The sequence below is a fragment of the Pyrgilauda ruficollis genome, unplaced genomic scaffold (assembly GCF_017590135.1).
Source record: "Pyrgilauda ruficollis isolate IOZ18807 unplaced genomic scaffold, ASM1759013v1 scaffold7, whole genome shotgun sequence".
Lineage (NCBI taxonomy): Eukaryota > Metazoa > Chordata > Aves > Passeriformes > Passeridae > Pyrgilauda > Pyrgilauda ruficollis.
Window position 1 is genome coordinate 13,492,346 of NW_024528821.1, and position 144,179 is coordinate 13,636,524.

Genomic DNA, 144,179 nt, shown 5'->3' on the forward strand with positions numbered 1-144,179 from the left:
GCTGGAGCCAGCCAAGCCCTGAGCACGTGGCCTGGGCAGAGCTGTGCCCTGGGACACTGGTGTCCCAGACACCCATGGCAGTGCCTCCCCCAGCTTTGCTGGAATGGGCATGGATCCTCTCCAGTGAGCCTCAGCTGAGTCCTGCGGGAGCAGCCTGGCTGCACCTGCACTGCCAGGGCAGGAACAGAGCAGGAGGAGCAGTGCCAGCACAGCGGCACGAGGAGAGGAAGGGAAAAGCACCTGCAGTACACAGAGGGGTTGTTTTGGGCAGGACATGGCCAGAGCAGCTGGACCAGCAGGTCCAGCACAGACCTGCACCCTCTGCTCCTTCCCAGGTGCTCCAGTGCTGCTGGATGTGTGGTGGAGCTCTACTATTGCAAATCCCAACTGTGCATTTTTTCCAACCTAATCTTCTCAGGAATTGACCCAGTTCTAGCATTTGGGAACTGGCATTCACTCTGCTGGCAAATGTTTCTTATTTGTTTCGAGCAATGTGTCCAGTGTGACCTTTTCTTTTTAAAGAGCTTACACAACAGGAATACATGAATGCTAAATTCTAATCTTGCATAACTCTGAAAGCAGGGCCGTACATTTACCAGCAGTAAGGGACTTTTCCCCCCATCCTTTGCAGGAAGTAAGAAGGAAAATCCAGCAGTGTGCAATTTCAGTGAGAGCACAACTCTCCCATAACCCCCTTACCCCCAAAATTCACAGGGCTCTCAAGGTTACAGTGTTAGCACTGCACATTTCTGTGTGTCTATGCGCACAGAGAAATGGAGAGGATGCCTGGCAGCTGGAAAGGGGCCTGATCCTGCCCTTGCTGCTCCAAAACATTCCCACTGACAAGAGCTGGGAAGTGACAACACATCCGTTCCGCCTCTCATCAAACAGTGATACCCTAAGTCCTGTACAGGTGCTTGGAGGACACTTTTCTTCCTAACAAGAAGCACTCCTTCAGTTCCTGCTGTCATTTCTCATGCTCTTTGTATGCCTGAACTCTTTCCCAATATGCCTAAATCTGGCCCATGGGAAGAGTCAGCCTGAGCCACAGCTCATTTCTTGTCAGGGCACGCACAGCACAGCTCTGCTCTTCCCAAAACATCCCCATTGTCCCTCCTGGAGGGCACTCACTGCAGTCACATTCCTGCAGCTCACAGGAGGCAGCAGGGCCGTGACTGACTCATGTATGACTGGCCATGACCTTGCATGATCCTTGGCAGGTCAGCAGAAACCATCAGATGTTTTTCCAGCAAGGTGTATTTGGTAATAGATTTCTCACCTGGAGTAAACCAGGTGTGGTGGAAGCACCTGCTCCTTGCAGGGTTCTCCAGGCTGGGGAGGGCTTGCAGGAGGGGAGGGATGAAGTAAATGGAGACAGGCAAGGCTGCACAAACTCGTGGCTGAATGCCTGGCCGGAGCAGAGGGGCGAGGAGGGGGATAATTCACTGCATTTCCTGCAGAGCCCCAAGAGCCTGGAGAGGCTGGATTGGTTCCAGAGCCAGGGAGATTCTGGGAATGCTCTGTGGTGGGTCCCACTGGGGGTGGTCCTGGGGACCCCCTGGGGGAGCCACAGGGGTCAAGGCAGTGCGTGGGTCTGCAGTGAGCCAGGGGCTGTGGCTGCCAGCTGTCACCAGCTCCAGACAGCCTGCACTGATTCTGTCATTTGGTTTTCATCTTAATGAATCACTTCAATATTTCAAACATACCTTTGACCCACTTGAGCACGTAACAACAACAATTAGCACCAGCACCTCATAAAACCCAGCAATGTTCCCTCTGGTGATTAGTAAATCCTCTGACCGTGTGGCCAAAGCCATCACATTGCAATGCAACATCTGATCCCTGGGGAGCACAGAGAGAAGTCTTTAAAAACCACAGGATTTCTGTGAAATGCAAAGCTTTGAGCCATGAAGCTGCCGAGGAGCCCCACGCTCCAGAGATAGATGGGCTCCCACGCAGCTAGAAGTCAAGGTAAGAGCACTCTGATGATTTTAAACCTCCACGTGAAAGCATTTGTTTATTTTTACTTGCCTTCTGAAATCATATGAATATATTCAAATCACCTTACTGGAAATGAAAAGAAGCTTTCTGTGCTAGCATGCACACTCAGTCCTTGGATGCTGCTGCTCACCAGCTCCAAGCTGGAGCTGCTGCTTCTCCAGCTCTGCAAGGCAGCTCTCCTTTGCCCCTGCTCCCTTGGACCTTTCTGAAACACAGACCCACTGCCTACAGGTTTGTACTGACACTGGTTTTGTCCAGTGTTTGATAGGTCAAAGAAGTAATTCCTCTGATTTCTTCTGCCTACACGTTCTCGCTTCACAGTGAAACAGAAAAATTACTGCTATTGCTGTAATAATAATACTTATGTAATAACTATATTTATGTGATGGATTTATGTGATATAATAGTTACAATTATGTGATGGATTGGGGGGATTTGATATTAATTTAAATAGAAAATTTGCTGTTAAAATTGTTGTGTATTTTTAGTTGCTGCTATGTGCTGCCAGCTCAAATTTCTGGTTAATTTTAAACATGTACAGATATTCTGGCCAGCACAACCTGTCTCCTCCTCTGGCTCTCCTGAGCCACTTCTTCCAGTGATGGAGGGTTTGTGTTGGCTCCAGTCCTCAGAGTTCTAAAGATCCCTCTGACCTGAAGTTCTGTTGTCCAGCAGAGCCCAAGTTTCCCATTTCTGCATGGTAGCTGTGGGTGCTGAGGAGGAAGCAGCTGTGCCAGAGTCTGACCTGGGATTTCACCTGCTTAAGCCAGGCTTGTGTGGGCAATATAAAGTGAGTTTGTTTTCTGAATAGATCTCAGTGATAAATTGCATGCTCACACTGAGGCTGCCAATTTCTTACTTAAGTGGAGCTCAAGCAGTGTCCTCAAGGTTCCAGGAAGATTAATGTCTGTATCTAGACCTATTTATATACCAAGATCTGTATCTATATCTAATCTATATCTCTCTCTCATCCTCCATCTCTATCTAATCTATACCTAGACCTGTATCTATATGAAAAAAATTAAAACCCTGTCAGAATGCATGTGCTTTCTGGCATAGGGAAGCATGCTGATCTGGGGTGTCTGTAGGCAGTAATTTCTACCCACCTTTAGCATGAAATCTGAAGGAAAGAGTAGCCCCCTCCCTGCAAACTCTGCTCCTTTCCCTCTCAGTCCCCATCTTCCCTCCAGTAGACTTGCACAGGTAGAGAAATTTGTCCCCTTCAAATATTGCCATGACAACTAAGAATTCTCACAAACATTCCTATCATTCCTACCACGTCCTGAAACAGCAAAGGCAAAAGGTGGGGATAGTTGCATAAGATGTGTCTAGCTAAGACAAGGCTCAGGCATTCTGTTTTCATTTTTTTTTTAATTAAAGTATCACTGGTCCAAGGCACTTCCTGTGGCAGGGAGTTGAATCACTTTCCACAGAAGGCATGAGACAGAGGGCTGGTGACTGAAGTACTGACACACTTCTGGAGAGTGCACTTAGCTGGCCAGAAACTATTTCAAATGAAGCCAAGTTTGGCTATCACCAAAAGCTGCAAAGAGAAATCCTCTGGGAAATAATTAATCAGCCTTGGTAAACAAGTAAAGCCACGCTCATTGTCAGTGCTGAGCCTGCAGAGGGAATACCAGGTCAGTGCTGAAGCCTTTGCCCTCTGCTGTGTCTCCACAGCCCCTCAGAGCTGCTGCAGGACTGCTCTCCTGCCGCCTGCCACGGCAGCCTGACCCTGATGGCTCCCCGCAGGCTGCCCCTGCTCGCCGTGCCGCTGGTGTGGGGCTGGCTGCTGGCCTCCTCCTCCTCCCCCAGCTCAGGTAAAGCTCGGCGTGCTCTTGTGTCACTGCTCGGTGCTCACTTGGGCCCTTTGGGGGGCTTCTCCTTCAGCCAGAGCTTTTCTTCTCTGTGTGTGCATTGCTGTGAGAGTGCTGGTTCATAAACATGTAATCCATTGTGTAAATATGTTATGTGTTTAGTGGCTGTTTTCTGAGTGGGTTTGAAAGGAGAAGAGGCAGTCTTTGGTGCACAGCAAGTATATTTGTTTGATAGAGAGTTATCAAATAGAAACACTGCTATAAATGCTCCTGAGCATGGTCCCAGACACAGAGGCTGTGCTGGGTGTAAGAAACACAAGGCTTATTTGTACTTGGAGAGTAATGCTTCTGAGAGAATACTGCTCTGCAAGCTGTCATTCATGCAGTGGCACCTCAAGCACCCTTTGCTTCCAGCCCTCGAGCAGCCCTTTGCTGCACTGCACTGCAGGCTCTTTTGGTAGCTGGCAGCTGGCATTTGCACCCAGAGAGATGCTGAGCAGGTCTGGCCCTCCCTGGTGGAAGCAGTGCATGGTGCAGAGGTGACAACATGCCCAGGAGGCCACTGAGTGACTGCCTGTCCTGCCAGCCAGCATGCACAGAAAGCTGCCACAACCCCCTGTCGGAATAAACCAGGCAAGGCTCCATTTTCCTCATGTGGGAAAAGCCCAAACTTTATTCACATAACTTATTTTATACAGTTTTCACAGACCTCATGTGCAACATCTATTGGCTGGTAGTTTTCTTACTGCATTTATTGGTCAGAAGGTGATTTGTGTGTATGTGCTAAGGGTGAGGGTGTTTACATTTTTCTTTTGTGGGTTCTCATGGAACAGATCTAATCTTTATGCAGGTGTACTTATTTTTCACCCAAGCATAGGTTGTTATGTTAACAAACTATTCATACCAAGATGGTTTTCACTTGGAAACTTGCAAAGTACTAGCTGCACTTAGAAGAAATGACAGGCCAGCTATGAATCCAGCAGAACAGGCCTGATTTTATGAGGCTTTTCTTTTATAGTTCTTTTACCTGTCTATGACCACCCCCCCTGCTTCCACTCTGAGCAAAGCCTGCTGTCTTTGAAATGGGCTCCAGAAAACATGAGTGTCACCTCCACCTCTCTGAGCAGCACAGGGAAAGGCAGACATAGAGGGGGGACATTTGAGGGGACACCTGGCAGGCTGCTGGTTTTCCACTGGCAGAACAGGTGGAAAATTGCAAACCCAAGCTGCATCTCAGAGGGCGTGGTGTGGACAGAGGTTGTGGGGGCAGATGGGGACAAGCAGGGGTTTGTCACCTGTGAAAAGCCCCCCCTGAGGTTCCCCTGATGGGGACACCCCTAAAAGGTTCTGTGCCAGGATTGAGAGGTGAACAGCACTTTTGGTTTTTTGGTCTTCAGGTTGTTGTTTATTTTTCTCTTTATCAGCAGTTCAGCACGCTGTCTACATACCAGACTTAGCACACAAAGAGGAAGGCACCAAAAAGTCACAAGACACACAGGTTCAAGCTCTTTTAAAACTATTTTGTCCAATTAACTCTTGGAATGTATTTTATTTCTACCTTTCTACCAATAACTAATTATTTGTCTGTTCACACAACATCTGCATTGGGGCTCTTTCTAACCAGTCACCCTGTGCCCCCAACACTGCAGAAAATGGAGCAGATGAAGAACAAGAAGGAGGTCAGACAATGCCCAAAATCCTCCATCTTGTCTTCTATCCACCTCCATACTAAAACCCCAAAACTCTGAGTTGTTCACCCTGTGATAAACTATGCCACTGTCTATTTCACACACTGGTAGATTCCAATTCATCCCAAAGTCTTGGCAGCTTTCTCCATGGATGAAGGTTAAAAGCAGTGTTCTCCTGGGGGTCAGGACTTCTCAGGCCAGGCAGAGAAACATTCCCTGTGCCCTGGGTTCCAAGAGTCACCAGAGCAGCGATGCTGGTGGCAGCGTGCCCAGCAGCCAGGAGGGTGGCAGGGAGGGCTGTGGCTGCCTCACAGCCAGCTCAGCATTGCCTACTCACCACCACAAACATTCTCTGGGGGAGACGCTGTTAGTTTGGTTTTTTCCAAGAAACATCCAGGAGCAGCTTTCCTTCAAGACTGCATGGTGACATAAAGCATTTCTAGTCCTGTGTTCTGTGTGAGTGATGGGGATGTGAGCGAGACTACTAATGTGTTATTGTGAAAATGAGAAACTGCAAGAGGCAGTGCTGACATTTAAAAAACAATGAAACTCCAGAATGCAAGCAACATCCCAAAGAGAAGCTTTTCTGTTCCCTCTGAAATCCAGTCAAATTTTTTTTTGCAAGCATTGCTGTTGACAATTACAATTGTTTTGAAAAAATACTTCTGTTTTGCTCAAGCTCAAGATATAAATAAATTTCAGAGCATTCTCCTATCCAGACAGAAATTCCAGTTCTGACCAATCTAATTCTCTCTTGACAGCTTATCATGACAAAGGCTAGCAGCTCTTTGCTTCCTTGTTTGCACTTCTGTGAGGCACAGCATTTATACACTCAGGAGGAGCCTCCCAAGCCCTTGGTCCAGGATCATCCTAAATGCATTCCTACTTCACCATCTAATGTAGTAACAAATCTCCCATGAAGCTTCACATACTGGGAAAAGTGGAATTTTCAAACTGCTGCCTGGAGTGTGTTTTATTTGGGAAAATTCCTGTAGAAGAAACAAATCCTCCAGCAATGTACCCTGCAAACTTTCCAGGGAGCACATTAAAGCTGGATTTATGTCACCATCTTCCAGTGAAAAATATCCTTATGGTTTGCTTTCACAATGGATTTATTAAAAGAATAAAAGAAAAAAATTGTGTAAATCCTGATGAAGACATGAAAAAGGTGTTAGAGAAGTCAGTGATCTGGAGGCCAGATTCAAAGGGAGAATGGTGGTAATTCTGGACTGGCTCTACCAGGACATGGGCTCCAAATTCCTGTGAAATAAGGTGTATCATGCAATGAATATGTAAAAACCAAATGGATAATCTCACCTCTAGATAGTGGAGAAAAATGACCTTGGATGTTGACAAAAATTGGCTTTGTTTCAGCTAATAAAACTGAGCAACCACACGGTTTTTGTCATGTGAATGACAACTCCATATAGAGCTGGACCTTTAGGACATGTCTGAGTATGGAATTCATCCATACTTCCTTATTTATTGACACATATCAGCACCTTGAAATGCATTTATAAAAGCCAGCTCAACTGTAAAGGCACATTTTTGTATAGCTGATAGATGTCCAAAATAAGAACTATTCTAATTCTGTGCTTTTTTCCTATTTTTTTTTCTTCACAATAATCTTTAATACACTTGAAAGAAATATTTAAAGCAATATAGGTGATTTGTGTCTATTATGGCAAAAGAATGTAAATCCCCCTGAGAGCATGCTTTGATCTGTCATCCTGTGTTGGTGGATGTGCTGAACACAATGTTTGCAGAGATAAGTGTCCTGAAGGTTGGTAAACACCAGGGGTTGAAGGTAAGCAAATACAGGACATGAAAGGTCATGCCAGGACGGCAGTTTTGCTTAAAACATCTTGAAAAAGGGTGTGAAGAAGTGGCATTCTGTGTGCCTTTTCAATGATCTTGAGTGCTTTCTCAGCAAAAACTGGTTTTCGGGGAGTGGGCAGGGGCAGAGCTTGAGTGTGTTTGTTGGACAGCCAGGGCTGCAGCACTTCCCTCCACATCCAGCAGCTGCATTTCAACAATTCACAGCAAAGTATCACACTGACTGTTGCGTGACTGCTTTGGGTTTGTTTTCTCCACTTTGACTCTCTGTTTCACCCTCTGCTTTGTTTTTAATGTAGTTGCTCCCCCACGGGACCTTCGGATCACTGACCCCGGGCTCCTGGGCTCTCTGGATGTGGAGTGGAAGCCTCCGCCCCACGCCCAGACCTTGGAGGAGTGCACAGTAAAATACAAGTTTGAATATCGCAGCACTGGGGATAGAGACTGGAAGGTAAGGCACAGCAATAATCCTCCCAAACCAGGGCTGTTGTTCTGCCCTTACTTCCTGCACAGATTTATGTCTGCATTTCAAGCAGGAGTAGAACCAAAGCTGTTCTGGTTTTCCATGAGAAACCAGACTGTTTCAGTGGTTTGAATGGGAATGTGCTTTGAAATGTAGCAGCAGCAGCAGCCAGGGAAGGGGTTCTTTCTGTCACAGGGCTGGGTGTTTGCTGCCCAGAATAATAACATTCCTCATTGTAAAAGGAAAAAATATTTACAATTTTCTAAAGCATCTTTATGGGGCTTGAACTGAAACAACAGATCTTTAGGGATGCGGTGAACAAATAAAAGTTCAATTTCATTAATTATCCTAATGCTCTAAAATTCCCTCTACCCATAACTGTGTTTCTAATTACCATTTACTTGTCTTTTTAGATGTGGTTGACTCTAACTGAGCTCTTTGATAAAATAGTCAGTCATCTCTCACTGATGTGTAGCAGGGCAGGAGCAGGCACAGCACAGGAAGGTTGTTGGAATATATTTTGTCAGTGCTTAGAAGATGAAAGCTGCTGCAGGGTTAGGAAGGTAAATGGAATAGGGAGAGGAGAAAACCAGCAGTGGGGGGCTCTTTGGTTGGCACAAGGTACTGAGGAACACATGAAAAATATGCTGAGGATCTCCCTCAACAGCCTAAAATACAGATTGAAATCCTGAAAGAATAAGGGATTTTTTGCACAATCCTAAAGCAGGAGAGCTAGAGGGCTTGACCAGAGAGAGAAGGAGCATTCAGTCAGGCTGGCAGTGCTGGAGCCCAGCTCCTTGCTGGAACAGGTCACTGCTTCACCTGCCTGGGGCAGCAAAGCTAAGGCTGCCCGGCTGTGCTCAGCCCCCACAGAAATGGGGTTGGGCCCAGCCATCCCAAAAGAGCCTGCAGAGGGAAAAATCCTGTTTCAGCTATGGGTTGCAATTGCAAGGGCATGGAAAGGGGCTCCTGGACCTGATGCTGGTCATGATGCACCCCATGCTCCCAGCTGTGCAGCAGTGTGCATCTGTGCAGAGCCCTCCAGGATGATTTTAACTGCAATTTACAAGAAAACCATATACAGTTTCCAGAAAAAATAAAAAAAATCCGAATTCCTGAGGTAATGAGTAATAAAAGTTTCTTATATGAGGCAGATGTACAGACTAGAGCAAAATCACCTCTGACAGCTTGCCAAAATGTTGACCTCAGATAAGGTCATGAAGAACAGTCAGGCTGAAGAAAATCCTTTGGACAAGCGCAGAAGATGATCAATGACAGCATCATTGATATCTGTTAGAAACACCTGGCTCACCAGAGCTCTCACACCTGGGGAGTGCTGAGGGCAGCCTGACTGTGGGCTGTGCCATTGCTGTTCCCACTGCAGCACACGGATGCATTTTGTGGCACAGATGCATTTATGGCACTTTACCTCTGTCCTACATGAGCTGACACAACACTTTGTCTCATCATTTGTAATAAACCTTGTCAACTTCATTGTCCTTGCATAAAGTTAAGGGGAATGTAAGTCTGAGATTAAAAACAAAACAAAACAAAACAAAACCTTCAAGGGGGTGCTCAGAAAGTCCCACAAAGGCCAAGCCAGGTGGTACACAGTGGTGGGTGAGGCTGGGCTGCCGTGCCTGGCTGCTGGTTCACCCTTCCAGGGGCTGCTTGTGCTTCCCACAGGAATCAGCCTTACAAGACTCATTGTTCTTTCTGTTTCTGATTATTTCATACCATTAAAAAAATGCCTTTTATGTGGATTTGTGCTCCTCGCTGCTGGGGGTGCCATTAATCAGCCTGCTCTGCCTTGTCCTGGCTGGCTCCTGTGGGGTGAAGGGACTCACAGCTAGCAAGGCTGGGCACAGCAGGCATGGATTAATGCTGGAGGAGCGCTGGGCAAGTGAGGCAGGACAGAAATATAAAGAGACAATAAAGCACACAAATGAGACTACTTGCAGCTGGAGCAAGAGCAAGGGTACCTAATTCTGCAGCCCACTTAGTGACAGAAGAGGTGCTTAAAAAGTCTGTCTTTCAACCAGGTTATTTTTACTAGGAAGCTAAAACTCAGAGTTGGATTTGACCTGAGCAGGACTGCTGAAGTGAGGCTGCAGACACTGCTCAGAGGACAGTGTACAGGTGATGTGGAGGTGCAGAGTGACTGGATTTATGCAACCTTTCAGATCCCACCACAAGGTTAGGACCAGCCTGTGGTACCTGCTGCATTTGGGTGCTTTGCATGAGCCTGTTTCATGAACCAGTGCTGGCTTGAGGGTTCCTGGATGGATAAATTATTGCAGGGCTTGCTGCTGTTTAAGACACTAGAGCAGCTCTGCTACCAAAGGCTGTGGTTGTGGTTACTGGGTACCTGGGGCTTCTTTCCCTCTGCCCGTGCCCGAGCTCTGCTCAGCTGCCCTGCAAGAGCTCCACTGCTGAATGAAAAGGTCATTTAAGCATCTTTCTGCTCTAAGGTGGACTGGCTTTTATGAGAAATGGAGCACTTGGCAGTAAAACTAATAATTCTGACTGGCTGACTTTTCTTTTTTCCTTTCTTTTCTTTCCATTTTTTATCTTTCAACTGCAGCACACAGTTGTTCAAAGGCATAAAACTGTGGTTTTGCTGCATCTGACTGATACACTGCTAAACAGTGGTTATTTCCTTCTCATTTGACAGGAAAACTTGAATCAGAGGTCCAGAATTTCAACTGCATCTATCATGACTGGGAATACCTGAAGTGCACCTGGCAGCCAGGTCTCCTCACACCTCGTGGTGTACATTATGGGCTATATTATTGGTATGTAAAAGCAAAATAGGAAAACATCCAGACAGCAATCAAGTGAACCACTCAGAGTACAAAAATGCCACAGTAAATATGCTTTTACAGCTGGCAGTGCTATTGCCCAGTTCACCCAGAATGAGCCAAAATAATGTCCTAAGCAATACACAGCTTCTGGCAAGAAAACACCAAATCCTTTCTTACTTTCTTAAAATCAGGCCCATGCTGATCTTTGCCAGGAAATATCTTCTCACTTCCTCCTTTCCTTTTATTATCCCCAGGAGGTGTTTTCTGCATGTTGTCCACCATAAAGACTTGTGTTTTCTCTTTGCTAAACACACCTGGATAGCTCTGGCTGCACATTTCCCATGATCACAGTTCATATATCTCAACTGGACAGGATTTAGCACAAGGCTACGAAGCTCAGTGAACCCTAGACACAGAGTGGAGCTTCTCAGCAACTTAGAGTTTTAGTGTTCAAATATATTTTCATAGCCTCAGCACATCCCATACAAGCAAACATGCTGCCACAAGGTAATAATAATACATAACTCTCAGCTGTTTCTTTTAAACTGGTGCCTGAATTCTGTTCTGCAGGAAAAACAGCTAGAATTAGTGGTTTGGGACAAAGAAAATACTGTGTTTGTGCTTCAGCTCCTATGATATTATGGAAAGGATGACTTAGGCTGGGTTTCGTGCCACTGGGCTATGTGGAGAAAAGCATAGCTGCATTTTAAAGAGATTCCATGTAGTTCTTGGAAATAGTCTTCAAAGGAGAAGCACCAATTCAAAACCATCTTGCTAGCTGCAAAGATCTGCTTAAAGGAAACCATGGAAATGCATGATTCATGCCTAAAAGGAAAACAAACACTAAAAAACCCAACCTTGATTCAATTGCCTTCAATAAAACCAGGCGTTTGGATCTGGGTCCCATTTTATCACAAGACTGGGTGGACACCACGGCATCCTTTGATCCCTGTGAGCAAATTTTTATAGTACTAGAACATGAAGTTTTTCCCCCAAACATAATGTGCTGTGCAAGGAGACTTTCGTTAGGTCTGGAGTACAGGGGCCAAATTCAGCCCTGTCGTGAGGGCATAAAACAGCAGGAATCTTAAAAGGCAGTATGAGACACCAGTCAGTATTTCCAGGATGCAGCCAGCAACTCAGCTTTGGGGAGTGGCCCCCAAAGGCAGAAGAGATAGGGTTGTGGCTGCACATTAAGTAGCAAACAGCAAACCCCTTCCTAGCAAACCCTGAGTTTCCATGTGCCTGTGAAGAGCCATGGGAACCACCTGCTGTAAGCCACAGCAGCTCAGCAGCACTCACTACCCTCATGGCACACACCTCCTGCCTAAAAACACTTCATTTTGGTTTGGGAGGGGACTTTTCTGCAACTCCAGAGTCTGTAGATGATGATGCAGGAAGGGCCCTAGAGGAGCAGGACTGTTTCTATGAGTAGAGGCCAGATCCTTTCCCAGCTCCAGTAACACAGTGGCACCTGTTGTGCTCCAGGAACGGGCTTGGGGAGAGCCTGGCACAGCCTAAAAACTGACCTGAGAAGCTCTCTGTGCATGTTAATTTGGCTTTTTTCTCTTCTCCACACGTTTGCCATAGCAGGAGTCCAGGTGACTGACCCACAGCCCTGTGCTTTGGACAAAGGCTGGGATTTGGGCAGTACTTGAGGCTTAGGTCCAATCTTATAAAAAACATTCTACTAAGCAGTAATTTGCTTTAGTTCTTTTTTCTGTTTCCCTGACCACTGCCAGGTACGAGGGGCTGGAGCAGGCGCTGCAGTGTGATCACTACATCCAGGAGCACGGCGTGAACCTCGGCTGCGTGCTGCACAACCTCAGCCAGGCAGAGTACAGGGATCTCAACATTTGTGTCAATGGCTCAGCAGCAGCCACTCTGCTGCGGCCGCTGTACACCACCCTGCGCCTCCACAACCTCGGTAAGGATGGCAGGGAAGCCACAGGGGACCCTCGTGCCACCACACACCCCAGGCCCACTTTCTGCCTTAGGGAACTCCATTCAATGTGTGCTTTTGTAGCTGGGTGGTTGGAACGTGTGCCTTTCCCCCAGGGAAGGGGCTGTGCCATGTGCCAAGCAGGACTTCAGTTTCCAGGAGTGTTTGGAGGCAAGCAACATCACCTAGCACAACCCTGGAAGTCAGTGGGCACCTCCAAGTGCTGCACTTGGCAGCTGGACAACTCATGACATAAATGTCTGCTGGGCATGTGGCAGAGCAGCTATGGGGTTTTTGGCTGCAGCAGCACAGTCACAGAGATATCTTCATTTACTCCTGCTGGAACTGAAACCACTGCTGCACTCCTTGCAAGCACAGGAGAGCTCCTTGGGCTTTGCTGTTCAAACCAAGCTAAGGTGTGGGGTGAGCTGAGTGCAAGGTGTGATGGGGTCTGCCAGAGATGGATTTCAAACCCGTGGGAGACAGGAGGGAAAGGGAGCAGAGCACGGCATAATGTGCAAACATTACATGTACTTGGTGTTTATTATGGTGTATATTAAGTAAATGCACTCACCGTGCTGGTGCATTTGCCTACATGCCAGAAGGACAAATAGCCAGTTGTCCAGCTGAGCCGCTGGGCTAACAAGCAGCATTTCTGAATTCAATTAGTGCTGCCACGTGCCTCGCGTGTGGCTCTGGATATGGGACACGAATCAGAGCCTTTTCTGGATGCAGAGTGTGCAGGGTGGGTATGGGACATGAACCAGAGCCTTTTCTGGATGCAGAGCATGCAGGATGGGTATGGGACATGAACCAGAGCCTTTTCTGGATGCAGAGCGTGCAGGATGGGTATGGGACATGAACCAGAGCCTTTTCTGGATGCAGAGCGTGCAGGATGGGTATGGGACATGAACCAGAGCCTTTTCTGGATGCAGAGCGTGCAGGATGGGTATGGGACATGAACCAGAGCCTTTTCTGGATGCAGAGCGTGCAGGGTCCCTGCAGAGGCCAGGCTGCCCCGGCAGCGCGGGGAACGCACCGGGCACGGCGCTCACACCCCGCGCTTCCAACCCCTGCACCCAGCCCAGAACAAGGACCCCGGCCAACCTGTGTGTCAAGTTAAAACAAACAACACACCCTCCAGACTCGGCGACATCCTGCTCCTGCAGGATGGTGGCCGAGAGCCAGGAGCGCTCAGAAATCCCATCGGCGGGGACAGGGACCGAGGCTGGCGGGGATGAACTGCAGCCTTTCTGCCAGGAGCTGTCCGAGCGCACTCCTGACCTTGTCTCTCTCTCTTCCCCTCAGCACAGCCCTCGGCCCCGGAGCAGCTGGTGCTTTCCGTGTCTGCAGCGCAGGAGCTGCTGGCCGCCTGGAGCCCCCCAGGCGGGCGGGTGCCGCCGCACTGCCTGGAGTACGAGGTGCAGGTGGCAGAAGATGCGGGGCAAGCCGCGGCTGCCTGGGCGGTAGGGACAGCACCCGCGGTGTCCCGGGGACGGGGAGGGGTCGGGGAGCCTGGCCGAGCAGTGGGGGCACGGGCTGCAGCAGGGTGTGGGTTACCCGGCGGGATCGTGACCGGCTGCTGCACCGCACACGCTCCTCCTTAACCCCCTGACCTGCAGCTGCAGCTCTGCTGGAGCAGGAACAGAGCCCAGCAGGAGGCTCCAAGAGAGCGTTTCCTCCTGCCTGCTATCTCAGAAAACTGCCATCGAGGAAATTTAAAGGTTGCTGCCGTTCGTTCCCCTGAATGGGGTAGCATAACTTGGACCTACGAATCTATAATTCTAATCTCTCAAAAGGAGTGGCCTGGGACAGAACATATCTTTTATGCACGGTGCTTTTTCCTTGTATGTTATCCAGGTGCAGTTTGGAGGCAAAACCGAAAAGGGATAATTAATCATAGGGGACGTCTCTTTTTTAATTGCCATATTCCACTCCTGAGTCTACTTGGGTAATTAAAAGAAAGATTCTGTAAATTAACAGACATAAATGGTAATATACATGATGACACCTCCAGAAAGTATTTTCAGTAGATTTGTCTTCATAGTCATGTTATTTGCATTAGCTTGTACAAAACTATTGTGAAATCATTTAAAACTGCCAAAAGATAATCCAAAGGTTTACAGAGCTTGGATAATGTGCAGGAACACCAGGCCACATTAGACAGATCCAGGTGGTGGCACGCAGTTCCTTGATATTTCTTTCTCTTTTGTTTCTCAGTCTGTTTCGACCCAAATGGAAACTGCTGTAACAATTTCCAGAGCAAATCAAAGCCACGTTTCATGTGTTCGTGTCAGGGGGAGAACAAACATTTTTTGTGCTGACCAGGGCTTTTGGAGTGAATGGACGCAGGATTGTTTCTCTGGTATGGAACTCAAAATAAATGCTGTTTCTTTTATATGATTTATAAAACCTGTTTGGTTGCAAGTGCTGATGGCTGCCCAGGGGACCTGCTGGTGTCCAGCACTGGAGGTGGGCCGCTGGTTTAGTTCCACCTTCAACCTGCTCCAGCACAGCCATTCCTGCAGCTTTGCATCTCCAGTGCACTTAGCAGGTGAGCCCAAAATATTAATGTTTCTGCAGCAGCACCTTTCCCTGCTGCATGGGGACAGCTGGGATGGAGGAGTGGCTGCTGAGCAGGAGAGGGCACGGGGTACTTGCAGTCTCTGCACAGAGCATCCTCCTGGCCATCCTGCACCACAGATCAGCTCCTCTGAACCCTGTGGGCTCTCTTGGGCTGTCCTCGTGTGCACTGGCTCTGCTGCAAGGTGCAGAAGGCAGGGGAGAGGCACATAGCATTGACTGCATCAATGTGCCAGAGATATAATACCCTGAAGGAGGATGTGACCCCACCTAGTAACACATACCTGTAACAAACAAATAAATAAATAAATATGTAAAAACATGTAGGGTAACCTGGGCAAGGTGAGTTTGTGTCTGAGCCCAAGCTTTGTAGGAGGTAATTGAATCCATTCTAACATCTTATTTCCTGCCATTTATCTTTGCAGTGCCCAGAAAAGAGGACAAGCAGCTATTTATTCTCATTCCAGTCATCCTGAGTTTGTCAATTAGCCTCATAATATTTATGTTGATTGGCCAGTGCAAGAAAAGGTAAGCACCAAGGATGCCTGTCCAAGCAATGTGCTTTTTTTGTTGGTGTCTGTAACTAAGTACAGTTGTAACTGAAACATCACATTAAACATCTAAGGGCCAACATTAATAGATGCTCTAAGATTGGACACCAAACAAGAGTTCATTTTCAGTAAACAACCTTCCTGAGTGTGTCTGTTTCTGATATGAAATGCCCCTACAGCAACCCATAAACTCACTGCAGAGACTCAAATACTGCTCATAAGAGCTCAGACTGTTTCTGTCAAATGCAGCAGTTACTTGCATGCACAGCAGCATAAATAAAGCTATTATCATGCCCCAAACCACTCAAGAGCAGAGATTTGTCCTAGCTGTGTTATAGCAGTGCCATTTTAATGGGCTAAATCCTCATTCTTTTGGCACTCACATCCTAGCTGTTTACATTCATGTCAGTGATGGCACGAGGGGAAAGCAGATGAGTGGATGAATTTGTCTGGTTTTACTGATGATAATTTCTTCAGGTCAGAGAGAACTGATGCCCCAGTACTGATAACTATTTTCTTTTCCTGATGGCTATGTAGCATAAGCAAGCAGGAAGCTTTTCTAATAAGCCTTTTAAGGCATCACTCACGAGGGAGAACTGGCTCTAGAAATACCCTTCTGTGGTCCCCAGAGATGAACTGACACCTGTTTGCAGTGCCAAACTCATACTCGTTCATCTTTGCTGTGCATCTGCCTCCCAAATGTTTTGGTTTGTGAAATTCAAACAAATTGTAGATGCTAGTGAGAAATCTGTGGAAAGCAAATGCTTCCTGCATTGCCCCTGGGATGTGGCAATGCCTGACAGGGATGCTGGAGCACAGCCTCAGCTCTCTCAGTGTTGGGAATAACAGCCTGTATCCCTTTCAGATCCTCAGCAGGAAAGCCATTGCACACACCTGTGGGATTTTAACTGCCTGTGCCTGCTTGTGTTTGGTGGGCTGCTCATGGAACCACCCCAAGGACAGCCCAGGAGCCGTGAGCTTTCTGGAGCCCAGGTGTGTCTTCCCTGCCTGCTGCCACTTGTGAAGGCAGCTGTTGCAATCCCAGTCCTTAACAGGCCCAGGAAAACTGGAGGGGCTTAAACTGACTGCAGGAAAACTGGAAGAGATCTAACCTGACTCTGAAGCAAGGGGTTTCTGAGAACAGGAAGATGGAGAAAAGAGAGGCAGTGGAAACTGCCATGAATAAAGGTAATGTGTTGTTCTGTGGTCTTGTTTGGGCTTTTTCTTTTGTAAGAACTGCAGAAATCTGTCAGCAGGACACACACACTGAAGGGCAGCAGCTCACACACAATGCTACACGTGTGCATACAGCTGCATCCAGCCCCTGTGCCCACCTTGCTCTCACCAGGTCTTCCCTGTTCCCACACACTCAGCCTGCTGAGAGCATCTGAATGCTGAACAGGAGATACCTGAGATATTCATTTCATCAGCTGATATGCCTCATCTGTTGAAAAGCTCCGGTGCAGAGGCCTTGAGAGAAACTTCTCCTCTAAAGAGGCATGACCACAGCTACTGCAAGGGACAGATGATTCAGAGAAGTGAAGGTCACTCCAGCAAATATGGCATGGCAATTTCTCTAGGAACTGGACATTGGCACCAGAATTCAATGAAGCTCACCTGATGTTTCTCATGTAGTCAGGTGATGAAATTGCTGACTGATTTTTTAGGATTCATTCCCTATGATGATGACAGAAAAAAAAAAAATTAAAAAGCATCACTGGATGAGATACTCTTTTCCAAGCCCATTCTGGGTCTTTTTGCTTGAAGAACTAACCAAGGCAAACACAGGGTTTAGTGTGGTTTCATTTTGTCATAACAACCCTGAAAATGTATTTTCTTGAAGGAGCATTTATTCAAACTGGGAATTTCTAATGAGCAGTGGAAGCACATAGAGAAAATCAAGTTTGTGTCTATCAGCTATGTAAAGAGCCATACTAATCCAATCAGAAACAAAACAACACAGCAAGTGCTGTCTTACACATCCAACTGCAAAATTATTCAATCACTATCAGCTGCTTCCACTGCTAAATGGGCAACAGCCCAGTGTAATTTGGGGAGCAACCTAAGGAGGAAAGAACCAGGGGGAAAAAAAGGTCAGTGCAGGGACTGAAGCAGAAATGAAGTTTCATGGTTGCTGTAATTCTGCTGAGACACAACCTCTCTCTCTACTGTCTCCTGGGCAGCCACCACAGGATGGCTTTACTTTGAAAAATACCTGTGAGCATGCACTGGGCGTGGATTTTCAGAACTGCCATCAGGCCTCTGATGTTCTGCCAGACTCTTAAACAGTTAAAATGTCTACTAAAAACACGTGAGTGCATTGTGAATGTCCCCAAGGGAAAAAGTAGGGCAGGCAGCCAAGCCCAGCCTGTTGTCCTGGCTACATCTGGTGCAATCTCACCTACTTTACCAGGTGGGAATGCTGGGCAAGGCATTTGGATTGGGGCAAATACTGTAGCAGCCCCAGCCTGCTGGATGGGTGTAAACTGGGCTGAAGCCTCTAGTCCAATTTTACCTCAAAAAAAAGGTAAATAAGAGAAGAAGAATTAAAGTGCATGGGTGCAAGTAAGAGAGAGCAAATGAAAGGCTGTTGTACCTCCACAGCTAGAACTCACCCCAAAAAAGATCAGAGCTATTTCAGTAACCACAAAATATAAAAGTTAGGCTGAAGCCTGCCTAGAAACCTGCCTAGTAACAGAGTGATAAATTAAGTACATCTACTTATGGTATCTGTATGCTGCAGCTTCACAGGAGCATTTAGGTGAGGAAAGCTGGGCTTGGCCCCAGTGCAGGGCTCCCTGCTCCCCAGACTCATCCCTGCAGAGGGTCCTCACTGCAGCAGCAGCAAAACACCTCCCTCCTGCTTTCTCACAGTGTCACATCTGCAGCATTTGCAAAATCCAGCCCTAATAGATGGCACTCGCCTTCCTAACATCCTGAACCTCGCTAGAATTTCAGTAGAGGTTTCTTATTCTGTGTTGATAGAATTACCAAAGTATTTTTTTCACACAGTTGCCTCATGAGAGTGTTTTAATTCATTTGCTGTAGTTCATAATTAATATTTTTAGTAAAGCACTTTTAAAATCCCTCCTTTGGCATGCTCTGCTCTTATTGTTCCCAGCTCATGTCTGGGTTCCACGTATTTTTACCAACTAAGCTCCACATGTTTGGTGAGACATGTCTTTGTCTTTGCATACCCATGAGTTTAGAGTCTTCTTTCTGTCTTTGACTGATAAAGTCTTAGAGCCATTTGTTGAAGAATAAACCCAACTTTTCCTACACAGCTTTTTTCTCCCTAGAGAATGTCAATACTTGTCACACATACAAAAGTACAATCCTGTGCATGCTGCAGGGAAATGCAAAATCCTTTTAGTCTGTCATATTCAGCTGCTTTTGGGAAGTAGCAAAACAGGGAAGAGGAACACCAAGGTCTTTGAACTCAAAACTCACCCTTCTTCTCTCACTGACGTATATTTTCAAGCTGCCAGCAAAAGAATAATTTGAAAATCAGCTTACATTCTGTTTCCTCATATCCATCCTCATATTTTTAAATTTTTCTGAGTGGCCTCTCAGTACAAGTGTTTCAGCCACTGTAACTTGACAAAAAGCAAGGCTGATATAGGAACACAGGAATTTCCACCTGAACAGGAGGAGGAACTTCTTTACTGCAAGGGAGACAGAGCACTGGAACAGAGTGTCCAGAGAGGTTGTGGAGTCTCCTCTGGAGATACTAAAAAGCTGTCTGGACACAATCCTGACTAAAGAGCACTTGGGGACCCTGCTTGAGAGGGGTTTGAACAAGATGAGCTCCAGTGTTCCCTCCCAGACTTGCCCATTCTGTGATCTCTCAGGAGCTCTTCACTCCTCCTGCACTCGAGGAAATGAAAAGGTGGATGTTGTATCTCACCGGCTGAGGCATCTCTGCCGAAACTTTCCATCTTGTACACGTGCTAGAAATCCCATGGCCACTGGGTGTCAGCATCTGTGCTTGGATGCAGAGGACATGGAAAACAGGTGCAGCATCGTGCCGCCAGAATTTGGTACTTAGAAATGAAAATGAAACAGAAGGGATAATGTCTCTGTCACCATAAGGAAGAAGAGTCTTGTTCTTTCTGTCCTGCGAAGCAGAGATGTGTCACAGCTTTGCTCCATCATTCAGCTCTGGTGTGACCGAGGGGTAACCTCACCTTGTGCCTCATGCCCACAGCCCAGTGCTGCTCCTCTGACCAGATCTGGGTCCCCCAGGGCATGTGCCAGCCAAAACCAGCCCCTGCCACTGCCCTCCCCCATGCTCGTGCCACTGAGCACCCACAGAAAGGTCCCATCAGCCCAAACTGGTCTGACCATGCCCTGCTGTGTGTCCCTGCCTCACTGGCAGCAGCTCCTGCACCCCTGAGCCCCCGTGGATCTCAGCAGCCCCCCCAAGCCACTGAGCTGCAGGCACTGCCTAGATCTTGGAAGGACAACACAGCCCTTCTGGCCGCAGCTTCTCCATGTCAAGGCTTTGGGACTGCAGCAGCTAACGATTTAATCTGAAATTTAAAGAGCTTCACAGGCCATGGCAGGTTTGCAGCTCACTGCCTTGTGTGGCATTTGTACATTTGAGAGCATTGTCAACCTCTTTATTTCTATGTAGAAGCTAAATTTTCTCAGGAGGGTCTCTGGTTTTCACAGCTTCAAGGCAAGCAAATACAGCTGATGCATGTGCTTGACAGAACAATTTGAGGCAACATATTGTGGCTGAGCTGTCTGAACAGCTGAAATGGCTCTGCAAACTGTCTGTGTCAAGATACCCTTCCCAGAGCACAGAGAGATAAAACAACCAGCTGAAAAATGACACACCACAAGGCTTAGCCCCAAATTGAGGATTCATGTCCCTGCCATCCTGGGCTGCTTGCCTCCTGTGTGGATCTGCATCCAGACACAACATAGGACTGCTACAGCCAGGAAATAAAATGCCACTTCAGCAAGTCTCACACCATCAGACAAATTACCAAAAAAAAAAAAAAAAAAAAAAAAAAAAAAAAAAAAAAAAAAAAAAAAAAAAAGAAAAAGAAAAAAAAAAGAAAAAAAAAGGGAATAATTAAAAAATATGAAACGTGGCTTTGCTATTTCCTTTCTTGATGGGTCTGCCAGGAAACAATCTCAGCATTTACGTGTGTCTCAGCCCAGGGAGGGCTGAGTGTGGGTGCTTCCTTAGGTTGGGAGGCTGGATGAGCACAGTGGCAGTGCTGCTGTGGTCCCCAGTGGTGCATGCACTCCTCTGGGACAGCAAAGACAGCCTGCACAGCACCTCTGACTTTTCTGAGATGCAAAATGAGGTCGCACTGCCTTGCCTTTGATGGAAGGTGTGAAAGGTTCCTGCAGCTGCAGTGAGGGGCTTTGAGCCATGGCCATCAGCGATCATCCACAAACGATGGGTTGTGTTTCCTTTCCTGGGAAGCTGTGAATGGAGGTGACAAAGGCATGTCACACCTTTGGTGTGCTTGGAGGTCCCATCTCACCAAAGCACTAGTGACTCCCGGGAGTTATTTTCATTTGAGAAAAAAAAAGTATTTAATATTAGGGGTGTTTTTGCAAATCAGAGAACGCCTTCCTTTAATGTTATCTAGATATCACTGTGATTTAAAAACAAACAGAGTAGCAGAACACTCTTCACTGGAACTCATGCAGTGATGGAGAAAGCATGCATAGCAAGCAGACATGCAGACCCTGACCTTCCTAGGGGTTAGAGCCTCTCTCCAAGGCTGCTCTTGGCCATGTCACCCACCCCAAGCACCCTCCCTGCATGGCCATAGCACACAGGTGACAGCAAGCAGATGCCAACAGTGTGTTAAACCACTCAGAGCAACAGCTATCCTGCAGGAGTCACAAACTGCAGCAGCACACACAGGTGTGAAGCTGCTCCAAACATTAACAAATGCAACCAGGCAGTGGTCTAACGTGTAGGTGAGTGTAACAGGACATGGTTACAGAAAATTTACACAGGAGAAGGAAATAGAGACAGCAGACACAGGATCCCATTCTATCTCTAGGTACCCAAACATCATTTGTACCCCCACAGGGTCTGACTGCAGAGCCAGGGCTGCTCAGGGAGCCTGAGAGAGTCATGGTGCCACCAAGAGCTCCTCACCTGATGCATGAAGTCCAGAAAAGACTAGTCCTTGCCTTTTATCTGATGATGTTCCAGCTCTTGCCTGTTGAAATGGAAATATGTCCCAACCTGGGACTCTCAAATTGATCTTGGCTGGTAGCTGCCCAGAACTTTGTGCCTGTGATGCCAATTTGTTTAGAAACACTCATGCTGAGAAAACAATAACCTTGTTGCCTGCCAGGTTCAGCAAAGTTCACTTTTAACAACACAGAGCTTAAAAGGCCAACAGCACAATTTACTTCACTGAAGAAAAACCATGGAGTTCCTGGCTACAGCAACAAAGAAAAGAGTTTTCAAAAAGCCAGGCAGTGCAGGCACAAAGTAGGCTCAGCCCTGAAAGTTTCTCAGCAGTGCTTGCTCAACCACACCAGCTGAAGGCAGCCCAAAAGGACATTACGTCAATGTTGTTGCTCTCCTGAGCAGACTCCAGTACCACCGAATGTCCATGGAAATGCTGTTGTATAAAACAAAACACACTTCTGTGACTGCATGCAGCCAGGCTTGGGCTAGCCAAGCTGGTTGATTCTGGATGCTTCTGAGAATGCAAGTGAAATATTGCTTCATAGCACTTGGGGCTGGCCCAGGGCTGGGAACATCCAGCCTTTGCCATGCCTTGACTTCATGCTGTCCTGCGTGTGGGAGTTGCACTGACTTGGCACGGCCTCTCCTGCCTTCCTCCAAAATTGTAGCATTTTTCATAGCTTTGCTAGGACTTGGAAGGACCACAGCCCAAAAATAGTGTTCTCTCTTCGGGATGTTTGTTCCTCCCACACGTTGGGAGGTGTCTCTGGGGCAGTGCTGCTGTGCAGATGGCTGGCTTGTCGCCTGAGCTCTACCAAACCAGAGCATGAGGACAAATGGGCTGACCAGGGCCCTCCTGCTGTGCCTGTGGGATAAATCCCTGTGTGAATGCAAGAGCTGGGCCCTCAACAAGCCAATGCTTATTTCTTGTTCCTGTTACTGCTGCCTCACCAGGAAATGCAGTCCCAGGCTAGAATAGCCCCCTTGTTGGAAGCCTGTTTCTAATTCCTACTTTATTTCCACCCTTTCTGTATATTAATACCTTCCTCTAGCCTAAATAGCTCCTCTCTCTCCTTAGTCAGAAAAAGCACTCCCTGATATCCTGATGGAGAGCTTTCTTCACCCATCTTTGGCTGCTAGGAGGAAAAAGCCAAGGTTTCTGCTCTCTTCTCATAAGAGGCCCTGCCTGGCCTTGTGTCCCCACACCGCGCCTACCACCAGGGCTGCTGCTCAGGCCCAGCACACAGCCCCTCCTATTCTCCAAACACACATGACAACTGCCTACAGACCAACAGGAAACAATATTCATTTACCCTCGAGGGGTAAAGGTCTGGCAAAGGAAATCCACAAGTCCTGCCCATGGTGTGCTGCACAGTCAGAACTCGTCCCTGCACTTTGCTAAAGGCCAGCACGGGCCGGCCTGGGGCAGGATCTGGGCAGCTTTCTCCTCAGAACACCTAGAGAAGGGACAGGAGAGAGCACATGCTCACTTGAGGGTTGTCCCACCTGTGCTCCAGCCTTGTGGCTGTGGTGCCTCAGGTTTTAGCTTTTCTATTTTTCAGATTCTGTGCTGCTTCAGTGTGTACTTCTCAGATTCATGTTAGGGGATGGTGAGCTCTCTTCACAGAGCAGGGAGACAAAACAATTCCTGCTCCAGCTGGGGACCAAGGACAAATGATCCAAATCTCAGGCCCAAGAGCATAAACAACGTGGAATGAGGGAGAAAGACAAGAAGGATGGGACTTCATGGCCTAAAGCTGTAACTGGACAATTAACTCCAATATGCAAATGGAGCAGAACTGATCAAAGTGAGACCCTGTGAGCAGTCGTGGATTTTGTGACCATGTTCGTTCATCTTGGGTGTAGCCCTGGCTGGGCTCTTGTGCTGCCCAAGGTGCATCCATTGAGGCCTTTTAATAAATCCCTACTTTATTCTTTAATTCTCTCTAGTCTGTGTTCTAGATCAGCCTTCACAATGCATCAGCTGTGCTGCAAAAAGAAAAGGTGGGGAGCACTTAGCTGAGGGGGCCAGACCTTGCCATGGCTTCACAGGTGAGTCACTGAGATCTGTGGAGATATTGAGGGACATGAACCACTGGTGCCTGCAGGGCAGGAACCCCCAACACCCCTGAGATCTCTGCTGGGCAATTGCTCTTACCTGTTGCTTCAGAGAGTGTCATGTTTGGGAAGGTTCCACAGGAGGGGCACTGAAATCCTCCTCCCCAAATGTCACAGAAGAGCTGTTCTAGCTGTCAGTCAGGGAAAAGGACCCTGATTAAAATCTTCAGTGCCTTTGATGAGCATCCATCACTGACTTCTACCTGTCCTTCTGCAGGAGGAGATGCCAACATCAGCAGCACACACAGATGTAAAGCTGCTCTAAATTTTAACAAATAAAACCAGGCAGTGGTCTTACAGGCACTAGTTTTCAGATTTTTTTTTTTTTGTGTATCCGCAATTTAAATCACTCAAAATGCCACAATTAGATCCTATTAAAAATATACGCTGAATAATCTGGCTGTATTTTAATTAAACATTAATTTATCCAATTTATACAATTCAAGCACAGTAGATTTAACATGCCCCTGTGTGGTGCTGCATGATTCATTTTTCAAGTCACCTAAGTGTTGGTACCAACTAGAGCCACAAAGCAGCTACCATTGTCCCAGGAAACTGCTGGGGAAATTGCATTTATCTGCTAGGAGAGCTTTGGTTTTTGGGGAAGCAGAACATAAGACAACATTAATGAGATGTAATGCAGAAGAAGGATTGCTCCAGAGTCTCAATTTTCCACAATAATTTGTCACCCATTGCCTGCTGTGAGCAGTCTGTATAATTCTCTTGTTGTCACCAGCCCAGAGCCACCAGAGTTATTTGGCCTTTGTCAGCAGCCGACACTTACCCACTTACCAGGAGCCTGCACAGACCCTGGGAGCTGTGGCCCAGGAGGATGGGCTCGTGTAACCTTTTGTGTGGTTGGGAAGGATGGAGTGAATCCTGGGGGGCAGTGTGCTGGGACACGCCGTGCTGGTCCTGAGACAAGGATCCTCCTGGAGGGACCATGTGGGAGATCTGCCCAGAGCAGAAACCCTGCTGCTGCCACACTCCCTCCACATGTACCCATACACCCTCCTGCTGTCAGCAAAACCTGGCATTTAGGACAGTCTTAAGCAAATTTTTTCAGTGTGTAGCTCATGTACTTGACTTCATTAAAGGCATTCTGGTGTGGTTTTTAATCAGTAAGTGTGCCTCGTTGCATTGGTTGTCTGTAGTGTATAGATCTAAAATCCCTCACCTGAAGCCTCTCCATCTCCATGTTGTTGTGGGGTTGCAGCATCCCTGCACAGCTGAGAGGGAATGGCACATCCCATGGATGTTTTCTGACAGCTTCAGAGCACAGATTTCAGTGTGTGTGAAAGCAAACAAGCAGAAGACCTGAGACTTAGAGAAAAACAGGGGAGAGACAAAAGAGATAATAACAATTTCATAGTTAAAAATGAAAAAAAAAAGAGGCATTTTTTGGGTACATGGACCCCCACAAACTACATTATCACTGGAACAGCCCCCACCTGACAATCACACCAGCAGGTATATTTGATCTCCCCATCACAGGTTTCCTCCCCAGCTTTTCAGATACTCCCATTTTTTCTCCAAGGGAAGAATAAAGTGTGATGACATCTGTGGCTCTCTGGGGTCTCTGGGATGTGTGCACACATCTGTCTAGCTCTGTCCTTCTGCTTCACCTGCACAAAGCTTGGTGCTCTTTTGAGTGTCTTTTCCTAGGAAAAAGCTTTCCGCCCCTGAAATGGAGACAAAGCCAAGTGCAGTTGCTGGCATGTAGCTATCCTAATGATACTGTGACACAGGGAGGAAAGCCATCCAAGAGACATCTGCTCCTTTGTCACATGATGGGCTCTGCTTTTGGAATGCACAATTTGTCTGCCACAGCATCACACACCCTTCAGCAGCTCAAAGTGAAATGGTGTTTCTGAAGGGCTGATTGTGGTTTGCTTCTCTTCCTCAAAAAATATGTTTCTTCTTTGGATTTGCGTCTCTCCAGGGCCCTCATGGCTCCAACACCTTAGATGGCAACTGGGAAGAGTACCAGGCACCCACGACGCCACTGATGAAACTCTTCAGAAGAAAGTCTCTAAGGATTGACATGAGTGTTTCTGCAGAGAAAACAGCAAGAACCACACTGTTCACAGTGCTCACTCACACATTGCCTCACATTTACATCTCTAAATTATCACTCAGATGAAAACTATTGAAGACTCACAGTTCTTCAGACAATAAAGAGCTGTGCTGAGATGGGATGCCTTAGGACTCCTCAGCATTGGCTCTGAACCTTGTCACCTCCCAAATGCCACAGCCTTTGGGTAGTTGCTCTTATCTTCAGCAAGCACAGGACAGGAGGAGCTCACCTTCTCCTCAAAGCACACTCTGTGAGGCATACACGGGTCCCCAAAGCCACCACAGCTGATCCCATGGATCTTCCCCAGAGCTGGCTGTGTGGGGCAGCATGGAACAGATGCAGATGAGCAGCTCAGGTCTAGAAACGAGGCTGCTCAGTTACAGGGATTTGTGCCTGAACACCATGGTCAGCCTTGTTTCTGACCCTGGGCAGGGAAGACTGCAAGCCCCTACAGCTCAGGAAGATGCCAGCTCTGAGCTGGGCCCAATCTGCCCCCAGAGCAGATTGCCCAGTTCCAGTCCAAGGAACTGAGTGGTCTGTTTGCTGGGGCAGAGCCTCTGCCTGTGTGTGTGGTCCCATGGGCAGCCTGCCTGCACGGCTCCATCTGGTTTGGGAAACAAAGCAGCCAGCACATCTCAGCCTCCAACCATTTCCAAGGAACTATCTTCACTTCTTCAGTCCAAATGAAAGCAAAACAGTACCACAGACATTATTTGTAAGACAAAATCATACCTGAGCTGGGATTTGAGGACTCACACAAAGTTTCCAGTAGGTGTTTCCACAAGACAGCCCCAGGCAGGGCTTCTGGAGGCACCACCACAGTTAATGGTTACATCTCAGGAGAAGCAAAGGAGCTGTGGGAGCAACTGACTTTGGTTAAGTTTCAGAGAACTAAATCAATTCTTCAAATTCACATAGTTTAAAAAATTGTTAATTTTAACAGTTGTTCCTGAAGGGGAGCAATTTGAAGAGGGAGAATAATCTATCACTGCTTTCACATTTAACAAGTTTTGGGGTTGGGAGTGTTGGGACATCTGCTGACACTAATTCCTGTGATTAAGCACCTGTGGGCCATCCTTCAAGTACAGGTCCTTATCCTCATTTTTTGTTGTTGGTTTGGTTTTATGGTCAGGACATATTTTAACAGGGGATAGATGAAAGAAAGAGAGGGCATGTTCACTTATTTATTTTCTGACAGATCATGAAAAAAAAAATAATGAAGAATGATTAAACCAACAAACTTTCTTTAATAAATTAATAGCAGCATCACAAAACCCTGATGTGAATGACCCAAAGAAAGTTGGGTACGTGACAGTATTTAACCATTCAGAGAAATGCTCTCCCCTGCTGGCTGGGAGGAACGCAGGCGCTGTAAGGCAGTCAGTCCCCTTGGCTCTTCATCCAGATGAGAGATGGACATCAGAACGGGTCCAGCTGAGGTTGGCATATTTACAGTTCTGGCGCTGAATTTTTTTAAAAACACTTATAAAAATTCTGAAAATTCTCTGTTCAATTCTCATTATTTACATCCAAATATAGCAGGTTCCCTTTTTACCCATACAACAGAACTGGCAAGGGTGAGACATGAAAGCTCCCATGCGAAGACAATGCCTGTGTGAACACTTACACTGAGCTCCAGCTGGAAAATGAGCTATTCACACGACTCACACATGTGCTAGAAGCTACTGTAATTCAACTTATTGCTAAATGCTTTCAAAGTCTGTGGTTGGTTCTGAAAGATAGATATATATATATATATATGTATATATATAAGTACAAACACATGTGTGTGTGTATATATATATATATATATATACACACACATATACATGTTTGGAAGAGATGTGCTATAAGTTCACCCAAAGGGGGGGGGAAAAATTAAAATGCACTGTGATTTTTCTGATTTTTCTGTACTTTTTGAGATAATAAAATCTGTCAGGAAAAAGGGCAGTTGCTGAAGGTGCAACTGTGTCTCTGGACAGTGGTTTTCCTGCTGATTACTTGACCTTTTTGGAGAGGCAAGTGGATTCCCAAGCATTCAAGCCCATGGTGGTATCTGCAGGCTGGCACATGGAGCAGCTCTGCTGCCTTCTGCAAGCAGTGAGCTGCACTCTGCACTGGTATACCTCATCTGCCTGCAGGGAAGGGCTATGGATTTATCCCAGGAGGGGATGAGGGAGAAAAGATGATCAACTTCATTGCATCATTCTGGGATCAACCCAGCAGCAGATACAACCCAAATGTTGTGTGTTAGTAGTGGCCTCAGCAAGGTTGTAGCTGCACACAGCCATACAACAGCACCTCAAGCACTGGCAGAATTTTCCAGTTCTTCTACAAGTTAGTTTTAATGGAATGAACACAGCAAGCTGAGAGTACAAGCAATTCATGTAAATAAAATGTGATTTATCCATGCCTAGTGTAAGCTTCTGTGTTCTGACAATTATCTTAGCCAGAGGCTGTCAGTGATGCTAAATGCATCTGTGTTAGATGGGCACTGCAGCATCTGTGTAGTAGTTAATGAAGATATAAAAACCTTATGGGTGATAACTGGCCTTAGACAATACTCCACATAAGGAAATCTGCATGAGAGGCATCACCCCAGAGGCACAGTGCCAGAAAGACACAGTGCCTTGGAGGGTTTGTGTACACAGGAATGCAGAGGAAAATTAATTCAAATTATACATGGTGTGTATTAAAAGCAGATTACTTAAAATACATTCATTCCCAATGTGGATGCTTTCATTAAAGATGTAAGTGGTGTTAATATGATAGACTCTAATTTACTGGGAGTAAAATGGAATAAATCAAATGTTAAAGTTTCTCCAGATTCATTCTCCATGCAGACTAGCTCCAGGTCTGCTTCCCTGCTGTCCCTGGTCACCATTTGCTTTAGAACCGTGTCACCAGCAAATGATTCCAATCACAAGCTCTGTTCAGCTCTGCCCATCTCCTCCTGAGACAGGAGCAGGGACCCTCTCTTAGTCCTCTCTCCAGCATTCCCCAGGCAGGCACATCCTGCTGCTCACAGCCTGACCCTGGCCAGCACCACACACAGAGAGCCTTCTGCTCTGTGCCCAAGGCACTGTTCTGTCACCAGCACTGGGCTGGAAAATAAAAGCAAATGCCAAACCAGCTAAAGAATATCTAGATGTGAGGAGTGAGAAGGGCAGAGATTTGGGCTCTTCCAAAGCCAGAGTGCTCTTCCTCAGAGAGGCCAAAGCCCCTGGTCCTCCAGCAATCTGTGAAGGCAGTGCTGGCCACACAGCCTGCTCCACCCCAGAGCTGATGGTTATCTGCAAGACCAGAGGAGGGATTTTAATGGATCCTAGGCCTTCCATTTAGCGAATGTTTGAACTAAATAACTGGGGATCTCTCTGCTTCTCACACTTCTCCAAGCCTGAGAGTGATCCCAGCCAGGACTGCAAAACCACATTCCCTGCCTTTCTTAGGGGAACCAGAGCCTCCTGAGGGATGGAAAGAAAACAGCAGGATTGGAGAGGGAGCCAGAATCTAACAAAGGTCCCTTAAGTGCAAGATTGACCCAGTATGGCAGAAGCCACTACACATAACAGGACATGTCTGGCCAGGTTCCTGCATGGCCACTACGCTGCTGTGACGTCTCTCTGCCAGGTTTCTGTAAAGTCTTTACACAGCACAAATAGGGGTGAGGATTTAAAGTATATATTTACTGTCAACTTGAAAAAGAAAGTTATACTGACCAAGTCTAATAGCATGTATTTGATATATAACTATTAACGTGCCATTCTGGACTCCAGCAAATTCCACCTGAGATAAATATTCAGCATTTTTGTTCATGCACTGGAAGAAGAATTCAAACATTTTGTCCATGACATATGCAAAGTAACTAATAGTTCTGATCTAGTATTAACAGTAAATATAGAACCTTAAACTTCACTGCAGTATATTAATATATATTATTTTAAGTACTGGACTGGAAAGACAACTCTTTTTTCTCTTTAAAAAAAACCAAAAGCTTTGTTCAGAATGCAATATTTACACAGTCCTTTGACTGACACTTACATTTTTACACAATATATTTTGGCTACAGATGCACTGTAGCAAAGGTCTATGAGTCACTTTTACACACAGCTCACTCGTTCACTTACAACATTACAGCTGTTTATGGAGAGCTCTGAAGTCCCTGGTTGCATCTCAAGGCCCTCCTCAGCTTCATCTAGTTCCATGCTATTGAACTCATTGCCATTTCGATAACTGGTTAAAGTCAGGTCTTTCCCATACAAAGCTGTTGAAGCCACGTTCAGACACTGGTTCTGCCGCAGTGCTGATTTTTTCCCAGGCCTGTATTGGCAGCGGATGTAATTGGAGAAAGCCCTGCGGTAGGTTTTGTTGAAGAGGGTGTACACCAGGGGATTGACCCCGGAGCACACGTACCCCACCCAAACAAACACGTCCAGGAGCTCACTCAACAGGTCTTTATCACAGGCTTCCTTGCAAAGGACAGACATGACATTAGTGATGAAAAACGGGCACCACATGATGAGGAACAAAAAGAAGACGATGCCCAGGACCTTGGAGGCTCTTCGCTCGTTGTTGATGGACTGCATCGTTCCTTTCCGGAAAAGCACCGCCTCCTTATTTACAGGTGAGTTCAAGTGGGAGGCCCCCTCGTGATTGTGAAGCATTGAAATGTTCTCTGTGTTGTTTTCCTTCTTGAGGCAGTTCACGCTGCTCCTCCTCTGCTTGGGCACTTCTCCACACATGAACACCGTGGCCTGTCTCTGCAGCACCTGGACAGTCAGGCAGTACGTGATCACCATGATGATGAGAGGGATGAAGAAAGCCATGAAGGATCCAATGAGGACGAAGTTCTCGTCGTTAAGGACGCAGGTCCCGTTTACAAACACCCGGGAGTCATCCTGCAAACCAATGACCGGAATAGGCATAGATATCCCTAGGAAAATGAAACCAAAAAGGAGATTGTTACCTTTGGAGACAGGGCTCCAAAGAGGCAGCAGAGAAAATGCAGGTCCTGCACGCATTCAGCCCACTGCCTAAAGCTGCTTGGAAGAGAAGTTACTGCTTCCAGGTGAAAGGGAAAACATCCAACAACACTCCTGGGAGCACACCTCCAGAGTAGGATGCCCTCCTCCAGGAACAGCAGCAGCTTTGCTGCGTTCCACAGCTGACTCAGTGAATGCAGCCTAACTCCTACTTTTCTAGCATTAACTGGAATTTCATTAATTGGAATTTGCGTGTGTAGAAAAGGCAGTCACCACTCTGCTGTGTTCCAGCTGACCACTCCATACCCACCAGTTTGAGGGGGGTAGTTTGAAATCGCTGTCATAGGGTAGAAAGGAGCAAATTTTAAAGAGAAAAAATTTTAAAATATGAAAGCACTACAGCTATGAAGAACTCAAAAGCAAGATTCTTACAGTAATTTAAACAATCCTGACAGAAAAATAGCCACTTTTGCCACGGCATCACAGACACATGAAAGCAAAGTTCTGGATCTCAGGGCCATTGCAGACAATCTCAGTGCAAACAGAAAGTGGTCTCTGCAAGACATCACTCAAATATTTTTCATATGTACTGAGATCCAAACTTTATCCCTTGATCTGTGAAGCTCAGTTCCACATCAGGACAGACCCAAAACCTTCCAGATGCAACAACATATTTTGGAATGCCACAACCTGTGTGCATGGGAAAATACACAGGGCCAGTGATGGGCCAGATCTAGTTAAAGCATCATGGGTTCATCTAGTCCTGTCTTATGTCTTTGGCAAGTACCAGAAGTTTAGGACCATGGTACAAAATGGGGCAGCTGTAAGCATTATACCTCAGAAAATTCCCAAGCAAGAATTTGCATCCAGATCTCATTTTTAAAATAACCTTTGAGAGATTTATCTTCATGACAAATCTTATGAATCCTTCATCTCATTTCTAAATCCACAATACTCAGTGGCATTCAGCTCCTCAAACTCTCTGTTTTTCATCTGAACCAAGTGTTCCTTGCTCATTTAAATTTGCTGCCTGATAATTTCCTTTAACCTCCCTCAATACGTCTACTGTGAGAAGCAGTGAATAATCACTATCTGGTCACATTTTCCATCTTCTTAATGATTTTATAGACCTGTTATCATCTCTCCTGTCTGACATCTCTTTTGGAGCTGAAGAATGCTATTCTATTCACTCTCTCTCCTCATGCCGAACTCATTCTATGCCTTTGATTATCTTCATTTCTCCTTAAGTTCTTTTTTGCCCTTTTAAAGAAACAAAAGAAACCCTGCACATCTGAGCAGCTAGAGAGCAACAGAATCAATTCTGTACTTCCCTCTGGGCACCTGGCTGCCATGGAGCACCACTCCTCAGTGGTCTGTGTGTCTGTGGCTGGCCATGGCCTCCTTGAGCTCTTCCACCCAAGAAAAAACCAACACTGAGGCCACTGTTGTGCCTGAATTGCTTTTTTGGAGTTGCTGTGAACATCACACGTTCATAAAACTAATCCTGTGGGACTCTGAATTTCTTAGCAGGAAGAATTACATGCCAAAGAGATTAACCAGGGCATTTTTAACACTCCAGCTAAGTGTTTTTCAGGATTCTGGGGAAATCATCTGCAATTTGTCATTACCAGAAAATTACCATTTGGCAGTAATCAAGTGATGGAATTTCTTCTGAAAATTAAGGATTATAAATGCCTTCTGTGACTGTGGCATGTGTTTTCTTAGCTCAAGTACTAGTTCCAGGATTTGCTCTTCCTTCCCTCTACATGGCAATGCTCATCAGTTCACCTTTGGCAAGGCAGCTGCCTCCTTTCTGATATGTTACCTGTTATCTTGCTTGTGCCAATTCCTGCCACTGCAATAACCTTCACCTCATAAACCCATCATTAAAGACATCATCCTAATGCCTTGGCTCCATCAAAACACAGACATTTGGGAAATGGTGGAAGTTAGACTGAGCACTCTCTACACAAAGAAGGAATCTGAATTAGGTCAATGGCATTACAGCATTACACTGTATAATTTTATGCTTTAATGCCCTCTAAAAAACACCTACCCTTTGAAATGAAACTCCAAAATGAATGAAAGTTCATTCATGAAGTAGTCATCATTTAAGATGGTGTTATTGCTTTAGCCAAATGAGATGAGGTTTTGGGATGTCTTCACACATAAACTGACATTTATGTGGCACACATAAGGTACATTTGGGAAGAATAACCTAGTTCTGGGATATGATGGATAAACAAATCAAGAGCACTGATGGCAGCCTAAAACTCTGCATGACCATGAGATAGCTCAGAATTAATGACAGGGAATGAGGGGGTAGCTGCTGGAAAAGTGGAAAAATGGAAAAGTGTCTCTCACCTCTCACATAAGAAAGTGAGATTTCAAACTGAGAATGCACAGAAGAAAGAGAACATAAATAAATCTTTATTTGCACTTTCTTCAGACTGGGAAAATCCCATCATTAAGAGCAGTAGGACGAAAGATGCCCTCAGATGAGCTGGCCACATGCTTTGATTCAGCTGTGAGCTGGATTCAGCACTGCTCAGGGGGCAGCACTTCCCTCATCTCTAATGCCTTCCTTCACCTCACACCTCTCCTTTGAAACTCATTCTTTAATATATGATTTATCACCAATCCACTGCACAATTGAGTCTGAAAGGGAACTAATTCTCTACACACCTTGGGCAACAGGGACTGACTCACAGTGAGAAGTGTGAAAGGTCTCAGACACCTCAGAGGGGCTTCCTTCGTGGGGGATTACTGCAAAATCACTGCTGCCACCATCCCAAATGCACTAATACCTGCTTGCAGACACAGCTCACAGCCTGGCCCTCATTTCAGCAAGGGTGCCTTGATCACCCCTGAGCATCGCAAGGCTCCTGGACGTGGATGAACAGGGATGCCTGCCTGACTTGAGTTCTGCTGTTTGAACAAGAAAAGGCATCCAGCTCCACTTGACTCAAGCAATCCACAGCACTAACAATGCAGATTTAACTGTCCATAATTTAAAAACTGAGGTGGACAGAGAATACCAAACTCCCCACAGCAGTGCAAGGAGGGTGAGTGTCAAATCAGGCAAGAGGCTCTGAAGCTACTGCTGTCCGCAGCCCTTTGTCAGTGCTGCTCTCTGAGCCCCAGTGCAGAGCGTTCCCTGAGCTTGTCCCTGACACACTCTTCATCAACAAACAACAGGCTGATGTGGTGAGCTGCAGTCTTCAGCCTCAGAGGCATTTGCCAATTGTGTCAAATAACCCTTTCTAACTCAGGTGGCAGCAAATTCCCCAAAAGAGGCAGTGCTGCTCCAAAAACTTGCAAGGTTGAAGGGCTGCACATCACAGTGCTCTTCAGAGCAAACTTGGTCCTGTTGTTTGAAGTCTGAGCAGTGTCTGGCACAGCTGGATTTGCACCAGCAAGACGACACAACCAGCCACTACCAGCCAGTGAGCCACAAACCAGGTCCCTGCCCTGGGCACCCTTCTGCCAGGCAGCAGCTTGAGCAGGACATCCCTTTACAGCACAGCAGAGAAGGTGAATGTGATTTTTTTCCTCCTTTAGCTCCTGTTTGACAGAGCAGCAGGAAGCCACAGAGAGAGGGATCCTCTGGATTACAAATCCAATTACAAGTTTTGTCCTAAATGCTGCCTGTCAGCTTTAAAGATGTCCTTAAGCCAGTAGAAATGTTCACCAAATGGGGCTGAGATGATACTGTGGGCACGGAGTACCAGATGCTCTTCACAGATTTTAAATTAATAGAACAAAACCCAAATGACTACAAATGCAGATTTATAAAATATTTACTAGAGGAAAAAGTTGGCTAAAAAGTCCAAATTTATATTCACAGATACTTTGACTTAAATGAAAAGCAATACATTTTTTGTGTTTAATACCTTGTTTTCTTCAGTGAAAGCCCAGGAGCCTGACAGACATTACAGAGGTTACTGAATATCTGTGTCTTTGATGGTTATTTCCACTAAAAAAGGGAGTAATTTCCACTCTTCTACGAGAACACATTTTCTCCAAGGACAGCTACCTAACTAAAGAAAACAGAGGCATATGGGTTTACTCTGTCTTTCCATGTGTGGAATTCTCAGGGCTGAATACAAAAGTGGTCATATTTTGCTGCAGCTTCATGAGCTTGGGAAGGCCAGGGACCACCTCTCCTGGTGTCAGCACTGAATTCAAAGTCTCCTCTGTCCATGGGAAGAGCTCTGCTGCTGCAGGTGGCTTTGGACCTCACTGCCACTCTCCTGACATCTACAGACAATTGAAAGGAGAAAGCAAAGAGAAAGCTGTGTGCCAAACAAGTCTGTGGCTGCCACAAATACACCACTGTAAAAACAAGAACGCTGCTGAACACTACATGTTCAAATCTATGTCTTTAACCTCACATTTAAGCAAACATAAGTAAAAATAAATCTCATATTTAAACTAAAACAAATCTGTTTGGTTTTTTAACTGTCTCACAAAGTTCCTGCACATTTCTCTCATTCAGACAGTGAGAAGCAAACCCCACTAGCCAGCAGCCTCCTGACTTATAGTGTGCAAGAAAAGGCACTGGGTTCAGAAACCAAAGCTCTTCAGAGGAAAATTGAAGAATGTTGGCTTCTGAAGTGTTCAAAATCACTAAAATTCCATATTGTCCCCATATTTCAGCAGACTAACTGCAGTGCCTTTCATGTACTAATATTGCAACAATGCCCCTTCAGGGTAGGATTAGGTGTAGTTTTATCTGACCATTCCAATAAAACAATTGTGCCAGCCTTGTATTGGTTGAAAGCCAAAGATAAAAGGGGGATGAACTTTGAAGGATCTCCCTGCCTGCAGCAAGCACAACTGCAAACACATGAAAGCCATTAGTGACTGTGCCTGGACGAGCTGCTGACCTTTACTCAAACCTTGGGAGACACTGAGCAACCTGAGCCAGATGGAACACCAGCAAACAACAGTACAAGACAGAAGAAATAAATTATTTTCCCACCTGCCTTTCTATTTTGCTAAATTACTTCTGTTGGTTTGCACAGTTTCTAACTGTGCATTTGAAAGAGGGTGATGGGGATCCTGCTCACACCAGAGCTGCTGCCAGGGCTGGGCTGCCCCAGGCAATCCAGCAGTGATGGCTGGACTGGTGCTCAGGAGCAGAACCTCAGACACAAACATCAGCATCCCCCTTGCTCATGAGAACAGATCTGGTAGGATGGTCAGTCTGATTTCTGTCAAAATTCTTCAAATGCACTGTCACCATCTGCTGCTGTCCCAGGCAAAATCTTTCACTGACATCTAGTGACAAGATCAAACCAATCCAAGTACCCTGAAATCACCTCAAATCCCAAGGTACTTTCCTTGCTGTGAATTCAGCTTGTTATCAGCTAATATGTTCATCCTCACCTTGATAACTTTTGGTACTGTGCTGGGGAGATCAACGACCCTCTTGGGAATCATGGAAAAAGCACTCAATCAAAAAAAAATGTCTTTAGATAAAATAACTTTGTAGACAACTCAAACAAGTGGGAAACAGGCACCTTAGTGTTTTGCTCTAAGTTACAAAGCAAATATTTCTGTCTCAGCCACGACCAGAAGGCAGGTCTGAAAACGAGCAGAAGCCAGCTCTTCTGCTCCACAAGAGGCAACTTGCAGCCCAGCTTGCAATGCTACTGCCACCTCTGCACTCTGGTGAGGCAAACAAAAGTTACCAGACCACCACCACCACAGCACCTCTGCCTACAGGCCAACCAACTACGATCCCCATGCTCTCAAGAGAAGAATTTTAGTCAAATATACCCTATCAGACATTCAGTGTCAAATATAAAAAAGAAAAAAAAATTAAAATACACTAACACAGTATATTTCAAATCTCCCAAATCTGGAGAGATATTAAGCTCCCTTAGGCTTTACTAGTATGCAACCATTTTTCTCAGCAATATATGTGGTTTCTGTCCTTCTGTTAAGGCAGTGCTCATAGTCAGGAATGTGTATGTTTTTCCAGGAGCTGGAGGGTGCCTGTCTAACCTTTGCTTTGCCAGTAACAGTGGTTTCAGCACTGCTTCCTTGTGTCCAAGTGATGAGCACAGAGCCTGTCTGCGTAGTGGGAAAGGTTTGTGCAAAATCCCAAATTAACAATTTTGACATTCCATGTGCTGTCTTCTTCACTAGCAGTGGTTTTTCCTTTTTTTCCATTAAATCTGTCCAGAGGTTTGTGCTAACTTGAAGCCTGCAAAGAAATTCCTGGGGTTTTGGTCTTATCCCAAAGCATGATCTCCCAGGAGCAGCTACAGCCCAGCACAGAGCAAAGGGTGCCAGGAGCAAACACATCCCACCAGCACAGGAGCCATGGAAATGCCTCTCTGAGCAAGCCCCTGACCCCAGAGACTCTGATGGGCAGAAATGCAAACAGAACCCTACACGTGCTCTGGAACTGTGACCTCAGGGAGGCTCTGAGAGCTGTTCCAGGGCCCCTTTTTCTCCATGCACAACCTGCCCTCAGCACATCCCCCTGCCTTAGGAGACCACAGGTCCTTTTGGATCAGCAGTGCCTCTCCAGGCACATTCCTCGGGCTGAGGATTGTCTGCAGTGAGAGAGGGGAAGGCTTAGCTGATACCTGGAGGCTCTTGAAGGACATCATTAGAGCAGCTTGCAAGCATGAGGCTGCTCAGCCCCTGGGAGAGACAAACACTCAGGGCAGAACAAAAAGCTGTGAGATGTAAGTTCACTTAGTCTGAGATGAGTGTTTACTAATCCTCACAGCACACATTTATACTTTTCATACTCTTCCATATTTCTATAAAAAGATCTCCTCAATAAAACAATGAAGAACTATGAAAGTTAAATGAGGATTTAAATTTCATTTTTAAACCTGAATGGTTTATCGTGTACACAAACCTCAGGTTCCTCCCTGAAATCAAAATGATAATCTCATTAGTGAGTCAGAGAAAGAATGAAAATGTTTTCAAACATCACACACATACACAGACACACACACAATTTGTGGCACCTGCCTATGGCACTGACATACAGAGCAAAATTTAAAGGACAGCCCTATCTTGGTCACTTATGAACTAAATTGAATTTACACTGCTTGTGAGGATGTGAAACTGTGAGCTGGAAAATTGGTAGCTTGTGTAATTTCAGCAGTCTATAGCAAATGACCAAACCTTGAACACTCCAGGAAGCAGAGGAAAAGCCCTTCCAAGCATATATTTGGGTCACGAGGAACTGCAGAATTAAAATGTTTCAGTTATTTTCATATCAGAAGCAATGTGTATGTACCTCCCCATCAATGAAGTGCTTTCATGCAGATTTTCAAAGGGATATTTTGTTTATTTTAATGTCACCCAGTTAACACTTTCTCCTGTATTACCCAGTGTGCTCCCAGGGTTTGGCTGGTTCTTTACCACTGCTGAGCCCTGCATGGGGATCTCCACTCACCTTCCCCACAGCAGGGCAGAGGAGGCTGGTGAGGTGGTCAAGTCCCCAAGTTACTGCTGAAAACTTTGAAACGACACAAAGCCTGAAATCTTGAAACAATACCAAGATTCTGCCAGCAGGCTCACACCTAAAATTCATTTTTATTTTCAATTGTGAGGATATTTCTGTTGCCTGTTTTAATTTCCAGCCTCAGCACAGTGCTATCTACCACAAAACTAATTGTTACAAGCCCAGCCCTTCACAGCAGTCACTTTTTCTCTAACTGAAGACAAAAATCTTGCTCAAGTTATGTTTGCTAAACCCAGAACAACTGTCTGTGATGTACTTTAATCTGGAACAAATAGAACTTTGGAAAAGACCTATTCACAAAGAGACAAGAGGACTCTGTTATGTTCCCCTACTTTAAAACCTAATCATAAGCTTAGGCCTGTGCACCTTGAAAAATTTGTAGCTCAATGAGCAAAGAACCTCTTTTATATTTTGCTGTCAGCATTAACATTTCAGAAAAATGGAATGCAAAAGCTACCAAATTAAGATAAAGTACATGCTTTTTACTTCTTATTTTGAATTCAGATTCAGAAACTGAATTCAAGATTCTTTACATGGAATGCATTTCAAAGTTTCTTCATCTGAAGCAGGATTTAGGAATTGCAAACTGACCAGCCTGCACTTAAGTGCTGCTTTGAATTTGATACTTAGTCACAAACAGAAATGCACAAATTCTTTTGTGACACTTAACACCAAAGTGAGGATGAATTCATTTAACCTATTTCATCCTCCTGAAATTAGCACAGGATTTCCCCAGACCTTTCCAAGTGTCAGGGAAGGTAGTTAAGCACCAGAAAACAGCAACAATACACTTTCAGTGAGTTCTCTTTCATTCCATGCTCGGTTTATTCCCGTGTCTGCCACATCTCTGAATTCATTTATGAAGTACAAATAGTTATGCTAAAATGAGCTAGATACATACCAAGAGTACTTTTCTTTCTCCATTTAATGCAACCTACTGCAGAAAGCCCAAGTAAAAGGGTAAGCCCTATCATACACACTGGGGAAGAAATCTAACAGCATTTCAGTGCCCTGAACAGACTGTCTGAGGAGTGGATTCTGCCAGTATCTTCAAAAAAATGGAAGCAAGCAAAGGCTCTCCTGGGCCAGCAGTAGCTGCATCAAAGGGAACAAACTGAACATAAAGCCCAGATGTGCTGCACACTCTCCCAGCTGTGATCCTAACACAGGAGGGCACACAGGCACAGCTGCACCCTGTGTCCTTTACAGCCCGCCCAGGGCAGCCCCCAAATCTCTGTGCACCACAGACACCCACAGAGAAACTGCCCACAGCTTCCTTCTAAAGAGTTTGGGGTGCTGGGGAACAGCTGCAACACCCATTGCCTTATGGAGGGCTGACAAACCCAAAAATGTGCCTTGTGGAAAAGTGCCATTCCATCTCCTTTCCAAGCTGTGTCTTGTAAGCTTCATTCTTTCACCTGTTTGATATCCTATCCAGTGCAGAGTGCTTAAACATCTCCGGAGGGAGCTGGGTAGGGGGGAGGTGTTTGCACTGTCCAGCAGCACAGTCACCTCACCTGTTCTGGCTCAGGTACCTTTTTCCTTGGGTGCAGCAGAGGTCACAGTGTGCCTATTTTCCATCCTCATGAGCCCAATGTTCTCCAAACAGCTCCATGAAGAGACTGGCCTGTGTCTTTACTGCTTGGTCAGGCACCAGATTTCCTTACCAGTTTGCTGAATCAGTGAACCATGCACAAAGTACTTACTTTATCCCTTGGACTCAGAGTCCAAACCACAACTTGTTCCTCAAGGTGCCAGTGCAGGCAGCCACCTTCAGCATTAGCCAACATTTCTAAGGATACGTCAGCAACATCTAAGGCAGCACAGGCAGAAATCTGCAATTTAGCTCCAAAAATGGAAGCAGAACAGTTTTATTGCCCAGTTTTATATTGGTTTTGCAATGTGATTTATACATCTCAGCTGGGGGGGGGGTGTCTATCAGCTCTCCCTCTGCATTCCAGTGCAACATGGAGCTCAAATTCTCTGCTGAATCTGAGCTGCCTGTGCAAACCAAGCCCACGTGAACTTGTCCTCATGTGACTGCTTATGTACTGAATTCACCAGCTTTCTTTCCCATGTCAAATAGAGAGCACAGAGAGTTTAAAATAATAGTAATAATAATTTAAAAAAAAAATCTTAAATGAATTGATTAAACCAAATCCAATTTCACTGTGGATTATATTACCTAGGGGAAATGTAGCAGGCCTGTGACATATGCAAATTTGTTTCTAATACATATTCTTGTTATATTCATAAGGAGAGAAAGTATATTTTCCCTAATTTATAATTTTTTGGGTTTTTTCCCATAGCCTCTTCCTAAGGCAAGCTTCTTCAAAATCAGTCCCTGTAGCACCCAGATATCCAGAATCATATTCCACTTCTAAAGCGACAAAAACCCAAGAGAAATTCAAATACCTGGAACATGCTTTTCCTTGCAGTACAGCACTGAAAGCAAAAACCACTTCATAAAATAGAAATTAAATGTTAAATCTCTGTAAGACTGCATTTTAAACAAGCACAAAAAGCAACACAGCAGATGGAAGTGGTCATACAATTCTGTCCCTGCCTCAAATGTGTCTTTTTTAAAGCACATTTAAAGAGTTCTACAAAAAAATTTTTCTCCACATAATTCTCAGTATCACAGTCATCTTGCCATAATTTTGTGTTCTGTTCCCTATTTTACTGCTGTTTTATGTATTGTGCTTTATCAAAGTAATACAAACGTGTCTTCTGTTATGCCTACTCCTCATTTACTAAGACTTCAAACGTGCTAGCTCAGTTCCAGCAGCAATCCAGCTGTGGCAGAGAGCAGGCCAGGCTATAAAGGCCGAGCAGGAGCAGTAAATACCTCGCTGATAGCCTGCCTCCAACCCTGGGCATCTCCACTTAAACCATTACCAAGCCTTGAGAGAGTTTCACTGCAGCGACCTCAGTGCAGCCGTGCGCTCTGAGCTGGCCGGGCTCTCCGTGCCGGGCTGTGCTAATGCTGTTTTCTGCTCTGTTTACACAGCACTTTTGCAGCACTACTTGTCCGTGTTATTGCTGTTATCTGCACATTGACAGGGACACAGCAGCAGTGGAGAGGGGTGGTGCTCTGAAAAATGACTGCTCCCACCAGCTGCAAGGAAAGGCTTCCATTTCCAGTTATTCTGCTCAGGCATGCAGGCCAGGCAAATTAATTTGAGTAGCCTCTTAAAAAAAAAATAAAAATCCTAAATGAAAATTGGAGTAACACTATTATTCATTCAGACACAGTCAAGAGCCACGTTGCTTACCTATGGATATGGTCCAAACTGCAGCAATTTTCATAATGGCCTTGGTGCGGGAATTGAAGCGGCTGTGCTCAATGGGATTGCGAATTGCTACGTACCGATCAAGAGAGATGGCACAGAGATGCATAATAGATGCAGTTGAAAAGAGCACATCTAGGGAAATCCATATAGGGCACAACTGTTTAGGCAAAGGCCAAGCATAATCTGAAACATAGAGAGAAAAGAAATGAAAGGAAAAAAAAAGGAAAGGAAATAATTTGGGAAGCTAGGCCATCATTTCTGAGAAACCGTTGGGATATTTCAGGTCTGTGACACCAGTAAGGGGCACATGCATGAGGGGTGATCAGGAAACTTCTCGTGGGACTTCTCTGAGGGAAATTCCTGGCACTGGACACTCCATAAACCCATAGCCAGTTCCCACACATTTGGTTTCTGTGACCAGTAACTAAAGGGCAGTGCGTGCAGTGACCATTTTAGCACTCTTCCCCACTCTTAACCTTTCTTCCATATCTTTACAAAATCAAAGGTTACATTCCTTTATAACTCGTTCATCACGTTGTTTTCATGGATTGCAAAGAACTTTGTGGCATTAACTTGACTCAGATCCTTTCTAAAACTCCCTTGACATGTCTGTCTCAGCTTCTGTCTGCTGAGGAGAAAGGTAGCAGACAATTTTTGTGCAGTCTAACACATAGCTAAATGACACTACTTCACCTTTTCTCCCCAGGCAGTGTGCCTTGATATCAAAGGAATACTTGCCTCCTTACAGAGCTGCTGGGACTGAGTGGCTGAAGTTCAAAAATTGTTTTGAAGGTAGAGTGGGGTGTTATTCTTTACAGAAACTATGTTAGCAAACAGACCAGACTCAATAGCCACATCTGACAGCAGCTGGCACACGGCTCATTTGGGTGCCTTCACTTATTAAACAGTTTACTCAGTGCTGAAGTACAGCTTGAGAATAAAAGTGACCCAGAAAGATCCTCAAAGGCCACTGATACTTAAATCAAAGCTCAGAGAAAATTGATTTGTGAATGATACCCCCACATCAGTGTCCAGAATGGATTGTGTGAGATCAATAACATGTCCTGCCAAGCTCTGGGCTTCTTATCAAAACAAATCAAGAGTATCTATAGCAGCTGAAAACATGAGAGACTTCATAATAGTTGAATAATGAATTCTTGTGTCCTCATTCAGAACATGAATGTCTAAAGCAATCTTGAAGTTTACCCTAAGGATCAGAATCATCATTCTGCAGAATCAATGTTATATTAAGAATGGTGCAGTTCCATCCTACTGATCTCAAATGGAAAGGATGAAACATTAGCCTCAGAAATCAGTTTGAAACAAATTACCCAGCCAAGAGAGACCCAGGATACCTTCATGCAGAAACCTGAGATTGACTGAACCAGAGTAAATTATTATGAGATGTCCCAGGGAAGCCGAGGAACCTTTCACAAAGAGCACAGCAGAAGGAGATGGACACATTAGTTCATTTTACCAGTGGGAAACAGGCAGATGAAGCACCAAGTACTCACCAAACCCACACAGCCAGACCTCCGCTCTGGGGAGATAAGCCACTCATTTCAGGGAGTTTGCACCATGTCTATTAAACGGTCTGTGAGTGGACTGAAATCCACAGCAGCAAGCATTTGAGAGGTCCCTTCAAAGGGAACGAAGTAAAGCACTTTGTGGCTGGTGCATCTTTACTTTAAAAGCCACCTCTGCTGTACAAATGAATAGAGCTTGATTAAATATGACTCAGCCCCTTTATAACACTAGGATCAAATTCTCTGCCTCTTGCTCACTTCACACTTTGTTATAGCTGAGGACATCGTTGCCATCAGCCTGCAATTGAGCTCAGAGCTGCAGCTAAGCACACCTCAGATTTGCTGGGTGATTCCTCAGGGAATGCTCTGGGGAAGAACAAGTCAGAAATCCTACAAGTGGTATCTGTGCTCCCTGCACAGCCCCAGGCTCTCACTGCCAACCCACAGTAAAGCACATTCGGCACACTTTACCCGTCACTGCCCCTCCGAGCTGCCAGAGCCAGCTTTGTGCTGGGATGAGCCACGAGCACAAAGCCCTGAGTGTGCCCTGATGGAGGGAGCAGTCCCCGGCATCTTGTGCAGCGTGACCATGACTGTGCAGCAGCCTCTGCAGAGGGGAACAGTGACATTGATGGCTACTCCCCACATCAGGCAGATGGCCAGGAAACCCCCAGTGTCTCCAGAAAAAGACAGCCAGCCTCCAGGCTTCCTGTGCGTGGGAGCCTCTCCAGGCTGAGCCATGGTGCTGCAGCGGGCACAGTCTGATGCCTGACATTTGCTAGACCTGGAAGAGGTTTCTACAGCAACCACCTTTTCAGCATTATTGAATGATGAACAGCCTCTCTTACCTCTTCCTTCAAGCTACCCAAACACTTCCAGTGACTGATTCCCCCTGGAACAACTTCTGCTAGTGAAGTGCGCTAGCACACTCCCAACCCAACAGCTCCCAGCAGCAAAGGCGTGTGAGGAGAGGAGCCAGCAGCTGCTGCCAGCCCTGGCACTGCAGGAGCCACAGACACCAGCACACCCAAGCCATGCCGCCCACAACCACTGCCCAGGCAAACTGGCAGGATGCTTTTGAAGATAAATTCCAAATCCTGTTAGTCCTTCCTGTCCCAGGGCACTCCATTACATTTCCAGCTGAACAGCCACGAGTAGACATTTTACTTTCTCAGGAAGTTTCCTAAAATGATCTGCAATAACAAAATGTCACTCTGAAAATTTGTAGAATGGCAGCTTGTAACACATCACTGCAGCTCGATAGGAAGGGCATAATACATATTCTAGCTCAAAATGTAATTATTTTTAAGTAAGCATGGTGCGTGCCTTTGAAAAACACCTACACAGCCTACAAAGCCAGTAATTTGTAAAAAAAGAAAAACAGCTTTATTCTAATTCTGTTTTGAATAAATGTACAAAACATAGGAAATGTGCCCTGTGACTGTGCCAAGATGCAAACAAGGTTTTAAAAAAAAATCTGTTAACGATGTTATACCTTTAAAACAATTTTATCCTCAGAAACACTCTAATTACAGAGGGTAACATTTCTCTAATTTGTTCTTTTTTCTCTTATTTCATTTATAAAGAATAGCAATTACCCTATATTTAGAAGAGCAGATGACTGAGTGAAATGAATTCTTGGGCCCCAGCAACTCTAAGACGTAGTAATTGCATTTCCAGTGGAAAACATTCATCTCAGTCCAAATTTGGCTCCAAGAATGAAACAGTGCTAAACACCTGCATAAGCAAAAAACCAAATTCTTTGTAACAAACACTGATTTTTGTACCTTGAATTAATCTGAGCCCTTAAAATCATATATTTAATGCACTGGCAAGTAGACCAGTGTAGATAGGTAGATAGGAGAGTGCTGAAGGGAATTAAATGAATGCAACAGACCAAAACAGAAGTTGGTACTTCTTTACACAGCATGTAATCAAACCACAGATTTTTTTTGCCTTCAGATATTTTGTGGGTGGTAGAAATTTACACTGGCCAAATTCACAGAGAAAAGTGTATCGAAAACTATTGCAGTGATATTACTTTGAGGTCAGTGTTAGTTTCTGGCTCTGATCAGAATAAAACCAGCATGTAAAAATCCTTGCAAGAAGGAAACTTCTGCAGAATATTGCTTCAGCCTGTAGGACTGAATAGCATCTCATGGCATCTGTGGTTGATGTGGTTCCTCACAGGACACATGGGACAAACACTCATATTTTACCAGGAGTCATGGTCCCCAGGTGGGATTTCATCTCCTGCCCCAGGATGAAGAAGCAAACCACAGTTTCTGTGTGTCACTGAATAGCTGAGATGAGCACAAACTGCTGGCAGAAAAACAAAGAAACTCAAAGGCATTTTGGCAAAGTCACAGACCATCTCTGTGTGTAGTTAATTTGCTGTCAGATAAGAGTTCCTTACATTTTTTGTGTTTTTCATCAAGAAAGATGGCAGCTATGAAACTGAGTCACTTTTGTCAGAGGCTTTATGCATATGGGTAAAAATTGTTGCTTAGCACTGTTATAGGCATTGTTCAGTGCAAGAGAGTCAGAATTACCAGCTACTGTAGAAGGAGGTGACTGAATAATCCAAAACACAGCAAATGGAAGCAAAATTAATTAAGTCAAATGGCAAAACAGAATTATTCCAGATTGTAGGAGAATAGTTGTACAGAAAAAGAAAAAAAAAAAAAAGTCTGTTTCTTGTACATGTTCAGTACTTCTACAATGCAATCTGCTCCAGGATATCTCCTGGGAAAATCTAGTATAACACCTAGGACAAATCTGGAATAACAGCAACAAAATACCTTCTTACACAACAATAAAGTGAAGAATTATGTAAAATTCATCTCTGTATCTTCAAGAGTTTTCATGAGAAACTCACAGCAATCTGCATCAATTATTTCTTTTCCAGCCATGAACAGGAATTTGGAAAAGGTTTCAGTACACACGTGTTGTATTTAGCCAGTGCCTTGTATCTGTTGTGATGGATAAAAGGATAAAAACCGTCCTTCAAAATGACACAGGAAAAAAAAGGTCTCATTATTTTGTCTCATTATGCCATTTGACATATGTATACATATATGCATACTATATGTACTATTTATGCAAAAGAAACAGAGGTAACACATGCAAAATAAGTACTAAAGATGCTCATGTGTTTGAAAGTCTTTTTGTTCATTGGGTTGGCTAAAAACTAAAATACATGTAATATTCCTCATTTTAGGCTTGATATTTACTGTACTTACAATTCATTTTTAATTACTTTAATGAAGTGAATGAAGAAAGGCAGGAGTTTGAGTAATAAATCCCAGTACAAAGCAGAACCTCCCAGCAGTTAAAATGGCAACACCATGTGTGCTTGAAGCACCTTTGGATCACCCTGCAGCTGCCACAGATCTGTTCCAGGCCATTCACAGACCCACTGCTCTGCAGAGCGCTCTGACCCTTGGAAAGGTCAGCAGCAAAGATCCAGGAGGTGCCTCAGATAATTCCCTGAGAATTCCAAAATGAGAAGAGTGCCCCAAGCAATGACAGAGCTCGCTTGGGTTTCTTGCAGCAGCAGACAATGCAAACAGCAACCCAGGACAGACCCAAAACCTGTCACTTTCTGAGAGGTTTTGCTGCTTTTGAAGATTCTTTCACACATCCCAGGGAAACCCGCTGTGGTGGTTTGTAGAATAAAGCCTACACTTTCCCACTGCTTCTTACCCCCACTGCACCATTGATGCAACTGAAGAACATTGTACAAACCAGAGTTTCCAGTGTTCACTTTAAAGTTTCATAGCTGCCACAGGCTTTACAAAAATAGAAAGCAATTACATACAGTTTTAACATTATTGCATTGCATTATTCCCAAGGGAATGAAAGAATTTAAATTATTCTCTTCTCTCTCTCTTATCTAGGAAGTAAAGCATTTCTAAGTCTGAAATACCACATCAGGAAGTGTAAAGCTACACTATCTCTTTTCTGCTAGTTTGTTTTTCTCAGATTTACATAGGCAAATGACTCAGAGACACCCATATCACTCTGAGAGTCACACACCTGAGGGTGCTGAAAATCTCCATTGTGCCCAAGAAGTACAGAATTTCAGAACTTCAGAACTTCTGATCCTCCACAGCCATCAGTGTTTGCCACTGTCTACAGAGGGGCTCAGGGACATGCAGCCTCCTGGCTAAAGCAACAGCTGATCTCAGGGGCAGCACTGCCAATCCTTTTGATTTTATCATCAATGGAGTGGAATTTATACCGAACTCCTGGGCACCAAGTTACATGAGAAATTATGTTTAAGTTTCTAGTGTGGATTTTTCTAGAGGAAAAAAAGGCTGTCCTAAGGCTATCTGGATCCCTTAAACATCACATGTTCCAGCCCAGCCAAGCACAGGGACATAATCTACAAACAAAGAATGATGGTGACTTTCAGGAGAAGGACTCTGTTCTTCAGTGCTGCATATTCAAAAAGGCTTGAATGTCCCAAGGGGTGCGGAGCAGAGGATGGGCTCTCACGTGATGGGATGGCCAAGGGGATGGAGGAGACCACCAAGCAAGAAAAGCAGGGGGCCCTGTGTCCAGGCACAGCATTGGAGACATCACTGCTGGCACCCCACACTTGCTTGAACATCTGTGAGCAGAAGATGCTGCTTTGCCATAGAGCAACACCACACTAAGGATTTATTTGGATCTGTGCCACTGCTCACATCCAGCTGGGTTGTGACACACTTCCTGAGCTTTGGTTTTCCTCTGAGCTGTTTGTTTTACAGCTCCTGGAGCTGTCAGCATGGCAGGGAGCAGCAGGAAACAGGCATGGAGCAGCGTGGTCTCCTTTGGAAACCCCTCACCACTGAGGGAAACTCCAGAGGTGCCTCCAAAGATATTTTGGTTCTTGTCTCACAAGTTACAGTGATTAATTGATGGGACTGTATTTTATTGCAAATTAAACAATTGCACTCACATGCTGTTATAAGAATTTTAGCTGTTAGATTTTCCTTTCTATCCAGTATTGCAATGACTTGCAGTCTTGACAGAACATGTAAGAAAGAAGGAAAATTAAAGCTAGAACAGATATAATTATCTGAGCTAGGGAAAGGTTGCTTGAATACCATTTAAGTAATATTTTAAATGCAAGAAGCCAGCTTTCCATACACCATACTTTAAACAACCCTGTTAATAAATGGGATGTTTGCTAAGAACCAAACCTAGTGAATGTTGTTTTCATCCCAATGTCAGCATCTCTTCTCTTATGGAAATATAAAATTATTCTGGTGCAATTTGTCATTCCATAAATCCATGAGTTATATTGATTTCTTCATTTATTGACAGAGACTAAAATTATGTTTGAAGCCAGAGGATAAATTTCTAGGCTCAGTGCTGTTCTCTGCTCACAGCTGAAGCATCTGTAGTTCCATCTGGAATTTTTGCATTGAGTGATATGGACAGTTAATGGAGCAATGGCACAATTAATTGAATTGTTTCAGCAGGTTCATATAAAGGGTTCCTTCCAGCCTTTTAACTCCAAGAGAGCTATGATCTCTTCACACACTTCTGAGCTACATTTTCTTCATAGTAATTGATCTAAATGAAACTACTGCCTAATAAAATATCCATAACAGTAAACATTTTCTATCCACTGATGTTCTGCATGTCAGCAGAGCATCAGGAGAGCATCCCCTCCTTCAATTTCCTTCATGCAGCTCATAGATCAGCCTTCACCTGTTATTTAAACACGTAACAAAGCAACAGTTGAATGAGCACCATGCTGGAAAGTAAGCCCACAAGCAAACACAGACCTCACACAAATACCTTCTAAACATGAGAATATAAATATTGTCAAATAATCTGTCTCATAACAAAGTGCACAAACATGTGTCAGTAACAGGTGGTTTTCCCTGGTTCTGATGAAATTGAGAAAGATCCATTACCACAAGAAGTAGCTGCCAAAGCCTACAGATCATTTGAGGAAACTAAAATTCAGAACTGAAAATGATGTGGCATTATTCAATTACAGCTGACTGCTGAGAGAAGCCATCTGCTTGAACTCAGAGTTCCTAATACCAAATCAAGTTTTTAAACTCTGCCTCAATCCTAGGACTGGCTCTAGGGCTGGAGAAAGGACACAAAATCATAAAGAGGATTTTTTTAGGTATCTGTTTTTTTTCAGCATAACTCAGTGGCAATTCAGATGTCTGTGCTATGCTGACAGCTGCCTGGGAGCCTACATGGGATTAATCCTTTTTCTCAGCTCGGGCTCCCTCCTGACAATGCAGCTGGACAAACTGGCCTCCAAATTGTGCTAAAACACCTGATATCAGTAAGAGATAAAATATTCCTTGGATATAAAGGGTTTCTTATTCAGACAACACAGATCTGTCATCTTTCACTAGCCAACATTTTTACTAAATCTTCCAGGAAGATGACAAATTTGATAGGAGTTTGCATACTCACTGCAGACTTTGTTCTGCAAACCAGCAGTGCTGGCTTTGAGCATAGGATGCAGATGTTTGGTCTGCTGTACCTGGCATGTCCACTCAGTATTTTTTCCCTGTGTCTTGGGATACAGAGCATGATGTGAGATCTGCTGTTTGAAAAGTGCCAGTGATTTTGCCTCCCTCTTGTTGCAGGCTGCTTGATGTGCCCAGGATGTGATCCTTGCTTTGGCCCCTGTTCAGTGCAGCCCTGCACCTGCACCATCTCTGTGCCAAAGCAGAGTATAACCCACACTCAAGAGCTTCAGGGAATTTAAGGATATTGAAGGATTGAGTGAATCAGCTTTCCCATTAGGGACAGTGGGTTAATGCTCTGCTGCACTTCATGCCAGTGTGAGGCACAGTTTGTTAGTTGAGGTCAAAACCCAGTACAAGCAGTTGTTGAGACTGATGCTGGCAAGAAATCACTTCAGCCAAAGGAAAGAAGCCATATTTTGGTCGTGCTTAGAGATAATCATATTCATTCTTGATATTTCTCAGGATTTACAAAACACATTCCACATTTAGCTTCCTCCAAGGAAGCTGATTCCTCCAGCTCTGATTCTAAGTGATTAAACAGGTAGGAATGACAGTGTGTGAGTGTTCCACAGCAGCCACTGCCAAAAGCAATTATTTGGGCGTTGCTAAGAAGCCTGGAAATTCTGGTCCTCATGCTTAGTGCCATCTACTGTCCTGCTGTCACTGCATCCCTTAGGTGAACAGCTCTGATGCCTTGTGAAGGCTGACCTAGAACACAGACTAGAGAGAATTAAAGAATAAAGCAGGGATTTATTAAAAGGCCTCAATGGATGCACCTTGGGCAGCACAAGAGCCCAGCCAGGGCTACACCCAAAATGAACCAACATGGTCACAAAATCCCTGACCGGTCACAGGGTCTCTCACTTTGATCAGTTCTGCTCCATTTGCATATTGGAGTTAATTGTCCAGTTACAGCTTTAGGCCATGAAGTCCCATCCTTCTTGTCTTTTTCTCTTCATTCCACGTTGTTTGTGCTCTTGGGCCTGAGATTTGGATCATTTGTCCTTGGTCCCCAGCTAGAGCAGGAATTGTTTTGTCTCCCTGCTCTGTGAAGAGAGCTCACCATCCCCTGACATGAATCTGAGAAGTACACACTGAAGCAGCACAGAATCTGAAAAATAGAAAAGCTAAAACCTGAGACAAGTTAAAACTTGAGGCATCACCTCCCACTTGCAAAGCATTTCTGCCCCTGTGCCCAGACCTCTCCTGACTGAGAACACACTTTTCATTAAAGCAGAAACATCAGACTGGAGCTCAGCACACTGGCAACAGCACCCTCAGGGCTCTCTCAAGGGAATAATTTGCTAATGAACACTGTTCCATGTGCAGTAATCCCAAGGAAGTGTGTGAGCAAGTGAGCAAGTGTCACTTCTCCAGGAGTTTGTTGATCACCATGTACCAGCTCAGCAGAGAAATCTGTGCAGGTGCAACCTGCCCCAATTAAAAGGCAGCACAATGAAGGATCGTGGGCATTGCCTGAAACAGGAGTGGAGGACAACTCATCCTGTATGTAAACAAAAGACAGGCATTTAATTAAAGAACTCTAACAGCAATCTAGAAAATGCCTGTATTGCTAGTCAGTTCTGTACTCTGTAGGAACAGCCTGCTGAACCATGCATGTATACAAAATATGCCCAGTTTGCACCCAGAAATGCACAATTATCCCTAGGATTCTTGATGCATGGTGTGACACAGACAAAAACATAGGGAATTTTGCTGATAACTGTCTTTTAACTGAAGAATAAGATGTAGAAATAAGAAGAAGCAAACAAGTGCTGCTGAAATAGACCAAGTTATTTAACTGCTTGATCTCTTCTCAAATCTTGAATACTTGAAAAATATTATTTCAGTAGCCTTTATCTTCCAGCACAATGTTTCAAAGTCTGAAGTTAACGTCAGTTACCTAGCAGTCCTTCTCCACTTCTTCCCCATTTTCCCATAATTCTTAGATGTTTCCTCATTTTGCTACACCATGGAAACCCTGGAGGCTTCTTTCACAGGCCTGGAAAATAATTTTCCACAAAGAGACTAGGTCTGAAAGCTTTATTGGCTGATAATCCTGCTAGGGAGCTCATTTCTCTCAGCAGCACAGGAGGCTTTCCTAGACAGCCCAGACACCCACAGGACATGGGGAGAGACAGCAGAGAGCTCCTGCTGCAAGCCCCCACCTCTGTGGTAGCAAAAAGTACCAACATCGAAGGCTCGTGTTTAATCCAACACCTTGGTGGGGAGTGTGGATAGAATCATGGTCTGGGGATGTCTCTGCACCAAGCCTTGGAGGGAAGAAGGCCTGCAGCCTCACCTTGGCACATGGCAATGCTTCCCTTTGCACCTGCCAAGGCCTGCAGGATAATTCCATCCTCAGCCCAGGAGCAGCCAGACCGCAGATGAGGGAGGGCTCAGCTGCTGGTCCTCCTGTAGGAGTCTCCATTCAGACCAGCTGGGAATCAGCCTCCCATATGACATGATGCTCAGAGAAGGCTGGCTTGCCCCAAGCCCCTTGCTGTGAACAGGGCAGGTCACCCTGGCACAAGCACCCAAGCATCCAAAGCAGCCCTGGGGTCTGGGAAGGCTGTCTGGGAATGAAGAACAGGGCTCCTGCAACCCTGCTCACCCCATGCCCTCCCAGAAGAGCTGTTACACCCCAACCAGCCTAATGAAACGTGATTTAAAATCATCCCTTTACTCCAAGCAACAGGTTTGTCATTTCATGTCACAATCCAACTCATAAAACCATGTAATGTGACGTTAAGGATTTCCATGATTGTAAGCATTTTGTGCACACCTTGTTACTAGTTAAAGCTGCTCACTTCTCTATCTGTTATAAAAGACTTGAAGTTGGAATGTGATTTAACCTGAGGTTATGGTGTTTTCCTACTGCAGTGCTTACAGCCCATAATATGCCCACTTGTCAAACTGTTGGATGAGGACATACATGAGTCGACTCAGCACAGATTTTCTTACAGATTCAAAGGTTTAGAAACACTTCAGACTAAGCTATCACATGTACCTCACATCCTGAAATTCAGGTGGCATTCCTCAGCCAAAAAGAAAACAAACAGGCAGCAACACCAGTCCTGCCTGACTTTCTCTCTCTCTCTCTCTCTGACAAGTGATGCAAATACCCAGTTTTGAATCCTGAAAAGGTCTGTGCTGAAAACTGCAGTTCAGGAGAAGTGATCCCATTTCCCATAACAATGTTTTGGCATGTGGACCCTATTCCCCATGGGTGACATCAGAGAAAGTGAAAGTTAACATGTGACCACCCTCTGGGCGCAGTTGTACTCCTCTGAGTTTTGCAGAAATTGTAGGCCTATTGTAAGGTCCATTCACATGAAGTAGAAGTTTAATTTAACATGGATAAATGAAGCGTGGGTGTACTGATATATTAGAAAGAATACTATTAACCAGAAAATTATAGTGGTCTCATGAGGTGGTAAAGGAAATTAAAGAAATTATATTTAGTTAAGTTATATCATTGGGGTTTTGATAGGCTTGTTTTTGCTTTGTAATCAAGTGCAACATTATTTTATTATCATGGTTATACTATTATTACTGTGTAATCTTGCACTTGATTACAAATCAAACCCAGTGATAACTACAATAACAAAATAATGTGTTAACATAATAATTTAGCTAAACATAATAAAATAGGTGCTGTTCATCAGGCATAGCACTGCCAGCCAGTCAAGGGAGGGGATTGTCCCACTCTGCTCTCACTGGAGTGGCCTCACCTTGAGTGCTGGGGACAGTTTTGGGTGCCACAAGAAGAGGAGACTGAGGACAGACCTCACTGGGGTCTGCAGCTCCCTCACGAGGGGAGGAGGAGAGGCAGACACTGATTCCTTCTCTGGTGACCAGAGACAGGACGCAAGGAAATGGCCTGAAGCCAAGTCAGGGCAGAGTTAGGGTGGATATTAGGAAAAAATTCTTCACCCAGAGGGTGGTTGGGCACTGGAAGAGGCTGCCCAGGGAAGTGAAAACAGCCCCAAGCCTGAGAGAGCTCAAGGAGCCTTTGGACAATGCTCTCAGGCACGTGGTGGGATTTTTGGGGCTTTCCATGCAAGGCCAGGAGGTGGACTCAATCATCCTTAAGGGTTCTTTCCAACTCATAGGATATTCTATGATTCTAAAATTCTAATTGTTGTCTAAAATTTCACAAACACAAGTGAATAATATTAGTGCTGTAGTATAATTAGCTTCTCCCAAAGTACAGGAGGCACCTATCCCAATATGGATTAAAAAATCTTGGAAAAGTCATTATGGAAAGTAGATAAAGTAAGGTGTAAAAGGTATATTTCAAGGACTTCATCCTGAAAGTTGTTTTTCCTGTATTCATGCTTGTCAACATTGAACTTGCTGTGTTCTATCAATCAATTAATCTTGTTCTGCTGCTGTGCATCTTGGATGGACACAGCCAGTTAGAATTGAACAAGAAAGTGACTCACTGCTCTTGGCTTCTCCTGTGTTAAAATATAAATCTCCCTTTCTGTTAATTTCAAATTGACTGATCAGAAGAAACCAACAAAAGTCCAACCGGCTGTCGCCGCATTTCTCTTCACAGAGAAACACAAGGCCAGCTTCCCAAGGATATTTCTGGGAATTGCAGTGAGGAGCCTCAGAGAAAGAAGAAACAATTCTTATCTTATTTTCTGTGCCTGTGTTTGTGCAAAAGCAGAATGCAGTATGGAGATTGTTTACCAAAGTGATGGGGTTTTGTTTCCTTGGCCTGTGAGGGCCAAGCGCGTCTCCAGACTGTCGGTCAGGAGACAGTCACAAGGTTGTGTGCAGAGCTGAGTGCTTGGCAGGTTCAGTTTACATGTAGTGTAATATAATATAGAATAATATAGTGTAATAAAGTAATCAATTAGCCTTCTGATATCCATGGAGTCCTCCTCATCATTCCTCTCCTTTGTTGTGGTCGCCCTGAATACAATAACCTGCAAATTCAAAATTTTACCCAACAATTCCAACATTTAGATAGTGGAGAGAGAAGAAATTCCCATTCAGAACAAGTGCACAGGCAGAAGGGCAGAGCTCTGCTGTCTCCCAGCCCCAGCCATCAATATTCCTGGGCGTCAGACACGCATTTACAGGCTCCTGCATCCCAGTGGGTGCCAAGCAGGTACGGTGAAAGCCTGTCATCCAATTTCATATCTCAGCAACACCAAGACCTTTCCATGCAGCTGCTGCCTCTGATTGAGGATGGAAATAGACATTTATAAAAAGCAAAACACCCCAACCTCACCAAAAATAAACACGTTGCAAAACAAATTATACATCAGAAGATGGAGAGGTGTTGGTCTGAATAACAACTGGTCTGTCTGATAACTCCAGCGCTGCTGGAGAACTCAGGCTCCCACCAATATGTCAACAGGCATGGAAATCAAACCACCCAAAAAAAACAACCATGAGTCACCAGAGCCTTATCAACCACCCTGCCTTGCCCATCAAATCCCACACCTAAGAGCTGATAGAGGAACACTTCATGTTTGTATATTACTGATTGAACTTTCTAGTACTGAACCTTTTTCATCTAGGAAACAAGACAGCATCTTGGGTGAGAGATTCACTCACTGCTGTCCCTGTCCTTATCAGACTGCCTGCAGGAAGAGTAAACTTTTCCAACAAGAAAACTTGTTACAAGCAGAAAACACAGAGTGGGAAAATGGAATATATCTTTGAAACGAATGCATGAAACCCAAATTTTGATGTAGCACATCAAATTACAGCCATTTTTAACCATTTAAGCATTTGATGTAGCATGTATTTTTAATCACAGCTCAGGCTCCTTGATAGGTTCATGCAAATATTCTCCTCATGCCATTAGCATGCTCAATGACAATTTTGGCAGAATAGGCAGTAAGGATCCATTTGGTTCCTCTTGCAAATTGTCCATTCAGGAAAAGATTGGATTTTGTCAATGAGGCAGTGTGCAAAATAGTGCAAGGCAGAGCAATTGGCATGTGGCCCCTCTTCCATCTATGTAATTTTCATTCAATTTCCATGCAAGCAGATGAATTACATTGAGCCTGTTTCCCAGCATGTGCTGATAAAACACAAAGCAGGAACTTACCGCTACTCTTACTGTTAGGTCTCAGGAAAGTGAAGTAACTTATGAGGATATTTTAATAAATAATAGACAACTCTAGAACCAGAATTTCAAGGAATATATCATGTGAATTGGATATAGACAGTAAAATCATAATTTGCTGAGTAGAATTTAATGATATCAATTCAACTGACAGATGGGAGAGGAAGTAGAATGAAAGAGTTGAGTTAATTCTGAGTTAATTAACCCAGTCCTGGAAACATGTATAATTTAAACTAATGTTTTACAGTGGAATATTTGTCTTACAACATATTCAAGGGAGTGGTAGAGATTTCACCTCACTTCTCTGTATTTCTCTGCATGTTGTGTAAAGCAGCTGTCTATTGGCCTGCCTAATGGCAGTGATTTTCCCCATGTTTTTGAGCACAAAGGCGGAGCTGGCCCATCACATCCATCTCTTCTAAAAATGCAGCAGACTATTGATCAGGTCTTGGCATTTCACCAGCATTCAGGTTGAGCCCTTAAGGCAAGAAATTATGATATTATTGTATTCATCACATAAAGTTACCATGCACTAAAAATAAATCTTACTTATTTTCACACAGTGCTTCCCATAATATAATACAGCAAAGGCACCAAATATGTTAGAATGTACACAAATACACCAAACAGCAAAATGCAGATGAGGCATCCATCTACATCCAACAACAAATTTCCTGAGTGATGAAACAGCCTCAAGTTGTGCCATGGGAGGTTTTGACTGGATATTACAAAAAAAATTCTTCACTGAAAGGGTGGTTGAGCATTGCAAAAGTCTGCCCAGGGAAGTGGTGGAGTCACTGTCCCTGTCAGAGCTCAGAGACAGGAGGATGTGGTGCTCAGGGACAGGGTGTGCTGGTGCCCCTGGTTGTGGCAGGTTTATGGTTTGATTTGATGATCCCAGAGGGCTTTCCCAACCAGAATGATTCTGTAAACACAGAACAGAGGCTGAACAAGGATGAAAGAGCTGTTCCATGTGAAGCCCAGACAGAGCACACAAACACAGCTGACCAGCCAGGGGTTCTGGGTTTTTCCCTCAAGTTCCTGCTGTCTGCAGGTGCAGCCAGGGAAATGAAGCCATTTGTTAATCTTTACAGCAGATAGGACCATTCCTGGAAAGTGTGGCTGCTCTTTGACAAGTGTGGAGAAACACATCCTACTGACTATTTCCTCAGCCCAATTTTGCTCTGCTGAGAGCAAGTTCTCAGCATGAGATAATATGTCCCAGATATTTGGTGCATGGAAGTGTTGCTAGATTTAGCTTCTAGGAAGGAATACAAGGAGCTTGTGGGTAAGAGAAAGCAGAAGTAAAAGCAAAAACTTTTGATATGGGGTGTTCAGGATGGGCAGAGTGGCTGAAGCCGTTGAGATGCACTCCTCTGTCACAGCTCACCCATGATCACAGCTGTGTGTTAAAATCTGGGTCACAAATATGATGCTTCAAGTGAGGAATATTTTATTTCTCACTTAACTAATGTTAGAGTAAGGATTAAGAGGAGTCAGGTGCAGGCAGCTCCCTTGCCCATGGGCTGCTGGGCACTGCTGGGACCCCAGGCTCTTGGGGCTGGGGAGGCAGTGAACATTTAACTGGGTCTTTCTCCAGATGAGGAACAGACAGGTCAATCTGTGTGTACAACGACACAGACTAAAATTAACTCAATCTTGGTAAACTGTTGGCAGTTCTAGTAAAATCCTTTCCCTTGATTTTAAAATTTTAAGAATGGGGATGAAACACACCCAAGGAGAATTCTGGGTGTGTCTCACATGGCTCCTGTGCCTGGAGCTGGTGCTGTTCTTCCTCACAGATGAGACTAAATCTGTCTGTGGGAAACACATAACCTGTCTTCATTTTATTTGGTATCTCCATGATCTGCCTGGCGCCTTTATGAAGCACCAAATTTACTGCTTGAACCATTGAACCATTTATCATTAGAGTCCTTTTTACACATAACATTTCAGGTTTTCTCATTATCTTGTATCAATTTCTGGTTTGCTACAAAGCATGGGAGTTTATATTTCTTTTCAACTAAACTCATAAAAGTTAATTACAATGAGGCAATGCACTTACAAAACTACTACTGGATCTAACAGGCTATTGTAATAAAAAGTAAATAAAGATTCATGCATTTTAAAGCACATTTAGCTTCACTGATCTAGAAGCAAATTGGGCATGAGAAGATTGCACTGACAGCATTAAAACTCCTGCTGTATTTAAATTGACATCAGTAAAACAGAGATATATAAAACAGAAATGTAACTATACACACTGCAGATTTTGGGGACTTTACACTCCTGTGAGTTTTAATACCTGTTGAATCTTCCAAAAGTTTTGAGCAAAAGGATGAAATAAAAACTATAATTGGATCTAAAACTTTATTTGCATTAAATAAAAACATTTACATGAGTGCAATTCAAAATGATTCAAATGAGTCATTCTTGCACATAAAAGATTTATTTTGGTTGGGCAATTCTCAATTTCACCAAGCAAACAAGACAGACCCATCCAATTTGCTGTCTAACATATGAAAAATAGTTCCCTGATTGGATGCAACACATGAGCTGTGGGTAAACTAGAAAAATATAAGGCCATATGTTCAACAAGTATAATAGGATTTACTCCACTGAAATAATCTGAAGTATTTTAACATTTCCCTTCAGGCAGGGCAAAAGTGGACTCTGCCAGTTTCTTCTCCACATTTGTAGAGGCAGCGTCCAAGGAAGCACCCTGAGATGCCTGGGTGATAGTTTATGTGGCTTGTGCTTACCTAGAACTGCTTCCATGGTCTGTTTTGGGGTGACGCCACACCTCCAGTGGGCTGTGGAGCAGGGAGTGCTGAAAAAATCCTGCCCCCACTTAGCAAGAGCCCGTGGAGGCTTTAGCCAACCTGCTCTGCTGCTCTCACTGCCACTGGGCTCCTGGCTTTGCTTCACACCCAGCCTCACACCGTGCAGACATGACCTTGAGGTGAATTCTGAACATCTCAGACCCTTCCAGAGCTGTGAGAGAGGAGATTCTGGAACAGGTTTCACTGGATAAATCTGAAAAGGGAAAGCAGCCCAGTTTATCAGCTTTTGAAGGAGAGTTTCAAAGCTCTTTTGCCTCTGAGGAAGTACCAAGGTGAATGGAGGCTCTGTTTTTTTCACGCTGCAGTGTTAGGATTTTCTATTTAAGAACTGCTTCTTGCAAGAAAGTTAAGGGTTTTGATTTCATAATAAGTTGCTCAGAGATTTGTCCTGGCTTTCTGTTGCTACACACTACAACACACATATTTTTGTCCTCAACTTGCCAAAAGAAGGCAGCTGGAAGGAAAGAGGCTCTGGAAAACGGAAGATAAGACTGCAGCAGCTCAGTGTCTTAATGATGCTTGGTAGCAAACAAGGACACAAGAAGTCAGAAAGTTCTTTTCAATCCTGCATTCCTGTGGGATCAGGAAACTCTCCTTGTGATCTTTGTGATTGCTATTTCTTATATGAATTATGTAGCTCAGCACAATATTTTTCTAAGGTGAGTTTACTTCCTTTATATTTTAAATATTTTTGGCTTCTAATCAAAACCAATGAAATTAACAAAAAACCCTCAACAATCCCAGCCAACCCAGAAGAGAGGAGTTCACTCCTTTCGCAGCAGGAAAAGCAAAACACAAGTGTCTTAGGGAGAGCCAGCCTCACCAAACTAAGATAAAGAAGTGTTTCATGCCAAACCACATTAAACAAATGTGGCTGCCCACAAAAACACACTTTAGAATCAGGCCCTGCACAGACCAGGAGACATTTCAGCACTGAGCTGAATGTTCCACACTGTGCAGCTCTGGGTCACCTCAGCGGGACAAATGCCAGCTCATTTCTCATAGCTGTTTGTTCCGTAAAGCTCCAACAGGAGAGTGCCTCGTGCTCTGGGTGATGGTGCTGAACCCCAAGGAACAGCAGTGGCATGAAAGGAGCTGCATTGCAGTGGCAGAAGAGATTTCCTCAGACTCAGTGCAGAGCAGCAAAACATCTCAGACCCTCCTAGCTGAGGGATGCTGCTGCAGTCATGCCAAGAGCTGCGGTCATGAGCAGGCAGGAAGAGAGTAAAGAGGTTGGAGGAGACAGAAAATTGCTCTGGCAGAAGTCCTAGCCTCTCTGCATGTCCTGCCAACGTTCCCACTGGCTTTAGCATAGTCAGAATCTCCCCTCATGGAATTTTTAGGAAACCATTCCCCAGGTCCCTTATGCTTACAGTTATTTGCCTGTAGCCTGATGTCACTGAGCAAAACAGAGGAGCAATCCATCTAGAAAATAAAATCTAAGGTGTTTTGTAGCATTCCTGGTTTTCATTTTTCCATATTTATGGAGGAAAAAAAGAAAGCACTGGACATGTCCTTTCAAATCTCAGAAATCAGGTCTCATGCTCCCATGCAGGTCAGAATATCTGCTTTTGTTCAGATCTTTCTGCAAGAACCTCTGTCTGTGAGAAAACCTGTCAGACCCCTGGGGCAAACATTGAGTCTGCAGTATCCCTTGGCAAGCTGTGAAAATCTGGGCTACAGATTTTCCTGGAAAAGGCCAGGATGAGCTCCCAGTCTGGCAGTGCTGCCACGTGCCAAGGCTGTGGCTCACACACGCCTGACCTGCTCAGTGCCAGGCTGGGATGCTGGCACAGCCCTCGTTCCCTGATGTGGAATGTGATGGAGGGCACACCTGGAGCCTTTGGGATCTCTGCACCTCTCTGGAGGGCTGTTGTTTATCCAAATCTAACACAATGTGACTCAAAGGGTGTGAAATCTGTACATTTTATTGCAGCCAACAGAGAGCAGCCATGCAATCTTCTCCACGGCAATCTTCTCCAAGCTTCTCTCACGATGGAAGCTACCAGAAACAGAGGCTGCTGGAAGTGCTTGTGCTCTGCTCATCTGTGCTGGGCTGAGCAGCCTGAGCTCCATGGGCAGTAGCCTCATCCCTGGCAGATCACAGGCTAAAAGTCCCATTAACCCACAGCAGGCAAAGGAGCTGCTTGCTTAACAGCAAGGGGTTTGGAGAGCAAAAAAAGCATGTTTACAAATGTGGAATGTTTATTATTCTCTCATGTTTTCTCCTAATGCTGGCGGATTGACAAGATCCTCTTGTCAACAGGAACAGACACAGAGGGGATAGTAAAGAATATCTCTGTCTCTTCCAAAAAGCCAGCCAAAGTCAGAGCTGGATGATATACAGGTGGCACAGGGTGAAGAAATAACAAGAAAGAGGCAGGTGGTAAAAAAAATTAAATAGCAACTGCTCTGCCTTTTTATCTGACAGCAGAATTTGGTCTTCAGAGTCCTGTAAACTAATGCTCCAAAATGTGGATAATGGCTGAGCTCAAATGAGTCACAAGGACCTGGCACAAGACTGCCAGGCCCTACCCACAGCAGTAAGCAAGGTGCCATTGAAATTCTCTGAAGCTGGCATTGATTTATTCCAAAAATTATCTTTGCACCACAAGCCCTCAGCTGCATCATCCAGAGCTCAGCAGCAGAGGAAGCAAGATCAGAGACCTAAGGCAAGGAGTCTTCTGCTTTCCTCCTGGAAACAAGAAAAGGCTTGCCACATGCCAATGGCCCTGAGCAACGGGCAAGAAGCTGCAGGGAACAGCTCCTGTGTGAGATGGGGCACCCTGGGAGCTCAGGCAGAGCTGCTGGCACCACTGTCAGGGGGACACACTGAGCCCTTTCCTTGGGGAACGTGCTTGCTGACCACAGAAAGCAGCTCCTGTTCCCCACAGGCTCCAGGCAGCTGCCCAGCTCATGGCTCACACCAGCAAACTGCAGCTCCATGGCCCTGGAGTGGCTTCTGCTGTTTGGACACACTGGATAGAATTTGAGCTTCCCAAAAGTGTTACAGGAAATTCATTTTCATTCAGCATTAGAATAAATGTGAAAGTTACCAGATTTTTGTGAGAAGGGAGTTATATTAAAGAATACATATTTTCAAGACAGAAATTCTAGTTATGGTTTAAAATATAGTCTGATACACCCCAGTGATTATGGTGCTACTGGCTAAAGTTTTAATTTTTTGCAACAGATCACCACAAAGCTGGCAGAATGGGGACTTGGGCTCCACATGCTGCAAAGTACTTCACCAGCAACGAGAACAACCCCATTCCTCTTCCAGCTTCCCAGGAGAAGTGCTGCAGACAGGGATACACTCCCACAGCCTCAATCAAAAGTGCCATTAGACAAAAGCACTCTCAACAGCTTTATTTGCCATGACATGCTCCTCGGGATGCCTCCAGAGCAGTAGCCAGGGAGAGCCCCTAATTTCCCACTTTCCCACAAGGCACCACATGGCAAACCAGAGCCCAGGCTCCCAGGAGCTGCAGCAGAGCAGCTGCAGGGGCTGCCCTGGGGAGGGCAGAGGCTTCCAGAGCATCTAAGGAGGAATAACAGCATCCATTCCCAGAAGGAAGGTGCAGAGCAGAACACCTTGTGGAACATGACCTTCCTGCCCAGAGCTGGGCAGGACAGGATGCGACAAAGCTTTTGCTGAGAGGCCAGGAGGGACACGTGCACCTTTTATTATTATTAATTTTATTATTATTATTATTGGTTATTAACCCCAGGTGACTCACGCTGCCTCAGCTAACACACAGCAGTGCAGGCAAGATTCCAAAACATCCCAGAGGCCAGGGGATAATTGCAGCTGGCTGCACCCAGGAGAAGTGTTTGTAGCCACAAACACTTGCTCTGGCTTTGGCCCCTACACCCTGCACACAGCAAAGAGCCTGGGCAGGGTTTGGGGTGGCTGCACTCTCACATGGGGTGCGGGAAAGCCTCAATCCATGCTGCCAGACAAACCTGGGGACTTGCTGACAGCAGGGGCTGCCTGGCTGTCCCTCCTGGCGGGGCACAGGGCTCTGAGGATGCGCTCAGTGACCCCTGGGGCGCTGCCTGCTCCTCTCAGATGTGTATTCTGCTGGTCACATCCTGCTTACCATAACACTGCAAATTTACCAGCAGCACAGAGGCCTGCTAAGGGAAGGACAGACTCCTCCTGAGGGAGGAAAAGAGCATCCATACCATCCATACAGAAGACTTATGCCAGGTCTCCATGGAACTTTTCAGGAGGAATTTGCAATTCAAGCCAAGGTTTTACTAAAATCTGAATTTTTATGGGGCTGGTTTTTATTACATTAAAAGTGACAATCTTTCTAAATCTGTCTGTACAGGTGCAGCACAAGGAGAAAAAACAGCTCAGTTACCAATAAGTACATGACCATCTGCCCAAAGAAGTGATGGCAGGTCAAGTGCTGAACAGTGCTATAATTTAATCTACCAGAAGACAGACAGATCTAACACCTGCAGGTGCTAGAAATGAAGAAAAACTGCTTTCCAGAAGATCCAAGTACACTCTGTAGCTCTTCTTGCTCTACCCAAATGTAGAGACACTATTCAAAAGACAAGTACAAATCCATTTAATACTTTAACATAAGTAAAATAAACCTCCAAATTGACAACAGTTTGCAGACAGCAGAGACTTCCCTGACTTGCTTTCCTGAATTTATGTGATTTATTTATGGACTGCTAGATTGTTTGCAAGTCTTGTAACCAAAATCCATTCCCAAAAGGAGGAATTCAGCAGAAAGCAAGCCAAGACATAAGCCTGATCAGGGAAATTTTCCCTGTGCCCTTCCCAGAGCAGAACCTCACCATCAGTGCTGTGTTTTGTTTTACACAGCACAGCTGCAGCTCCTCATGGAGGAGATGGAGATCACCCTTCTCCAGTTTTATGGGCTGCTCACTTTTGCATCTTTCTCAGCCTGGTGAGGACCAAAACTTCCACAGGCATTAGAAAGGTGTGTATGAGGAAGGCACTTCAGTTAAATCAATATTCCCAGACAAGAGGAGCAATCAGTGCAAGTGTTACTGGTTATATTTTACTTCACTGAAAATAAAAACTGCTTTCAGCACTGTCTGTATCGTGGGGTACCTGTGCCCACATAAACTGCATAATGGTTTTACTCCATTTCTGCCTCCTCTTCACTCCTGGTCAGCCCTCAACACACCATCAGGGCTAACAAGCTGGGTTTGGGGGTTTTAGCATAACTACTGTAAAACTGCAACATGCCTATAGAAGAATGTCTAGATTTTTCATTGAAACGGAGACAAAAGGAAATAAATGGAAAAGAGTAGAAAACATTCAAGTTAATTTGCTAATTTCATATGAAGTATTTATCTCAAAGGAGAATATTGCACTCGAGCCACACACAGCCTGGCTGTCAAAAAAGTCCTGGGGATGGGGCTGCTGCATGGATGAGTAAGTGAAATTTCATCAGTTAGGACAAAAAAAAAAAATGTATATACATATACATATATCAAGTCCAAATGACTGCATCCATCTGATATTGGTGTCATTCTCCAAATATCAACTTTTGCTTCTCATCTTTCATAACAGAAGCATATAAAAACCTTGAGGAGATTTTCAGACAAGACATCACTAAAACACACACATCAAAATAATGAGAAAGAATAACAAAAGGCTACAATAAGTTAAATTGCTCTGACAATTTTTGAAAACAATTCTGCTTTAATAAGACTAGTGAGAAGATGACTTTAAAGTACCATGAAACTCTGTGGTCCTTCCTTCAAAGTGCTTTGTACTCCTCAGATAATGACACTTTCCTCACTCATCTGGTTTCCAGTCTTTATTGTCCAACATTAAAAGTATAAAAAAAAACCCCAAAAAAATTAAATAAACTAGATAAAAAGCCAGATATAAAGTGTAGATAATCTCAGACAAAATCAAAAATGAAATTAAGAGGAAATTTATGTGTGTGGAGCAAATCCAGCTTTCACTGTGACAATTAAAAGCTCTGAGCCAAACGTTTTTGAAGAGGGTGATGAAAATATAGGTTTAATAGATTAAATCACTGCTGAGAAAGGGTGTGGAGTGGCACTCCCTCCACTTGACAGGTATCATCACCCTCTCCAGTGCTGAGCTCTTGTGCTGATTTCAGCCCTTCAGCCTTTGGCTCTCCCTTGACCAGAAGCCATCAGTTTTCCAGCAGTGCAAGCCAGAGCTGTGCAGGTTCCTAGTGCTGTTTCCAGCAGAGAATCATCACAGGGTGCTGTGGTGTTGCATTCTAGTTAAATGCTATGCTCTGTCTCACCCCTCCAAAATGTACGGTTTATTCCAAGCTGTGATCCTCCCCTGAAGGATCATGTATCTGCAATCCCACTGGCCCAAGTTTATTCTGTGCCCACCTTGAATCTCCCTGTTAAGCTGTGCAGGGGAGACCAGGCTCTCTCTTGGCCCTTCTCTCCCCTAGGCTCTCCCCCTTTCCCCTTCTCCCTCAGTAACCATGCTGCTCCCGGGGGTGGGACCCCCAAAAAACCCTCATCAATCAGCACCCTCAGAAGCCGTGTGGAGTCTCCTTGCCTGCCTGCTGCTGCCAGCCAACACTCAGCTTAGGGGGTCCCTGGGGACCCCCAAATGAACAGCAACAGGGTGCCACATTTTCAGAGGCTCTGAAAAATCCTGCAAGTTAACATTTAGCTGCCTCAAGATATTTTACAACCAGGGACCCATATTCAATGAGATACAGAGAGTATCATTTAGTATTCCCCCCTCCTCTCACTCTAAGCACAATTTAAACCTTGGGTAGCAAAAAAGAAGCTATTCTATGGATTCAGGGCACATCATACAGAGCTTTCTTCCCCAACAGCAACACAGATACACCAGAACTTAATCCCATTTGTCACATCAGGTAAACAGGCTGTTGCTCATGTGGAGAAAATTCAGTAGCAGGACACTCAATATCTCTGCTAAAGTTTCCTATGAATCTAATAATCTGGAAAGAGGGTAAATAATGATGTAGTAGGATTTCAGATTTCACAGAATTATTTAGGTTAGCTGAGGGACAGGAAAGCTTAGGACTTGAAAAGAGAATAAATGCTGCTGGGTGAGCACAGAGTGCAGCAGCCTATGGATGCTACTGATAGCAAAGATAAACTCACATTTGCTGTTGGATATAAATTTCAATGCACACACCCCAGGTACAAGGTGTCATTGGAGAGAAAAAAAATAATCCCCTCTCTGAATTTATGACACAGATAGTGCAAGCAGTGTAGGAGTTTCCATTCACTCACACCCCAGCAGAAGAATAAAATGTAGGGGTTACTTAGCACAAACTGAAACATTACAGATCTAAAGCTAACAGGAATAAATAATAATTTCTGAAAGCAATGCAACTGTCAGCTGGAACTCGGTGTAGTCAAGATGCATTTAAGCCCATGGCTTGATATGGTGTTTAAAAAGCCTGATCATTTCCAGATACCTGAATGTCACACCAAAGAGCTGAGCTGCACTGCTCCCCCTCTGCAGGGAAACCAGCATCAAAGTGTGCCCAAGTGCTCAGCACATCTCTGTCACCACACCATAATGATGGTAATTATCAATAATAACAATGCTGTGGGTGTAAATCTGCTCTGCCAGCTGGGGCTGACAAATGCTGCATCCAACACCATCCCCCTGGAAGCTGCCTCGGCCACAAAGGGAAGGGAGAGCCTGCACTGGGGGTACTCAGGGGTCTGCTGGCCACTCCTTGCCCACACGCTGGAAACTTGTGTTGGCAGCTGTGAACCTTCTGCAAGACCCAGAAAGCTCAATATCCTCTGCAGCTCAGATCAGCTGAGGAGATTCTCTTGTGCTCCTCCACCAGCCCTCTCTTTCCTGCTCAGAAACACATGACAGGATGTAAACCCACTGCTGCTTGTCCCTGGGTGCTCAGAGGTGAGGACACAACCTCCACCTGCCCTCTGAAGCTCCATCATGTGTGAGATACCTGATGCCTTATCAATAGTCTTATAAAATACCAGTATTTTTAATTAACCAGGCATTTCTTCATTGAGATGAAACGCTGTGTACATTTCTCATTTACCCTCCCCAATACATGCTTATTAATTAGCAGACTAATTTGCTTACTTCTTTAGGAGCTGCATGCCAGGGAAAATGTTCTCAGTTGTCAAATGCAACCCATCGATTACTGTAAGACACTTAAGACTAATTGATAAATATATCCAAGCCCTGATTAATTGGTGAAAAATCCATCATGCTGCATCCTGCTGTCCTTTCCTTTATAATAAGATTCTTGAATTAATTTGAAACTTGATTTTCCCTTCTTTTAATTAAGAAAACCACCAAAAACCAGAAGTATTTGTGGAGGGTGTCTATTCAATTTTCTGGTTATGCTTGAAGTGAAATCTACTTCATTTACCTTATTAGCCAAAAGTAAGGAAATGAGCCTACTCTGAAATTAGTTACTCTGTCAACTAGAATTTATCTTTGGGGCTGAGAGAGCTGATGTGGAAACTTGAAAGCAATTTCTTCACTCCTATATTAGTTATATGTTTTTTTTTTTAAGGTTCCTTTCTGATTACATAAATTAAAAGTGACTTCTACAAATCTGGAAGAGATGTGCTGCATACACTTCTCAGTACAGCACGTGGCAGCCTTTGAAACAGCCCAGAGTAAGATTGTGTAGACTGTATGGAATGAAAAAGGTAAAACATACAGAGTAAAAGTGACTGAACATTCACAGTGGTGTTTCCAAGCAGTAACCCTCACCCTGCTCAGTCCATGGCCGTGCACCCACGTTATTCTCACAAGAATTCTGGTGATATAAGAACATTTTCCCCCTCCTTACTTCCACATTTTGTAGCTTAAATAGTATTAAAAAAATTATTTCACTGGGGTCCTACTGAGATCAATCCACAAGTTCCTCTGAGGCTTGTTTTTCCCCAAATGGAACTTTTCCTCCTCCTCCTCTCCTCACAAAGCCTGGAGGCAACATGCTTTGGTCCAGCACCCAGCACTGCCCCAGCAGCCTCCTCATTCCTCACAGTATTTCCACAAATCTTCCATGAAATTATGATTTTTGCCAAAAAAAATCTACATTGCACAGTTTGTCTGTGGAGAAATATTTGGGCTATCAACAGCCAATGCTGGTTCTCTGGCAAAAAAAAAAGAGGATAATTACAATGCCTCTTGAAATCAGTGATATTTCCTTGCTACTAAAAGGGTGGCATGCTTTACACCTTTAAACTACCTTAAGTAATCATTTTCTAGGCAGAACAGAAAATCCATTTCTATTAGTTTCCAAAGACCTTGAAAGTATGGATGTAGGAAGACCACTTCCATAAATTCACCTTTTTAGAGTCACTGGCTAACACAGAATTTATGCAAGCGCAGGTCTGTCACATAATTCAGTATTTATATGCTCCCTTTCAAGCTCCAGGGAGCTGGAGTAAAATGCTAAAAATAAAATACACATGTTGTAATACACACAAGATTTAGAGATGGAACTATTCTGACAGTTCAAAATAAAAAATCTTTGTGCACAAGATCCCCATAGCTAGGCCTGTACCTAAATCACACATTGATTTAATTCACTGTAGACAAGTTATATAAGCTTTGGAATGATGTATGCTTGATCAATGTGTTTTAGAAATTAATCTCTGCCAGACTTACTCATTTAGGCAAGTGAAGAAGTCAGATAAATATCCCTACATTTTACTTTATAGGACAGTAAACCAATTTCTAATCAAATTTGTAAGTAAACAGCATTATTTGTTTCCAAGAAATATCAATATTGCAATACCTTTCTAAGAAAATCTAAAAACAGGCTTCAAAATTTTAAAGTTTTATCTATGAAATACACAGATTATAAAATTGATACAAGAGTATACAAACATAATGGTAAGAGATACAGAGGAGAACAAAATACTCCTTTGAAATACCAGGGATGGAGACTCCTAGCACCACACTGAACAAAGGGATCTGGAGTCTGAGCCAGATGAAAGTTAGATGTGTTTGATATTTTACTTCTTTGAAGTGCTCACACCCGAGTGCAGGAGCGAGGCCCCATTGCATTGCAAACACACTGACCCTGACGTGGGGAGAGATAAACGCTCACACCTGTACAGGCAGGCCTCTGGCTGCTTTAAAACAGCACACTCTCAGGTTAGAGACAGGGAAACTGAGGCACGGAGAGGCACAATGACCCCCTGAAGGGCACAAGGCAAGCTGAGGTACAAATGCCAGGAGTAAAGGCTTTTATCTGGATGGCAGATCTACTCGTGCAAACCTCCTTTCTGATCTGCATTTTTGCTCAAATCCCGCTGATCCTAGCAGTGGGAGCTCAAGGACAGATCCTGACACGGCTTACACCTGGGTAGCTCATGAACAATGAGAACTCTCCTCAGCTTTTCTCTGAGCTTTTGTGTCCTAGCTCAGTTTTGGGGCAATCCAACCCAAGGTAAAAGCTGGCTCGCTGTCTCAGACTGTCCTGGTGGCCCCAGCAGTAAGAACCCCCAGTGTGACATTATCCACAGGTCACTCCTGGCACTGTGAACACCCTGCAGAGCACGAGCCTCAGCACTGAGCCACGACCAAGGGCACACTGACACTCCCCAAGCCACCAGCACAGGGAAAATCAGACACAGCAGGCTGCTGCAGCCTCGGGGACCCCCTGCAAAAGCAAATATTCAAACTAGGAGGGAAGGCACTTACCGTACAGGACTGCAATGAGCGACACGGGCATGACCAGGATACCCACCAGCATGTCTGCTACTGCCAGCGACATCAGGAAGAAGTTTGTGGCATTCTGCAACTTCTTCTCCAAGGACACAGCCATAATTACCAATATGTTCCCCCCAATGGTCAGCAGGATGACAACCAGGATCAGGAGGGCCGGCCAATTCTTCTCCCTCACGGACATCCGAGAGACTTCGCCCTTCTCAGAGGTGTTGAGAGGATCAGATGTAGGCAAACTCTGGTTCAGAGTCAAATTGCTGCTTAAGGACCAAGCCATCAGACCACCATGCAAACTAAAATCCAGTGTAACAGACACTGTTGTTAAGCTGAGCAATATTCCAGTGCTACTTAAAGTGCTCATTGTCTGGGGCTGGTTGCTCTGTCTCTTAGCCGTGCCTCAGGGACGATCCCTTTTCCAAACTCCAGGTCCAAGGCAGATGCCGAACATCACAAAACCTGAGCCAGAAAATCATTTGATCTTCCATAGTGAAGGAGACCTTACAGAAGTTAGAGTGGAGCTCTTCTGCTTTCCATGGGTGTGGTAGAGGATGACCATTGACCACCAGCCTCAAGGCAAAGGAGACTTTGCAATCTCCAGCTGGTTTCCAAGTTCACCATTCTGAAAAGTAAAGGAAAGGGATATTCTTCACTGAAACCACAGTAAACACAACACCTTCTTTATTCCCATGCAACAGACATCTGTATTCTTCCCCTTCCTGCTGGCTAGGACATTCCCCAGACTGCAAGCTATTTATCTGAAGGGTACAGACTATGCCTACAATCATGGGGGAGAGAGGCAGGGAATCACATCAGTGTGCTCTGGCTGGCTGGTTAAAAGCTGATTATCACTAATTAAATGTTTTGTGAAACCTGCAAAAGCAAGTCTGAAGAGCAAAATATGTTTCAATTGATATCCACTTCACAGATACTCTGCTGCTGTGTAAAATAGTAATTGCCCAAAATTCCAACCAATCCAGATAGCACAGCCAAGCACAGGGTAATCCATCACCTTAAATGGAAGGGTTTGGATATATTTTACATATTCTGAGGTAAAACGAAGGTGTTGGAAAAACCTTTGGATCTTAATGATTAACTCTCCTACAATAACAAATACTGTAGTTCAGTTTCTGTTGGGAAATGAATGGTGGATAAGATGCAACATTATTAGGCAACATTGTATGATCCTTCTGGAACAGACAACAAAGAGTTAAGAGAAAAGAAAGGACAAACTTTCATAAAAGCTGAGCACCCATTTCTGCTTTGCATCTGTTTCTGTGCCACTGTTTCCTGCTGATCATGAGCACACAGCCAGGCCAGCAAGCCTAACCCTGCTGCTCAGGGCTACTGTCCCAACAGCCTCATCCCACACACAGTGGAGTCAGATTTCCTCACAGCATCTCACATGATTTGTGCTGCCTCGAAAAGGAGCTGACAGTGAAGGCAAGGCTGATTACCACCCCTGACTGCCCATGTAACACCAGCCAGAGAGCATTATGCTGCTGCTTCTGAGGTCCTTCAGCCTCGTGCATTGGGTTAATTTGGTAAATTAAATGTACTCCTGACTTCAGGCTGCAGCCACTGAAGCTAAGGGCATGTACTCCCAGTCCTGGTTAAATCAACTCAGTAATTCTGACTGCCAGTCCTGTACAGCTGATGAGAAGCAGCAGCTTTGCTTTGCACTTCCTTGCACTGGGGTGAAGCTCCTGACAGGCACATGCAGCACAGGGCTGGGAGCACAGGAGGAAAGCACTTAGTCAAGCAGGGGTATGGAAGGGGACCAGGAAGCAGAGTAAAATCAACAGCAGGCAGCTTCATTCAAGGATGAGCACATCCTCAACTTTCTGTGCAGCCCACAGGAAAAGAGCTGTTCTATCACTGTTAAACAAATAACAAAATAAAAGCCAGATTTTAGCTGCTGAATGCACTGTGGCACACGTCTGACACAGCAATCCAGGTATCAAAAGCTAGATGTAATTCATGAGATTACATTAGATTTCTTTCAAATAGGAAGTGCTCAGAATCCTATAATTAAGTTTTTAACATTCATGAAGGTTTTGGAACCTTGTTAATGGGCTTTGTGCACAAAAATATTTCTTAAATGAGCAGTTTATACAATGAACCCAGATTTGCTTCTGCATTGTAGTTAATTACTCCCAGAGGGTCTCTAAACCTCATATTTAGGAAGAAGTTTTGCACAGCACAGAAAATAATTTTGCAGCTGCACATGCAGATGAATGAACAAGTGGTCACTGGACCATTTTTTTTCCCCAACTTAGCTGGTCTCAAAAACAAAAAGAAAGGTCTCTAGAAAGTTTCTAAATAACTTCAGAATATTTTTTTCAAAGCACAGCTTTTAATTCAAAGCTGTGATGACAATTTTTCCAAATCATCTTTCCACACTGAAGGAGACACTGGGCAGCCAAAGGATCATAGACAGGACATGATTTAACTCTAGATCATGAAAACAAACCAACAACCCCCAAACAAAGACACACCACAAAAAACAACTCTGAGATAAGGCTTCTGAATTACAAGTGTCTATTTTTATCACTGCTCAGGTCTGTATATTGAAATGGTGAGTAGAGTCACTCTCTCTTGCATTTTACATATTCAGTTTGAAAAATCATGTGGGAATTTGATTACAGAAATACTCAAGCCTGGGCTCCACCTTCAGAATTAACTGTTCTACTGCTTTGCTAATATTCTTGTTATTATTTTACACAGATCCTGGCTTGAAGTCATCAGTTTTCCTTTTCACTGCATCCCTCAGTCTCCTCAAGGTAAAACTTTGTGACTAATTCCTTCAGCTACAGTCTTCTAAGCACACCACTGTACCAGAAAAATAATTCACAATTTATTCATGGATTCTGCATTTATTTAAGAACCATCTCCACAATTTTAAATTGAAACATGGGCCCATCACAGATTTTTTTCCCAATAGCTAACATCAAAGTACACATACTGAATTTTGTGGTCAATCATCAATTCCAGTTCAATCTACTACTGACAGTCCTTAAAATTATAATTTAAACATTCAGCAAAGCCAAATTCTTTTCTATGCCACTCTTGCTTTTTGATGAAGTAAAATAATGATTTCTTTTGGCACATTCTTTCCTTTCACTCTTTAACTCCTGTTTAAAATAAACTGAAGGTAGGAAAGGATTTTTGTCTATCAAGAAACACATGAATTATTTAAAGCAGAGGTTGGTGTGCTGTAGTTTTTGGATATTCCAGAAGGCTAAGTTGGAGTGAAACAGAAGCTACAATGGTTAATAGCTGGTACTGGTGGGGCACTGAGGGGGGACCCACATGCCTTTGGGACTATTTACCACCATTACACTTGCTAAAAGGAAAAAACCCAAACCTTTCTTGGAATAAACACAATTATTTTTTCCTTTGAATTAAATGCATTCATCTTTCGTCATTTTACCCTTCAAAGCTCAGAGCACTTTTTCCTGGAGAGAGACAGCTGCCTGCTGAGAGTGGAGATGTTCCCCAGCCCCCAGGCAGGATCCTGCTCTCCTGGACACTCTGCAGAGCTCCTGAGCCCTCGTGGTTCACTGAGGGAACCTCTGGATGTTAGCACCGTGCGTCTGAAATTGGGTAAAAAATCAAGGGTTGTCAGCTTAGCCCTAAAAACCAACCTGAGTTTCAGGCAGACTGAGGTAATACATTAATTCATGGTGAGTCTTGCTGTAAAAAAATCCCAGAAGTACTTAATGATCAAAAGTGATGGCTTTCAGCAATTCCCACCCCACAATAAAACCCAAAAACATCCAATGGCATCACGGGTACAAAGGCCATACACAAGAGAGATTTTTTTCCTCCCAAACTATTGGCAGTGTCCAGGTCTCCAAGTCACATTCATGTCTCCCCAGTTACCAGATGAAAGCCAACAAGGTGATAAAGAACAAACATTTTTAAATAAAAAGTTTTTCCTTCAGCCTTGATTTTGATGGTAGACCTACATCAGGGAAAAATAAATCTGAAGTCAACTAAACTGAACTGTAAGTACTGCAATTTTTGACAGGAAAACAGTTGTAGATAGTTCACAACCATCTGAGCCAGATAGTCAGATGACATAAATTTTTATAGCTCCATGAAGCCCTTTTCAAAATGGCAAATAATTTTAAATTATATAATAGAATACACAATTTATGTTCAGGAAGGCAGATTTAAGGCTCCATTCTTCACTCTAAACCCTGCATTTCTGGCTATTTGCATCTTTATTATTTTTTTTTTAATCCATTGCCAATTTAATTTTCACTTTTTTTTGGAACAGAAGGTTGCATTAAAATACAGATTTTCATGGCAAACTTGCAAAGGGCCATTTTCCTTTCAGAGGTTCAATAAAGTCATATCTTTATATTAAGAGAATTCTATATTTTGGGCAGTTGGAACTCATCTTTCTCCTTTCTGTAGCAGCACTAGGAAACATCCCTATTTCTGTGCAGTTCTATTTTTAAACAGTGTGTGAGAATGCTGCAAGTCCAATGGAGATGACCAGGGTGATGTGGGAGGAAGCATATTAAATACAGAGAAAAAGCTCTGAACAGGGATGTCTTTGCTGCCTGCATCTACCTGCTGGTACTTCCAGAGGAAACAGGAGAATTCCAAAAGCTGGGCAGCAAAACAAGAAGCAATTGTGACAGTGACAGATCTAAGGAAATTGTGTATGAAGTAGGAAAAAAAAAGAGATAAATCTCAGTGCAGGTGGTCAGACAAGTGGGACACAGAGACTGTGGGATCTCCATCCTTGCAGGAGCTCAGAACACAGCTGGGATACAACCCCCATCTAACCTGGAAGTCAATTCTTCCTTGAGCACCTTGAAGTTGGACTAGAGACCTTCAAAAAGTCCCTTTCAGGTTAAATTATTCTATAATTGGATCAGAATTGTGCTTCTGAGCAAAGCTGTCCAGCATGGGGATGCTTTCAGCTCCTACCCTTGGATACAGCCCCTGTGCTTGTCCCTGCTGCTCAAGCTCAGGATCACACCAGCACATCTTCTTCCCTTCAGTTTCCCCAAGGCCAGAAATAAAAGTGTGTGGCCAGCTGGGAAAACAGAGCTATGAAACAAAGGGAAAACAAATCCAGTGTGCCTGGTGTGGGATCCAGGGCCCCACAGCTGCCCCAGCTCACAGCAGAGAGAGGCGCACGCCAGAGCCAGCTCCTCACCTTCCCCACCTGCTCAGGCCACGTGTGTCTGAGGATCCTGCATCCTCTGAAAAGTGGCAGTTTTGGAAAGCTCCAACTCATTCTAGTCACTTGGCAGCATCAGGAAATCTCCTTTCTTTTGAAAGCAATGCCTCCACTGCCAACACAGAGACAGTGTTTTCACAGTCACTGCAGCGGGGAAGGAAAAGTCAAACCCCAATGATTATTCTGTAGATGCCCACTGCAAAGTTAATTGAAGTTGCAATCCAGAGAAATGGTTATGCCTAATTTGACTGTTTTCCTGAGCTACTCTTGAACTTGGGAATATATTATTAGCTCTTTGTTTAGAGATTTTCTTTCCAAAGGAAGAATTTGATACATCCTCTTCTGTTTTGCAAGAAATTCTGGAATTTTTCCCAATAGATATTGGAGATAAATCAGTGTAAAAAACCACTTAATAAAACCTTAGGGAAACCTCTCCAAAGCTTTTTACCAGTCTTTTTTTAATTCTGACAAAGAAAATAACTATTTAATTATTTGCAAATTAAAAAAAAAAGAGTACTTCATTTTTTCACACCAAGAGGAAAACGGATTTTCTCAGATACGAGCTCAAGCAGTGATATTTTGTAGGGTCATAATAATGAATCACTACCATTCTGTCCAAAAGCAAATAGCATCAATTTCCCTCTCTGTATCTTCCCTCACACTGAGTCAGAAAGGCATTAATTTCTTCTCCAGACATTTCAAGGCAATATAAACACAGAGAGATCTTAATCTACCTTCTGGCTTTAAGACCAGCATCCTTTTTTATTTTCCCTTTGTGGAAGAGCACCTGGGAACCTCACAAGAAGATGTAGATACTCTGCCACTCCCTGCAATGATAAACTTGCTCTCTTGGCTCAGACATGCAGAAACACCACAACAGAATAAATCTGAATCTCATCACACACTGTTCTAACTTCTTGGAATGATTATACCCTAGTTGTTCATATTTTCTATGGGTAGATATAATTCCAACCTGCCTCTCTGGTTTTTTATTTCCTTTTTTTTTTTTTTTAATACACATGTCCCCAGTGGCTGAAATTCGAAGCACATATTAACTCTCTGCAGTAAGTGCATTTATCATGGCAGTCCTGACCCTGCTTTCCTGTTGCTTCAATAAATCACATTATTCATGAATCTGGATCATGCAAAGTCCTATTGAATGCAATCAAACCCACATTCCTGGACTGGTAACTGCACTATTTGTACAGCTGTGCTCCTGGAAGTTCTTACTGAGCTTAACCAGCCCCATAGTCTGAATTGGCTATAACCTGAATTTGAGTCCTGCCTCGAATTTCTGAGGACCAGCTGGAACACAAGGGGCATTTATCTTCTGCCAAACTTTTATACCCTTAATGCACCAGTATTGTGGGTGTTTGGTCCTTGGCCCATGGAGCTTTGAGAGTCCCCAGGATTCCCAAGGCAGCTCTTGTGGTTGAAAGGACCTGGCTTCTGCCTCCACTGCAGTGACTTTCTCTCTGTCCCTTTTAATTCAGCTGCACAACATGGCAAACATCAAGCGTGACATTGGTGGAAAAATCCTGTGTGCTAGCTTTTTTATGCTCAGCTTTTCCAGGTTCTTGTAGTAAACTGCTGTTAAACATTTTCTTACTCTTTCTAAACTTTCTTTCTCTCTAGAAAACAAATTTTTCTTCTCTCAAATGTTATGCATGGCAGCTCTTTGTTTACATCATTGAAGTCTGCAAGTGAGCACTTACCCAAAATGAAACATAATAAACCAAAACAACAAAAACACTTGCTTACCTTTCTTTAGCTAACTTTTTTTTTGCAAGTTTTAAAGCCAGGCCGACTTAAAAATCAGAAGACTCCACAATTTTCAGCAGTTTCTGGTGTACAGTGCTCTATCCCATGTGTGGTTGAATAACTTCATAGCTGTAAGTGCAACCACAGCAAAACACGCCTAAATAGGTACATGCCTCTAAATAAAAAATAACCATCAAGTGATTTACATTAAATTCGTGTTTTAGGGGAAATATCACACCCAGCACCACTGGGGCTGGCATTCTTTAATGACTGTGCATGGAACAGAGAGCAGCAGCAGCGTGGCCAGGAGCAGGTGAGCAGCTGTGAGTCACAGCCTGGCACACACTGAGCACACCCACCCCTGCTCCGGGAGCGCTGCTGACTCACTCTTTACTTAGTAAGTCACATTTCTTAATCAAGCAAGAAATCCCTTGATGTTTCTCTCTGAGCTTTCTTTTCATTCCAGCTCTCCGTGCCCTCTGAAACCACACCGCAGGACCTCTCATTTTCCAGTGAACACAAATTTCTGATGCTGTGACGTGGTGCTCACCCTGCAGCTCATCCCACATGAGATCCAGAGGAAAATCTCCCCTTTTCCTTTGCATGTGGCCCTGAGCTCAGACACTGAGCCCTGGTGCCCCTGCACAGCCTGGTCCATCCCCAGCACGGGGCTGCTCCCGTGGGGGTCACACAGCTCAAACAGCTTCTCCCCAAATCTGTTTTCCCAGTGAGCCCCTCAGCCTGCACATCTCCCTAATTCAAGGCTCAGGGAGTGATTTTTTAACAGAGGTCTCCTCCCTGCTGCGGTGGTGCATTCTTAATATAGGTTACAGAGTGCCTCTCCTGTTGTCATTGCTGTCCAAATGTCTTTAAAAGAATAAATTACAGCATCAAATAAGCCAAGGAAAAGGAAAACAAAGCTCAAAGCGTAATAAAAAGTGTGCCTAATGAACTGACAAATGGCTTAGGGCATTTACTGTAATAGCTTAATTAAATATGTGTTTTCACATACCTGTGCAGTGTCAGAGAAAGGATTATTGAAACATTCATAAGTTAATTGACTTATCTTTATCTCATGCATAGCAACAGTTGATACAATAATTACATAGAAAATGTAGCTACTCATGGGGGGGGTTTCCCTTTTATTTTCCTTTTCTTTTTTTTTCTCTTGGGAAACTGACCCATACGGACCCAAAAGGGAATGGCTGACAGTATAAATTCAAAAAGCCAACACTTTTCTGATGTAAGTATATTATATATATAACTGGATATCCTGATAAATCTGTAGTAAGGGAAACTCTAATGATAAAAGTAGGTAGAAAATAAAACTCCTAAAAACTGGTATTAAAAAAAAAAAAACAAAAACAAAAACAGGAAAAGGACAAAGAACATAAGACTGAAGCAGTTACAGCAACTGGTCTTCATTTAAAGATAGAAAATTGTCCACACAATTATAACATTCTTAGTTTGACCTTAACCAGGCAAAAATTCAGAACAGATTTAAAAGGAAAATTTGAGACACAAAAATGTGTGGAAAGTGCTGTGAAAGGCAACATGAGTTTTCCAGATGTACATTTTAAGTCTTGGCTTGCTGTCTTGGGATTTTGTTCATCTGTTCTGTAACACTCCATTCTTTAGGAAAATAAAATTAAAAAATAATAATAATAAAAAAGGCAGTGTCTCTAACTCACACTTCATTAAACCATTTGATATGGTGTCACCAGGGAAGTTATTATGTAAACTCCAGAGAACAAGATGAACAGAGCAATTGTGAAGCTGCCACAGTATTGGTTGCAAAGGAGATGAAAATGGATTAGATTGGAAAAACAAATGCTAGTCTGGAAGTAAGGTGTCTGTTGAGGTTGGTAAGGTCTGATCTTGATAGTAAATTGGGGTGTTTTTTTTGTTTGTTTGTTTGTTTTATTAATGCTACCTAACCAAAACATTTACTTTGAGAACTAAATACATTGATAATTCAAAACCAAGATTCAGCACTCACATCAGTAAAGGTTGGTATGTAACACAGGAAAATCAGAACGACTGAGGGATGAACAAATCAAATAATAATGAAATATGATAACACAAGCCATGAAAAACTAAAATAATTTGGCTGTAAACTCTGAGTTTATCAGTTGGAAACAAAGATAATTACTTCAGCATCTGAGCCATATGCAGGTACAAGGAGGACATGAAAGAGTCAAATATAATCCAAGCTATAGATATACCAAGCAAGGGATTTCTGTGTGCTCCATCACTCCAAAAGCAAACAAATACCTGCCCCCACCCCCATCACACATTGACTGTTTTATGCCATAAGAGGCCACTTTAATCTGGACGCCTTATTCCAGATAAATTCTGCATTGTGATGCTGCTCACAGCCCAAGCTAGGGGACATCTCTGAGCTCTTACACTATAGTAAATCACAAGTATTTTCAATTAAATGACAACGCCCGGGGGGCCAGACGGAGCTCAGCATAGTCACTCTTGATTTGCACTAGAAAACAGGCCAATTGTGTTGAAACATCCTCAATGTGATTAGAAGCAGACTCTTTATTTAGGGAAATAATTAAATTTTCAAAGCATTTGACAATTTTAATAGACATCATCTATGAATAAGTCAGGGTGTGTAATATGCCTGGAGCAGGAAGAAAAAGGCTCATTAACTTTGAGAGAATAGACAGATGGGCAATGTTGGGGTAGGGCTCTGACAGCTCCCAAATTATGTAAGCAGAGGAGCGAGGAGTCGGGCGCATGTGTGCAGGAGGCATTTCCATGGGAGCAAATTGCACTGACACAAACTGTCATCTCTGACATCAATATATGAGTCAGGGAAAATGAAGTGAAGGAGACAAAACATAATTGAAAATACTTCATTTTCCAGCACATCGTGGAAGGCAAAGGAGGCCTGTAAAAGCTGATGTAATTTGGATTAAGCTGCTTTTCTGTATGAGTGTACACATGGAAGAAGGATTTTGTACAATTTGGATTCTGTCCCAGCTGAGGTGTGCTGAAGCTGCAGCAGAGGGAGCAGTCCTGAGGTGCTGAAAAGGGCAGGTGCTTGGCTGCATTTAACAAGATGGTTATGGCCACGGAGAAGAACATGAAATAGGAGAGAAGCTGCAGACAAATTCAGCAACAGAACAACAGAGAAAATATGAAGGTTAAAGGCTAACAAAGAAATGTAAAAGACAACCTCTAGTCTCAGTGACAGTCTAAGAAGGGAAACTTGCATTTAGAAATTCAAACAGGGTCCAAAGCAGCCACTTCCTTTTTAAAAGGAATATTCTTCCTACATTTACCTGAAATGTGGGTGAAATCTCCCAGGTGCACCAGCAGTGCTTTCCAGACAGGCAGTGGGTGCTGCTGTGTGGGGTCAGGCACCCAAGGGGAGCTGTCCCCAGGTAAGCAATGGTGCCAGGGGACCAGGCTCTCCTTCCAGGGGCCACACCAGCACGGCTGTATCAAAGGGGGGGCACCAAATACACTCTTATTCAACCCCACAGAGGAAAGATAGTGAAACTATCGTAGCAATTTATATATGAATCAGGTAGTGTCTGCATTTTAATGGCTGAAACAAAGACAGCTGAACTCTAATGGTGTCGATTTTCTCTTGTAAGTGATTACTAAATTGCTTCCACTTTGTCAGCAATGTAATATCTCTGTGAACAGCTCAGAGTTGAGGAAGTGACAAACCACCAATTGTCAAGTGGAGAAAAACAACACACATCCACACACACTGAAAGAAGGTTTGAAAGAGAAACACTTCTGTTCCTCTGGAAACAGCAAGCCTTTCACACGAGGGAAATACTCCATCAGAAGCACTGGGGCAAGTCCATCATTCCTGGCTTCTGATCTCCAACAAATTCACTATCACCAGAAACCAAAATAATTTGGGTGCTGGCACTATTGATTATAAGTGAATGAGAGTTTTGCTGCATCCAGTGAGTGCAGGAAAAGTGTGTTTGGAGGCAACATCTGAAGTCTTTGAGCAAGGAGTGTGTCCCTTTCTTGCCAAAGTTCAAACACTGGAACAGTTTGAGACAGAAACTGCTTTAGTTCAGAAGTACAACTACAGCACACAGCAAGCACTGCACAGAGAGACATCAAATGAGGCTGGAGAGCCAGGGAATCAGCAGCAGAGAAATCTCTCTGGGCACTGAGCCCATTAATTACCTGTCTGGTCAGTGTGGGGGTGAGGATCACACGCCCCAGCCAGGCTGTGTCTGGGGCTCAGCTCTGCCCGTGCTGCACCAAGGGGAGTTTGGGATGCCCGGTGCACACACGCCTTGTGACAAATAGATACAACTTCCCTGCAGGCTGGGTTAATTAATTACACTGACCTGTTGATCCAGCAGCAAACAGGAAAGCCAAGAAGCAAAAGCCCAAAGCCCTGATTCCTGTATTGCTACCATTTTTTTTTCCATTTGCTGCACAGACAAAGGGAGGTCTCGTCCCCTGTATCAGCCAGCTTGGAACAGGTGCAGAAATAGGGCTGGGGTATATTTGTGCAATAACACAAACACCTCTTGAGTTCTGTGTCAGTAAATTGTATCCTACATTTTCATTTTCCAAAACCACTACCAATACAAACAAATGATCATGGGAATATCTAAAGTAACAATATTTTAAGCAGCTCTACAACAGGCAATGTAACCTTTACAAACACACTTTGATAAATAGTAATAGTCTAAAAAGGAAACAATTATGCTACTTCCATTAATTAGCAGGCAATAAAATACTTCCCTGTGCTGGTAACCTAACAAATATCATAATGTCATTAAAAAATTACACTGGCAATGTTTTTCTCCTGCACACACCTGACCCTCAGAGATTTGGGTATAAAGAGCAAAAAAGTAGCAAACACTTTTTTCAGATCCCAGTTTTATCAAGCTAAAGCAGCCCAAACAGAAGTAGTAACTACTCAGTGAGGCTGAAATCAGCTTCATCCACACAGGCAACAGGAGCATGTCCCAGCCTGTTGATGCTGGGAATCAGTTTGTGGGGCTGAAATTGTGCCCTTCAGTCCAGGGGACAGGGCACAACACCCTGCTGCCACCACTCCTTGCTGCCTCCTTAACAACGGAGAGGACAAATCTCTGGACCAGCACGTGGCTGATGTGCGAGGTGCATGGCTTTGATCTCTGCCTGTAGCTTGCAGGGCCTTTAGTGAACTGTCTCAGGAAATCCCAGGAGTGAAAACAAATTCACTCTTTGAGATGTGTCCCTTCCTTAAGGCTGAAGAAGGTGGGATGCAGGAGCCCACACAGGGCTACAGCAACAACTGAACCTTAATGCAGAAAATTGTGTGACACATGCCAGGATTCCAATTGCAGAGTTAAAGCTTCCATGAGATTGCCCCAGGCAGAATGCTCTGCTCCAAATTATAACAGACCTCTCAATGTACTTAAAAATAGTATCTTACTCAAGCACTTTGTTCTGCAAGTCTGAGCTGTTAGAAAGCCAAGGAGCTCAGTACAGACACTGACACAAAACAGGATGATGTTCTGTGATGGAAAACCCCTTTGGGCAAGATCATCATCAAGTGGTGCATACCAAAAACTGCGGGTGGTGATGTGCTACTGCACAACACAAGAGCTTCAAAGAGAGCAAGATCTGCCAAAACAGACACATGAGCATTATTCCAGAGAACTTCCAAAACCTGGGAACAGCCATCATTGCACCAGAAAGGAGGACTGGATGAAGGCACACATGTTCACCAAAGTGGGGAGCACCATATAAGCTGTTAAAACCTCAGGGATGGATCAGGCAAGTAGTTGATGCCTCAGGTCTTAGCTTTTCTATTTTTCAGATTCTGTGCTGCTTCAGTGTGTACTTCAGAGCTTCACATCAGGGGATGGTGAGCTCTCTGCACAGAGCAGGGAGACAAAACAATTCCTGCTCCAGCTGGGGACCAAGGACAAATGATTCAAATCTCAGGCCCAAGAGCATAAACAATATGGACTGAAGAGAGAAAAACAAGCAGGATGGGACTGCAGGTGCTAAAGCTGTAATTGGACAGTGAACTGCAATATGCAAATGGAGCAGAACTTATAAAAGTGAGAGACCCCATGAGCGCTCGTGCATTTTGTGACCATTTTGGTTCACCTTGGGTGCAGCCCTGGCTGGGCTCTTGTGCTGTCCAAGGTGCATCCATTGAGGCCTTTTAATAAATCCCTTCTTTACTCTTTAACTCCATCTAGCCTCTGTTCTAGGTCAGCCTTCACAAGGCATCACAGCCATTAAACACAGTGGGTAGCAATATCAGTTTACAGCTGTGAGCAAAACTGAGCATTTCAGACCCATCTGCAGTCTCAGTGTTTATGTGTGGCTGTGAGAGCTGTTGAGATGGAAGATGTTAGAAACCAAACATCTCTGAAACACTGGAGAAGGTCACCCATGCACAGCTGTAGCAAACCAAGAAATCCTCTTGCAGCAGTTTGTATCAATCAAAAATAAGCATGGGACACGAGGGGATCCTGTTTGAGCTGATGGCAAGCACAAATTAAGACATGCTAGCTTAAATCTCTTTCATTACTGCCAAGTTGTGAGACTTTACATTTGCTGAAGACCAAGGGATGCTGCAAGTATTATCACCAGTGCATACACTGACCTAAGGCACAGAAACTTCACCAAATGCAGGGACCTGAGCCCCACAAAACCTGCAGACAACTCCATCCTGGGCAGAGAGGAGCTATGAAAGTAAAGAAACATTAACTTAATCCTGCTTTCCCTTCCCCAGCAAAGCTGTGTGGGAGGACAGACATTGTTCAAGCACAGAACCAAGGATGAAAGCCAAAAAAACCCACTACCAAAACCTAGAGATTGTAACTTCATTGAGGATTCATAAGGCATAACAATACCAAACAAAAGTTTTTCTCTTTGATGCTTCTATAGCATTAAACTCATTTAGAAAACTGAAGTAGATTATACTTTGTGCTTTCCAGATAAAAGCACTATTGTTGTCATTTGGATGCAGAAGGGCTTCACTCTGCCAACAATACCATCCTCGTGTTGCAGAGCAGAAGCCCTGAAACACGAGCCCCAGCTCTGAATGGGAGCCCAGGGCTCATTCAGAACCCAGGGGCTGCAGCCCCCACCCTGAGCCTGCCCCCAGCTCCAGAGCCAGCAGAGATCTGCTGCTGTGGAGGCTGAGACAAAGCCACCCACCCTGACAGCTCAGGGACAGGGTCCCTTCTCACCCAGCACCAGAAGGGCTGAGAGGCTGCACAGCTACAGCTACGAGTGCAGCTGGGAGGGCAGGCTGGAAAAAGCTGGAAAAACAAGGCTTATTCCTTGAGAACTAGAGATATTTTTGGTGGCCTGCTTGTTAAAATAATACACTTCTTTAAAAACATAAGAATAAAGACCAAGGAAAAGCAAGAGCTTACATCAAAGCCAAATGCTCCGTTCTGCCTTCCCCCAAGAGGGAAACAGAGATAGCCCCTCACAGATCTGAGTCTTAACATATAAGAGGAAAAACACAGAATAAGCTGTTTTTACAGACATGACTGAAATACAGGACAAGGCTGAATTTTAATCATAAATTTATTTTTTAACAATTATAAGGAATTCCTGTAAACAACTTAAAATACTTCTTGCTCCTACTTGCTACTATTTAATACCAAATGAATTTTTTTTTTTACTTCCTTTTTTTTAAGCTGCAAAAGCACAGACCAGCTATGAGAAGTAATGGCAGTGTGAATTATTCCATCCCTGCTTTCATATTACTTTGTGAAAAATGAAACTCATCCACTACTGCACACTGCCATAGGTTTTCCTTGCAAGACTTTTAGTGTCTTGGGTTTTTAAATTCCAGTCCTTTGAGACAGAAGGTTTCAGGGCTGCAGACAAAACAAGAAAAATACACCTCCTAAAGGCTTCAGAAACAGAAAGCAAAAATATATATAAAAGCAGGGTGCATTATCTTCTGAATTTTCTGATCCTGGGCACTTGACTCATGTTTCTTAAAGTTATCTTAAGGCCAGTGACTTTGCACTCAACAACTTCAATGAGAGATTTTTTTTTTTAAAGCTACACATCTAGAACACTTTTTGTTTCCTTTTTTTTTTAATATTTAAAAAGCATAACAGAAACCTTATATGAGCCCAAGTCCACAGAGCCTGAGTAAAACCACAGGTTATACCTCCTAGAAGAGGAATGTGTTTGATCTTTCACCAGCCTTTTGCCTACAGGTGTGTCAACAGTCAGCTGAACATTTCCTTACTAGTGAGATCACCTCAGATTAGAACCATTTTGGAGAATAAATTAATCTCTGCTGTCAGCATCAGAACAGAAATTAAAGAAGCCAAAATAAAAATTAGAGACACACAGAAAAAAAGGCAACCCCCCAGTCCTAACCTGTACTTTGGGACACCAATGCTGCACTGACAAATAACAGCCCTGCACTATTTCACCCCAACAGGCACCTCCCTGATCACACTTCATCAGAGGTGAACTCCTGATTGCATGATTATTTTTCTGACATTCTTTGTGAAGTCAGAAAATAGGAGGCCCTCAATACAAACTGTACCCGAAGAATAAATGAGTAAAGCTATAATCTTAAAGAATTCTGGACAAGACAAGGACTGGAAAGAATTCAACAAATATTTTCTTAGAGAAATATAATTTAGAAAATTTCTTTATCAATACAGGTAGAAAGAAGCACATTTGCTGTGGTATACCTCAAAAGCAAAGCCATACACACCCCTGTGTGCCTGGTGTGCTGATTTTTATGAGCTTTAGCCTGATTTTTGAGTAACAACAGCTGTGCACTTAACCACCTTCCTCTCCTCCTGCCATGCTTCAATGTGCCTCACCTGCAGAGCTGATACAGTGATAGCAACAAACCACCAGGGAATTCCTGAATTCTTCCATTCCTCCTGCCAGGATATCCATTATTTTATGAGCTGGTTTGTTGGATGGTTTTTTCCCCTTTGGTGCTTTTGAGGTTTTTCACAGAATACCAAGCTCTGCCCTGTGTTTTGTGATCTAAGAACAGAGCCTGCCTGCCCTACCAGAACACTTTGCCATGTCAAACTAAGATTTCTTCCCAATTTATCACCATCCAGATCAGGCTGGAAGGTAATAAGTTTTCTGTACATGTATGTAAATATATTTGCACCAATATATATATAATCCATGCATGATTTTGATCTAAATCCACTTGTCATTAATAAATAACTCAGTAATAATTTAGTATTCTAAAAAAATTTAAGGGCAAAAGTAAAAAAAAAAAAGGAATGAGAATAACAGTAGACTTCTGGGTTTGAGTCATTTTTCTTATCACAATCTCTGCCTCAAATCCCTGTTATTTGTGTAAGGACCTTTCCACCTGGAAGAGGGTTTGGAAGAATTCAATGCTGAGCAGCATTTTCCTACGTGACTTTTAAAAAGTAACTTCCACCCTTCCTTTTCCCAGTGACAGCTGTATCCTGGGGTAACACTAGGTTCTTTCCAAAACAAATGTGCCACAGCTGCTATAATTTATCTTCACAGCTCATAGCTTAGAGTTACAGACAGAAAATGCACTTAACAAGGGAATATTTCCACTGTGTGTTCCCACTTGCTGCAAAAGTTTCCTCAGTGGCAGGAGGATGCTGCAAATTGCCTGAAAGAGTTGGAGCAGCACTACCAAGTGACTAAATCCACATTATGTTTCTCTACAAAATTTGGAGGGCTGTACCTAGTTTTGGTGAGTTCTCCAGCCTCTGCAGCAGGAAAAGTTTATTTTTGCCCCAGGCAGAGGAAAAAGCTTCTGCAAGCGCAAATAAACCAACAGAGAGTTGCAGGAAGGTTTGGCTGGGCTTTCTAAGAAACTATCTCATAAAATCCCTGCAGTAAATGTCCCAGGTTGAGAAGATTTCATAAAACAAGATTCAGAAAAGGAGCAGCTCTTGCACATCACTTTCCTCTGGGCCTGGCACAGGCTGTGGTTGAGGGGTGCCAGCACCCCTCCAGCATCTCACTCTGGTTTGCTCATCACACTTGCTTGCAAATGCTAAGATGCAAGGAAGGAAATAATTATTACTCTAGCTGCTTGGGAATAGTTCCACAAACTTATTTCTAGCTGAGATTTTTAGTTTACATAAGCCTTCAAACATTTTTACACATTCTGAGATTTCACTCAGAAAAAAAAGATGGACTCCTGAAAAAACAGCTGTGGGCTAGAAGAGCTGTTTCCATCTAGCACTGGTTGAGTTATTAGGCTAGCAGTGAGAGACACCATGTTACTCTCAGGATCCAACAGCTTCTTCTATCACACTAAGATAAAAATGTGTGAACATCAACCACATGGAACACAAGTTCTTTGTTTTTCTTTCCCTAATGAACTCTGCAAAGAATGCAACATAATTATGCCTCCAAAAGAAACTACTATGCTATCAGAGATACTAAAAAAGCTCTGTTCTTTGGCTGGAACCCATCTCTGCAAATGCTGTCACAACAGACTCCAAACTGTCACTTCAGCAACTGCCCCTCATGGGAAAAACATATTTCTTCTAATTAGGCAAAATTCTAACTCCGCATCTGAAGAGTATAATTTGATCTTTTCTCTAGAAACTCATTAACCACTTGAGTTCAATTATTAACATTTGCATTAATAACTCACTGAATTAACTACCCATTGTGTGAGTGCAGCTCCTGCCTTGGCAGGACGATGCTCTGAGGAGCATCCATCCACTGGGGAGGTGGTGAGGGCCATGTCCGCCTGAGGAACTCCTCTGAATGTTGCAGACATGTAGTTCCTGCCTCTGGGGCTGCCATCAGCTCACTGGATGGCTTTGGGCAGCTTTTCCTCTTTTCTTTTCCTTTCTACATCTCTTTAAGACAGTCAGTGCATGAGCAGGGGCTCCTCATTCTCCTCCTTCCCTCCCTCCAGGATTAATAAAGTGCCCAATATAAGGACACCAAGGTAAAAATTGCAATAATACATTCTGGCAAGTGTGGAAGGTATTAGTACCCAGGTCCTGATGCTGGGTCTGGTAACATGAAGCTCCCAATATGAGAAAAAATAAATAAAAAACTTCATGCCTAGGTTGTGTTTAATGCCACAATTATTCATGCTGGGGCTCCCGCAGGGCCCAGAGCAGCAAGAAACCTGCTGAAAGCCCTAGGGGTTCTGAGATAAACCCAAACTACACTGATTCCTTGATGGAAAGCTTTCATAGCAATAGGAACCCATGATTTATTCAGTAAGAAACAGGTTTTCAAGCAGTGTAGTAAACACTGAACACGCAGACATGCTTGCACCTGGCCTGGGTTATAAAATGAGGTGAACTCCAAATCCAGGTCACAGTGGGGTGGTGCACAGTAGAGTCTTTCAAATGCAGAAATGTATCTTCAGAAAGGTATTTCCTCCCAAAAGCACCACAATTTGAGTTTAAAAGGGGAAGGGAAGGGAAGGGAAGGGAAGGGAAGGGGAAACACAATATGCACACACGCACACACACAAACAACTAACTTCTACTTTTGGTTTAAATCAGGCGGGTATGTACATTCTACACTTTTCTCAAAAGTAAAGGTTCTACACGTCTTTGTCAGGTAATTTCCCACAACAGTTATGGGTGAGTACCTCCACGTTAAGGATTTCCAGAATCCTTTTAAATTCTCCAGCTGGTATTTGCTACAGTGTTTTGGATATGCAGTAATGTGTGAACCTCAAGAAGCTGAAAGGCTCCAGCACCAGCTCTCTGCTATTTGGATACTAACTCAGACATTTTCGCTTCACAGCAAAGGAATGTAACAAAAGTCAATTTTTGTTATGAGATTTGACACACTTAAGCAGCCTTAAAAAAAAACAAAACCAAAACCAAAACCCAAAAAACCCAAATAAATCAGTGCTATAAAGGAGCTAGCAGAAAAAAATAAACCTTTCCAAATTCCCAGTGCCATATTTTCAGATGAATAAAGGCATAAACTTACGCAAGAGCTTCTACACAAACTATAATATCGGCTTGTGTGAGACTCGGCTGCTTTTGTTATTCCTGCAGTTGGTAAATTCAGGAGTAACAATTTCTGGAGTCCTTTGGCTTTTACAAACAGGTATGATTGACAGCCTCTAAATGCTCTGCTTTTCATAACAACCATGATTGACAGCCCTTTGGTGCATAGCCCAATCAGCCTAACAATGTTATTGTTCTCTAATAATTACTTGATAATTTTTTTTTCAATGTGTTGCCGTTAGTTATGGTTCAACTGAGAGTCCTCTGAACTTCCTAAAAGTTTATTTAACTTGAAGAGATTTGGGGCTGCCTTTCTGGGAGCCTCATTCTGTGGTGGCACTGGGATTACACACACTGGTTCCCAAGGTGCACAGGCTGTCACTCCGCCTGTAAGCGCTGCTTTCCCTGGCAAACAGAACACATCAGAGCCCCAAAAATGTGACAATCCCTGTGTCATTCTGGCGTACATCACTCACAAAGTTTTTGTACAAAGAGAAATGTTGCTTAACTGAACAGTCCCTGGAGCATGGAGAGCACAGCTCACAGTTTGCGTGCGCCCAGGGCCAGAGCCTCGCGTGGGATGCGCGCTGGAGCTCAGCTCCGCTCACAACAGTTTGCTACCTCCAAGCTGCTCGAGATGGCAACTTGTTTAACCTCTGCTGAAAGCAATAATTGAGGTTTTTCTGCTACAGAGAGATCATCCTCAAGAACACTCAGCCAGGGAAACTGACTTGTGTGAATCACATGAAGAAAATCATGACCTGGCAGGGTCCCTTTTCTGGTAGCTACAAAATAAATGTCTGAAATTGGAAAGTGTGGGTTTTTTCATCTCTTGATTATCAGATAGGATGGGAGCAGGAAGGAAACAGCAAAATAAAAACCCACATTGCTTCCAATTTCTGAAACTTTGTGAATATTTTTTTCTCGAGTGTGTTGAAAAATATGATAAAGGCCACCTACATTGCAAGAAGGGCAAAAAAGATTTCTGTCAGAGGGCGATTGAAAGTATATTATGATGAATTTAGTTACTCTTAAAAGGGCCAATTAAAAAAAAAAAGAAAACCCTTAAAGAAGGAAGCGTGCCCAGTCTGAGTTTTTCCAAACATTTCCAGTTTTTCAATGAGGGTACTGAAAAAGTAAATAGAGAAGGAGAGAGCTGGGACTTTGCTTTTCAAAGCACAGCTGCAGAACTTAAGCACAGCTTTGCAGTTCACTTGTTAGGTCACCTTTTCAAGAACTAGTCTGAAGTTTGGCCTCTGCACCAAGCTACACTGTGCACCACCAAACAGCCTGCAGACCCAGGACATGGATTTATTTGTGTGTATAATGCTGTAATACAGAGGGTTTGTGCAAATTTACTGCAAATGGAAGCAAGTACACAGTGCATAGGCTGTATAGCCAAATGGGCTAATTCTGCTCATAAACATTTGCTCACAGAGATTCAGGGGTTACACTGGGTCAAATTGAATGGTTAGACCATGACTATTTGTTAATTTACCTTTCAGTACTTCTGAATTTTAGCCATATATTTACAGAACTGGCCATTTCCATAATGTATTAGCCATGAGCACAATCTCTAATTATCTACAGAGCTCATTTCTTTATTTAGTGTTTTTCCCATCCTGTAAACATACAGGGCATTTTCTTAAAGTTGGGTTTGGGTTGACAAATCATGTGGGGAACAATAGTGAGGTGATGAATCATTGCAGTGACAACACTGTCTCACTACAGGCTGAGCAAAGTATTCATTGCATACTAGATACAAGCAGAGGACAAAAAACTCAGCCATCTGTAGCTTATGCCAACATCATGAGCAAGAGCTAAAAACAGCTTCCCACAGATCTTAAGTCAATGGTGTCTCTGACAATTTTTTTCAAGGACTTTCAGGATGCATCACCGAGTTCTCACCTCAGCACCCTGCAATCGCTCACCTCCAGCTTGGGCTCAGAGACTCAGTGCACTCATCTCAGCTTGCCCAAAATCTGTTTTGGCACCTAAAGCTCACTTCTTCCACATGCACACAACCTCTGCTTGCTCACCAAAAGACAGCTCAGAGAACAGAATAATCACTGTGGGGATAAAAACTTTAAGGGGTGCAGAAAGTGTTGGGAGGACCCATGTGAAATACCTGGGGACCCACCCCACTGCCAGGAACGAGAATAAAGTTTCCAAACAGATGATAGCAACATCCTTCTCTGCTCTCTAAGGCACAGCAATGTGTGGGAGAGAGGCTCTGTGAAAACCGCAGAGGTGCTGGTTTGCAGGGAGTCTCTTGCAGATCTAACATTTTAAAAAAATTATTACAGCAATGGGATTTCTTCCGGTGTTTCATATCAGATTCCCAGGCATTTTTGCAGCACAAACTGACCCCTGCCAGGCACACAATGCCATGGATCCTGTCATTCCTGCACTTCAGAGGTCAGGGGACAGAAAACACAACCAAGGGTTCAGGAGTCCAGGACAGAGAGAGCTCTTAGCCTTGAGGTAGCTCTGCCACCACAAGAGTGAGATGAAGGAAGCACTCCATGCATTTTCAGGACTAAAAGTGAGGATCAGAAGCCACATCACCAGCAGCTCACAAACACCATGGAGAAAACCCTGCATGTGGAAGAAGTGTGGCAGCATCCAACAGCTCACACCAAGCAGCTGCACAACCACAGTGTGTGCTGTACTTGAGATACCAAACTAAGAGAAATTAATGCTGGTATGAAATTTCTTCCCTGCAGTGGGTGGGACAACCTTTTCCTTCAAGTTTTTGCTGCGTTTCAATTCATTTATCTCATCTTGCTCTCACCAGTTCTACGACGCAATCCCCAAAATCCCAGAGGAAAATCAATAAATCTATTTTTTTCTTATTCAACACAAGTTACTGATTCATCTAAGTTTATTCAATAAATTCATGGTCCTCAAAGCAGTTTTGATGACCCCCACTTTCATTTTATAACAATGGAAATCTTTCCTTAGCACTGTTTCACTGTGGGAAAAAATTGAATAATGTCAGCTAAGGACATCTTAAATCTTGAACAAATTACTTTTACCCTCTCTAATTATTACTTACCAACAGTTCCAGCATCCTCTTCCCATTCATATTTTCTTACATTCACAATCTAAAACAAGATGCTAATGAATCAGCATCTATCTGATTTCCAATTTCTAATTATTTATGAGATCAGATAAATCAATTTCATTTAGAATTATAGACTTAGTTACTCAAGACAGAATTTTCTCACAATTAAGAATTTTAAGCTGCCTTAAAGTAAATAATACAATAAAATTTAATCTGTGTTCAAGGTCCAAATATATTATTAATAAGTGATTTTCAACTGGCAAGAACATACTTAATTCTAGAGGTATCCTTTTAATCCAAAATGAATTAAACAAGAATGGAAAAATAAAAATGCACTATTGAGTACAAAAGACTCTGAAAAATGCATTTTTATATTCCAGTGATAACACTGAAACCAGCCTAGTTTAGTATCTTCTATGAAATAAATGCTATGAAATATGAACATATTAATCCTGTCAATAAATTAGACAAAAGTTAAGGTGCTGAAAGATGCACAGACCTTCAGCTGCCAGAGGTCAGCTCCAGGGAGGGGAATGTCACAGCTTTGGCATCAGAGCCCAGCAGGTGACCCTGCAGCACGTGTCGCACCAGCCCCAGGAAGGGCTCTGCCCCACTGCTGACTGCACAAATTCTTTCACCAGATTCTGAGAACTTGTCAAAACTTTTTAAAAGTGTGTTTGTACCACTAAAAGTAAATTATCTTCTGCTCTGATGAATAATAACCTCTGCTGCCCACAGGTGCAGTCCCAGCCTGCAACCACTGGGGAGTTTCCCCCGCCTCCTGCTGCATTCCTCACCTGCCCTGACCCTTTCCTCTCTTTCACACACTAAATTTTCACAGACTAAATAACCTGAAGCCGCATCTTTGAAGCGACACCTTCCCTGCAGCCCAGGTTTCCCAGGTCAGAGGTTCTGGGGGCGATGGGGAGTGAAGCTGCTGGCTGTGAGCTGGTTCCAGAGTCCCAGCCCTGCTGCCCTGCTCTGCTCCGCTCACAGCCCACCGCCGCTTCCTCCCGAGGCAAAAGTCACACCACCTGCTCTTCACAGATTAGCACTTGGCTGTTCAGTCCACATTCCTCTGCTTCAGTTCTCCAAGGAAAGCCAAGTACTTTGGTTTTTCCAGTCATACTGAATCCTGTCATTTTTGACAACAAAACCACATTGCTGAGGTTTTGTGGGTTTTTTTGGTTTTGTGGACTGTTTTTCTAGCCTGAGGATTTTGGCCAGAAAAAATTTCAGCAAAGTGAAAGAGAATGGAGCAATGATATTACTTTTGTCCCATTTCCAGGCAGAGTGGCAGAGAGCCAGTTCTCAGAATTTTTCTCAGAAGCCAATTGATTCATGTTTGTCTCAAGTCCCAGTATCCTTGCGAGAAGCTGTCAGAGGGCAGCCAGAATTGCTTCACCTACAGATAAAAGGCCACTCTCTTTCAATCATATGCAAAACCAGGGAAGTGCCACAGAGCAAACAGCTTTGTCCAAAAATTCAGATTGCACCCAGAAGTTCACCAGCCATTAGTCATCACTGTAAATCAGCATGACTAATCAGCTCAGCTCCACATCTTAATGACACTGATGGATTTTCACCAGCCCCAGGACCTATCCAACAGGGCCAGGGCAGCTCTGGTGGACTGCACAGCGGGTGCAGGGTCATGGTGAAGAAGCCTCCCCACAAAATCCTCAGCAAGTCTTGAAGGTGACCTGTGACTCACGCAGCCAACTTTCCGCTTTCATGCCTGGCCAGTGGCACGAGCCATGCAAGCTGTCAAACTGGATGGGAAAGAAAGAGCAAAATGGAGAACATCACACCCTGGGTTTCTTTTGGCTTTGCATCTTAGAAATCAGCTTGTGTTAGATACAGAGAGAAATGGGACTACATTTTAGGCATGTTCTTTCTTTAGGTGAACTTATTCACCAGACTATATCTCAAAGTATCTTTATAACAGCAATATATGGGTGTATTCAAATGAAAACTCTTACAGAAAGCCTAACAGCTAATTTAGCATGATTCCTTCATTACAAGTCCTAACAGAGCTTCTCTATTATCTCAGGCTCTCAAACAGCTTTTCAGACACACAGTATCTGTAATCTGTACAACATGTAAACCTACTTATGTTCAGTTTGCAAACAGATAAATCAAGACCTGATGTCTTGGAAATAAAATCTGGGAGAAGCAATAGAGCAGACACAATGCCCAAGCTGGGTTCACTCCTGGATTCTCACTCCAGAAAGCCTGGACTGAATACACTCAAGGTTTTTACTCTTTTAGCTCAGCCGCGAGAGCAAAGCACACTCTTCTATCAAACTGGAGCTCTGTGGTAACTGCTCTGCTTGTCAGACCAGAAGCAGTAACAGAAAGACAGAGGGAGATGGTAAAATTAAGACAGTCATGACTATTTCACAGAACTTTCATGCTTCGGTGCTGTTCCATCAGACACACAAGGGAAAACATGATTTTGGGCATGTTTTGGACTGAAAATTCATCATGCCTGAAATTCAGCACTTTGGAATGAGCTGCATCAGCTCACTAGCCCGGGGGGTTTTTTCCCTTTTTTTGTCTTTATCTTATTGGGATTTTTTTCAGCTGGGAAATATCCCAGCTAATTAATGAGTTGAAGTAGTCACTAATGGATTCAATGAAGGCAAAAATTAATGCAAGAGAAGTGCTGGGAGCATAGAGCCATGAGTGAAGGCAGGGTGGGGAAACCTGAAGAGGAGCCTTCCTTTTAAGAGAGCTAAATGCTCAGCAGTTAATTGAGCAGAGGAGCTCAACCCATCTTATTCAACTACAATGTAACCTGAATATCATTGTCTGTGCAATACTCTACAGCTGCCTGGCACAGTCTAAGCTAGATGCCTGAATTTCAACATTCAGTGTGAATGTCTGAAAACAGTCTGATGGCTCATGGACCATTTCTGTTGTGAATTTAAAGCAATTGTAATGTCTGAGACAGTTTCTTCAATGTCCATAACTGAATTCAAATTAAAAGCAACAACCAAGAGACATGAGCCTAACTATCTGTGCCTGAGGCAGAAGAATTGATAAATTAACTGAAGGATAAGGTGGAACACATTGTACCTCAGGAAATGCATTTGCTCCAAAACACATTAAGACTGTCAACAATTTGGCTTGGATGTTCACAGCATGGTGCACCAAAAAAAAAAATAAAATTACTGTTCCACAGTATGCAATAAAACCAGGCCTCAACACAGACAGTAATGCTCCGGAGAGAAAAAAATACATGGCCAGCAAATCAAAGAAAAAGGTTGGAATCACAAGGGATTAAATTTTGTAGTTTATTTGGTGTGACAAATTCCAATTAGATGCCAAGGTTTCTTCTGGCATGTGAAAGTGTGACAGTACTGTTTAGTCCTGCTGCCCATAATCTCCATGTCGGCACCACCTGTGCACTCACACAGCACGTGTGGATGGAGGCTGGCCTCCTGCACACCCTGCCCATCACAGCACTGCCCGAGAGCCCCACAGGAGCCGGGTGAGGAGCAGAACCTGCGTGGGGCACGAGTTCTGCTGGGAAGGCAGTCCTGGGCTTTGGCAATCAAAATCAATCTTAACCAAAATAAAGCCAGTGCTACCAACTGGGACTTGCTGTGTCTTTTCACTAACCAAAGCACCTACAGTAAATGATTATTATAATTATTTACCTACAGTAAATAAATTAAAAGTTCCAGGACTTGGCTTGTTTCACTTATACCAACATTAAAGAGAGAAAAATCAAGACCTAGACAAAAATGCAGTGCATTTTCTATGCAGGAGAATAAAATTTGCTGCTTGGTCACAAAAGGAGAGACTGGCTGGTGTTGGAAGGGACCTCTGGAGATCACCTAGTCCAAGCCCCCTGCTCAGGATGGTTCACATAGAGGAGGGTGCCCAGGAGTGCACCCTGGCAGGTCTGGATCTCTCAGAAGGAGACTCCATCTCTCTGGGCAGCCTGCTCCAGTGCTCTGTCACTCCCACAGAACTTTTCCTTCTGTTCTCATGGATCTTCCTGTGTTTCAGTTTGTCCCCATTGCCCTTGTCCTGTCACTGGGCACCACTGGAAGGAGCCTGAGTGGGTTCTTGTGTTCAGAGCCAAAAGAAGTCAAGGGAAAATGGATGGCTGCTACTGAGGGGTAGAGTTCACCACAAATGAGAACAGAAACAACTTTGGGTATTTCAATGACACCTTTTTGCTACTGCATCCAACCTATTATGTTACAAAAAAAAAAAAAAAACACCAAAAATGCTTGATAGGTTTTCTTTTTACCTGCAGCAGATGATAGTTTTGACCTATTATCTTACAAAAAAAAATCACCAAAAATGCTTGACAGGTTTTCTTTTTACCTGCAGCAGATGATAGTTTTTGGGGTAAGTGGAGTGTTTTCTGTAGAGGTTTTAAAGAAACTAAAAAAAATCATTGAAGCCAAACCAAAGCAGAGCCATTAACTATAAAAATAATTTCCTCCCTTCCTTCAAGCCAAATAGTTTTTTAAGAAGAAAAACTCCAAATTCTCAGTGTAAAAGCATCAAACACTGGTTGGAACCAGAAGCTGAAGTTCATGCTGCACTGGAAATTTGCTGTGCCCTGTGATACCACTGGGTCTGTTCTCTGCATGGTTTGAGTGCCTCACTGAGCTGGAAGCAGAACAATCTGGTGGGTGTGATGTTTTTCACTTCTCTACAGTTCCACTCCTTGGAAGCTTATCTTCCCTTATCTTCCCTTCTACTTACTCCTTTAGTGACCTTGGAAAATAGAGATAGAGAACACAGAGGCAGAATCCTGAAAGGATTATTGCTTTTATTATCTTACCATTGGGAAGCTGATTAAAAGCACACATCCTTTCACAGGCTACCCTGCCATTAGCACTTTCAGCTCTCTTAAAAAGGTCACTGAGCAGGATATTAAACACAGCCTTAAGTACTGAGCACTCTTTATTCCAGTACAGGTGTTGCCATGGCAAATGTAGGAAGTTGTCTGTCCCTAGTTCAGGAATCTTATCTTAATTCCTACACAACACAGCAATGGCAACAAGGATTTTGATAAGAAAACCTCACTGGCCGGATAGCAAGGCAAAGAATTGTGGTGGGTGATGGATAGTTACATAAATACTGCTATTTTATCTGCACAATTTCAGCCAAATCTCTGCTCTGTGATGGTCACTGCCCAGGCCACAGTGACAATATGCTTGACCTGGTTTGGGGCCATCAGCACTTCCCTGCTGAGTGGCAATCCAAAGCCAAAACCACTGTGTGAAATCCCTGCAGATATCACCTCACACCTTCACAATGCCAACCCAAGGACATTTTACAAGGTCTGAAGACAGGGCCTTTACTGCCTTCCCATTATAACAGCAAGCTGCTTTCTAATGTCATTTCTCTTGAAGCTACCAGCTGCTTTGGCATCAAGTAGGATCTCCTGATGTCTCCTGCTACCACATAGAATGGCAAGGCAGGAACCCTGAAGACACTCAGCCAGAGAGTCTCTTAAACCCAGCAAGAGGTTAGACAGGGAGAATATGCTCCCAGCCTCTCCAGGCTGTTCCAAGTACCAGTTATAAAATCAGTGTCTTTAAGAATAGATTGCAGCAGTCATCTCCATAAGCACCTAAGTCCTTTTTTGTGGTCACACATCTCCTTTAATCCACAGCCTTTATTCCATACCTAGTTTGAGCAGCAACGGATCTGCTGGAGCACCAGGGCTCTGTGGTGTCTAATTGAGGAAGAGAGCACATTGCCAAATGGACAGAAATAACTCACAGGAGCAGAAGCTTTTTCTTTTTTGGCTGACATTAATACATTGCTGCTCTTAGGGAAGAATCCCCCACAAGTTTGCAGAGCACTGAGTCAGCCTCATCCCTGGGAATGGATGTGGTGAGGGTCGGCTGCTCTGCTGCTGGGTGGGCACAAGGAGGGAGGGAGGGAGGGAGTCCAGCCTGCTGACAGCTCTTATGCAATGCAGATAACCCATCTTTCTGCAGTCGTTTGTGGGTGTCAGGAGGAGCTAAGAATAAACCAGGAAAAGCCTCTGGAAAGGTCTGCTAAGCAGAGAGCTGAAAGGAACATCTCTCAAGGTACAGCGGGCATACCCTGGCTTCGGCTCAAAACACAGCCTTAGGTGACCTCTGCTGTGTGATCACAGGTGATAATCACACATTGCACTTAAAATTACTGATTGACCTGCCCAGGATGCGTTAAAATCAGCACAGAAAAGTAGACATGAGAAAAAAATACTTACATTCCTGTCCATATGGGATAGATTCGAGTTGCTAAGCTGAAGAAAATAGGCAGGTGCCCCCTCCTGCTCATTAAAGGGAGTTGTGAAGCAAACTGCAGCATTAAGATCCGGCTTACACACAAGCCAGATAAATTACAATTTCTTTCTTTTTCTCTTTTTTTCTTTTTAACAGCTTGTCTCAAACAAGCTACAACAATATGCATCTCCAGCAGAGAAAGCAGGTCAGCACTGACTGCCATTCAGAAGGAGAAATGGTCAATTAAAAGAAAGAAGCCAATTAAGAGGCAATTGGGCACTCCTAGTTAGGAAGTTACTAGGGAGAAGGGAAAGGAGATAAGGAATATGACTGTCTGAGAATACCCAGTCTCCCCAGCAGAGGCTGGAGCAAACCTGGGGCTGTGGATGAGATTCATTCATGTCCTTGCCTGCAAACTGAGGAACCATGCTATGATCAGACCCCAGAAATTCAAAATAAAATCAAAATCCAAGCAACAGCACTGTGTTTTTGTCACCTTTAAGCTTCTTTTTTTCCTTGTTAACAAGATCAAGAAATTTCTTTGCCAGAGAAAGCTCTATAATTCTGTAAACTTACAAAAGTTTGTGAAAGACAGGATTACTGATTAACTCCTGATTAATGCTGAAGCTTTAGGGCAGTCTAGCAGCTAAATTAATACTTAAACTGTACATGCAGGATTCAAAACCAACTGTTAACATTCTTGAGTCTCTTGCAAAGCAAGCTTGCTCTCGAGGTCTTCAGAATAAGCATAATAGTCCTGGGTTTGGTCCCATGTACCCTAAGCACAATGAATTTGTGGCCATGTAAAACTACTGAGAACAAGGTCAGAAGGAAGCCCAAGCAATAAAAGGTCAGGTCACATGAAAAGCTGACCTTCACTTTGTTGCAGCAGAATTTTTGCAAAAAGAAAAAGTTGCAATCCCTTTCGAAAGAAAATGTAAGATGTAACCTAACCCACATCCACCACCAAATCAAAGGTCAATAATGTTAAATGTACCTTTTTATATTGCCCAGAAAAGCTGAATATACTGGATCTGTTGAAGTGTCTAATAACAGCTAGAATCAAGAACAGCAGAAGGTAAATTTGGATGAAAAGTCTCTTCTGGAATGTACCAGATAAGGCTTCTTTCAATATCATAAAAATATATGGAGAAGAAGCTTTTAATTCAATCGGCATTAAAGAGTTTCAATTGATTCCGGGGGGAAACAAAAACACAAGCACATCTCTGCTCAGCATAAAAAGAAACAGTCTTTGTAACGGAGCAGAAGGACACACACTTTTCTCTCTTTTTCAGAAATAAAGCTCTGTAAACACTGAGCCTACTATCAATCTGTACCTTCTTGATGCTCTGAATGACTTGGCCCAATAACAGCAAAGCCACTGCCCTGCATTGCTGAGACAAGGCACAAAACCTGCTTAGACTTGGCTTCAGAGCAAATCAGGAACAGGACATGGGCTGTCTCACCATGGGCATGTTTGGAATTTGAAGAAATTACCTTTTTTATTTTAAATTAGAAAAACTATCATCCTAAATCTGTATTCAAACCCACAAATGGTTCCTAACGGAATAACATGTTGATTAAGTCATCAAACAAAGCACTCTAGTGCTGGTAGCAGCAAGGCACCAGCTGTTTCTGAGAGCAGCTGTGTGTCAAGGGCAAAAACTGACAAGTTTTCTGTTAAAATCCAGGTACCTGACCGTGCTGTCCTTTTCAGCAGCAGGAGGACAGAGGCACAGCTCACTGGGTCAGAGCCTGGGTTGGATCCCTGTGTGTCCATTCACTGAAGGGCTGCACTCAGTGATCCTTGTGGGTCCCTTCCAACTCGGAATATTCTATGATTCAAATGTGGAGTCAGCAGGAATGTTCCTACCCAAAGTGCACAGAAGGAAAGGAACCTCTGCCTTTCAATTAATTATTTAAATTACTTGATGCAACCCTTATGTTCACAATCTGCAGCTACACTGAGAAACATAAGCAGTCCAAAACCTCTAAGGACCTTAATCATTACAGAATACGCAGGGGGAACTTGTTGACAACTGCAGCAGTCATTTAAATCTGCTGGCACTTTTGGAAACAAACAGCTCTGTATAAAATCCAGCTGGAGCTGGCTTCTCCTCGCCTTGGTCTCTGAACACTGACAGCAGGACATCCCCACCTCCACCCACCAGGTGCTCAGCAGGGCCGGCAGTGAATCCTCTACCTGATCACGTGGAGCACACGGGTGTTTTCTCTCCTGAGAAAAGCACAAAGCAATTCTTCTGCAGCTGTCACTGAGAAATGCTTCCCCCAGAAACAGCTTGTGTTGTTCTTCAGAGTGTTTTTACTGCTGGACAGCAACCATGGGTTTTTCATGGAAATAGTTTCCCCCTCCAAAAGGTAATCTCCTACAATTCTTCACTGTTAAAATCCACAAGCAATAATGGGTTGGTGATGTTAAAGCTTTCTGTCTCCCCACCAGAAAGTTATTTTATTGTTAATTTTTGGTCAAAGCCCAACAAATCATTCCCACCCATCAGAGGAGGATGTGCTGCAGCAGTCTGAGACTCCACAAATCTCCAATCACCAGTGAGACGCCCCTGGAGTCTTGACCTTGTGTGCAAACCTTGTCTTTCTGCTCAAGTGCTGCTCAAAACATCCTTTGAGTAACTACTGATTTTATAGTATGTAAACTTCAAAACACTTCTCTGAATTTTAAGGGACAAAGATAGTACATCAAAAATCAAGAGGATGAAAGGCAAGACCATGCAAAGGAGATAAACAATTTTGTTATATTTTTTTTAGGTTAAGAGTACAGAGCTTTTATGAAGCTAGTGAAAATCTTCTAGATGAGCCTTTAGGGCACATCAATTTAGAATTATTTTCTTTCTGCTCCCTCCTCACTAACATTGCTCAAAAACAGTGCTGAAAATAGTTGCCAGCAATGTAATTGAGCCTGTGAGAGGCACCATAAAGGCTTCTGTGCCTCAAGGCACATCACTTCTGCTCCTCCTTTTATTTTTCCATGTATTTAATTGAACTTGGCAGTAACCTTTACCACATGAAACCAAGATGGCAAAAAAGCAGATTTGATCTGTGTGCTGAGTCTGGACTGCCTTGCTGTGAACTGCTGGGGGAAGTGGTGCCTGGAGATTCCCTGGGTTTGAAAGGGAGACGTTACCTGTCCCCCTGCTCCCTCTTGGTGGGAAATTTAGCCCCACATCTTGTCCATGTAGCAGGCAACAGCAAAAAAAAAAAGTCAGGATAGCAAACCTCTGCAGGAATTTTCCCCAAATGACATGTAACTTTTGATAGGGAGCACTGAGTATCTCACAAGCACAGGTAGAGGAACCTGATCCTTTACCCTAATCCTTAAGCTTTCAAAATACTACAAATTGTAGGCAATCAAAATAAAAGAAAAACTATAAACTATACAGCCAAAACCTTGCATTAACCTTATATCTACAAACTAGTCTCCCCTTCACTTTATTTTATGCTGTATTTCACCCCCAAACTTTATGTTTGCCAGAAAGATTTTTCAAAATGGAAAGCAGTATCTTTTGTGTTTGGCTGAAATCCAGCACTGCAGGACATCCTTCCTGGCTGGAAGGCACAGAAACAACACTGCTAAATGTGTTCAGGACCACAAATACCTTCTCACTGGCACAGAGAATAAGGAAAACCTATAATTCTGAGAGTAGATTAAAGTTCTAAGACTCATCACACATATCTAATTAGCAGAACACAGTGTACAAGGGAGTGCCAACCTTCTGTGTTTGGGTGAGAATGCCCTGAATTGGCACACCTGGAGGGCAGGGTAGGACACCAGTGCCATCCCATCCCAGACACACCTGGAGCAGGTGTTGTGTGGGCTGGCAGGCAGGGGCTGCAAACACCCCTGGACTGGCCCCTTCTTCCCCTTTGTACAGGAGAGCAGAGACCAGGGTCCTCCCCTGCTCCTGAGGGAGGATGGACAGGGCTGGGAGGGCAGCAGTGCCTTCCTCACTTCCCAATGGCTTCACTCTCTTGGTCAGCAGCTCAATGTCCAGCTCTGCAGCACCAATCTCAAATTACAAAGCATTTCTAATGCACGGGATCATAGAAGTTGGTGCAAAACCAACTCCATCCTGAAGCTGCAGAGAAGAAATTCTGGCAATAATGGAAGGACATAATCAGTATTACTGTCATAAAATGTCTGTAGTTACTACATTGGCAATTTTTCCAAATGGGTTAGCTTAGAGGCTGGCCTCTTGCACTGATTACTAAATTATTTTCTTTACAAAGGTCTAAGTGGCTCTGCTTTCCAGATGAATAGCCTGAAGCCACTTGGTTCAGAGCTTCAGTCCCCTGAGATTCATCTTGGACAGTAAAGAAATGAGACAGATGAACACTAAACTACTCTGTGTACAAATCCAGCAGTGGCTTGGCTGATGAGAACACTTTGTGCAAAGTACCACTGAATTTAAAATAAAGACAGAGGTGAACTGAGCTGAGTTAAAAGTTAGAAGAAGTCAGAAGCAGTATTTGATAACAAACCATTTTAAACCAAATAAAGCTTCTTGAAGAGAACTTTGGCTTCACCACATCTCACTTCATCTGGGAGAGCTGCCTTGCCAGTCAAATTAGGAGCAGTGTGCTGGAACTGGCACTTTCCCAGCCCAGCCCCTGCCAGAATTCTGGAGTGCCCTGTTCCCCTCGCCTGCCCCCAAGGAGCAGCAGTTTCTTTATCTGAACATGCAGTTATACACTGGCCCGGCTCTTGCTGAGCAACACTTACTTTTTTCTTGAAAGAGAGCACCTGTGCTCGGGGAGGGGAGCTCTTAGCAGCCACTTGCACATCTGGCGGGTGGTGATGGCAGGTCAGGAGCAGGAGAGGCTGGGCGTGCGGGGCGAGGATCTCACGCAGAGCCACGGAGACACAGCTTTCCTCCAGCCTTGGCCCACATGGAGCAGGATCTGGGCAGCACAGCAGGAAACAGGGAATTCAGCCCCTCTGGCAGCTGCTCCAAAGGAGGTTTGGTGATGAGCTGGGCAGGTTCGCTGTGCCTGTGGCTCAGGGCTCTCCTAGCAGGAATCCAGTGGGCTCTCCTCAAAGCACTCGGAGCCTGGGGGTGGCACTGGGCTGAGCTGCTCACCAGGGAGGAGACTCACACACGCCAGGGAGACCTCTGGGGAAGAGAGAGGGAGAGAGAGATGAATGAAAAACAATGTTTATCCTTGAAATTTAAATGTCTATAGTATGTTTGAAACGTCCCAATTAAATTAGTCTATTAGACAAAATCCCATTAATTGGACAGCTTGGTCAGCTGTGGCTTACTCAGAATTTGTTCTGGTTTTAGCATTTTATCATTAAACATAGTTCTGAGCAATTCAAACCTCACAAGACCAAGGAAAAGTTGCCCATAATTAACGTCTTCAAGTGTTAGCAGCTTTCACACAAACACCAGCAAGAGCTCACACCACTCTCCCCCACTCTACTCCACTTGTTTATTTAATCTGGTTTATCACTGAATTTCTTCTCTGGGTTCCACTGATGCAAACTTGCACTGGTTTGAAGGGTTCCTCTGCAAACACAACAAACCAGCTCCATACAGGAAGGTTTAATCTGTCACTAGAGCTTTTCAGCAATCAGATCCCTAAGCATTAGCTTTGTTAATTAAAGTAGCACATCTGAAAAATTAGCAGAAGGGAATACATTGGCATATTTCTGTGCAACAGGGAGAATTTATAACTTCAGCAGTCACCAGTGGATTGAAAAAGCCAGTAGAGCATGCCACATGATGTTGCAGCACCCCTGGGCTAGAAAGACAAATAATATGAGTCATTTAAAAACCAGAAACATTCAAAAGATCATTAAAAAGCTACTAAACCTCACAAAATCAAATAAATACATTAATCAATTAAAACCTCTATGAAGCATCCTAATTGAATTTTGCTGTAGTAGTGTCATATGGCTTTGGGAACTGCCCTTCAGTAATCCAATCAAAAATTGGCATGTTCCCATCCCCACTTATTCTCCCTGATTAGTGAAATATCAGGAAGCAAATAAAAAACAAGGTGGCGGGATTCAGAAAAAACAAATACTAGTATTTAAATTTTTTCATGTTCTTCTCATTCAGGAATCTTGAACTCACTTATCCAAGACAGTGGATGGCATCCTTCTGCAAGAGCGAGTTATGGCCAGGAACCCCTACAGGTATCATGGAACACAGAATCAGGCAAGGGGAATCATCCAGCACAGGAGCCCAGGCCAGGGAAAAGCCTGACACTCTGAGGGACTGAACAGCTCTTGCTCCAAAACATCTCAACTGCACAGCCCAAGAAAACAAAATGGCAAAACTCCCCTGTGCCCCCAAACAAACCCCACAGCCCCACACAGACCCCAGAGCTGGAGCAGCCCCAGGGAAGCCTCCATGCAGAGGCTGTGCAGGAATCCAAGAGAGTCAAAATGTCTTTCCAGGAGTCTCCTGTTGTATCAGCCCAGCACAGAAGGGCTAAACGAGATGGGGAAGGAGCAGGAAAAGCAGCAGCAGCACTTTGGAAGGCCAGGAGCAGATGTGTGCTGGCTGCAGCAGTGTCTGCCCCAAACCAGCCCCAAAGCAGAGTCAGCAGAGCAGCAAGAGCTTAGGGGAGCTTAGCACTGACATCTGTAAGCACAGTAAACGGGAAAACTACTGATGTAACTGATCTCAGCTAACCCACAGACCTACTGTCACATCAATATACCAAATATCACCCACCAGTGCTCTCCGAAGGGAGAGGAAGCCGAGCAGGAGGCACAGAAGATGTGCACAGTGTGTTTGTGTATAAGGGGATCCTGTGATGGACCATCCAGTGCAGGTTCTTGGCTCTGCTGTCTGTTTTCAAGTACCACAAAATTTCTGTCTTTAAAAAGTCCTTTTTGCAACAAAAGTTATTCTCAACTGGTAACTCTCCTTTACCAGGCCACCCAATGTAATTTATACTGCACATAGATGACAAACCCCAGTGAAGACTTTGCTGTGCTACAGCCTGGGGCCCAAGGCTCTCATGCTGGTGACCCTCCCAGCGTGTGACAGCTGCTGAGAGGAGCCTGAGCAGAGGACAGACTGCAGCAGCTGCTCTGAGCCTTGAAGGAGTGAGAAACCCCCAGCCTTACACACTGCACACTGCCTCCTCCTTTATCTTCTGTAAAATAACGTCTCAGGAAAGCAATTTCCAAAGTGACTAGTGCTGCTGGTGACACACAGCTAGGTGAAAGAGAGAATTTACAGCGATTAGAATAGATCAGATTTATGGACTAACAGGAGAGGCGATGCGTGAAGCAGGGAATGAAACGTAATGAGGCCAAGAAAAAATTAAACACATGCTCTATTCCAACCTAAACAGCAGTGTACAATTAGACAGGAAACACAATCTAAAACAATTCACATAATGCTTCATAGCAGTATCAAGGAAAAGCAGAAAAGGTCTTGCAGCTCTTACAGACCTCACAATACAGAGAACAAACCAAGGGAAGACTGTGAGGCTGCTTGAAACATCTGTGGGAAATGCACAAAGAGCCTGGCAGTCTCAGGAGCACTTTTTGCCACACTGAAAAATGTGAGACACTGCCAAACAGGCTTCCAGAAGGTTCAAACTCAGTCCTGAAAGATTTCATAGATACTGTTTTATTTAGGCAATATGAGCATTTTTGGAAAATTAAACCTACAAGTTACATTAAATCACCCTAAAGCTTGCAGGACCTGGAGGCCTTCAGGCATGTGACAGATAAATGCAATAGAGAAGCTGTTTCTCAAAATGAAAGGGTATAGCAGGGAATAAAAGTGGCCTAGGGGAGAACAGGAATGAGAAGCCAAGAGTTTGAACTGGTCCTTGAAAAAGCCTTGGTGGTCTGGTTGTGGGGCTGAGCCATGCTGCAGAAAATGCTGTGCCAAAGGATGTTCTGGGTTAGCAAATACTGCTGGGGGGAACACCTGAATGCAAATAACTTATGTACAGATAGGGAATAACCTATTTACAGAGAGGGATGCCCTTAAAACTGTGAAAATGCTCTGTGCAAGGTTTATATTTCTACTCTGAAAACATTTACATACATGCTTAACTTTATATGTGTTGCCTAGTGAAATCAACTGGGATAACCATGGGCTTCAATTTTCATTACAAAATGCAAGGGGATTAGCAGGCTGGTGTGTTTTTAGCTGTCTTTGGTTCACTGTATATTTTTTGCAGTTGTACTTGGTGCAACAGAAAGAACTGCAACTCCCAGAAAGCTAAGAGAAAATGCAAGGTTTTAAAATACTATCAGATGCAACAAAATTTTTCTTTAGTGGAGAGCACTCATTTTTAAAGGCCCTCTGTACATACTTTATTAAAGTATTTCCCTGATCACAGCAAATTCTTAGCTGTATTCCTGACTTCTTCATTTGGCTCAGAAGTAAAATTATCATTCAGATATTAGCAGTTTTGCTGTTCAAAGTCTAATCTATTTTGAACACTTAAACAAAGTCAATAAATATTTAAATTGAATATAATCTGCACTTGCTTAGTGATTTTAATTAAGAATTAAGTTGATGTTCCCTTGAAAAGTGTGTTTAAAGCCAGTGCAATAGGAGAATGATGTTAGAGCATTGAAGACTCTGTACCATTATAAATATATTTTCTAGTATATTGCAGGCTGAGTTTAGCACTATGGTCAATGTTGCTACCTGACTACTCAGATTCATATTAAAAAAAAATATTGAAAGCTTAACTAAATCTTGAAGTTCTTTGACTGAGGCACAGAAGAGTGTTTACTCAATTTTTCCCTCCATTTTTATTTCTATTCTGAGTTCAGTTCCTTCAGGATTCCCTCCCTGAGCCCACTGGCTTGACAAAGGAGCCTCATGGACATTTATATGGCTTTAGAAAGAAAAGTCTCCTGTGCTGGCTTCACACAGTTCTTTTCAAACAAGAGTGTTACAATCCTATTTGAGACAAAACCTTATTCCTTGCATGAGGATTACAAAATCTGAATCCCACCCATGGGCTCTCCCCATACTAAATAAATCCAAGACCAAAGGGAGCCCCACCCACCCCAGAGCACGTCCCTAACTCAGGAAAGCTGCACAAGTTACAAATCCCACAGTCAGCTGCAAGTTTTTTCTCTTGTAGTCCACAAACAAGTAAAAATATTTCTTCTATTTGTTCTAGTCTCTGAAAGTATGCCTGCATAGACTGTAGTTGCATTTTTATCCCAGCATGGACACTGTATTGGACAAATTTTTCTTTGGTTTAAGGGACAGAGTCTGATGTGGGGGGACAGGCTGTGTCTGCCCTTTACCCCAGAACTGTGAACAAACAAATAGAACCCAAAAAAACAAAAACCCCACAAAAACCAACCAACCAACCAAACAAACAAACAAAAAAAAACCCACCAAAAACCGTCCCAAACAAAACAATACAAAAAATAAATAAGAAAATAAATATTTAAACCCAGTTTCAATAATTCTGAATGTTACTAACTAAAGCAACAAAAGGAAATTGGTGTTTTGCAGAGTGAAGCTTTCCATTCTCCTTTGAGCAGCTTTGTGGCATGTAAAAAGATAATAAGAAGATAGCTCTCTTCCTCTGGAGGCCTTGATTTAAAAAATCTCTAATTCACAACCAACGGCCACTTTCTGATCTAGAAACAAACAGCCCACCCGAAAACCCCAACTCAGCACCCCACAGAAGAGCACCACACACAGACACAGTCACGAGAGGGTGGAAGATGAACTCTCTTTTTGATCTTTTGATGAGAAAGAGCACAGTTTTGACACAAAATTCCATTTTCTCCAGTGGACACCAAACAACTCAGGGTAGCACAGTCCAAGAGAGGATTTTCAAAACTGCCATCCATCTAACTTTAATCTGTTCTACCAATTCAGCTGGTGACATCCAGTGCCCCAAGGCATGAGCACATTGCTCTTTCCCTGCTAAAGAGTCAGCATAGGCAATATGGGATATTTAAGTATTTTAGAACACTCTTAGGAAAGAAAATTAAACAGAGCAAAGCCCAGACAGAAAAAGCCAGCAATAATATTTTCCACCACAGCAGAATTTTCATTTCATGGAAGTTTGGCGCTGGGTACATAGGAGCAGGGTCTCTGCCAGCAAGGTAGGGTACTGCAAACACATTAAACCCACAGCAATTCTTCATGGCTTCAGCTCTGCCCTCTGCCATTCTCCTTTTTCCTGCAGTCCTTTGCACAGAGAATGAGACATATGCCAGCATCACCTTTCACTCTGTCCCTCAGACACTTCTCTTCTTGCTTAATTTCCGATTAGCATTCCTGTTTTATATCCAGTATATCACTCATAATAATGTTAGTGCAGCCAAACAGTTCCTCCCCAAAGGAGAGGAAGGTTAATGACACTTCCTGTGGCTGTCACTGTATGCTTTGCATGAGAAAGGGAGTGGATTTTGAATAACAGGAGACAGCCTCTCCTGGAATGCCTCAGAGCATTCCAGATGATGTCCCTTCTTCATTGACAGGGTCTCTGAGGTGGAGATGACCCCGAGGTGTTGTTAGAAAGTCTCTTTTTCCCAGCCCCACAGTCAAAGAAAAAGTCGAGATTCCTCGGCTCTGGTTTTCAAGGCTGTTTATTTTCTCTTATCTAACACATTCTTTTCCTGACCCGCTGAGGTCTGTCTGGCAGGTCGGTTCGTGGCACACCGACCGCCCTTGGGGTGGTGTCAACATTTTATACTAATAACTACATGTATTTTATTTATACAATTTTCCAATACCTATCACCTATGTGAGACAGTCTGTCTCTAAACCAATCCAAAGGTGCCACCATCGCAGCAGAAGATGGAGGACAAGATGAAGATGAGGAAAGACAGACCACACCCAGATTCCTCCATCCTGCCTCTTGAACCCCCATCCTAAAACCCCCAAAATTCTACTTTTTCACCCTGTGACAAATTAACTATCATTCTACTCAAACTCTTGTGGGTCAAAGAAAAAGTCGAGATTCCTCGGCTCTGGTTTTCAAGGCTGTTTATTTTCTCTTATCTAACACATTCTTTTCCTGACCCGCTGAGGTCTGTCTGGCAGGTCGGTTCGTGGCACCCCGACCGCCCTTGGGGTGGTGTCAACATTTTATACTAAAAACTGCATGTATTTTATTAATACAATTTTCCAATACCTATCACCTATGTGAGACAGTCTGTCTCTACTCTAAACCAATCCAAAGGTGCCACCATCGCAGCAGAAGATGGAGGACAAGATGAAGATGAGGAAAGACAGACCACACCCAGATTCCTCCATCCTGCCTCTTGAACCCCCATCCTAAAACCCCCAAAATTCTACTTTTTCACCCTGTGACAAATTAACTATCATTCTACTCAAACTCTTGTGGCTTGTACATCTTCATACAAAGCTTGTCCTAATTTCCATGGGATAAAATCAAAGGCACAGGTGTCTTTGACTCCGTGCCAAGGTCTCTGAGCCCCCTGCCAGGGTCTCGAGCCATCCAGGGCAGTCACAGGAATGTCCTGGGTTCCAACACTTCATCACTGACCTTCAGCTGCACTGCCCACCTTTTAGAAACCAGGAGGTGCTTTTTTTTCCAGCCCTGACACTCTTGCACCCTGAGCAAACAGAGAAGGGGGCCAAGTGTCCTAAGGCTAGATCCTTGTCTGTAGCAGAGCAAAAACTGTGCCTTGGAAATGGAGCAAAGCAGCAGAGGCCAAGAGTTTGCAGTGGGAGTTCTCCTCCCTGCCAGCTCAGAGCCACACACAGCCCTGGGCTGGGCTGGGCACTGGGAAGCTCCTGCGGCTCCGCAGCCAGGCAGGCTGACAGCAGTGTCAGGTCCCTGCTTCACCTCCCAAACAATGCAAGGGGAGCCCAACTTGTGCATTCAAAGACAGAAAACACTAGAGGAACACAGTGCAAACAGGAGGGATAATCTGAATAGGAGTTTGACCTAGGAGCCACTGACTGCAGCCAAAATATTTCCATTTAAGTAAGTGCTGTTAATCTTATTGTATAATTTCTGTTACTTGTTAATCTTTCCCCAAAGAAAAAAAAAAACCTAATTCTGACTGCCTGGTAAAAGTTGCCACTGGTTGTGGCATTACAGTAACTTCAAATATTTTTATGCTAATAGCACACCATATTAGCAACTATACTTTTTTTCCTATTTTTTTACATTTCTTGTTGTTTAGATAATTAATTTTTTACCTCCAACTTATGTCAAACTGCTTTTGAATCAAAGATGGAATTCAATTCACAATGCAGAAAAAAAGTATTTTAATAGGTGCAGCAGCTACAAAAGAAAGCATTGAGTTTACATTTAAAATAGAATCAGCACATGAAGAAAATTATCTACATAATTAGTGACTTGAGGCAATTGTGGCTAATCATATTATGATCAAAAGATTAGAAAAGGCCTCACCTCATCTTTACCTAAGAAAGGACTGATGATAGCTGCTGTTTTTATGAACTACAGTGGTTTGCAATTAAGCAGATAATTTGTGTGCTTAGCCAGAGAATTCCCTGGGTTGTAGATTTCTTTACATGTTAATAGGAAACATCTTAGGCTTAAATATTTGGTTTATGTGAACTTGAGATATTATGATGGGTTTAAATCTTAATATAGAAATTATGCAATGTCATTTTAATTCTGAAGGGGTATATTTCAAAAATTTTTATACAAGGTTTAAGTTAAAAAGACAAAACCAATCCAAACAGAACCACCAACAAGCCTCCCCCCCTCCCCCAAGACTTCACATTCCCTGGAGATGGAACTGATTTGAAGGATGCCATCAACAAGAAAGGTCGGCTTCAAAACTTAATTCTCATCAGAAGCAAAGCAGATGGGACAGGAAATGTAGTCCAGCACCCCCACATAAGCATTCACAGGAGCAAAGGGTCTTATCCAAAATAGGAGACGGAGCCTGGGCTGAGCAGGATGTCAGGTACATCATCTCAGCTCATCACAAGGCTCAAACACCCACCCCTTCAGTCTCTGTTTCTCACTGGATCCCACTGACCCCCTTGCCAAAGTGGGAAATCTCTCTGTGTGCTGTTTGTGATGGAGAATTTGTCACGTCACTTTTGCATCACAAACAGAAGCCATGCTGGGCCCAAGAGAGCCCAGGTGCTCAGCAGGATCCATCCCCACACCAGGCTGTCTTTGCCCCAGGAGAGCCCAGCCCCTGCTCAGGGCTGAGCTGCCCAAACATCCCACAGCCCCTCTGGCACAGGGCTCCTCTGACCCTGCCAAAATCTGGGCTGAGACCTCATTCCCCAGCGCCACGGCCCTGGCGCTGCAGCTGCGGCTCTGCAGAGTCTGGCTTGCACTCTGGCTTTAGTTCAAACAGGAATCAATTCAGGGAAGCCCTCAATGATCCCTTTTGCCTTTAGGAACACTTACAGCACAGATCACTGCGTTTTGTCTTGGTGCCAGGCTTTGTACTCACTTTGTGTTACCATGAAGGGCTGCCAAAAGGGAAGGAGAGGAACTGGGGTCCATTAGCCCGACTTCACTTTCTCATGATCTTCCCAGAAGTCGCTGCCTGTGCTGCTCTGATGCATCTGTGCAGTTCTCATCCCAGGCACTGAAAGCCCACACTGCAGCCCTGGGGTATCTCCAGCTTTTCATGCTGGGTGACAGCAGCACAGGCAGCAAAGAGAGAGCTGATCCTCCAGAAAGTACCACTGGAAGGACGAGTTCTGTGTCAGCTCGCTGTCCCCACGGAAGGACAGCACTGGCCAAGCTGCAGGCTTCACATCAGCTGCTGATTCTGAGTGTCTGGCAAGCAAAGGAAGTGGCATTTCTATCAGCAGGAAACATTTGAGTCAAAGTTGAGATAACTGATCAGGAATGACCAAGTGTGCTTACCCAAGGGGTCATAGCAAGTGAATTTTGTCACCTAAAATTTAATGAGCCATTCCTACAAAAAGGGGTCTGGTTTTTTTCTGCCCCTTCAGGGGGGACTCACCAAAATAACGTGCTTAGTGCTCACAAGGAGGTAAAGAAACACACACCAGGGCCTCTGTTACAGCTAGTGCCTTCACAAAATGCCTATTTAATGTTTAATGGCTCTGAGGTTGCACTTTGCACCATCAGCTTTAAGACATAGCCTATCTAGGATGGGAAAAGTGCAGCTTATTTAAATAAATAATTATTTGTCTTTCAAAAAAGACTCAGGGAACATTCTTTAAGAATACTGAGCAGTACCAATTAATAATATCTGAGTCACTGGGCTGGCTTGATTTTAGACATTAAGGGGTTCTCTGTGGATTTTCCCATTTATTAGTATTTTAAATTTTTTAGATTAGACCATTATTTTTATAACTGCAGTTGGGAAATAAATATCTTAAGAGGGTTTTTTCCTTTTAATGCAGGGTTACAAAGTGATTTACAGTGAAAATTATGAAGACTTAATATTTGAGTTTCCTCTGGAACATACTGTTCCTGCAAGGTCAGTACCATTGAATAGTATTTAAAACTCATGGAAATACGTGTCTTGTGGGGCAGCCAAAATGCTGCAGTCCCTAATGACCTGTGCTACAGGAATAAGAACCAAGCAGCTACAACTGGCAGCAAAGTTTTGGTCACCAATTTGGGAATTAAAAACCCTCCTAAACTGATTATAGCCAAGATTTGCAGGGACAGCACAAAGGGCACCTCTATCCCTGACATGAGTCATTATCTTCTATGTGACTTGATTTCTATGTTTTAAGATCACCCAAACACTTTTGCATTAATTGCATTAATGCAAGTAAGCGATAAATGCAATTTTTAAAAAAATCACAGGACTCATTTACATTTCCCAATTATCTTCTAATGAGTAATTTTACATGCAGACAGTGTCCACTCTGTAGAACAGGCCCCTCAAAGGCAGGGTTTGAACAGCCACAACCCAGCACTTTCGAAAGTGATGACACCAGTCCCCATTCAACCAAAAACCACATTTATTTAAAGGTTTGCGTCATTTCAGAAGGCTGCACAATGTCTCACAGATAAGCAGTACTGCAGAGGAAACAAAGGCAGGGAAAGGGCAGGCACTGGGGACAAGGACTGACTCCACAAGACATCCATCATGGCATAACAAGCACTGCATTCTTGGCAGGTTTATCGCTGCAAAAAAGGAATTAAGGGCAGCCTGAAGAGCCACAGCACATGGGAGCTGCTCCAACTCACACCTGGATTTACTGATGTTGTAAATGTCCGCGTCACGAGTCTCACAAAACTCATACCCTGCAATCAAACAGCCAAGTGAAAATTTAAATTTTTGCAATATTGGGGGTAGGAGGAGGGGATTATTCCCCATGTCTGAGAACCAAGAACTGAAAATAGTGTGGTGCTAAGTGAATAAAACTTACAGAAGTAGTTAAAAGAATCATGAAATCACTCCATGTAAAGGTGCTGAGTCAAGTTTTTTTGAGCGTGTGCCAAGACTGCATTGCTCAGAAAACAGATGAACTCTTTAGAAAAGATCTATCATAACTCCTCTGAAAATAATTTTTATTTCAATTCACTTGACAAACTTCCCAGTAAGGACAGTTGGGAATCACACATCCACTGCCACGCTGTGGAGCTGTATACCTAATGCCTGATCCAAATCCCTAATGGGCATCAGTTATTATATAAGATGAATTAAACATGAAGATTATTTATTTCCATAGCACATTTTAAGTATGTACTTGTATGTGATGAAAATTTTATTGTTTGTGCTTGGGAAATAAAAGGGGCAGGATGCCTAGTGTTAAAACGAATTTTCTAATTGAACTTTAATGAGCCTTGTCAAATCCCTTGATGCAGCTTTCTCACTTCTAAGGATCACTTGGTCCTTATCTAAAGAGTGAGCCTGCATTAGCAGGGCTGTGCATGTTGAGCCTTAGATTTAACTTCACGCAAAATATTTTTCCTTTAAAAGTTAGCCAAATGGAATTAGCTAATGAAATTATTTTACATTATTTTAGATAATGTATGTAATTTATTTACATTATTTGATTTATGAGGGAAAACACTAAGGAAAAAGAAGAAATAAAAAAAGAAAACCAACCAGCCAAAACTCTGCTAGCTGTTGGCAGATTAAAAGCAACAGCAAATTCTACATTTCAGAAGTAAGTTTTCCCCAAAGTTTCCCCTTCTCAACAAGAAAATTATTTCGTCTTTTCAAAAAGAGATCCCATTTTGACCACTTTGCTATGACCAAGGTCATGGCAAATGCCTTAGAACCAGCAGTACATTTATGCTGCTCACACTGCCAGGGAACTGTTACCCAAGTTTGTAAATTTTTTTTAATGCAAACATCACTATAGCAAAGAAATATTTTGTGTGATTCAAGCAGAAAACAGTTCCAGAGAAAGTGAAGTCCCAGAGGACAGAGTGGCTGTGCTCCTCTGGATCTCTCAGCAGGTCCCAAAGCACCACAGAGGGGGCCCAAAAATAGACCCAGTTTTTAACAATAAAACACACATGACTTCCTAATCCCACAGACCTCTTGGAAACATTTTCTTTCTCTTCATGTCAACCTTTTCCTCTTATACACAGCTCTTCAAGGAGGTTTTTATAGCCACTGCATCTGGAATTGGAGATCTGAAATGCCAGATCCAGCTACAGCAGGGCAATGAATTATCCCTGTCAGTCCATATCACAGACTCAGGAGCTCAGATTGCTGTCACTGTCAGTAGTGCTAAAATTCATGAACATAGTTTATGAGTAACCCTTAGTTCAATTTAATTACCTTACACCAAACCAACTAGCAAAAACCATGGCTTCAGTCCAGAAAAGAGAGTATTATCCATCAAAGTATAAAAGCACTCCTAATCTGAGGTTGGGCAAGCACTTACTCTCATGCCTTTGTGGTATCAAAGGCTTCTGTCATTCAAAAGGCACTTTCAATTATGATGTATTCCTATTCTTTTTAAAAAAGGCGCCCCAAAGAAATATAAAATCCTCATTTAATTACATCCCTACCCTTACAAGCCCAGTGCTGCTTTGTAAGACTAAAAATTTCCTAGATGTTAAATAGGAATATCATTCCAAAGGAAAAATAATGTCAAGGATAAAACTTTGTTCCTGAAGAAAACTAGAACTTCACTTGGTGTTTTAAAGACTTCATTAACAAAACCCTCTGTGGGTATCTACAAATGTTAAATTAAGATCAAGACCTTAAACAGTTTGTCAAACAGATGAGCACATCAAAGCATTTCAAAAAGGAAGAACCTGAGACTTGAAAAGCTGTCAAGAGAGCAGAAGTGAGAAGAAATAAAGGCTAATGAAGTAACTGCAATGCCTGAAGAAATGTCTGGAATAGGTTTTCCTCTACATTATCATTTTAGAGCACTAAAAATGAGGCTGAATTCACTTTATGAGCCTGAATTCACTTCATCACATTCAATATTTTATTACATAGAGATGCATATTTCTATGAAGACCCATTCCCCCCTTTCTTAATCTCTTTATAACTGAACGATCTCTTTGCTGTTATTTCCAAGTTATTTGTCATGTTGGGAAATAGAAGAGAAAATATTGCATCCATTCCAGCACAGCTGCTGGAAGATGCCATAGTCTTGGTGCAATCCCTGAGCCAGAGAGGTGGGGGAATAGTCCATTTACTGTGGGCAATTGAATTTAGTTTATGCAAATAAATCTCTACAAAGATCCAGAACAAATAAATCAAACTTTTCTTCGTCTGTAACCTAAGGCTCAAGGAAACCCACAGCACCCTCATGGTGCAACATCTTCAGGCTTGAGGCTTTAATTTGGGGAAAAAAGCACCTGCCCTGGTGTTCAGCATGGTACAACTCTGTATGTGCACCTCTCTTCCCCTGCAAAGGCAGGTGTACGAAAAATCCATTTATTGGATATCTGCTACTGATAGTAAAGAATTTTTTGTTAGAAGGAAGCCAAGTTAATAACTGATGCCAACTCTAAAACTGCAGAGCTGTGTAGTCATATTTGTATCTCCTCTATGAGCTCATAAATAAATTGGTATAAGCTGTTAAACTACTTCTCTTAAGTTTTCAAATGATATTTTTTGTACACATCATGATTTTTAAAGAAAGTCCCTTTTTATCTTGTGCAACACACACTAGGTCTGCAGTCTGCCTGCTAATTATTTCAGAGCCACAAGGTTTGTATCCCACATGGAAAGAGCTAAATCTTCTGTGAGAGTTGGAATTAATCCTTCTGACTTGGAAAAATCTATTCTCATGCCTGCCTCCTTGCATTCATTGCAGTGCTGTCCCCCAGCACAACCTGAATTTTAAGTGTACTTGCTGTGACACTACTGGAAGATGATGTTTCAGTTGCCTGTTTTATTGAGTGTAACACTTCCCAAAATGTGATGGGGTTTGATGGATGATTATTTGAAAGCCCTACTTGTAGGATAAAAGCTAAGCCAGCAAAGCAATGCATTTCATTGAGCACACTCCATTTGGGAACGCTGCTGGAGATGCACCTGGAAGTGCTCATCGGTGGAGACACAACGTGTCTGACTGCAGCAGGGGATGGCCATGGCAGACCATGAAAGGACCGTGGGCTCCTGTCAGCAAAGGAGGCTGCAAACCCCCAGAGCCAGCAGGAAACCTCCTGGAGCCCAGCGAGCCTTGGCCACGTTTCCTGCTCTGCAGCCTCAGGGTCACCACCACAATTTCCTTGCTGGATTTGTCAGCTGTGGCCCCAGGAAGGAACGTCCCTGCAGCCCAGAAGACAAATTTTCATGGGTCAAATCCACTTCTTCAGGTTCCGGAGCCTCACCATCATGAGGATCAGAGAATGTGGTGCTCACTTTTTAAGCTCATTTGACATGGGAAAATAAATTTTGTGCAGGATGAAGACAATTCCTTTGCCACCAATGGGAATTCATCATCACAGAGTCCTGCACAGTCACCTCCCCACTGCCATCCCCCTACAAGGTTTCACAAAGACACACACACCTGTTTTCAGGGGCATATTGATAGATAAGACACCCCTGACATCATCTTCCCTCCAGAGGAGCACAGACAGGGCTCCCAATTACCATAGAGTGTATTTTTTTATCTTAATGCTTAGCAAAGCATAAAGCAAACACACACTATCAGAAGAAAAATACAGCCACAAACCAGTGTTGATGCCTCTTGGAAATGATGTGATAAGCTGCCTGCAAGCTCATTATAATCCAGCTTCCAAAATATATTAGAAATTTTCAAAGGCCGAAAAGATGAATAATCAAGGAAATTTTAAAATGTCATTTACTGAGGGAATAGCATTATGAAACAATCTTTGCTGCTGCTACAAACTGACTTTAGCCACAGAATTTATTAACTACTGATAAATGTCAATCACAGTTTTCCTCCCCAAACAAAGAAAGTATTTTTGTGTTCACCCTATGCCCCTTAGCTTGCTCACTGATGTTCTACTTAAAGCTAGGAATAAGAAGAATAATGTGATTCAAAATACAGTATTGTTTCTAAAGCTTAATAAAAGGAAAGTCACTGAGTGCAAACCTGAGTAATTACTTGTACTCAGAAGAAAATTACTCAGGCAGTTCCCCAGTTTAAAGCACTCAGAGAAAAAAAAAGTTATGTCAGGGCTTGTTTATATAATTGAGCTGGTTTTGAGTGCATGACTAAATAAATAACTTCTTCAAACAAGAAAACAGGACCCATGCTGTATGCATGCAGCTCCCACTCATTGCTTTCACCTGTATTTTACTGCATTTTTACAGTAATATTTACTGTAAAATATTACAATTTTTATTTTAAAATTAAATCTTTCCCTAGATATAACAGGAAGCTTTTCAGTTACTAGTTGGCAGAGTTTCATTGAGGTTAACAATATCAAAGAAATCTCTCTCACAGTACCCTGAGGAAAAAATTTCTTAGTAAGAAGCCCCAGATAGCAGTAAGAAAATTATTTGTTTAAAATTACAGCATATTGCCATTGGTGAGAAATAGCAGGAGAGTAAAACTTCTTGAGAAAAGACACAGGAATGTCACCGTGTCTTTCACTGAAGTGGGAATTCTGTCAATAGACATATTGAATATTGCCTTTGGGGACAAGCTCTGTGAGTGGGTAATAGCTGTGATCACTTCCCACAGGAGTTCAGTGTGCTCCTGGTCTGATTGTCCCCAGCCCAGGGAGGGACAAGGCCAACCCAGCACAGACTTGTGATGGATCCAGCTATCCTGGCTGTGGGTCACAGTGTCTGTGACATTTAACCAGCTTCGGGTATTTCTCCATGACTGGCTTTCCTAGAGGATCAGACAGGTTTATTTGCAAATAACCAGCTGTACATGGGGGCATTCTGGAGCCAGCACCATCTGCAGGGGCTTGGCATTTCTTTACACACACAGCTTCTGGTAATGACATTTCTCCCTGCTGCCAGGCTCTGCCAGAGCCACAGCTGGGAGTATTTGGTGTTACTTCACAAGCAAGGGCCATCTCCAGATGCACAGTTCTGGTGCCTGGTCTCATGGGAGAAAATTCTCTCATTTTTCCCTTTCAGCTTTTCTGCTTTACTCCTTTGGTCATTTTTCTCTTTTCCCAGCCTCACCCAGCAAGATGAATCAGGCACTCTACTAGCTGCATCTTACAATGCCACAAAGGAACAAAAAAATGTCTGTCTCAGGAAAACCTCAGATATCCCAGAGCCATAAAACAGCTCTGACCCTAAAAACCTTTGGATGCTACCACAGGGCTCATGATTACTGCCCTCTGACCTCTGAGGGAATCCCATCCAGCCTCCTTGGCTTGACGGTTGGTTCCAACTGCAGACATGCCAGAATCACCAAGCAGTTTGGGATCAAAGAGCCCCCAAAAATTGTTTATAGCATGTAGAGCCACTGCAGAGAAGCTGAGTGATAGCACCCACATATTTATAGTTGAAGGAAGGAATAGATCTTCCCTGCAAACCAGAGCCAGGAGGATTCTGCAGAACATGTCAAGCTCCACTGATGGAGATGGGTCGGGCACAGATGAAGTCACTGATAAAGCAAATAGATGCAAAATGAATGTGAAGGTCCCATACACCCACATATGAAATACCACCCTGCAAATAAAGCAGTTTATTATCTCCCAGAATGCTCAAGGAAGTCAAAATGCAGGGAAATGTGATTTATTTAAAATGACAACAGCCAAAAGAGCTCTCAGAGAAGGGAAAATATTCATGGTTTTAAGCATATCTACTCCAGTATTTGTACCATTTTCAGGACCCCCTGTATGCACAATGAAAAATTAAATAATTTCCAAAGTCACTTTGCATGGCACTACATGTAAACCAGGGAAGTTCAGACACCTTAACAAAATTTGCTCTTTAGTGCTCTGCATTACCTTTTGTCTCTGCTATGAATTTGGTAGGCTGGCACATGAACGTCCCCCTTGATCTCAGATTTTGCTGTACTCCTACCTCCTTATTGCTATTTGTCTTACTACTACAGTTTCTTTCACCAGCATGCTGCCAACTGCACACCTACAAGCAACTCCCAAAACAAAGGAATTTTGAGTTACAGGTGCTGAGGGAAAATGTCCTTTTGCCATCAGAGTCTCTCTCTCTGAAGTCTCTGCAAGTTATTCTGTTGATTTCTATGGCACCAAAGCAAACAGCCACATCAGATGCTGAGATCTTTCTGTTCTTGGAGAGATGACAGCAGTCACTTCTGTTATTTAATTATTCATACTCTTCAAAATTAAGGGCTGTGTTTTAGCACAGGTACATTGCCACTAGGGATTTTGTGTTATGAATGAATTAATATCTACATATTCTCAGGCCTGGTATGTAGAAATCAGTCTTAGCTATTCCTCCTCAGAGCATTTATCACATTCTGAATCCACAGTGGCTGACAGTACCCTAAGTTCTACACAAACAGGCAGGTTTTTAATTTCTACTGGTGTAGAAATTACATGTCAATAAGGCATGCCAAAATTCTTTGCTCCACCTGTTTCAGGGCCAAGTTCCAGTGCAATGGTGTGGTGAGACCGAGAGCATTTCATGTGAGCAGTGCTGTGCTCCCAGAGCATCCTGCTGGCTCCTCTGCACTGCCCTGGAGAGCACAGGCTCTTACAGCTCCTGCACGAGGTCTGAAGCTGTTTTAGCAGTCAATAGTGCTGCTTTAAGAGCCTCAAACAAACACATAACAGCAAATCCTCGACCCAAACCCAGTGATTTTTCAGCTGACCACCCATCCTATCAAATCAATGTTCAATGCATCTGGAACATCAGGAAGCTCAGGAAGGCTCAGGAAGGAGGGAATCAGGGTAGGATTTACATGAGAAAAGGGCAAGAGTGTTTCATCCCCTCATCAACATGGGTCAGGGAGAAGATCACCTTCCATTTCCTACTGTGCAGGCTCTTCCTCCTCATTCACATCCTGGCCTGTGCCAAAAGACCTTTTGGACCCAAAACAGACCTACGAGCTTCAGTCTTGTAAAACTTCCGTATAATCCTTCCAAGGGTTCTCCTGCAAAGGGATCTGAACCAGCCCACATGAACATATCTGCATTCTCAAAATCCTCTGCAAGCAATGGAAATTTACTTCAGAGTCACGGGGAAGGAAACAACAGTACAGAAAAAAACTGAATATCCAACTCAGTATTTCATTATGCCAGCCTCAGAGACAGGCAGACAAACCAGACCACAGGGACAAACTGCAGAGGAGATGCAGCTTCAGCTGAACCACGATGCCATACAACATAACAAATACAAGGTCTGTAGATAATGAAATTGCCACAGTGATCCACCTAATGGAAAATCTTCCACGAGCCCAACTGTTACAGGTTCACCAATTCCCATCAAGCTGGGTGCCACATTACCAGGTGACTTTTGATTATCAGGTATGCAAGAATTTATGTTGCAAGGTATTACAAGAAAGATTATAAGGTCAGATCTGCAATATTTCCATAAAGCAAAAAGCTCACAGGAATGTTCTTTAATAATACTGGCTGGGATGCACAGTTCCAGAAACATACAACTCTTTGGACAAAATGCAGTGCAAGTTACAAATGGAACATTCTCCAAGCCCTTCAAAACTATTTAATGATGCAACCTTATTAGGGTAATAGTAAAGATGCTTTTCTGTTGGGAAGATGTCCCAAATTCTTTTTTAAAAATGTATGTTTATCAAAATATATGTCTACTCTAAAGTATTAAAAGTAAATTTTGTTTTGATGATTAGAAAAAGAGGACAAAAGAAGGCCCAGGTTCCCCTCCTACTTAAGCTTGTGAATGGCCTTTTTGGTGTCAAGTGTGTCATCTAAAACCTGTTCTTCTCCTTCACATCTACTCAGTCCTTGAGTGCCAACGTCACTCTTCAGGTGAAAAATCTTGATTAAAGAATTATCTTCTGCCTGGAGGGAAAATAAAAAAGACCAGTGCCAGGACTAGAAAGGGGGAAATAGAAGTCTTTCTCTCTGGGCTATAACTTACAAGTCTTGGTTTTGTCCCCGTGGCAGGGGGAGCCCTCAGTGTATCATCTTCAGTCATGCAATCCAATGAACACTTTGTGCCCTACACAGCCTTGGCCAGGTCAGAGCACAGTTCACCAGGTGCACAACCCTGAGGCAGTAAAATGATTCTTATGGGACACCTTCCCATATTAATATGCTACTTAATAATTAAATCCCATCCACATTATTTTGATGTTTGTATAAAATCACATTCTGTGACTTCCACAATTGGGGAAGGGAAGATTCTTTAATTAGACATTATAAAAATGAAAACATGAAGGGTGAGATTGTCTAGCCTTGGCCATAATCCAAAATTGGACTGATTAGGCCTTGAGAGAGCTCAGCTGGTCATGCCCTGCTTGCAGCAGGCTGTACCAGAGATCTCCAGAGGTCCTCTCTGGTGTAAGCTGCTCCATGACTGTTTATGGCTCCAAGAGCTTGGACTTTACTGATTCTGGGTTTAAATCCAAGTGTGCTCTAAACTTGCTTGGGATAGTTTCCCACTCCAGGTAGCAGAGCAGAGCTTTCCTACCAATAATCCTTGCAGGGAGCCTTCCTCCCCTCACTGCAAAGCCAGCTCATCCAGTCCCACTGCAGTACCTGCTTCCTCAGAAGCTGGGAAGTTAAGATGACCACCTATCCCAAGTTTATGAATCATCAGAGCCTTGAGTGAGAAACGCCTGGCAGCTGCGATTTCCACCAACTCCATCACCAGACAAAAAAAAATTACATCACTTCAATTTTTATTTTTTCTGAAGTTGTAAAGGAAGGAAATGACAAAACATCATTGACACAGAATAACAACAAAAAAATTCCTCCTCCAGAGCTAAAGCAACTAGCTCATAGCCCTCTCTCTCTGTGGGTAAGTGAAAAGTGCTGCTACTGAGGTAAACAGGATTTCTTTGTGAAGGTGCCAGTGCTCCCAGCTCAAGGGTGGAACAGGCTGGCTTAGCAGGGCTTCCTCCTCCCCCGTGGCTGCCCCTGCAGTGTCTGCCCTGGTCCAGCACACAACAAGGCTGCTTGCCCTCCTGCACATATATTTACATACTGCTGGCTGATTACCACAATCTGTCCTTCAAATCACCTGTTCCTGCTGCAGCCTCCCAAAGACAACAGGTTAAATTTATGGATCATGTACAAAATATTCGATCTACGATCATCTCATTAGATTCTTTGCTAATAACTTGCCAGGAGTGTCACACAAAACTAGATGATGATCTGGTGAAGCTGACAAGTGAAGACAGCAGCAGTGGCAGCAGCTCCTTTCCCAGCCTTGGCTCTACAGATTCCTCCTGGGAACCCTTCCCAAATGCACTGAAGCCACAGCAGCCAAACATCCTGCAGCCCCCCAGGGCTGAGCACTGGCAGCTGTGTGAATGCCTGAGTTTGGCCTGCAGGGAAGTGAAAAGTTAAAGTTACATTTAAAAAACAGCAACATTACCAGAGTCTAAGGGCTCATATACCATTACCACGGCTCAGGTGATCTGTAAAACTAATCATGAACCTGAAACCTTATCTATTTACATTGCAGTGATGATACCCATCTGTCCAAAATCCCCTGGAATCAATGCAAACTCTCTCTGCATTCAGTGCCTCATGTTTTCTGCTACAGCCACATTATTTACTTTGATTAATGATCACTTTGTGTACTATTAGCTGAGCAAGCAAAGAGTGATGCTGAGCATCTGAAATAAGACCAGGGAGATATTAAAGCCCTATAGCACAATCAAACGGCCTTGCAGCTCCCTGCCCTCTCTTTTCCAGTTCCTTTTTAACCAGCTATGAACTACAGGATTTATTTCCTAAGAACTATCCAAAAGGTCCCATCTTACTACTGAAATAAAAATATTTAGAGCTCTACTGGGTTGTTATGAATAGCCTTCTCCAGCTTTTCAATTTCTTTCAGGCTAGAAAGCTAGCAGCACTGGAGCAGTTAGCCAAAATGAACATTTAGTTTACTGAACACAGTACCGTAGATAAATTGTTATCCATTGTTTGGAGAGTCTCAAAAGAAAATGGGGGACTAAATGTTCCCATGGTACCAAGAAGAAATAGCCTAAAAACAGAAAAAAAAAAAAAGGTAGGAAATTCTAGCACTACCTACCTCTATTTAGTTGAATACACAGGTATAATGGTTTGGTCTGACAATTCGTGAAACCTTCATGGTCAGTGCCCCGTGGTTCTTGCAATAACATGGTGAGAGTCTTAAACGCTCAGTGAAAATTTCCAACAATCTTGTTGTCCCCTTTCAGTTTATTAAAATAGCACATACAGTGGATATTCCTTTCTTCTTCCCCAATACAAAAACTACCAGGAAGCATGTTTCTGTAGAAGAGATTTTGTCATAAAGTTTGTTAGCAAAAAGAAAAAGTGTTTAAGAATATGTGTCCCCAAAATCAGCAGATCAGATAAATGCAGTGGTTATTTATGAAACATGCCAGAGAGATCAGCAATCAGGCTTTTCTTTCTGGAAGAAAAAATAATCATGCAATGAAAGCTTTGTCTTTAGTCAGAACCAGGACTTGCAGCTGTCCTTGGTCCCAGACTGGGCTTTTTCCATCCCTGCACACACTGGATGACTTTGCCCAGTGAAGCTTTCTGATAGCTTGGAGATTTAGGCAAATTCCCCAATGACTTCTTACTAAAGCATTTACAGATTAAAGAGGTTAGCTGCCCTTTTGCTACCAAGGGAAGGAGAGGCCTAGTAGGGTTCAAGCTTTTTCAACCTCTATCAAGAAGAGCTGCCAAAATCATGCTGCAGATCGTAGCAGCTTCCTGGCTCCTGCTACTGGCAGCATATGAAGTGCTGAGAAAAAAAACACCAAAACAAACAAAACAAAACAAAGCAAACAACCCAAACACGTGAACAAAACTATTTTCAGAAGTTTCAGCAGTTCTCTAAACCCAGGGACTTGGCTGTGTGTGCTTCAAGATCTGATCTGATCTCTCTCATTCACAGAGGGAGGGTTTCACAGAGCAGATCTCCAGCAGCTCTCCCTGCCACTCTCTGCTCCCCTTCCCTGCGCATTCAGAGCTCTGCAGACACAGGGACAGAACAGAGAGAGCCAAGAATTGTCCAGAGACCAATGAAGAACCCAGCTGCATTGCATGCATCACTGGCCTGCTGCTACAATAGAGAGAAGCTGTTCACAGCCATTTTCCACACTTGATTTGAGAATCTCAAATATTTAATTTCAAAAGATGTAGTTTCAGGAGCCTGAAAGGTTGGGGTCACAAGCAAGCGCTTTCCAAAGCCACCTCTGAGAGGAAAACAGAGGCTGCAGCTTTGATTTATAGGTACTTTGAATCAATTCTAAAAGTCTCTCTATTAAAAAACCCCAAGAATTTCGTATTTCAGGATGGATCTCAGCTTTTAAGATACCAGGATGATTTAAAGGACTACCAAAATGCAGAGCCTACAGACATATACTTTTTTCAGAACTGCTAAACCTGGCTCATAGTTTGGACAAAAATAACCCTATTTTAAAAACTGCCAGAATATATGGATCAGAAATCTTTCAGTTTTTAGAAACCTAGCATTTTGTTAAGGTGAAGAACTCTCAAAGTTCTATTTTAAATTTCAAGAAAAGCAAGCTCTGGAATTCTTCCTAAATATCATCCTTTGATTCACAAGGGAAGTATTATCCTTTTATCCCCTTGTAATTCAGAAAGAGGAAGGCATTTAGAATATTTTCCTCCAAAATAGCATTCCCCTGGTTATCTAGATCAGAGGTCTGCCTACAAAAGTGACAATGGAACTGCAGAACTATTTCAGTAGAAGCTCAGCTCCAATAAATTACGTGACTACTTTAAATAGATGTTATGCATCAAACTAAAGTTCTCAATCTCATTTTAGCATAACATCATATTCCTAGAATATTTTATCTCCTAGTTATATATTAAACTTGCAGTTTAAATCAATATACAAAGGAAAAATATTGCAGGACTTAGTTATTCTTGTACAAAGCAAAATGCAGAAGATGAAGTTCCTAGAAAGCAAAATGCTGACAAGAAAGCTAAGAACGGGGGACATTTTCCTAATTTATTTTGAATCTGGATTTGATCTTTTCTGCTTTTATGTCCCCTTGAGTCCCCTCACATGTAGAGTGTCCTAGATGCTCTTCCCATCCTGAGCCAAAACTTTGGCCCTTGGAAAGGGGATGGGTGCTGGTTTCTCCAGTTCTTCACCCAGCAAACATGAGCAGATTTCAAGGGGAGGTATTGCTGGTTCTCCTTCTTTTCCAAGAACATATTACAAGAAATTCTCCATACAAGGAGCAAATCCTCATGCAGAAATCAAATCTGAACAATTGCCTTTAAAGCCCACTTTGAAAACTGTCTGCAAGGTTAGAGTGGCAGGGCAGTTCAAGCCATGAAAGTCTGTGAGCAAACCACGAGTCAGGCGTGAACAGGGCAGGGCTGAACAATTTCCAAATGCAAAAATGGAAAACACAAAGTCAAAAACCACTCAATGAAAGGAGAAAGAGTGTGTTTCTCAGTGAGCTTCACAAATCAGCATGCACCAGGGAGGTGATATTCACATCCAGAGCGTGTGGGGGTGGCAGGGGGGTGGCTTTGTTTTGAGAATTGTCATATTTCTTCTGGCAGCGGTCACACCACACAGGGCTCAGAGCTTTGATGCTTCTCTTTGCCATAAAGGCTTCAGCACTGTCTGCTGCCTTCCTTCCTCACAGAACAGCCCTCTGGAACCTGCTATCCCCTTTCCTCCACCTCTTTTACACCACCCAATTCATGGTTTGTGCAAGCTTCTCAAAACTTCATGGAAATATGCTAAAAACAGCAACTTAAGGCATGCATTGAGGGCTTTTAAAAGTAATTCATTTAAAGCTAAACACCAGAGAAAATCTGAGGTCACAAAGGTTTAAGTAGCAATTAGCAATGAATATTTTGGTACTGAATTTAGCTTTTTTTTTTTTTTCCTGCTTGCAAAATATGTAGGAGTAGAGTAAAAAGGTGTCATAGTCAGCATTACTTACTAATTTCTACACAAAATATTTGATACAATAGTATTTTCAAACCTCAGGTGAAAATATGCAGCATACAAACTTTTAGGCATGCATTCCTGTCATGATTTTGTTACCAATGAAATGCAATACCAATCAGCACAATACAGGACTCCTTCCCAACTATAATTAAATATATATGTTGAATTCACATTCACAAAATATAAATATTGGAAATTAAGTTGATTTTACATAAATGTGCCTGCTACAAAAAAAACATGTCTCTAGGCAGTGAATTTTAAAATAGTTTTTCCTTTAATATTCCAAAAGAAATGGCAGTACTTTAGACATGCATTGTCAATATACATATCAAAAGCCTGTGCTTGCTGAGTGCTTGAGAGCAATAGTTTTCAAAACAGACGGATTATAATTCCAGACTGCTGATTTGCTTCATCTAGCAAAAGTCAGTGGGAAAAGACACTGTTCTGCTCCCAGGGTTTCCCCCTGGGCAACATGGACAGTTCAGTTCTGTTCAGCTTCTGGAGGTTCTGGCACTGCCTTCAGAGGAGGAAACACAGACATCCCTGTCCCCTGGCTCCTGGACAGGCACAGCCAAGGAAATCCTGCTGTGTGTGAACTGAAAAGCCCAGAATTTACCCAGGCCAGGGTGTCTGTGGTGGGATGCAGGGAATCACTGCCCTTAAAAATGACCAGGGCAGAGATGGTGGGCAAGAGCTCCTCATGGCCTCAGTCAGCTTGTGCTCAACACATCCCATCTTCCCTCTGCTGAGACATCCTCTAAACTGACAAAGTCAGTGCATAAAACTTATCCAAGGTCTGTGAATTTGGGTTCCTTAAACAAGTTTTCTAAGCAATTGCAAATCATGAAAATTTTTTTAAAAAGTAGGGTTCAATCTGATTCAGACCAAAACCCAAGAAAAAGAAAGAAGTCAGACAGAGGAACAAGTGAAACCCCTCAAAACCAAAACCCAAACCAAAAAACCACAGCCCACAATCCTGCTATTTGGCCTACTTCATGCTTATGCTTAAATTTAGTGTCTAAAAAATTCGTACTCGACCCACATTTAAATGACACCAGTATTTTTAAGAGATCTTCATTGCATAAGCAGCAATGTTGAGTTGTTTGAAAGGCACCTGGAGCTCAAAAAGCATTTGCTGGGTTCTGTTCATAGTAAGTTTATTTAGCATGGTGCACAGCACTGGGCCTCTCCCCAAATGTCAGAGCATGTGAACAGCCAGAACACGATTCCTGTGCTCTGTCAGCACCCTGTGAGCTCCCACTGCAGGAGCACACAGCCCCTTGACAAGATTTGTCATTCTCAGCTGACCTGGAAATGGCCCTCATGATGCTTTATGGCTACATGAAAATGAACATTCTGAACACATAAACCCACAATTGTCCTTCTCTCCAAGTGAGCACTCAAAGCAGAAGAACTGCATGGATTCTGGCTCAGAGCTCTGCTCCAGGATGCTGACCTCCACTCACACTGGCCAAACTAAAACCATGACATCACTTTGTATGTTAGGTACATGTGTAAATGTTCATTTATTTTCAAGCTCCTAAATAGCCCTATAACTATCATACTTTTGCTAAGGTTTCAGAAAAAGTCATCAGAGCCTTTTTGTCCTCTGACACCATGGAATGCAGTTTATCCTCCTAAAATATCAATTTGCTTTTGCTTTTTCCCTTGCTGGTCATAAAGAAACTCCTGAGCATAGCTCAGAGACACTCTCTAGAATAGATTTATTTTGTTACCAAAGAAGGTTAAAAAAAAAAAAAAAAAAAAACCAAAAAACACACACCAAAAACCTCTCACCCTTTTCCCAAGCAGTAACTGAATCAGAACTTCTGACTTTCAAAGCACATCTTCAAATTTGCCCAGGGCATTTCTGAACCCCCATGCCCCAGCATTTTGACATGGATGGCACACGTGGAACTGATCATGGAAGGCATCCTGCTGCAGACCGCCCATCCTGAAGAATAAAACACTTCAACTTTCTCCATCCAGACCTCTAGAAACTTCTTCACTATTCTAGCATCACACCTTGGCAGTTGTAAACACTTTAATTTGATGTGATCTGACATTACTTTGTGCTTTGTTCTGCTCTGATTTGCTACAAAAGATTTAGAAAGGTGTCTGATAAAGCATTAATGCATTTATCTGTTTTTATGCAAAGAGAAACAGCAAACTTCCTTTTTCATGCACTGGAATTAAAGTCAACGTGATCATGAGAATATGTTAACATAGTAAAATCTCTGATGAATAATTCAGGCTCTTAGGAGTGAAACACTGAAGGAGACAGTTTCAGATGACTGTGTTGACAGGCTCTGATGTCCAATATGTTCAGTGCAATAGAGAATGAGTTGGAAAGCCCATGAATGTAATTTTTCTAGTTCATTTACTTCTCAGTAATAATAAAGGGCATCATGTTTTCATTTAAATTCCATACTGGAGAGACTGGAACACTCATGCTAGAAATGAAAAGTGCATCACAATGACGTCAATACCCAGATGCAGGAATGAGTCAGTCGTGTGCTTCTAACTGAGACACCATTGAGAAGAGTCAAGAAAAAAATATCTCAGTATCACCACAATATTTACAATAAGAAGTCACACGTGAGTTAGTACCACATGTGAGTTTTCTCCTCTGCTGGCAAGTTCAGGTTGGTATGAGATGCTTTCTCTAATGCCTTTAAGGTATCTGCTGGGCTCTGGCCAGGCTGCCCATCCATCTGTAAACTCCAGTAAATACCTCCTGAATTTGTTTACATGCAGCCTTTTATCCCTCCCAGGCAAAGATTTCAGAAAGTCAAAACAGCTTGCCTGGATCTCAAAGATTTGAAGAGCTGGCCCACTGACTGATTTTGCAAACAGAGACCAAGGCAAAGGCATTACAAACATGAACAGCAAAGCATTCAAGTAAAGCTTTTTTGTGCCAAACAAACCATTAAAAGTTTTCCTCCCTCCCACAAGATGCTCAGTAGTCAAGCTCATGGAATCACAAGCATCATTTTAAATAATTTATGATTTATATAATCATGCATAGGTCTATTGAGCACAATTAACCTCCACTGCTAAATCTCTCAGGAAAAAAAAAAAAAAAAAAACCACAAAAAACCACCAAACCTTTCACTATTACACGTCTAATTAGTAAATAGCAGATTTCTCTAATTGCTAGAGAAACAAAGCTCACCTGTCACAGCAACAACCCTGCAGGTCGGCAGCACAAGGGAAAACAGGCAGCACAACAGCACTGCACAGACCTGAAAGAGCAGCTTGCACAAAGTGGACACATCACACATCCCTTTATCACCTGCCTCAAAGCTGTTCCTCAGATGGGGACACCTCACCAGCTGCTGAGAGCTCAGACCTGTCAGCTCCCTTGTTTTCCTTCCTGGCCTTTCCCTGCAATAGCAAAGCAGAGCTGTAAAACCAGGGGTGTTGCCCAGCTGCCTCCAGTGCCCATCAGTGGCTGCTCAGGCAGAATAAAAACCTGTTCCCTCTGCAGATCCACTCAGAGATTGCCACTGGGCTGCCCAGGACTCGAGGACCATCAGACACTTTATTGGGATGGTGTTATCCATCAGACAAATAACCCTGTTTAAGGAGAAAATCAAGTTTCTTGCCCCCTTCTGAACACTGTGAACTTCTCCCAAACAACCCAGACTCATTCTGGTAACTTCTGACACACAGGAGCCTCTTTCTCTGTACAAACTCCCAGGCTGAGCTGGCTGGTAACATGAAAGCTGGTTTGCAGAGTTCCAGCTCTCCTTTGGCTCCAAGTCTAATGCAAACAGAAGATGTGTCACAAATCCCAAAGCTGAAGCACAGACCAGTGGTTTATAGATTGGTGCAAGATGGAAGTCCCTACAGACTGGATTTTTAAAGGCATTTGCGAATCAATGCAATATTAAGAGGTAGATATTTGCAGCTGAAAGCCCTGGAAGGATCTGAAGGTCTGGCTTGGCAACTGTCCACATCAGTGCCCCATGAGAAATATTTTTAACTTAGCCTCTCATGCATAGAGCTGTCTTTCCAACACTGCGAAATTAAACTGCATCAGAGATGTAGGATAAAACTAATTAATGTTTTGACCATAAAGCCATAACTCTGACAAAGATATAAGATTTAAAATTACCTTTTGTATGATTTCAACAGGAGTTTATTATCAGAATGTCAGGTGCAATCAATAACATTACTTTTTGGTATAACCCAGTGTACATGATTTATTTGCACTGATGTTCCATAATTACAACTAATACAAAACGACTCATCAAATTCACATTCTGACACTAGTTCATCACAGATAACAAATCCATACACAACTTCCACCCTGTTGGCTATTTAACATATTTTAAAAAGCAGCTCCACGATCCTTAAACAAGCTAGTGAATCATGTTCCTTCATGCAGATTCTTATTTGTTTTGTGTGTGTGTGTGTGTGTATGCATGCACACGGGGAGCTGGCCAATGCTTTCTGTCTGCCCATTAAAATGTTTTACAAACTTGAAAACTTCACATCAGGTGAAATGCTTGACTGTTTGACAAGTGACAGAAAATAAGCCAGCTTCTACTTCCTTTCAGCTGGTGTCGTTTATTTTATTGGATTACAGTTATTAGGAGCTGGGGGAGGGAAGTGGGCAGCAGCAGGGGATTGGGTTTCGTTGTTCAGCTGACAATGTAACTTACTCATTCTGGCACGTACTGCAAAGCCTATTTTTACTCAGCCCATGGCTCCTCTCTCCCCAAGATGTGCCTGCACCCACACACCACTTGTGCACTGTACAAGTCACACTCCTTATGCAATGGTTTTGGATGGGGTGCCCAGGCTGGTGCCAGGGCCTGTGGAAAGGGGAGCAGGCTGGAGAAAGGAGCCAGCTGGAGGCTGGGACAGCTCCTGGGGCAGGCTGCGAGGCTCCCAGCTGGGGCAGGCTGCTCGTGGCTTTGGAGATCCTCAAACGAAGCAAGGATGAAAGGAACGAGCATGGCCAACACAACCTTGAGAGCACAGATCAAAACCAGCCAGTCTGGCAGGCAAGGGTTTACAGCATGAAAGTCTCTTGCGCTTCATTTGAAATGGCCAGTGGAATTTTTCAATCTTTTTTTTTTCCCTCCTTGTTTAAATACCATACCATGGTATTAGTAATATATTGCTATACTTCCGTGCTTTGGAACCACCAACTTTTGCTCCCTACACATAAAAATAAAGTTTAAAATTAAAGGGAATCTCTCCTTTTTCCTATAATTTAAAAGCTATAATTATGAAGCAGATATTTCCAACTTCAGTCAGTCACATGTCTTGCTCCCTCACATTATCTAAAAAAGGATCAGTTTAGAAGAGAAATGGAAACTGAAGTCAAACCAGTCAAATAAGGGGTTTTGGCAAAACTATATGCTGCTATTTGCTCATGTGAAAATCCTAATAGGAAGTTAAAACTAGCTTAACAAACCATTTTACATTATGAAACATTGAGTACATGTATGTACTTCATATAACCACTTAAAATTTATTTTTCCTTTCTTGTACATTGATTAACAAACACAATTACATCTCTTTTTAGAAATTTTCATCAATTGCATTCTAGAGATCTTAAACAGTTCGTACACAAATTACGAAATATTAAAATTACCTCTATTTGTCCTGATGTATTACTGATATAAGAAACGGGGAGGGGGACGTGTATACCAGTATAGAAAAATACAGAAATATGTTAACCACCAAACTGAAATACCTTATAAAGGGACAGAGAGCAGTAGAACTGGAAAAACTCAGGATTTCAAGGGCTGTAGGATGACTCTTATCCCTGTTCCCTTGCCCTGCTGGCTGCTCAGCAGCTCAACACCAACTTCTTTGCTCAAGTCCATTACATGACTTCTAAAGGATTTATACAGAGCACATGAGATGCATGCTCGTGTTGTCCACAATTACTTTGCAAATTACTGCCAACCACATTCAGCACCAAATACATTTCAGAGGAAGGTCAGTTAAACATGCTAAAATATTACTATTAATGATATAATAATTGAGATGACAAGCAAAACAGACAAGCTTTCAAGACTCCCCACAAGGAAACCAGCAGGCTTTGCTGTGCTATCTAGGGATACAAATACATTAAAATAGCTAATAATAGTAAAGCAGAGTCATTGACTAATTCAAAAGATATAGTGGTTTTCATTCCTACAGAGATTAAAATTATACAACAAAAATAAGATACTAACAGGCTAATTCCATCATCATCATTATTATTAGCCTGTACAGTTTATGGAAATGTTAACAAGGGTTGTCAAGACAGTTCAATGATAAAGCACATGCAGCAGACAGATTGGTTCAGTTTAGCATCTGAATTTACATTTTAGCTAAACAGAACAGTTTAAATATGAATTTAATTTGAATTAAAATATACAAAATTATTTTCATAAACTGACCTTGTTCCCTATAGATCTACACAGATATTTTAGCAGATTTCTTTCTAAAAAGACATGAGATGGGTGATAGGAAAGTGAATGAGCCTGGCAAAGTAAATCTTCCTCTTCATGCTCAGCTTTTCCCAGGGTCATGGACAGACTGTGGACATGGCAGGACTCTAGAAATAGCCCACAGCCCAGTGGGGGCCTGTAGACTACAAAAATATATGATTTTTGTAGTTCTTTACTTAACAACTATAAATTGAAACAATGGCTGGGTTTTTGAAGACCTGTGGAGCAGTGCCAATATCCTCCAGGTCTTTTTTCTATTTCTGAAGAAATCACAATATCTTCTATAAAGTCTAGACACAATTTTCTCAATGTAAGCTCTAATTAGACACCAATATTGTTGTTTCCAGAACAGACATCTGCTGTCGACAAAGCAACACTGTGCATCTGGAACAACTGAATATATTATTTAAATAGGATTTTAGTTCTAGATAAATACAAACTTAAGTTTGTATCTGTAGAATTTAACTTAAGTCCAGTGCTATGGATATAGAAAATCTGTCTGCCTCAGGCAAACAGAAATGCTGAAATGTTTTGTCATTTCATTATTCCCTTGGAATAATATTGGTTTTCCCTCCATACATAAAGCATATTGCAAAATAAGATTGGAAGGTAGGCTTTGAAAAAGACAAAATACTACCTCAAAATGAAATCAATGACTTCAGCACTGTTGATTATGATGGCATGGAAAGACATCATTCAGTCAGCCAGAAGAAAGGATTGATTGGAAGGGAAGTAATCAACTAACTGTGGCAATACTCAAAATGGAAACACACCAAAAAATGCAATGTATTTTCATTGCACCTTAGGAAAACAACAGAGATCTGCTCAAGTTGTGCCTCAGGACCTGTGACATCCATTGGCACATCCCCAAGGGCTCCTCTGCAGCAGCACAATTCCACAGCCACGTGCAATTGCTGCTGCATTGAAGTTTCTTTTTTCCATTAAGGTGACTACAGCTGTTTTCCTACCATTCATTGCGAGGCTTCACAGTGTGAATGACATCACAGCACTAAATCTTTTTTCTTACTCTAACTGCATAAAGGAATAAAACTGGGATTATGCATGCTGGCACACACACACTCTGCATCTACAGGTCATAAAAGCAACAAATCCAGTAAATTGCCATCACCGTTTTGCCAAGCAAAAATGAAACACATCATCACCTCCATAAAAAAAACCCTACTAAGTCTTGAAAGTCAGTGCTGTGTTTATATAAAAAGTGATCTAAGTATTAATCTTCACCAACAGCATGAACTTGAGAAAAAGGATTACGAATTTCAATGCTTATGCTACTGATACTTAGCAGTAGTTTAAAAGTATTCTGTATGTTTGCTGAATGTTTTTACACCATTGCAAAAGAAGTGTTGTATTACAGCTCATTACTGTGGCCTGAGCTCAAACTGTACCTTTCACACAGTTGCCCCACTCCAAATATTAATTTGTTTGGCTGGTTTTTTAGCAACAAAAGGAACAAGGAAAAACGCTCAAATAAACAAGAAATGTCCTACTGTGCATTTCAGAGGGAAGAAGAAGGGAAAAGTGATCTTACACAGAATTGTGACCTATTGGAAAGAAAAGATTATTCATACATGGATGTCCAGTGGGGAGCTGAGACCATATTGTGGGCATGGAGATCCAGACAAGCAGTGAGAATTGAACCGAACTGAAAATAGCTGCAGAGAAATCAAAATCAATGGGTTGATGGGGGGGAAATACCAAACAAGGAAACAATCCACAGAGAGCACACAGGATAAAAGGAAAGACTGGGAAACATAATTTAGGAGGGCACCAGAAGCACAGAGAAACCCTTCTTAGGGTAAGGAAGGCCATGCATAAGACTCTCCTGGCACTGAAGTTTGGTTATGGGTTTGTGGAGATACCTACAGTGATTTTATAATGTATAATTCAGATGGGAAAGAAGAACACAGTTGAAAAAAAAACCAAAACAAATCACCAAACTCAAGGTGTTGATCTGGAAAAGCATATCCTAAATGTTCTGCTCTCACCACTCAGCCAGGACAGTTCAGTTTGGTGACTACAAATGTACAGACATTACAATGTCTGTACAAGACAAGAGGAGAAATTCTGAATTTGAGCTTTGCTTTCCTCCAGAATGCAAAGTTTTCCTAGGACAACAGATGCTTGCTAAGATTATTGTTTTTGTAGCTGCACTAATTTTCTCTCAGATTTGCATTCACATTATTATTTGGGGAAGAAAGAAGAATGACATCTTTAAGAAGAGAAAAACAAAACAAATTCAGGGAATTTATTATCATGGTCTATTAACATATCTCAAGAGCAAAGCAAGAAGAAGGCCTAAGGGAGGCACTTCACCATTTGAATTTTCAGGCTCAGTTTCCATTTGCAGGAGCTTGTTTGGAAAAGCTTTTTGGAAAAAAAAATAGAAAGAGACAGAAAGGAAGATTTGCTCATTAGCAATTCCTGCTGAAGCTGCACAAACCATAGATTTATAATGGCAATGTTTTCTGCTTCCACAGATATGACAAATGTATAGCTTGTAATTACAAAAATGAGATATAACTAATGACACAGTTGAGTTTTAGATAATGAGATGGTATCTTGGAAAGCATAATTACAGGATCAAGGGTGAATTTGAGGCCATTTCAGTGCCACTGCTTTTCTAATAGTTCCCAGATTTCCATTCATTGATAAAATAAAAACATTTGAGTTAAGATCCGGTAAAAATTCAAGTTGAGCTTTCTTCATATTTCTGAAAATCCTTCTCCATAGGCCTGACTAAAGAACAAGGGTGCAGGGCCAGTAAAAGAAGTGGAATGTAGCAGAAAGTGCAGTGCCTGCCAGGGTGGAGAAATGACAGAGCAAAACCAAGGGAAAACAAGGGGATGAGACCTGCAACCCAGAACTACCAAAATTTACCAAACCATTTACCAAAATCATTTTCTAGCCCCACTGAGTTGCACTGGCACAGGAGCCCAAAGATGTTCAGCTGAGGGCAAGGCTGAAATCATTCAACAGTTAAAACAACCTTGATGTTGCAAATCCAAAATGCCCCTTAACCAGTTGTTGAAAAAAAGGGCAGTGAAGACCAAGCCTTTTTGAAAACTTATGGCAAGTCTAAATTATGACTGCATTGTACAGTAAAGAGAAACAAGTGCAAGCCAGAAACTGAGGTACTGAGATTACACAGCATCCTCCTGGCTGCCTTTATAAACTCAACACTCAGTGACGTTTTGGTTTGGGGGAAGTCCATCAGGACACTTTGCACTCTGCACTGCACCATTCCTACAAAAGCAGGTCTATTATTTTTCATAAGTAACATTTATTTTTCCTCTTGGCTGATGGGATGACTGCATATGGCAATTTATCTTCATCTGAAGAAACAGCTCCTGACGCTGCCTCACGACGTGTCCTTTAAATGATGGTACTTTCCACTCTTCCATTATCTCTTTCAGTGCACATCAGTGCAGCTCCACAGGGCTCTCCTCCTGCTGTTCTTACTCAGGCAGGACTCCAGCAGTGCCTCCAGGATTCCCATATGAGCACACTCACTGCCACAAGAGACATTTTATTCCTTTATTATTGAAAAACTAAGAGGGAAAGAGCCTTCCCTTTCCCACTTTAGTGCACTGCATTCAAAAGCCACAAATATAATTAAGTGTTGGCTTCAAAGGCCTTCCTCTTAGTTCCAGTCTCTTTCCCACTGTTCCTCTGGTATGGTGGAGGATTATTTTATTAATTTTTTATATTGGGGATGTTTTTTACTACAAGGAACTGGAGTAAATCATCACCTAAATGAACCAGAGAGCTTGGTCACAAACCTGAACTGTCCAGGGCAAAAGCTCTCTGTGCCTGATGGCAAAGTACTGAGCAAGGGTGCCCTGTTGGGTGGGAAATGGGTCTGAAAGCAAACCTGGGCTTCAGCCAGAGGAACAACCTCCCCAGGACACGAGGCAGAACAAGCCAGCACTGCTGTAAAGGGCAGCCAGTGGTTCCAGGTGTGTGAATGCCAGTATATGAAGCTACTCAGGATACCCAATTAGTTATTCCCTCCTGGAGCACCCAGCCTGCTTCACTGCCAGTTTGCTCCTTTTTGTCATTTTGCATTCTGCTTTCTCTCTCTCCTTCTTGCACAGATCCACTTTAAGCTCTCTAAAGACAAGTGGGACAAGTTTCAGGAACTACAGCTTTAATGCTTGTGCCAAACTCTCCTCCCCATGTTCCTCTTTATAGTTTGAACAAATAGTTTCCAAATAGTCAAATGGTTTTGGTTTTGTAAACATTTAATAAAAGTTTAATTAACTGATGAAAAGGGACAGGAGTGGGAGAATTATGAAATGGAAATATTTTCTGTAAAGCACAGCTTCTGTTTGAGGAGCCTTATAAAAACAGTCACTTCCTAGGATCAAGATTTCTGCAGAACAGCTCCTTTGTGACCCATTGAGAAAGCACAAATCTAGAAAATTCATTACAGTCATCTTGCATGTGGTTCATTTCCCTGAATTTTCAAGCATAAATGAATCCATAAGGGGCAAAAAGTAACCAACCTCACTAAAAAAAAATCTAGAACTACTTTGGACAGATTATTTTCTATATTACTGACATTTGCATAAATTTTTGGAAGAGCACAGAATGTATGCGGGAGGGAAACAAAGGAAAAAGCTGCCTGCATTTTCCCTGCAGCTTGTCAGTTTTATCACTTTGACCACACCATATTCTAAACCAGTATCAGCATCATCAGCAACCTCTGCAGTACATCTGATTTTTTGCAGATCTTTTGAACTCATGGAAAAGTATCCACTGGTAACTGCATAGTCCCAGCTATGACTCACTATCACTTCTAGAGATGTACTTTTGGACATCAACAACAGTGATGCTGTACCTGTAAAATAGATTAATGGCTGGATATGCTGATTAACATTCCAGTGTGAGTCCTTACACAAAAATAAGTAGCCCAGAGGAGCTGGAACATCTACAAAACTGGAGCCAACACTGTTTTGCATATTCATATTCACACATTCAACCCATTCTAGGCGTCCCCTTACAACGTGTATTCATTTATTAGTCTAACAATCCATCTCTTACTGCACAATATGTTTTGCCTTTATTTAGCCAATATAGCTGTTATTATCACTTTGTCTTCTTGCCCTCCCTGATGCTGAACATGTTCTTTAACTCTTGTTTTCCATTGTGTCTGTTCCGAGAGCCATCTCACAGACCAGAGTCACTTAATTCACTTAATTCCAGTGTTCAGGCTTTCCTCTGGCCTCACCATCCACTCAGTTGATGTGTGATTTAATTTCTTGCCTCAGTCTTTATTTCCTAACAATCTCAAGCACCTTCCAACCAGTTCCTTATTCTCTAAAGATTATTATTTTGACTATTCTAGGAGCAGATCCCATAGGCTTGAGTATTCATGATATATATATGTATATAATAAACATATTTATATATCAAATATATTATATGTACATATTTACTAATATACACATATAACACATATGTATACGTTAACCTGCTTATTTCCACAAATGTGCATACAGTTCTCCAGAAATCGTCCCCAGAAATTCTGAAGTACCAACCTTGGAACAGGTCTCTGAGACATCAATCTCAGAAACATGTGACAGCACTCAACTTAGGGAGCAAATGATTCATTTTGTCTGAAATTATGGACTTTGCCTCTTCATCAAGAAAAAAAACCAAAAACAACACTGCAGAACAATGAGTAGTCACATCAATCAGGAAAGTCAGTTTCCCTGGCATATTTAAATAACAGAAACTTTTCAATATCAGACATGTGCAAGCAGGAACTGAAAGAACACTGCAAGCTGTTGAAGAATTCTCCACAGTTGAATGACACCAGCCACAAGTGCCACAGGAGAGAAGGATGAATGAGAAGGGGCACTTCTGTATTTTAAAGTGAAGTCAGCTGGCACACAGCACATCACAAGATCAGTGTGTTTGGAAATCTGGAAGGCCAGCCCTGGAAATTGCAAAGAGCACTGCAGAGCAGACATGCTGTGAGTCAGGGGAGAGGTGAACAGCTGCCTGTGTGCATTTGGGGAACCCCACAGTGAGGGATACCTGCTCTAGGGGCCAGGAAAGAAGGTGTCTCCCTAAGAGATGTCAGCGCACAGTCAGAGCACAAGGGAAAGGCAGATACCATAGCACAGGGAGACTGAGACTTGCAACCTACAGCAGCTGAGCTCCCAAGGTCCCTTTCTGAAGGGGTTACCAAAGGTCTGCATGGAGTCCCACCTTTGTTTGGATTGGAGGAAAAACAGTTCCCATGTTTGGGAAGTGCACAGGATGGGAGCACAGATCCAGACACAGCTGCTTGATGTGGCCACACAGGGAAGGGGCACAACTGGGCTGCTGTCACGAGTAATCCCCCAATCCTGCACCAAAGGAAAAGGACAGTGGAGATTCTTAAGATATCTTAAGATGGAGATATTAAGATATATTTTGCCATTTAGAGATGGGGAGCACATCACACACAACCTGGTGGCAGCTGTGTTCCACACTCTGATAGCCCGCTCTTGCTCTGACTTCTAAGGACAAAGCCCACAGTAGCAAGGAAGAACATCTTTAAAAATAGGAGCGGAAACCTCCAGCACAACAAACATGGAATTATTTCTTTAAATACATTGCATTTGTTACAGCCTAAACGTGCCAGAGGCACAACAAACCTCTCTCCAGCTGGAGTCAGATGAGCCCCAGGGATATCTCTGCCAGGAGCAGAAATCCAGCAGTGTAGAGGTGCTGGGCAAATTCCAGCAGCGTGCAGGTACCAGAGTGGCAGAGGACAGAGAAAAGGCAAGAGCAGATAAATAAAGTAGATAAGTTAATCAAGTGCTTAGATCCAAGAAGAATCAAGCCCAAATTTCCTCCAGTTTGATGAAAGATTATTAAAAAAGGACTGCTGAATTTCCCTTCCAGCTAATACACTTTATTAATAACAGTATTCTGAGAGCTACCCTCAACACAGAGCTGAGCTGTGGGGAATGGAGACCTGGAGGAGGCTTCCTTGACTGTAATTCCCTGCTCCCAGGCCTTGGTTTTCTCCTCATTAAACCCAACTAGGGCAAAACTCCGTTCTGTTACTGTCAACAGGAATTAAGGGCAATTGAAAAACATAAAGGATAGGGACAGAGAGAAAAAAAAAAAAGTGCATTTGCAAGAAAAACATAATAAACTGAGCAAAAATCCACCGATCATCAGCACATGCTGCTCCCTATCTCTGTATCTTTCTTCACGCACTCACACTGTAAGTTTTTCTTCACAGGTAGGCGTGTGACAATTTGGAAGAGAACTCAGCCCAAAAGAGGACCCAGCCCATTCATAAACACTCAGAACAACAGCTGGGCCCCCAGTGCATGGCTTATGTGGAAGGGTGAGGACCATTAATGGGAGCAAAAGCACAGGCAAAGCCAACCTTTCCAGTGTCACATCAGCCACTAAACTGCTGCCCCAGCACAGGCACCAGCTGCAGCAGGTGGCTGCCCTCACTTGGGTTTGATTTGACAACTCACACCCTGCCAGAAATCCTCCTGAGAGCTGACTTCGATGGCTGGAACTAAAACAACAAAATACCCAAACACTGCGACCGATCCTACTGGCCCCGGAGGACTCCTCACCCATTCCTCTCACCTCTGCACAGTTTATCCCTGACCAGAAAACTGGGAATGAACATACCTGCACACCACTGTGCAGGAAAGAGGAGCTGAGGAGAAATGTGTGTGCTCCAGCGCAGGCCAGGCTGCAGGCACTGCTGCCCTGCAGGTGAACCTCTCCCCCTTTCTCCCACGCACTGAGCCCTGCTCCAGCCCTTGGCTCATCCCAGCTGTGCCAACACAGCTCTCACAAGGGCCACGCTGCAAATCAGGTATGGTCCACCCTGCAAATAACTTCTACTTCCTAACCCCAGCAAACTTAAACTTTAACCCCTCAGCAGCACACTGGGGATAAACACACCCCTCATTTGAGGAATCAACACACCATGGCTCTTGGGGGCAGCTTATCCAAGGATTTATGTGAGGTCTGAACTGACTGGAAGATCATTGGTTATTTTTATTCAAATACTTTCAATTTTAATTCAGATATTATTTTGTTTGCTTTTTTAATACAAATGGGGTTTTTATTTTTAAAATATAGGTTTGCAAGCCCAATGAGCCCATGCTACAAAATCCATTTTCAGCTGTGCTGCACTGCTAGAATTGCCAAGGTCCCTTCTTCTGTCACATACTGAGACTATTCATTCCCCACACAATCATTCAATTTCCACTTTGATTTTATTATACTCAGATATGATGCAACCGGTATTTAACAATGCATTACCATTTTCAAGGGCAAATATTTTTCTGTAATCCCAGCTATGTCATTATTCTCTTTCTATTACACATACTTTAAATGTCAAAATCCATCTCCTAGAACTAATCAAATATAAAACAAACCTAGCAGGAAAAAGTGAGATTGAAATGGGTATTCCAGATGAAATAAAACCTTACATGTCCTTTTTTAAAAAGAGACTTTGCCTATTATTTAATTCATTTTTTCAGGTTTTGAAAAGATGTCCCAGGGACAACATTTGGAAGATCAGGTTTATGCCTGTCAGAGCTCTGTTGAAATTATCCCCAGTTTGGGGCAGTACATGCTACATGCCTCAACACTGAAGAAGAATTAACCTGTGTGTTATAAAAGGGATGGGGAAGAAACACACTGTCACCAACCCTGATATTAGCTTTTCTCTCCAAACAGGCCACCAGGAAAAGGAAATGTTAATGCCATGAATAACTATTTTATTAAAATGGAAGTGTCAATATCAGATCTTTAAGCTGGAGAGTTACATTTCCATAAATCCCTATCCCTATGCAGTTTGCCAGAAGTACTTTACTCTCCCATCAGTGTTTTACTGCTGGGATAGTTGGAGGCCTCTCACTAGGGCTGTATTAATCTTACATAATGCACAAATAACTGAGTATCTTTTAATGCAGTTGTTGAATTTTATTTGGTACTGCAATACACAACGAATTTTACATTTGTAGAATAAAAGTCTTTTCTGGGGGTTGGTTTTGGTTTGTTTTCCTAACAAGAAGTCCTAAAGTAAAGCCTCTCTTTATGTTGATATAATTACCCTTAAAGGGTTCAGTGATTTAAATTGTTTCTTCTGTTTGGAAGTTTTAAAATTGTAAACAAGTTCAATACATAACTTTTATTTTTCAGGACTTCTAATCAGTTGAGAAAACAAACATTTCCCATTGGGGCACAGCTCAGTTTCTGAAAAGGTGGACCAACACCAGAGTTCCTTTCCTGGCTTAGCACAGACATTGTCTGGACTGGATAAAATGAGCAAATTCCTCAGGGATTCCAAAATTTCCATGGAATTTAACACAGTAAAGTGTTCATCTCTTTTTAGGACCTAGCTCCTTCAGCAAGTATGGAAACACACCAAGTCTTAGGATATCTGGAGTTTACTTCTAGGCTACAGCTGGAATCTTTCTTCCACTCCCCCCTTGATCTGCTCATTTACACTTCCAGTGAGACCCTGTGCCTTGGTCTCCAAATGCTGAACAACAGCAGAGAGTATGCTTCTTCCCAATTTGCCTCTTCCTTGATTAAGATAAGAAATTTGATATCTACTTGTCAGGTTCTTCATACTTGAAACCTATTTTCAACATTCATTGACAAAAGGTAGATATATTTTTGTAGGACATCACTGACAAGACTAGAGCTTGTCCTGTTGGCAGAATTGCATTTAGTCCTGTGTTCACTACCAAGTTTAACACTGACTTGCTTTTCTGGAGCAGCAGTGGTGTCATATTTGGGTGCTCTCACACAGATGGGCAAGAAAATGATACCCTCTGTAGTGTTAATTAAGCCTACAGCAGCTCTGTAAATATCTGTTCCTCATCTTAACATGCAGATGGAGATGAGTTAAAAGAGCTGACAGTGACTTCAAGTGGCTGTTTCCCTTTCCCCTGTTCTGAGGCAGGATAAAAAGCATATATTATCTGCCTTTACTATAAATCATCCAACTGGGCTTTAACCCACAGTGAATTAATCACTGAAGCACATTTCCTGACTTCCACAAGCAACCAGCTCTAATGTTTCACAGCCTCTGCATTTTGAGAGTCAAAATTCATTATTCACTTTTCTTATTTTCTGCAACAGCCAGATAATAATTCATGAAAATTTTCTTCACAACAAACCTTTATATATTGCAAAGTCACAGGAGCCTTTTTTAGTCTAAAAAACCCACAGCTCCCTCAGCCTGTTCTCAGCAGTTACATATTCTGTCTCTCTCTTTCTTTCCACCCTTTGAACATTTCCATTTGTCTGCAGATTCCCAAAAGATGAAGCATATAATGTATCTCTTTAGCATAACACCCAAACCTTTGCCATCACCACTCCAAGCTTTTTAGCAGCACATGAGGCAGTTTATTTATATCTGCATAGCATTTACAATGTCAAAGGACCTAAAAAGAAGGGTTTTTCACTCTAATCAGTAAAGCCTCTGCTTAGGGCAGCCCCATGCTGGGCAGTCGATGCTTTTGCCTTTGGCAGATTCCCCACTGTGAGTTCCTGCTGCATTTACAGCTCCTTTTAATGCACACAAAATTTTCATGGCACTCCAAGCCTTATGTGCTACAATAGAGATCTTTACAGATGTCCCCCTAAGGTGTAGTGAATCCAATTACACCACTGCACCTTCTTCCTCAATAAATTTTAAGATACAGACTTGTAGGACCATCTACAGTACCACAAAATAAACTCATATACATATATATATATATATTCCAGATCTACTTTTAACAGAGATCTGGATAAAATGTCAAAAGTAGTCTTCCTCTTTAACCCGCACACACGAGCCCCAAGTGCCCATCTGCCACAGCTGTTTCCAAAGACAGACACACTCAACTGAATGAAAGTCAAGGAATTTTAGGCAGAAATAAAAAGGTGTTCCAAATTTTACATTTCTTAAATACAACTTCAATAGATGAAGAAGACAAACAGCGTTATTTGCTTCTCAGGAAAAGGTGTTTTCATGGTATACAATCCTAGTACCAAATACACACAGATGCAGGTGAAAAAACTATTCCCTTTTCACTTAACATAAAGTTTCATAATATTTCACATAATATTAAGCTTCATTTGCTGGTTTACACACAAAATTTACTCACACAGTTGCCATAGTATCCAAAGGAATGGGAAGCACTGGTAAAAAGCAGACATTTGTAGGATGGAGACAGATGATCCTGTGTCACTTTTAAACCAGTTGGAGTTATTATTCAGCTACAAAACCAGGCACTTTCAGGGGGGAAAATAAATTAAAAATTGACAAGTTAAATTAATGGCAGCAGTTTGCACTCTTGGGAAAATTCTTTTTATCTGAGGTTTCAACAAGTGAGTTTTGAGAAGCTCTTATTTATGGAAAGATAATATTTTTTTTAAACGCGAAAATTAGGCAGGGTCACCTGGCTTTCACACCAGGAATTCCACAATCTGGAATTGAACAACACACTTGAGCATTTCACAGATTATATTTGGCAGTTAAAAAATATACACAGATCGCACCACCCAAACATGTACAGCAAAATCACACCTGAAAACATGCCAGGGACAAAGCAGGAGCAAAGGACAAGGCAAAGGAGGAAGGCAGCTAACAAGG

General features: G+C 43.2%; 2 protein-coding genes across 3 annotated transcripts; one reads left to right on the forward strand and one right to left on the reverse strand.

Moving 5' to 3' along the window:
* The first annotated feature begins 2,735 nt into the window (after positions 1 to 2,735).
* On the forward strand, positions 2,736 to 16,887 carry LOC121363150 (interleukin-13 receptor subunit alpha-2-like). The gene is made up of 10 exons (XM_041485265.1): positions 2,736 to 2,791; positions 3,682 to 3,821; positions 7,642 to 7,793; positions 9,848 to 10,001; positions 10,480 to 10,600; positions 12,352 to 12,536; positions 13,860 to 14,017; positions 14,772 to 14,916; positions 15,560 to 15,662; positions 16,551 to 16,887. Exons 2-10 carry the CDS (start codon positions 3,740 to 3,742, stop codon positions 16,591 to 16,593), a joined length of 1,143 nt encoding a protein of 380 aa, XP_041341199.1. The 5' UTR covers positions 2,736 to 2,791; positions 3,682 to 3,739; the 3' UTR covers positions 16,594 to 16,887.
* A 13,080-nt stretch (positions 16,888 to 29,967) lies between these two features.
* Positions 29,968 to 111,205, reverse strand: HTR2C (5-hydroxytryptamine receptor 2C). Of its 2 annotated transcripts, XM_041485174.1 has the most exons (4): positions 111,111 to 111,205; positions 102,459 to 102,849; positions 69,464 to 70,106; positions 29,968 to 30,988 (listed from the first exon to the last, which is right to left on the reverse strand). In XM_041485174.1, the coding sequence occupies exons 3-4, from the start codon at positions 69,846 to 69,848 to the stop codon at positions 30,156 to 30,158; spliced, it is 1,218 nt and encodes a 405-aa protein (XP_041341108.1). In that variant the 5' UTR covers positions 69,849 to 70,106; positions 102,459 to 102,849; positions 111,111 to 111,205; the 3' UTR covers positions 29,968 to 30,155. The 2 variants fall into 2 exon arrangements, with proteins under 2 accessions (XP_041341108.1, XP_041341107.1); XM_041485173.1 differs by lacking the exons at positions 102,459 to 102,849; positions 111,111 to 111,205 and adding an exon at positions 41,811 to 42,011 and having other exon boundaries at positions 30,015 to 30,988; positions 69,464 to 69,926.
* Positions 111,206 to 144,179: the final 32,974 nt, after the last annotated feature.

Excerpts from the sequence above, each read along its gene's own strand:
- HTR2C (XM_041485173.1), bottom strand. The coding sequence starts at position 69,848 with ATGAGCACTTTAAGTAGCACTGGAATATTGCTCAGCTTAACAACAGTG. Across the intron at positions 42,012-69,463 it reads GCTCATTGCAGTCCTGTACG|ATTATGCTTGGCCTTTGCCT; the intron begins GTAAGTGCCTTC and ends TCTATGTTTCAG. Across the intron at positions 30,989-41,810 it reads AGTTTGGACCATATCCATAG|GGATATCTATGCCTATTCCG; the intron begins GTAAGCAACGTG and ends TCATTTTCCTAG.
- LOC121363150 (XM_041485265.1), top strand. The coding sequence starts at position 3,740 with ATGGCTCCCCGCAGGCTGCCCCTGCTCGCCGTGCCGCTGGTGTGGGGC. Across the intron at positions 14,917-15,559 it reads GACGCAGGATTGTTTCTCTG|TGCCCAGAAAAGAGGACAAG; the intron begins GTATGGAACTCA and ends TTATCTTTGCAG. Across the intron at positions 15,663-16,550 it reads ATTGGCCAGTGCAAGAAAAG|ATCCTCAGCAGGAAAGCCAT; the intron begins GTAAGCACCAAG and ends TATCCCTTTCAG.